Source organism: Oncorhynchus mykiss, chromosome 14, assembly GCF_057628025.1.
Source record: "Oncorhynchus mykiss isolate SJ-2025 chromosome 14, ASM5762802v1, whole genome shotgun sequence".
NCBI classification, from domain to species: domain Eukaryota; kingdom Metazoa; phylum Chordata; class Actinopteri; order Salmoniformes; family Salmonidae; genus Oncorhynchus; species Oncorhynchus mykiss.
This window is the reverse complement of record NC_143035.1, coordinates 31,379,091-31,520,598: the sequence shown is the minus strand read 5'-3', so window position 1 is coordinate 31,520,598 and position 141,508 is coordinate 31,379,091. Positions and strand designations below refer to the sequence as shown.

Sequence of the window (141,508 nt, the reverse complement as noted above, 5' to 3'; positions counted from 1 at the left end):
AATGAAGACTGGTGGTAGAAAGTCCCTCTGGCCCAAACAGCTTTCTCACTCTGAGCGCTCTCCTCCAATCCCCTCTCACCCCTTGTAGGCAGTCCTTTAGCTGTCTGTTGATTGTGCACCGGTTCACTCTCCCATTCCCTCATCACTCCCCCTCTCACCCCCTGTAGGCAGTCCTTTAACTGTCTGTTGATTGTGCACCGGTTCACTCTCCCATTCCCTCATCCCTCCCCCTCTCACCCCTTGTAGGCAGTCCTTTAGCTGTCTGTTGATTGTGCACCGGTTCACTCTCCCATTCCCTCATCCCTCCCCCTCTCACCCCTTGTAGGCAGTCCTTTAACTGTCTGTTGATTGTGCACCGGTTCACTCTCCCATTCCCTCATCCCTCCCCCTCTCACCCCTTGTAGGCAGTCCTTTAGCTGTCTGTTGATTGTGCACCGGTTCACTCTCCCATTCCCTCATCCCTCCCCCTCTCACCCCTTGTAGGCAGTCCTTTAGCTGTCTGTTGATTGTGCACCGGTTCACTCTCCCATTCCCTCATCACTCCCCCTCTCACCCCTTGTAGGCAGTCCTTTAGCTGTCTGTTGATTGTGCACCGGTTCACTCTCCCATTCCCTCATCCCTCCCCCTCTCACCCCTTGTAGGCAGTCCTTTAACTGTCTGTTGATTGTGCACCGGTTCACTCTCCCATTCCCTCATCCCTCCCCCTCTCACCCCTTGTAGGCAGTCCTTTAGCTGTCTGTTGATTGTGCACCGGTTCACTCTCCCATTCCCTCATCACTCCCCCTCTCACCCCTTGTAGGCAGTCCTTTAACTGTCTGTTGATTGTGCACCGGTTCACTCTCCCATTCCCTCATCCCTCCCCCTCTCACCCCTTGTAGGCAGTCCTTTAGCTGTCTGTTGATTGTGCACCGGTTCACTCTCCCATTCCCTCATCCCTCCCCCTCTCACCCCCTGTAGGCAGTCCTTTAGCTGTCTGTTGATTGTGCACCGGTTCACTCTCCCATTCCCTCATCCCTCCCCCTCTCACCCCTTGTAGGCAGTCCTTTAGCTGTCTGTTGATTGTGCACCGGTTCACTCTCCCATTCCCTCATCCCTCCCCCTCTCACCTCTTGTAGGCAGTCCTTTAACTGTCTGTTGATTGTGCACCGGTTCACTCTCCCATTCCCTCATCCCTCCCCCTCTCACCCCTTGTAGGCAGTCCTTTAGCTGTCTGTTGATTGTGCACCGGTTCACTCTCCCATTCCCTCATCACTCCCCCTCTCACCTCTTGTAAGAAGTCTTCCAGCAGTCTGTTGAATTTGTCCACCATTTCATCCAGAAGCTGTGACCTGGCGATGTCCACTCTGTTAAAGATGGTGAACTCCTCGTTACAGAGAGCGTGGTAGGTCTTCGAGCATGCCTCCAGCACCTCTGTGTCTGTGTGTTTCTCCACGATCTCCCTGATCTGACGCAGCAACGCCTCCAAGTGCTAGAAGAAGAGGGAGGGAGTCGGGAAATATGTTTTAGAGACGTCTTGCAGTGTTATGCATTTGATATTTCACAGCTGTCATTGTACTGCACAGTGCTTTGAATTAGACTACAGTGTAGGGTCGGGGGTAGAGTTTGAATTAGACTACAGTGTAGGGTCGGGGGTTAGAGTTTGAATTAGACTACAGTGTAGGGTCGGGGGTAGAGTTTGAATTAGACTACAGTGTAGGGTCGGGGTTAGAGTTTGAATTAGACTAGTGTAGGGTCGGGGGGTAGAGTTTGAATTAGACTAGTGTAGGGTCGGGGGGTAGAGTTTGAATTAGACTAGTGTTGGGTCGGGGGTTAGAGATTGAATTAGACTACAGTGTAGGGTCGGGGGTTAGAGATTGAATTAGACTAGTGTTGGGTCGGGGGTGAGAGTTTGAATTAGACTAGTGTTGGGTCGGGGGTGAGAGTTTGAATTAGACTACAGTGTAGGGTCGGGGGTTAGAGATTGAATTAGACTAGTGTTGGGTCGGGGGATAGAGTTTGAATTAGACTAGTGTTGGGTCGGGGGTGAGAGTTTGAATTAGACTAGTGTAGGGTCGGGGGTTAGAGTTTGAATTAGACTACAGTGTAGGGTCGGGGTTTAGAGTTTGAATTAGACTACAGTGTTGGGGTCGGGGTTAGAGTTTGAATTAGACTAGTGTAGGGTCGGGGGGTAGAGTTTGAATTAGACTAGTGTAGGGTCGGGGGGTAGAGTTTGAATTAGACTAGTGTAGGGTCGGGGTTAGAGTTTGAATTAGACTAGTGTTGGGTCGGGGGTAGAGTTTGAATTAGACTACAGTGTAGGGTCGGGGGTTAGAGTTTGAATTAGACTACAGTGTAGGGTCGGGGGTTAGAGATTGAATTAGACTACAGTGTAGGGTCGGGGGTTAGAGATTGAATTAGACTACAGTGTTGGGTCGGGGGTAGAGTTTGAATTAGACTACAGTGTAGGGTCGGGGATAGAGATTGAATTAGACTACAGTGTAGGGTCGGGGGTAGAGTTTGAATTAGACTACAGTGTAGGGTCGGGGGTTAGAGATTGAATTAGACTACAGTGTAGGGTCGGGGATAGAGTTTGAATTAGACTAGTGTAGGGTCGGGGGTAGAGTTTGAATTAGACTAGTGTTGGGTCGGGGTTAGAGTTTGAATTAGACTACAGTGTTGGGTCGGGGGTAGAGTTTGAATTAGACTAGTGTAGGGTCGGGGGTAGAGTTTGAATTAGACTAGTGTAGGGTCGGGGGTAGAGTTTGAATTAGACTAGTGTAGGGTCGGGGGGTAGAGTTTGAATTAGACTAGTGTAGGGTCGGGGGTAGAGTTTGAATTAGACTACAGTGTAGGGTCGGGGTTAGAGTTTGAATTAGACTAGTGTTGGGTCGGGGATAGAGTTTGAATTAGACTACAGTGTAGGGTCGGGGGTTAGAGATTGAATTAGACTACAGTGTAGGGTCGGGGGTTAGAGTTTGAATTAGACTAGTGTAGGGTCGGGGGTTAGAGATTGAATTAGACTACAGTGTAGGGTCGGGGGTTAGAGATTGAATTAGACTACAGTGTAGGGTCGGGGGTTAGAGATTGAATTAGACTACAGTGTAGGGTCGGGGGTTAGAGATTGAATTAGACTACAGTGTAGGGTCGGGGGTTAGAGATTGAATTAGACGACAGTGTAGGGTCGGGGGTTAGAGATTGAATTAGACTACAGTGTAGGGTCGGGGGTTAGAGATTGAATTAGACTACAGTGTAGGGTCGGGGATAGAGTTTGAATTAGACTAGTGTAGGGTCGGGGGTTAGAGATTGAATTAGACTACAGTGTAGGGTCGGGGGTTAGAGATTGAATTAGACTACAGTGTAGGGTCGGGGGTTAGAGATTGAATTAGACTACAGTGTAGGGTCGGGGGTTAGAGTTTGAATTAGACTAGTGTTGGGTCGGGGGTTAGAGTTTGAATTAGACTAGTGTTGGGTCGGGGGTTAGAGTTTGAATTAGACTACAGTGTAGGGTCGGGGGTTAGAGTTTGAATTAGACTAGTGTTGGGTCGGGGGTTAGAGTTTGAATTAGACTACAGTGTAGGGTCGGGGGTAGAGTTTGAATTAGACTACAGTGTTGGGTCGGGGGTTAGAGTTTGAATTCGACTAGTGTTGGGTCGGGGGTTAGAGTTTGAATTAGACTAGTGTAGGGTCGGGGGTTAGAGATTGAATTAGACTACAGTGTAGGGTCGGGGGTAGAGTTTGAATTAGACTACAGTGTTGGGTCGGGGGTAGAGTTTGAATTAGACTACAGTGTAGGGTCGGGGTTAGAGTTTGAATTAGACTAGTGTTGGGTCAGGGGTTAGAGTTTGAATTAGACTACAGTGTAGGGTCGGGGGTAGAGTTTGAATTAGACTACAGTGTAGGATCGGGGTTAGAGTTTGAATTAGACTAGTGTTGGGTCAGGGGTTAGAGTTTGAATTAGACTACAGTGTAGGGTCGGGGGTAGAGTTTGAATTAGACTACAGTGTAGGGTCGGGGTTAGAGTTTGAATTAGACTAGTGTTGGGTCAGGGGTTAGAGTTTGAATTAGACTAGTGTAGGGTCGGGGGTAGAGTTTGAATTAGACTACAGTGTAGGGTCGGGGGTTAGAGTTTGAATTAGACTAGTGTTGGGTCGGGGGTTAGAGTTTGAATTAGACTAGTGTTGGGTCGGGGGTAGAGTTTGAATTAGACAAGTGTAGGGTCGGGGGTAGAGTTTGAATTAGACTAGTGTAGGGTCGGGGGTAGAGTTTGAATTAGACTACAGTGTAGGGTCGGGGGTAGAGTTTGAATTAGACTAGTGTAGGGTCGGGGGTAGAGTTTGAATTAGACAAGTGTAGGGTCGGGGGTAGAGTTTGAATTAGACAAGTGTAGGGTCGGGGGTAGAGTTTGAATTAGACAAGTGTAGGGTCGGGGGTAGAGTTTGAATTAGACAAGTGTAGGGTCGGGGGTAGAGTTTGAATTAGACAAGTGTAGGGTCGGGGGTAGAGTTTGAATTAGACTACAGTGTAGGGTCGGGGGTAGAGTTTGAATTAGACAAGTGTAGGGTCGGGGGTAGAGTTTGAATTAGACTAGTGTAGGGTCGGGGGTAGAGTTTGAATTAGACTAGTGTAGGGTCGGGGGTAGAGTTTGAATTAGACTACAGTGTTGGGTCGGGATAGAGTTTGAATTAGACTACAGTGTAGGGTCGGGGGTTAGAGTTTGAATTAGACTACAGTGTAGGGTCGGGGATAGAGTTTGAATTAGACTACAGTGTAGGGTCGGGGATAGAGTTTGAATTAGACTACAGTGTAGGGTCGGGGATAGAGTTTGAATTAGACTACAGTGTAGGGTCGGGGGTTAGAGTTTGAATTAGACTAGTGTAGGGTCGGGGGTAGAGTTTGAATTAGACTAGTGTAGGGTCGGGGGTAGAGTTTGAATTAGACTAGTGTAGGGTCGGGGGTAGAGTTTGAATTAGACTACAGTGTTGGGTCGGGGGTTAGAGTTTGAATTAGACTAGTGTAGGGTCGGGGGTAGAGTTTGAATTAGACTAGTGTAGGGTCGGGGGTAGAGTTTGAATTAGACTACAGTGTAGGGTCGGGGGGTAGAGTTTGAATTAGACTACAGTGTAGGGTCGGGGGTAGAGTTTGAATTAGACTAGTGTAGGGTCGGGGTTAGAGTTTGAATTAGACTACAGTGTAGGGTCGGGGGGTAGAGTTTGAATTAGACTACAGTGTAGGGTCGGGGGTAGAGTTTGAATTAGACTAGTGTAGGGTCGGGGGTTAGAGTTTGAATTAGACAAGTGTAGGGTCGGGGGTTAGAGTTTGAATTAGACTACAGTGTAGGGTCGGGGGTAGAGTTTGAATTAGACTACAGTGTTGGGTCGGGGGTTAGAGTTTGAATTAGACTAGTGTAGGGTCGGGGGTAGAGTTTGAATTAGACTAGTGTAGGGTCGGGGGTAGAGTTTGAATTAGACTACAGTGTAGGGTCGGGGGGTAGAGTTTGAATTAGACTACAGTGTAGGGTCGGGGGTAGAGTTTGAATTAGACTAGTGTAGGGTCGGGGTTAGAGTTTGAATTAGACTACAGTGTAGGGTCGGGGGGTAGAGTTTGAATTAGACTACAGTGTAGGGTCGGGGGTAGAGTTTGAATTAGACAAGTGTAGGGTCGGGGGTAGAGTTTGAATTAGACTAGTGTAGGGTCGGGGGTAGAGTTTGAATTAGACTAGTGTAGGGTCGGGGGGTAGAGTTTGAATTAGACTAGTGTAGGGTCGGGGGTAGAGTTTGAATTAGACTACAGTGTAGGGTCGGGGGTTAGAGTTTGAATTAGACTACAGTGTAGGGTCGGGGATAGAGTTTGAATTAGACTACAGTGTAGGGTCGGGGATAGAGTTTGAATTAGACTACAGTGTAGGGTCGGGGATAGAGTTTGAATTAGACTACAGTGTAGGGTCGGGGGTTAGAGTTTGAATTAGACTAGTGTAGGGTCGGGGGTAGAGTTTGAATTAGACTAGTGTAGGGTCGGGGGTAGAGTTTGAATTAGACTAGTGTAGGGTCGGGGGTAGAGTTTGAATTAGACTACAGTGTTGGGTCGGGGGTTAGAGTTTGAATTAGACTAGTGTAGGGTCGGGGGTAGAGTTTGAATTAGACTAGTGTAGGGTCGGGGGTAGAGTTTGAATTAGACTACAGTGTAGGGTCGGGGGGTAGAGTTTGAATTAGACTACAGTGTAGGGTCGGGGGTAGAGTTTGAATTAGACTAGTGTAGGGTCGGGGTTAGAGTTTGAATTAGACTACAGTGTAGGGTCGGGGGGTAGAGTTTGAATTAGACTACAGTGTAGGGTCGGGGGTAGAGTTTGAATTAGACTAGTGTAGGGTCGGGGGTTAGAGTTTGAATTAGACAAGTGTAGGGTCGGGGGTTAGAGTTTGAATTAGACTACAGTGTAGGGTCGGGGGTAGAGTTTGAATTAGACTACAGTGTTGGGTCGGGGGTTAGAGTTTGAATTAGACTAGTGTAGGGTCGGGGGTAGAGTTTGAATTAGACTAGTGTAGGGTCGGGGGTAGAGTTTGAATTAGACTACAGTGTAGGGTCGGGGGGTAGAGTTTGAATTAGACTACAGTGTAGGGTCGGGGGTAGAGTTTGAATTAGACTAGTGTAGGGTCGGGGTTAGAGTTTGAATTAGACTACAGTGTAGGGTCGGGGGGTAGAGTTTGAATTAGACTACAGTGTAGGGTCGGGGGTAGAGTTTGAATTAGACTAGTGTAGGGTCGGGGGTTAGAGTTTGAATTAGACTAGTGTTGGGTCGGGGGGTAGAGTTTGAATTAGACTAGTGTTGGGTCGGGGGTTAGAGTTTGAATTAGACAAGTGTAGGGTCGGGGGTTAGAGTTTGAATTAGACTACAGTGTTGGGTCGGGGGTAGAGTTTGAATTAGACTACAGTGTTGGGTCGGGGGTAGAGTTTGAATTAGACTAGTGTAGGGTCGGGGGTTAGAGTTTGAATTAGACTAGTGTAGGGTCGGGGGTAGAGTTTGAATTAGACTACAGTGTAGGGTCGGGGTAGAGTTTCAATTAGACAAGTGTAGGGTCGGGGGTTAGAGTTTGAATTAGACTAGTGTAGGGTCGGGGGTTAGAGTTTGAATTAGACTAGTGTAGGGTCGGGGGTTAGAGTTTGAATTAGACTAGTGTAGGGTCGGGGGTTAGAGTTTGAATTAGACTAGTGTAGGGTCGGGGGTTAGAGTTTGAATTAGACAAGTGTAGGGTCGGGGGTTAGAGTTTGAATTAGACTAGTGTAGGGTCGGGGGTTAGAGTTTGAATTAGACTAGTGTTGGGTCGGGGGGTAGAGTTTGAATTAGACTAGTGTTGGGTCAGGGGTTAGAGTTTGAATTAGACTAGTGTAGGGTCGGGGGTAGAGTTTGAATTAGACTAAAGTGTAGGGTCGGGGGTAGAGTTTGAATTAGACTACAGTGTAGGGTCGGGGGTTAGAGTTTGAATTAGACTACAGTGTTGGGTCGGGGGTAGAGTTTGAATTAGACTAGTGTAGGGTCGGGGGGTAGAGTTTGAATTAGACTAGTGTAGGGTCGGGGGATAGAGTTTGAATTAGACAAGTGTAGGGTCGGGGGTTAGAGTTTGAATTAGACTAGTGTAGGGTCGGGGGTAGAGTTTGAATTAGACTACAGTGTAGGGTCGGGGGTAGAGTTTGAATTAGACAAGTGTAGGGTCGGGGGTTAGAGTTTGAATTAGACTAGTGTAGGGTCGGGGGTTAGAGTTTGAATTAGACTAGTGTAAGGTCGGGGGTTAGAGTTTGAATTAGACTAGTCTAGGGTCGGGGGTTAGAGTTTGAATTAGACTAGTGTAGGGTCGGGGGTTAGAGTTTGAATTAGACAAGTGTAGGGTCGGGGGGTAGAGTTTGAATTAGACTAGTGTTGGGTCAGGGGTTAGAGTTTGAATTAGACTAGTGTAGGGTCGGGGGTAGAGTTTGAATTAGACTACAGTGTAGGGTCGGGGGTAGAGTTTGAATTAGACTACAGTGTAGGGTCGGGGGTAGAGTTTGAATTAGACTAGTGTAGGGTCGGGGGTAGAGTTTGAATTAGACTACAGTGTAGGGTCGGGGGTTAGAGTTTGAATTAGACTAGTGTAGGGTCGGGGGTTAGAGTTTGAATTAGACTACAGTGTAGGGTCGGGGGTAGAGTTTGAATTAGACTCCAGTGCAGGGTCGGGGGTTAGAGTTTGAATTAGACTATTGTAGGGTCGGGGATAGAGTTTGAATTAGACTACAGTGTAGGGTCGGGGTTAGAGTTTGAATTAGACTAGTGTTGGGTCGGGGGTAGAGTTTGAATTAGACTAGTGTTGGGTCGGGGGTAGAGTTTGAATTAGACTAGTGTTGGGTCGGGGTTAGAGTTTGAATTAGACTAGTGTAGGGTCGGGGGTAGAGTTTGAATTAGACTAGTGTTGGGTCGGGGTTAGAGTTTGAATTAGACTAGTGTAGGGTCGGGGGTAGAGTTTGAATTAGACTAGTGTAGGGTCGGGGGATAGAGTTTGAATTAGACTAAAGTGTAGGGTCGGGGATAGAGTTTGAATTAGACTAGTGTAGGGTCGGGGGGTAGAGTTTGAATTAGACTACAGTGTAGGGTCGGGGGGTAGAGTTTGAATTAGACTAGTGTAGGGTCGGGGGATAGAGTTTGAATTAGACTAGTGTAGGGTCGGGGGATAGAGTTTGAATTAGACTACAGTGTAGGGTCGGGGGTTAGAGTTTGAATTAGACTAGTGTAGGGTCGGGGGATAGAGTTTGAATTAGACTAAAGTGTAGGGTCGGGGGTTAGAGTTTGAATTAGACTACAGTGTTGGGTCGGGGTTAGAGTTTGAATTAGACTACTGTAGGGTCGGGGGTTAGAGTTTGAATTAGACTAGTGTAGGGTCAGGGGTTAGAGTTTGAATTAGACTAGTGTTGGGTCGGGGATAGAGTTTGAATTAGACTACAGTGTAGGGACGGGGGTAGAGTTTGAATTAGACTAGTGTAGGGTCGGGGGTTAGAGTTTGAATTAGACTAGTGTAGGGTCGGGGGTTAGAGTTTGAATTAGACTAGTGTAGGGTCGGGGGTTAGAGTTTGAATTAGACAAGTGTAGGGTCGGGGGTTAGAGTTTGAATTAGACTAGTGTAGGGTCGGGGGTTAGAGTTTGAATTAGACTAGTGTTGGGTCGGGGGGTAGAGTTTGAATTAGACTAGTGTTGGGTCAGGGGTTAGAGTTTGAATTAGACTAGTGTAGGGTCGGGGGTAGAGTTTGAATTAGACTACAGTGTAGGGTCGGGGGTAGAGTTTGAATTAGACTACAGTGTAGGGTCGGGGGTAGAGTTTGAATTAGACTAGTGTAGGGTCGGGGGTTAGAGTTTGAATTAGACTAGTGTAGGGTCGGGGGTTAGAGTTTGAATTAGACTAGTGTAGGGTCGGGGGTTAGAGTTTGAATTAGACTACAGTGTAGGGTCGGGGGTAGAGTTTGAATTAGACTCCAGTGCAGGGTCGGGGGTTAGAGTTTTAATTAGACTAGTGTAGGGTCGGGGATAGAGTTTGAATTAGACTACAGTGTAGGGTCGGGGGATAGAGTTTGAATTAGACTAGTGTTGGGTCGGGGGTAGAGTTTGAATTAGACTATTGTAGGGTCGGGGATAGAGTTTGAATTAGACTACAGTGTAGGGTCGGGGTTAGAGTTTGAATTAGACTAGTGTTGGGTCGGGGGTAGAGTTTGAATTAGACTAGTGTTGGGTCGGGGGTAGAGTTTGAATTAGACTAGTGTTGGGTCGGGGTTAGAGTTTGAATTAGACTAGTGTAGGGTCGGGGGTAGAGTTTGAATTAGACTATTGTTGGGTCGGGGTTAGAGTTTGAATTAGACTAGTGTTGGGTCGGGGGTAGAGTTTGAATTAGACTACAGTGTAGGGTCGGGGATAGAGTTTGAATTAGACTACAGTGTAGGGTCGGGGATAGAGTTTGAATTAGACTACAGTGTAGGGTCGGGGGGTAGAGTTTGAAATAGACTACAGTGTAGGGTCGGGGGGTAGAGTTTGAATTAGACTAGTGTAGGGTCGGGGGTTAGAGTTTGAATTAGACTACAGTGTAGGGTCGGGGATAGAGTTTGAATTAGACTAGTGTTGGGTCGGGGGTAGAGTTTGAATTAGACTACAGTGTAGGGTCGGGGATAGAGTTTGAATTAGACTACAGTGTAGGGTCGGGGATAGAGTTTGAATTAGACTACAGTGTAGGGTCGGGGGGTAGAGTTTGAAATAGACTACAGTGTAGGGTCGGGGGGTAGAGTTTGAATTAGACTAGTGTAGGGTCGGGGGATAGAGTTTGAATTAGACTAAAGTGTAGGGTCGGGGATAGAGTTTGAATAAGACTACAGTGTAGGGTCGGGGGGTAGAGTTTGAATTAGACTACAGTGTAGGGTCGGGGATAGAGTTTGAATTAGACTACAGTGTAGGGTCGTGGGGTAGAGTTTGAATTAGACTACAGTGTAGGGTCGGGGATAGAGTTTGAATTAGACTACAGTGTAGGGTCGGGGGGTAGAGTTTGAATTAGACTACAGTGTAGGGTCGGGGGGTAGAGTTTGAATTAGACTAGTGTAGGGTCGGGGGATAGAGTTTGAATTAGACTAGTGTAGGGTCGGGGGATAGAGTTTGAATTAGACTAAAGTGTAGGGTCGGGGGTTAGAGTTTGAATTAGACTACAGTGTAGGGTCGGGGGTTAGAGTTTGAATTAGACTAGTGTAGGGTCGGGGGTAGAGTTTGAATTAGACTAGTGTAGGGTCGGGGGTAGAGTTTGAATTAGACTAGTGTAGGGTCGGGGGTAGAGTTTGAATTAGACTACAGTGTTGGGTCGGGGGTTAGAGTTTGAATTAGACTAGTGTAGGGTCGGGGGTAGAGTTTGAATTAGACTAGTGTAGGGTCGGGGGTAGAGTTTGAATTAGACTACAGTGTAGGGTCGGGGGGTAGAGTTTGAATTAGACTACAGTGTAGGGTCGGGGGTAGAGTTTGAATTAGACTAGTGTAGGGTCGGGGTTAGAGTTTGAATTAGACTACAGTGTAGGGTCGGGGGGTAGAGTTTGAATTAGACTACAGTGTAGGGTCGGGGGTAGAGTTTGAATTAGACTAGTGTAGGGTCGGGGGTTAGAGTTTGAATTAGACAAGTGTAGGGTCGGGGGTTAGAGTTTGAATTAGACTACAGTGTAGGGTCGGGGGTAGAGTTTGAATTAGACTAGTGTAGGGTCGGGGATAGAGTTTGAATTAGACTAGTGTAGGGTCGGGGGTAGAGTTTGAATTAGACTACAGTGTAGGGTCGGGGGGTAGAGTTTGAATTAGACTACAGTGTAGGGTCGGGGGTAGAGTTTGAATTAGACTAGTGTAGGGTCGGGGTTAGAGTTTGAATTAGACTACAGTGTAGGGTCGGGGGGTAGAGTTTGAATTAGACTACAGTGTAGGGTCGGGGGTAGAGTTTGAATTAGACTAGTGTAGGGTCGGGGGTTAGAGTTTGAATTAGACTAGTGTTGGGTCGGGGGGTAGAGTTTGAATTAGACTAGTGTTGGGTCGGGGGTTAGAGTTTGAATTAGACAAGTGTAGGGTCGGGGGTTAGAGTTTGAATTAGACTACAGTGTTGGGTCGGGGGTAGAGTTTGAATTAGACTACAGTGTTGGGTCGGGGGTAGAGTTTGAATTAGACTAGTGTAGGGTCGGGGGTTAGAGTTTGAATTAGACTAGTGTAGGGTCGGGGGTAGAGTTTGAATTAGACTACAGTGTAGGGTCGGGGTAGAGTTTCAATTAGACAAGTGTAGGGTCGGGGGTTAGAGTTTGAATTAGACTAGTGTAGGGTCGGGGGTTAGAGTTTGAATTAGACTAGTGTAGGGTCGGGGGTTAGAGTTTGAATTAGACTAGTGTAGGGTCGGGGGTTAGAGTTTGAATTAGACTAGTGTAGGGTCGGGGGTTAGAGTTTGAATTAGACAAGTGTAGGGTCGGGGGTTAGAGTTTGAATTAGACTAGTGTAGGGTCGGGGGTTAGAGTTTGAATTAGACTAGTGTAGGGTCGGGGGTAGAGTTTGAATTAGACTAAAGTGTAGGGTCGGGGGTAGAGTTTGAATTAGACTACAGTGTAGGGTCGGGGGTTAGAGTTTGAATTAGACTACAGTGTAGGGTCGGGGATAGAGTTTGAATTAGACTACAGTGTTGGGTCGGGGGTAGAGTTTGAATTAGACTAGTGTAGGGTCGGGGGGTAGAGTTTGAATTAGACTAGTGTAGGGTCGGGGGATAGAGTTTGAATTAGACAAGTGTAGGGTCGGGGGTTAGAGTTTGAATTAGACTAGTGTAGGGTCGGGGGATAGAGTTTGAATTAGACTAAAGTGTAGGGTCGGGGGTAGAGTTTGAATTAGACAAGTGTAGGGTCGGGGGTTAGAGTTTGAATTAGACTAGTGTAGGGTCGGGGGTTAGAGTTTGAATTAGACTAGTGTAAGGTCGGGGGTTAGAGTTTGAATTAGACTAGTCTAGGGTCGGGGGTTAGAGTTTGAATTAGACTAGTGTAGGGTCGGGGGTTAGAGTTTGAATTAGACAAGTGTAGGGTCGGGGGGTAGAGTTTGAATTAGACTAGTGTTGGGTCAGGGGTTAGAGTTTGAATTAGACTAGTGTAGGGTCGGGGGTAGAGTTTGAATTAGACTACAGTGTAGGGTCGGGGGTAGAGTTTGAATTAGACTACAGTGTAGGGTCGGGGGTAGAGTTTGAATTAGACTAGTGTAGGGTCGGGGGTAGAGTTTGAATTAGACTACAGTGTAGGGTCGGGGGTTAGAGTTTGAATTAGACTAGTGTAGGGTCGGGGGTTAGAGTTTGAATTAGACTACAGTGTAGGGTCGGGGGTAGAGTTTGAATTAGACTCCAGTGCAGGGTCGGGGGTTAGAGTTTGAATTAGACTATTGTAGGGTCGGGGATAGAGTTTGAATTAGACTACAGTGTAGGGTCGGGGTTAGAGTTTGAATTAGACTAGTGTTGGGTCGGGGGTAGAGTTTGAATTAGACTAGTGTTGGGTCGGGGGTAGAGTTTGAATTAGACTAGTGTTGGGTCGGGGTTAGAGTTTGAATTAGACTAGTGTAGGGTCGGGGGTAGAGTTTGAATTAGACTAGTGTTGGGTCGGGGTTAGAGTTTGAATTAGACTAGTGTAGGGTCGGGGGTAGAGTTTGAATTAGACTAGTGTAGGGTCGGGGGATAGAGTTTGAATTAGACTAAAGTGTAGGGTCGGGGATAGAGTTTGAATTAGACTAGTGTAGGGTCGGGGGGTAGAGTTTGAATTAGACTACAGTGTAGGGTCGGGGGGTAGAGTTTGAATTAGACTAGTGTAGGGTCGGGGGATAGAGTTTGAATTAGACTAGTGTAGGGTCGGGGGATAGAGTTTGAATTAGACTACAGTGTAGGGTCGGGGGTTAGAGTTTGAATTAGACTAGTGTAGGGTCGGGGGATAGAGTTTGAATTAGACTAAAGTGTAGGGTCGGGGGTTAGAGTTTGAATTAGACTACAGTGTTGGGTCGGGGTTAGAGTTTGAATTAGACTAGTGTAGGGTCGGGGGTTAGAGTTTGAATTAGACTAGTGTAGGGTCAGGGGTTAGAGTTTGAATTAGACTAGTGTTGGGTCGGGGATAGAGTTTGAATTAGACTACAGTGTAGGGACGGGGGTAGAGTTTGAATTAGACTAGTGTAGGGTCGGGGGTTAGAGTTTGAATTAGACTAGTGTAGGGTCGGGGGTTAGAGTTTGAATTAGACAAGTGTAGGGTCGGGGGTTAGAGTTTGAATTAGACTAGTGTAGGGTCGGGGGTTAGAGTTTGAATTAGACTAGTGTTGGGTCGGGGGGTAGAGTTTGAATTAGACTAGTGTTGGGTCAGGGGTTAGAGTTTGAATTAGACTATTGTTGGGTCGGGGTTAGAGTTTGAATTAGACTAGTGTAGGGTCGGGGGTAGAGTTTGAATTAGACTACAGTGAAGGGTCGGGGGGTAGAGTTTGAATTAGACTAGTGTAGGGTCGGGGGTTAGAGTTTGAATTAGACTAGTGTAGGGTCGGGGGTTAGAGTTTGAATTAGACTACAGTGTAGGGTCGGGGATAGAGTTTGAATTAGACTAGTGTTGGGTCGGGGGTAGAGTTTGAATTAGACTACAGTGTAGGGTCGGGGATAGAGTTTGAATTAGACTACAGTGTAGGGTCGGGGATAGAGTTTGAATTAGACTACAGTGTAGGGTCGGGGGGTAGAGTTTGAAATAGACTACAGTGTAGGGTCGGGGGGTAGAGTTTGAATTAGACTAGTGTAGGGTCGGGGGATAGAGTTTGAATTAGACTAAAGTGTAGGGTCGGGGATAGAGTTTGAATAAGACTACAGTGTAGGGTCGGGGGGTAGAGTTTGAATTAGACTACAGTGTAGGGTCGGGGATAGAGTTTGAATTAGACTACAGTGTAGGGTCGGGGGGTAGAGTTTGAATTAGACTACAGTGTAGGGTCGGGGGGTAGAGTTTGAATTAGACTACAGTGTAGGGTCGGGGATAGAGTTTGAATTAGACTACAGTGTAGGGTCGGGGGGTAGAGTTTGAATTAGACTACAGTGTAGGGTCGGGGGGTAGAGTTTGAATTAGACTAGTGTAGGGTCGGGGGATAGAGTTTGAATTAGACTAGTGTAGGGTCGGGGGATAGAGTTTGAATTAGACTAAAGTGTAGGGTCGGGGGTTAGAGTTTGAATTAGACTACAGTGTAGGGTCGGGGGTTAGAGTTTGAATTAGACTAGTGTAGGGTCGGGGGATAGAGTTTGAATTAGACTAAAGTGTAGGGTCGGGGGTTAGAGTTTGAATTAGACTACAGTGTTGGGTCGGGGTTAGAGTTTGAATTAGACTAGTGTAGGGTCGGGGGTTAGAGTTTGAATTAGACTAGTGTTGGGTCGGGGTTAGAGTTTGAATTAGACTACATTGTAGGGTCGGGGATAGAGTTTGAATTAGACTAGTGTTGGGTCGGAGGTTAGAGTTTGAATTAGACTACATTGTAGGGTCGGGGATAGAGTTTGAATTAGACTAGTGTAGGGTCGGGGGTTAGAGTTTGAATTAGACTAGTGTTGGGTCGGGGGTTAGAGTTTGAATTAGACTAGTGTAGGGTCGGGGGTTAGACTACAGTGTAGGGTCGGGGGTTAGAGTTTGAATTAGACTAGTGTAGGGTCGGGGATAGAGTTTGAATTAGACTACAGTGTAGTGTCGGGGGTAGAGTTTGAATTAGACTAGTGTTGGGTCGGGGTTAGAGTTTGAATTAGACTACAGTGTTGGGTCGGGGGTAGAGTTTGAATTAGACTACAGTGTAGGGTCGGGGGTTAGAGTTTGAATTAGACTAGTGTAGGGTCGGGGATAGAGTTTGAATTAGACTAGTGTTGGGTCGGGGTTAGAGTTTGAATTAGACTAGTGTAGGGTCGGGGGTAGAGTTTGAATTAGACTAGTGTAGGGTCGGGGGATAGAGTTTGAATTAGACTAAAGTGTAGGGTCGGGGATAGAGTTTGAATAAGACTACAGTGTAGGGTCGGGGATAGAGTTTGAATTAGACTACAGTGTAGGGTCGGGGGGTAGAGTTTGAATTAGACTACAGTGTAGGGTCGGGGATAGAGTTTGAATTAGACTACAGTGTAGGGTCGGGGGGTAGAGTTTGAATTAGACTACAGTGTAGGGTCGGGGGGTAGAGTTTGAATTAGACTAGTGTAGGGTCGGGGGATAGAGTTTGAATTAGACTAGTGTAGGGTCGGGGGATAGAGTTTGAATTAGACTAAAGTGTAGGGTCGGGGGTTAGAGTTTGAATTAGACTACAGTGTAGGGTCGGGGGTTAGAGTTTGAATTAGACTAGTGTAGGGTCGGGGGATAGAGTTTGAACTAGACTAAAGTGTAGGGTCGGGGGTTAGAGTTTGAATTAGACTACAGTGTTGGGTCGGGGTTAGAGTTTGAATTAGACTAGTGTAGGGTCGGGGGTTAGAGTTTGAATTAGACTAGTGTAGGGTCAGGGGTTAGAGTTTGAATTAGACTAGTGTTGGGTCGGGGATAGAGTTTGAATTAGACTACAGTGTAGGGTCGGGGGTTAGAGTTTGAATTAGACTAGTGTAGGGTCGGGGGTTAGAGTTTGAATTAGACTAGTGTAGGGTCGGGGGTTAGAGTTTGAATTAGACTAGTGTAGGGTCGGGGGTTAGAGTTTGAATTAGACAAGTGTAGGGTCGGGGGTTAGAGTTTGAATTAGACTAGTGTAGGGTCGGGGGTTAGAGTTTGAATTAGACTAGTGTTGGGTCGGGGGGTAGAGTTTGAATTAGACTAGTGTTGGGTCAGGGGTTAGAGTTTGAATTAGACTAGTGTAGGGTCGGGGGTAGAGTTTGAATTAGACTACAGTGTAGGGTCGGGGGTAGAGTTTGAATTAGACTACAGTGTAGGGTCGGGGGTAGAGTTTGAATTAGACTAGTGTAGGGTCGGGGGTAGAGTTTGAATTAGACTACAGTGTAGGGTCGGGGGTTAGAGTTTGAATTAGACTAGTGTAGGGTCGGGGGTTAGAGTTTGAATTAGACTCCAGTGCAGGGTCGGGGGTTAGAGTTTGAATTAGACTAGTGTAGGGTCGGGGATAGAGTTTGAATTAGACTACAGTGTAGGGTCGGGGGGTAGAGTTTGAATTAGACTAGTGTTGGGTCGGGGGTAGAGTTTGAATTAGACTATTGTAGGGTCGGGGATAGAGTTTGAATTAGACTACAGTGTAGGGTCGGGGTTAGAGTTTGAATTAGACTAGTGTTGGGTCGGGGTTAGAGTTTGAATTAGACTAGTGTAGGGTCGGGGGTAGAGTTTGAATTAGACTAGTGTAGGGTCGGGGGTAGAGTTTGAATTAGACTACAGTGTAGGGTCGGGGGGTAGAGTTTGAATTAGACTAGTGTAGGGTCGGGGGTTAGAGTTTGAATTAGACTAGTGTAGGGTCGGGGGTTAGAGTTTGAATTAGACTACAGTGTAGGGTCGGGGATAGAGTTTGAATTAGACTAGTGTTGGGTCGGGGGTAGAGTTTGAATTAGACTACAGTGTAGGGTCGGGGATAGAGTTTGAATTAGACTTCAGTGTAGGGTCGGGGATAGAGTTTGAATTAGACTACAGTGTAGGGTCGGGGGGTAGAGTTTGAAATAGACTACAGTGTAGGGTCGGGGGGTAGAGTTTGAATTAGACTAGTGTAGGGTCGGGGGATAGAGTTTGAATTAGACTAAAGTGTAGGGTCGGGGATAGAGTTTGAATAAGACTACAGTGTAGGGTCGGGGATAGAGTTTGAATTAGACTACAGTGTTGGGTCGGGGGTAGAGTTTGAATTAGACTACAGTGTAGGGTCGGGGGGTAGAGTTTGAATTAGACTACAGTGTAGGGTCGGGGGGTAGAGTTTGAATTAGACTAGTGTAGGGTCGGGGGATAGAGTTTGAATTAGACTAGTGTAGGGTCGGGGGATAGAGTTTGAATTAGACTAAAGTGTAGGGTCGGGGGTTAGAGTTTGAATTAGACTACAGTGTAGGGTCGGGGGTTAGAGTTTGAATTAGACTAGTGTAGGGTCGGGGGATAGAGTTTGAATTAGACTAAAGTGTAGGGTCGGGGGTTAGAGTTTGAATTAGACTACAGTGTTGGGTCGGGGTTAGAGTTTGAATTAGACTAGTGTAGGGTCGGGGGTTAGAGTTTGAATTAGACTAGTGTAGGGTCAGGGGTTAGAGTTTGAATTAGACTAGTGTTGGGTCGGGGATAGAGTTTGAATTAGACTACAGTGTAGGGTCGGGGGTTAGAGTTTGAATTAGACTATTGTAGGGTCGGGGGTAGAGTTTGAATTAGACTACAGTGTAGGGTCGGGGATAGAGTTTGAATTAGACTAGTGTTGGGTCGGGGTTAGAGTTTGAATTAGACTACATTGTAGGGTCGGGGATAGAGTTTGAATTAGACTAGTGTTGGGTCGGAGGTTAGAGTTTGAATTAGACTACATTGTAGGGTCGGGGATAGAGTTTGAATTAGACTAGTGTTGGGTCGGGGGTGAGAGTTTGAATTAGACTAGTGTAGGGTCGGGGGTTAGAGTTTGAATTAGACTAGTGTTGGGTCGGGGGTTAGAGTTTGAATTAGACTAGTGTAGGGTCGGGGGTTAGACTACAGTGTAGGGTCGGGGGTTAGAGTTTGAATTAGACTAGTGTAGGGTCGGGGATAGAGTTTGAATTAGACTACAGTGTAGTGTCGGGGGGTAGAGTTTGAATTAGACTAGTGTTGGGTCGGGGTTAGAGTTTGAATTAGACTACAGTGTTGGGTCGGGGGTAGAGTTTGAATTAGACTACAGTGTAGGGTCGGGGGTTAGAGTTTGAATTAGACTAGTGTAGGGTCGGGGATAGAGTTTGAATAAGACTAGTGTTGGGTCGGGGTTAGAGTTTGAATTAGACTACATTGTAGGGTCGGGGATAGAGTTTGAATTAGACTAGTGTTGGGTCGGGGGTGAGTTTGAATTAGACTAGTGTAGGGTCGGGGGTTAGAGTTTGAATTAGACTAGTGTTGGGTCGGGGGTTAGAGTTTGAATTAGACTAGTGTAGGGTCGGGGGTTAGACTACAGTGTAGAGTCGGGGGATAGAGTTTGAATTAGACTAGTGTAGGGTCGGGGGTTAGAGTTTGAATTAGACTAGTGTTGGGTCGGGGGGTAGAGTTTGAATTAGACTACAGTGTAGGGTCGGGGGGTAGAGTTTGAATTAGACTAGTGTAGGGTCGGGGGATAGAGTTTGAATTAGACTAGTGTAGGGTCGGGGGATAGAGTTTGAATTAGACTAAAGTGTAGGGTCGGGGGTTAGAGTTTGAATTAGACTACAGTGTAGGGTCGGGGGTTAGAGTTTGAATTAGACTACAGTGTAGGGTCGGGGGTTAGAGTTTGAATTAGACTACTGTGTAGGGTCGGGGGTTAGAGTTTGAATTAGACTACAGTGTAGGGTCGGGGGTTAGAGTTTGAATTAGACTAGTGTAGGGTCGGGGGATAGAGTTTGAATTAGACTAAAGTGTAGGGTCGGGGGTTAGAGTTTGAATTAGACTACAGTGTTGGGTCGGGGTTAGAGTTTGAATTAGACTAGTGTAGGGTCGGGGGTTAGAGTTTGAATTAGACTAGTGTAGGGTCGGGGGATAGAGTTTGAATTAGACTAAAGTGTAGGGTCGGGGGTTAGAGTTTGAATTAGACTACAGTGTTGGGTCGGGGGTAGAGTTTGAATTAGACTACAGTGTAGGGTCGGGGGTTAGAGTTTGAATTAGACTAGTGTAGGGTCGGGGGTAGAGTTTGAATTAGACTACAGTGTAGTGTCGGGGGGTAGAGTTTGAATTAGACTAGTGTTGGGTCAGGGGTTAGAGTTTGAATTAGACTAGTGTTGGGTCGGGGTTAGAGTTTGAATTAGACTACAGTGTTGGGTCGGGGGTAGAGTTTGAATTAGACTACAGTGTAGGGTCGGGGGTTAGAGTTTGAATTAGACTAGTGTAGGGTCGGGGATAGAGTTTGAATTAGACTACAGTGTAGTGTCGGGGGGTAGAGTTTGAATTAGACTAGTGTTGGGTCGGGGTTAGAGTTTGAATTAGACTACAGTGTTGGGTCGGGGGTAGAGTTTGAATTAGACTACAGTGTAGGGTCGGGGGTTAGAGTTTGAATTAGACTAGTGTAGGGTCGGGGATAGAGTTTGAATTAGACTAGTGTAGGGTCGGGGATAGAGTTTGAATTAGACTACAGTGTAGGGTCGGGGGTTAGAGATTGAATTAGACTACAGTGTAGGGTCGGGGGATAGAGTTTGAATTAGACTAGTGTTGGGTCGGGGGTAGAGTTTGAATTAGACTACAGTGTAGGGTCGGGGATAGAGTTTGAATTAGACTAGTGTTGGGTCGGGGGTAGAGTTTGAATTAGACTACATTGTAGGGTCGGGGATAGAGTTTGAATTAGACTACAGTGTAGGGTCGGGGGTAGAGTTTGAATTAGACTACAGTGTAGGGTCGGGGATAGAGTTTGAATTAGACTAGTGTTGGGTCGGAGGTTAGAGTTTGAATTAGACTACATTGTAGGGTCGGGGATAGAGTTTGAATTAGACTAGTGTAGGGTCGGGGGTTAGACTACAGTGTAGGGTCGGGGGGTAGAGTTTGAATTAGACTAGTGTTGGGTCGGGGGTTAGAGTTTGAATTAGACTAGTGTAGGGTCGGGGGTTAGAGTTTGAATTAGACTAGTGTTGGGTCGGGGGGTAGAGTTTGAATTAGACTAGTGTTGGGTCAGGGGTTAGAGTTTGAATTAGACTACAGTGTAGGGTCGGGGGTTAGAGTTTGAATTAGACTAGTGTAGGGTCGGGGGTAGAGTTTGAATTAGACTAGTGTTGGGTCGGGGGTAGAGTTTGAATTAGACTAGTGTTGGGTCGGGGGTTAGAGTTTGAATTAGACTACAGTGCAGGGTCGGGGGTTAGAGTTTGAATTAGACTCCAGTGCAGGGTCGGGGGGTAGAGTTTGAATTAGACTACAGTGTTGGGTCGGGGGTTAGAGTTTGAATTAGACTAGTGTAGGGTCGGGGGTTAGAGTTTGAATTAGACTACAGTGTAGTGTCGGGGGGTAGAGTTTGAATTAGACTAGTGTTGGGTCGGGGGGTAGAGTTTGAATTAGACTACAGTGTAGGGTCGGGGGTTAGAGTTTGAATTAGACTACAGTGTAGGGTCGGGGGTTAGACCTTCTCTAGTCGTCCTGTGGTGTAGATATCCAGGTCAAAGAACTGAGGGAGCTGCAGCAGGTTGGTCACCTTCTCTGTATCTATGGAGTACTGAAACAAAGAGAGGCAGCACACTCACACACAGTACTACATGCAGGGGACACACGTTTATTAGAGAGGGTGAAGGTGTAGTGTCCTACCTTGGCCAGCAGAGGGGGTAATGTCACAGCAAACAGCTCTGTCATTCTGGTCCTGTCATCTAGCTGGGTCTTCTTCTCCTTCGCTGTCATCACCTGGCGGGAGAACAAACACCATTGTAAATACAACCCATGTTTATTTATTTTCCCTTTTGAACATAGTAACAAAACTTGACATAATATGATATTTGAAATGTCTTTATTCTTTTGAAACTCGTGAGTGTGATGTTTACTGTTCATTTTTTTTTTTATTGTTTATCATCTATTTCGCTTGCTTTGGCAATATAAACATACGTTTCCCATGCCAATGAAGCCCATTGACTTGAGAGACAGAGAGAGTTCCCTTTTCTGACCAGTCTAGTGTCTTACCCTCTTCCCAGTTCCGCGGCCTACGGGCGGGTGGCACTCTGCTGCCTGGCGCACCGTACACAGCATTATCTCTATGAGAGCCGTCTCCTGTCTGTCTGTCAGGGCTACACACACCAGATATATTAGAGACAAGGTATAGAGGTTATGGGTCAAAGGTCAAGTATAGAGGTCAGAGGTCATACCTTCCTCCCCCGGCACAGGGTCGTCCAGTAGCAGGCTGGTCATACACTCCCAGTCCTTCAGTAGGTCTGCTCCACTCTCCCACAGAGAGTCCACCAGGTACGCAGCGTGCTCATGGAGCTGGAATATACACGGGAGAGATAAGCAGGGGCAGGGTATTTCTCCCAGTGAGTCTTGTAAGTATACAGCATGTTCATGGAGGTAGAGACAGGGTCAGAGACCGTGTGTGTACCTCGCTCTCCAGGAAGAAGAAAACAGTAGTTTTGATGAGGTTGGCATTGGGGCTTTGTCTTCCTCTCCTCTTGGGGGCGCCCTCCTCTTCTGGCTCCCGCGTACTGAACAGTCTGGAGAGCAGAGTCACGAGTATTAGATTTAGAAAACTATATCAAATTACCCTAAATATACAAAAGTATGTGGACACCCCTTCAAATTAGTGGATTTGGCTATTTCAGCCACACCCGTTACTGACAGGTGTATAAAAATCAGGCACGTTGCCATGCAATCTCCATAGACAAACTTTAGCAGTAGAATGGCCTTACTGAAGAGCTCAGTGACCTTCAATGTGGCACCATCAAAAAGTCAGTTAAATCAATTTCTAGCCCTGCCCCAGTCAACTGTAAGTTGTGTTATTGTGAAGTGGGAACTTCTAGGAGCAACAACGGCTCAGCAGCGAAGTGGTAGGCCACACAAGCTCACAGAACGGGACTGCTGAGTACTGAAGTGCGTAAAAATCTGTCCTTGTTTGCAACTCACTACTGAGCTCCAAACGGCCTCTGAAAGCAACTTCAGCACAAGAACTGTTCATCGAGAGACTCATGAAATGGGTTTCCATGGCCGAGCAGCCACACACAAGCCTAAGATCACCATGCGCGACGCCAAGCATATGGATGGTTGTAAAGATGGGGAGAGGTCTGTCCATAATAACGAGATGCTTTGCTGCAGGCTCTAGTTTTGTCTTATCTTGATTATGGTCCAGTCATGTGGAAGAGTGCTGCAAGGAAAGACCTAGTTAAACTACAACTTGCCCAGAACAGAGCAGCATGTCTTGCTCTTCATTGTAAACAGAGGGCTGATAGAAATACTATGCATGAGAGTCTCTCTTGGTTAAGAGTTGAGGAGAGACTGACTGCATCACTTCTTTTTATAAGAAACAATGTGTGGAAAAACCCAAATTGTTTGCATAGTGAACTTACACACACTTCCTCCACCAGACATGCCACCAGTCCGCAAATCCAGATCAAATTCAACTAAATGTACAGTATTATATAGAGCCATGTAACTCCTATCTCATATTGCTCAAATCAACAGCAAATCCGGTTTCAAAAAACAGATAAAGCAACACCTCACGGTGGGAAGAACTTGACTGGCCTACAGAGCCCCCTGACCTCAACTCCATCGAACACTTTTGGGATAAATTGGAACGACCTCACCAATGCACTTGTGGCTGAATGGAAGCAAGTCCCCGCAGCAATGTTCCAACATCTAGTGGAAAACCTTCCCAGAAGAGTGGAGGCTGTTAAAGCAGTAAAGGGGGGACCAACTCCATATTAATGCCCATGATTTTGGAATGAGATGTTTGACGAGCAGGTGTCCACATACTTTTGGTCATGTAGTGTATATAAACCTCACTTCTAGGCACTAGCCCAGCCTAAATAAAACAGACATGGAATGTGTCCACGCCAGAAAACCATATCCCAGATCTACCAACCTCAAGTTCCTACTCTCTCCTTCTCCTCGCACCCCCTTTCTCCTCCTGCCTGCCCCTCTCTTTCTCTACCCCATCCACCTTCCTCTCTTCAGCTCTGCTCCCTCTATCTCTCGCTGTTCCAGGGAAGAAACCAGACATGGGGTTTTAGCATCACATTTTACATTTTGCAGGACGATCTCTTGTACTGCACCATCTTGTTTTCCAGAGTGTTTTGATTGATTGATAGGACTTAAGAGAAAATAAATACACGATAGAAGAACGTGTGACAACAGATTAAATAAAACATTTAATAAATCCTACTTCTTGAAGAGGAACTCCCCGGCTGCTATGGCGACCGGTCGGTGGGCGGAGTAGACCAGGTGATAGACGCTCTCACAGTCCTCCGGGCTCAGTACCTCATCTGTACTACTGTAATACACACACAATACATACAGTCCTCCGGGCTCAGTATCTCATCTGTACTACTGTAATACACACACCATACATACAGTCCCCCGGGCTCAGTACCTCATCTGTACTACTGTAATACACACACCATACATACAGTCCCCCAGGCTCAGTATCTCATCTGTACTACTGTAATACACACACCATACATACAGTCCCCCAGGCTCAGTATCTCATCTGTACTACTGTAATACACACAGTCCCCCAGGCTCAGTATCTCATCTGTACTACACACACCATACATACAGTCCCCCAGGCTCAGTACCTCATCTGTACTACACACACCATACATACAGTCCCCCAGGCTCAGTATCTCATCTGTACTACTGTAATACACACAGTCCCCCAGGCTCAGTATCTCATCTGTACTACTGTAATACACACAGTCCCCCAGCCTCAGTATCTCATCTGTACTACTGTAATACACACACCATACATACAGTCCCCCAGGCTCAGTATCTCATCTGTAATACACACACCATACATACAGTCCCCCGGGCTCAGTATCTCATCTGTAATACACACACCATATACACAGTCCCCCAGGCTCAGTATCTCATCTGTACTACTGTAATACACACAGTCCCCCAGGCTCAGTATCTCACCTGTACTACTGTAATACACACACCATACATACAGTCCCCCAGGCTCAGTACCTCATCTGTACTACACACACCATACATACAGTCCCCCGGGCTCAGTATCTCATCTGTACTACTGTAATACACACACCATACATACAGTCCCCCAGGCTCAGTATCTCATCTGTACTACTGTACTACACAAACCATACATACAGTCCCCCGGGCTCAGTATCTCATCTGTCCCCCAGGCTCAGTATCTCATCTGTACTACTGTAATACACACAGTCCCCCAGGCTCAGTATCTCATCTGGACTACTGTAATACACACAGTATAGATTAAACACAAATTAAACACTGAAAGCTGGACTGTAGCAACTTACTGTAGTACCAGAGTGAGCAGTTTAATTGCTTGTACTGCGACATCGTACTCCTTGTCTAGAGTCATGGAGACGATGCGGTCCTGTGAAGAGAGGAAATGAATGACAAACATTTCAGATTTAGCTGAAATACTTCTACTCAAAATCAACAGGTGATAGTAGTGGTTCAGGCAGGAAAGACCTCTACTCAAAACCGCTGTGGCCACCCATATGAAAACTCATGAACGTAATACTTACTGTAAGCCCTGTTGGATAAAATAGTCTGCTAAATGGCATTTGTTATGAAAATTGAGCCTTGAGGCAACTAGTTGTAGTGTGGTCATGTGTCCACCAGGTGGCGCTCTGACCTTGAAGCGGCTGGTGAACAGCTCCAGTCGGGTGTTCAGTTCTCTGTTGTAGTAGAGACCCTGCAGCGCTGTCAAACATTTCAGACGTACCTCGCCTTGCTACACACACACACACACACACACACACACACACACGTTAGAATTACACACAAACTCGTTAGAAGTGCACACACTCCTAACTCAAACACAACACCTTGCTGACAAGCATGCGCACTCTCCCTCACCTTGTCGTGCATGGTCCAGCCTACGTATTTCAGGTAGCTGTCGTTGAGGAAGGCATCACTGTACAGCTTCATCCACATTCCTATCTCCTCTATAGTGATAGCTCTGATCTCTGCTATGGCATCACTGTAACACAACACACAACCTTCATCATACTTTTTCCCTCTGTATAGAGGGTATCTCAAATGAAATCCATCCCATTTATGATCATTACTATGATGAGAACAATGGACAGGCCACGTACCGATATCGGTGTACAAACACACCCTTGAATATAGCATTCATCATGTTTTCAATTTCGTCCTGATTTTCTTGAAGCTGAAATTAGAACAAGAAATCAGTAAGATACAATTTTGATCAGGGTTCATCAGGCTGAACTTCAAGATAACCAAACATTACAGAGAGATAGCTAGTATAGTTATGAAGGCACCGAGGTGTATAATTACAGTGTTTCATGTTGTTCTGGTGGGGTTGTATTAGTAGGAGACAGCAGTGTTTCGTGTTGTTCTGGTGGGGTTGTATTAGTAGTAGGAGACAGCAGTGTTTCATGTTGTTCTGGTAGGGTTGTATTAGTAGTAGGAGACAGCAGTGTTTCATGTTGTTCTGGTAGGGTTGTATTAGTAGTAGGAGACAGCAGTGTTTCATGTTGTTCTGGTAGGGTTGTATTAGTAGTAGGAGACAGCAGTGTTTCATGTTGTTCTGGTAGGGTTGTATTAGTAGTAGGAGACAGCAGTGTTTCATGTTGTTCTGGTAGGGTTGTATTAGTAGGAGACAGCAGTGTTTCATGTTGTTCTGGTGGGGTTGTGTTAGTAGGAGACAGCAGTGTTTCATGTTGTTCTGGTGGGGTTGTGTTAGTAGGAGACAGCAGTGTTTCATGTTGTTCTGGTGGGGTTGTGTTAGTAGGAGACAGCAGTGTTTTGTGTTCTGGTGGGGTCGCAGTAGAATGATCGGGCAGATGGAAGCCCAGTGGGACATAGTGTTATGTAAACTAGGACACAGCCATTGATGCCAGCTCAACCACAGGGCCTAGTAGAACCCTTTAACTCTGTCTGACTGCAGGCTAACTGACTGGTTATGCTCCTACAGCATGTCTTCAAGCATCCTCATCTCTAAATGTAATACATTGTCTGATTGAAAAACAACCCTCACGAAGCTCCTGCACCTGGGTAACTTGTCTGTGCAGCGAGGGTGTTTTAGAAAGCACATTCTGAGAGGCAGCGAGAGCAGACAACGTGGAAGGAAAAGGTGAGCCAAACTAATCTTAAACCAAAGGCCCAAGAAGCCTTACCCAGTTCCCCAACCCTTAACCCAGGAGGAGCCGAACTCTGACCTCATCCCGCTCACCTCTTTGCGTTTCTGCAGCAGTAGCTCCAGCCGGTCGTTGGCTCTCTTGGCGACATTCTTGTTTCTCTCTGTCTCGTACTGTCGCTGTGTGTTGTCCATGTTGATGCTCAGGTTCAGAGCTACATTCACCAGGGCTGTCATCAGTTTCATAGCTAAACACACACACACAGTTAATCAGCGTGCCCAGGGAAGACAGAAATAACCGACTAACACAGACAGACATATCCCCTCACCAACTCTATTACCTGCCAGGGTGCTGGTGTGCCTGAAGGCTCGGACCTGTGAGTCCGACAGTCCGGTGAGGAGCGATATGACCGTGTCCATGAGGTACTCATCATAGATGATGCTGTACTGACACTGTCTCACCAAGACAGCAATGAACTCACAGAAACTACCCTTAAACTTCTTCCACAGCGGACCTGCCATGGTCAGAGGGTAGTCTCCGCTGTCCTATAGAGGGGGAGGAGGAGGGTGGAGAGAGAGAGAGAAGGTTTATGGGAGTTATGGCTTCACTATTGCATGCAACTCAAAGGGTAATGACATCTAAAACTGAACCAATCAACTGGTACATTTCAGGTGACTGACTAAACTTGATGCACCTACCACGTCTCTCACACACACAAAACCTACCTCGTCAAACTCCTCTGTCATCCTCCTGATGATCTCAGAGTTCTGCATGTTTCGGAACATCTCTCCACTGACCACTCCTTTACAGCCAGAACACTGGATGAAGAAGTTGATCAGGTCTAGCAGAGCCATGTCCCTGTCGGTTTTATACGCCTCAATCCAGTCATCCACCACAGACTGGAGCCAGGACAAACAGCAGAGAGAGACAATAAGTACAACTAAAACAGTCCCAGAGGTTCAACTCTAATAAAGCTGATCTGGTCATTTAATAATCAAGAACTGTTGATAATCAAATAAACGATTGGCCTGTTAAAGGCCTAAACCACTTCTGTGTGTAGGCTCACAGATACACTATGTTTTTCACACACTGTAAATGTTACAAACACTATATATACAAAAGTATGTGGACACCCATATGAGTGGATTCGGCTATTTCAGCCACACCAGTTGCTGACAGGTGTATAAAAAATATATATATATTTGTTTTAATTAAATATAGTCGGGCACACAGCCATGCAATCTCCATAGACAAACATTGGCAGTAGAATGGCCTTACTGAAGAGCGCAGTGACTTTCAACGATGCTTTCCAACAAGTCAGTGTGTCAAATTTCTGCCCTGCTAGAGCTGCCCCGGTCAACTGTTGTTGTGAAGTGGAAATGTCTAGGACCAACAACTTGGCGAAGTGGTAGGCCACACAAGCTCACTGAACACGATTGCCAAGTGCTGAAGCGTGTAAAAATCACCTGTCCTTGGTTGCAAGCCTCACTACCGAGTTCCAAACTGCCTCTGGAAGCAACATCAGCACAAGCACTGTTTGTGGAGAGATTCATGAAATGGGTTTCCATGGCCAAACAGCCGCACACAAGCCTAAGATCACTATGCGCAATGCCAAGCGTCAACTGTAGTGGTGTAAAGCTCACTGCCTTGGGAACAACAAATTGCGAGCCAGCACTAATCGCCCAGCGTCAGTGCCCGACCTCACTAATGCTTGTGGTTGAATGGAAGCAAGTCCCCGCAGCAATGATCTAACATCTAGTGGAAAACCTTCCCGAAGAGTGGAGGCTGTTATAGCAGCAAATGGGGAGACCAACTCCATATTAATGCCTAAGATTTGGGAATGAGATGTTCGACGAGCAGCTGTCCACATACTTTTGGTCAAGCAGCGTATACACACACACACACCTGCATGGCGCTTTTGCCCATCTTGACAACCTCGAACAGCATCAGGTTCTCCATGCCATTCTCCTGGTAGTGGCCGTTCATCCTCCCTGCACCCCCCACTCCCTTCCCTCCTTTACCCTTCTCTCCTGCCGCCTTCTTCCCCTTCTTCCCCCCCTGGGATGGAGGGAGTGGTGGAGAGAAAGAGTTGAGAAAAGTCAATAAAGGTGTAAACAGCATAATACTTACTAATATTACGTGGTGTGTATACAGTAGCTTGAGGATGAAGTGAACATTACGCGGTGTGTATACAGTAGCTTGAGGATGAAGTGAACATTACGTGGTGTGTGTATACAGTAGCTTGAGGATGAAGTGAACATTACGTGGTGTGTATACAGTAGCTTGAGGATGAAGTGAACATTACGTGGTGTGTATACAGTAGCTTGAGGATGAAGTGAACATTACGTGGTGTGTATACAGTAGCTTGAGGATGAAGTGAACATTACGTGGTGTGTATACAGTAGCTTGAGGATGAAGTGAACATTACGTGGTGTGTTTACAGTAGCTTGAGGATGAAGTGAACATTACGTGGTGTGTATACAGTAGCTTGAGGATGAAGTGAATATTACGTGGTGTGTATACAGTAGCTTGAGGATGAAGTGAACATTACGTGGTGTGTATACAGTAGCTTGAGGATGAAGTGAACATTACGTGGTGTGTATACAGTAGCTTGAGGATGAAGTGAACATTACGTGGTGTGTATACAGTAGCTTGAGGATGAAGTGAACATTACGTGGTGTGTATACAGTAGCTTGAGGATGAAGTGAACATTACATGGTGTGTATTGATGGGTTGCATGTTTTGCCACAATATTGTCTTGAACTTACGTTTTGGACTGATGCCCGAATGAGCATTCTAATTAATGCATCATCAAATAGCGCTGATGAAGATTTAATCAAAAAATGCATTACATTGGCTTGGAAATACAATGACATTCCAAGGGGGGGGGGGGTCAAATAATTAGTAGGAAAATCTTTTGATGTCACCAGATTGACTTTAGATGCAGTATAACGTTAGCTAGCTAGCTAACAATGAGGGGAGGCCATCGGATTTGAGCTCGCTAACTTTAGCATTGCTAGCCATTTTTGACAAACTTTGCTAGCTAATAACAACATTGCCATCTCTTTAAATTAAATTTGACGACATGATAATGCTGGAAAAGTTGTTACCTACTAAATATTTTACTACTTTACCAATGTCATGGTATTTCCAGGCACTATAGTGTAATTTAGACTAAACAGTAGTTAGCCTCCATCCAGAATGACTGGGCTTATCACCACTTTAGGACACCGCCGATAGAGGACATCTTGTGAACATTCATAACAATGGCATGACCAAAACAGAGGTGCAACCTATGAATAGCGTGAGGAAGAGGTTCAAAAAATATGTTGAGGTGTATAGCGTGAGGAAGAGGTTCTAATATGACGTTGTGGTGAACAGAGTGAGGAAGAGGTTACAATATGCTGTGGTGTATAGCTTGAGGAAGATGAGGCCTGGTCGTACCTTTCCTTTGGTTGGGTTGATACTGACATCAGGAGCCTCAGAGAAGTCTGTGTCTGAGGAGAAACGGGTGTCCGAATCCCTGGTAAAAACACACACACACATTAGAAAGTCTGCTGCATGCCGGTTGACACACACACACCATGGAAGTAGCCACTTACTGAGGATAGTGGAACTCTGACGGTAACTCTGGTGCTGCTATCATTTCTCTATCATGTCTGACCCAACTCAAATAAGAACAGACCTCAGACCCTCAGTGTCCACAAGACAGTGGAACGGTAGCATAGGACCTGGAGGAGAAAACAGAAGGGGAAAATAATGCATGGGTATGGGAGTTACATTCAGAGAAGACAGCATCCTGCCTGACTGGTTGCATCACTGCCTGGTATGGCAACTGCTCGGCCTCCGACCGCAAGGCACTACAGGGGGTAGTGCGAACGGCCCAGTACACCACTGGGACCAAGCTTCCTGCCATCTAGGACCTCTATACCAGGCGAGAGAGGAAGGCCCTAAAAATTGTCAAAGACTCCAGCCAACAGTCACAGACTGTTCTCTCTGCTACCGCACGGCAAGCGGTACCAGAGCGCCAAATCTAGGTCCAAGAGGCTTTTTAACAGCTTCTACCCTCAAGCCATAAGACTCCTGAACATCTAATCAAATGGCTACCCAGGCTATTTGCAGTGACACACCCCCCCCCCCCCCCCCCTCTTTACACCACTGCTACTCTGTTGTCATCATCTATGCATAGTCACTTTAATATATCTCTACCTACATGTTCATACTACCTCAACTATCCAGGGCCCCAGCACATTGGCTCTGTGTCAGTACCCCCCTGTATATAGTCTCGATATTGTTTATTTTACAGCTGCTCTTTAATTACTTGTTACTTTTATCTCTTATTCTTATCCATATTTTTTTGAAACTGCATTGTTGGTTAGGGCCCGTAAGTAAGCATTTCACCTGTTGTATTCGGCACATGTGACTAATACAATTTAATTTGAGAGGAGTTGTACGATAACCTGCTGCTGAACTTCTACAAAATACACATTGCATCCCCTGAACAGGCCTCAGTATCAGCCAGTGGTTCTTCACACACAGACAAAAAAACACCAAAATACTGCTTTCACATGGTAACAGGGGGCGGGCTCTATCCCTCCTGTCATGCTCAACTGTGAGCTGATTGGCTATGTCGCTCCTTGGTTTACAGGAAACATCACCCCAGGGCTGGACATTGGAACGTCCCCCGTGACCATATAAAGGAGAGTTCACTTCATCCTCCGTTAGAGATCCTAACCAATCAGAACAAAGTATTAACACTAGTTACACATATTACAAAGCAAACAGCAGGGAGCAGAGAGTGGGATACTCAACCAAATTACGACATTAAAACCACATATCTAATAGTTTTCATTTTTATATATAAAAATGAATCAACAATATTGTTAATACTAGTATGTCGTCAGGACGGGTTTTGAGCTACAGGAGGCCAAAATGAGCCTAGCAGCGACCCTATCCTGGGTGTGTCTTAATTACGATCGGGGCATACTGTACTGAGGATTACAGTAGGTGTGTTAATCAAAAAATGAATTGTAAGGACCAACGAGGAATCAATTGCATTTGACTGTAAAATAAAATTGCTCATGTCTGTAAGTAACCAGTTTATGATTTTTTGCAGGTTGTATAAAACTTATGGGGGAGAAGTGGGGCATCTTTACCCTCATCAACCAGTGAGATGTAAGGAATGGGAAATGGATGGATTCAAACTAAACTTTAAAATAACAGATAGGAAAGTACTTTATCCCATGGTCTTGAATTAGAACGCGTGTATTGTACAATACAACTAGAACTGTATTGCCAAGCAATAAAACAGCATCAGCAAGCAACATCCTATGTTTCTTATTGCACAAGCGGAGACAGTATTCGCTCTGGCTGGTTGACTAGAGAGGAAGCCTTGAAGATGGGGACTGAAAAAGTGGCGCCAAACCCGGGTGCCTGGACAACACAAAGCACGTTAAAACTATATTAGCGATGACTAACGTCATCGAAATAACCGACGGAGAGCATCCTGAAAAAGACTAACTACCGTTGGCTAGGTAGTATGACAGCCGCTCTCCTGGGTTTGCTCCGTGACGGCCACTGTCCCGAATTGACACCGGTATAATGTCGAGAGGTTGCCCGGACTGGCTTGCCAAAGAGCTAGCCAGCTAACGAAGCTAGCTAGCTTAACATCAGCTGTCATCAGAACGTCACCCTTTACGTACATGAAAATAACAACTTGCCTTCTACGGCTAACGTTAAACCAAGAGTTAAAATGGTATCCTTCAAGTAACGGTAGTACCCACTTTTCCGTAAACTAACTAGTTACAGTTCAAACAGGGCAAAAACACTCGGGAAAATCTAAATTTTGACTGGGTAGCTAACTAACGTTAGCTTAGCATAGCTACAGCATAGCTACCATTCTCCATCTTGTTATGTTAGCTAGCTAGTTTTATGGCTAGTTAGCTAATTAGCCATGTTAACATTAGCTATCCTAGCCCGTTGCTTGCAATCGAACGGAGTTCGGATAGCCAGCCATATTATCAATAAAACAGTTGATATTTAGCTAGCTAGCTAATACGGCGTGGCCCTCAAAGTTAATGTAAATATCTAAATTAGCTTGTTTATACAACACACTTGTTGTGGAGCAACAATATAACCATTTAGTTACATAAAAACACCTCGTCCCTACGTCCTCCATCTTGCCTCGGGAGTTCCGATACGTTTCCTACCTAACGTTAACTCCCCAACAGAACAACATTTATTGGATGTAAACAAACACTTTTATATATTAGCTTAGCTAACTTGCTAGATACGTTTCAGTGAAATGGGTCTACTTTCGGGTATGCGTAACACAGATTCTAGACAAAAAAAAAGTAGCTTATAGCGCCAGCGGCTAGCTTACGACTTTCCGTAGCTAGCAGCCTCCGCACTTCTAGCCTGTTAGCTAGCTAGCATGAAAAGCTAGCTACCAAAAAATTGCTACAAACCAACTAACTTCGAGATTCCACTCCGCCATTTTATAACTTACCCCGTTATTCAATTTATTTCCAAACGAGATACTACTTTGTTGAGTCGTTGTCTGTTCTTGTATTGATATTACCACGATTTCCGCAAATGAGTTTGAAACTGGCGGTCAGAGGCGGTTTTGGACGCTCTCTCACCCCGCCACTTGCTCCGTAGTAGGGTTTGTTGTTTCGACGATGAGGGGGAAGGAAAACTCTTGGTGCACAGCTGCCCCCTAGCGGCCAGATGAAATACTTCCGATTCCCCGTGACCGTAAGTGATCTGACATCTAGCGGTTATTTACAAGGTGTGCAGCTGCCAGCTACCAGCAAGTACGTGACAGATGGGGGTTGGATGGCCCTACTGCTGAGTTTCTACACCTAAAGGCGCAACATCGCAAGACTTCCGGATACGCTTGCAAAGACCAAACAGGCCAGGGTTTGATACAGGGGTCACGTCCCCACCACATTCTGAAATCCCCCCCCCACACCACCACAGTTTTATCATTGCAATGTGATACAAAAAACGGCAATGGTGTGCTTTAGGACCATGCGGACGCCTCCGAGCGGTCAGGTTGGCTGTTTGGAGTGGTCAGCAGGCTGTATTTAGGACTCACAGACACCACAGAGTTGGCAGACAGGCTGTGTGAAGGCAAAGCTTCTGGAAGGCTGGCTGGACCAGCACAGGAGAGTTGAGCTTAGGTCAGTGTGTATGTGTTGCGCTCATTCACCGAGTTGTAATTTAGCTGTCAAGGTAACTACTGTTTAACTTAACATACATTTTTTTTAAACTATTGTTTATTTGCAGTGCTGAGCTAGTATTGTAACTGACATGTAATGTTAGCTAATGTTTCATTCCCTCTTAACTGAGGTGAATATATAAGCTACACTAGCTAGTAGCTACCACAGCCAGGTCAGCTTTAGCCTCTAGTTATCTGTCAGATAGTAATAATCGCCACCTCATATCGCTATCTAACAGCTGTTGTTTATAGAAATGTTTTGTAGCCTTTGTTTTGTCCCGTTTCAGAAGTAAATTAACTTGGCTAGCTTTCTCCAGTTGGTGTACTGTTAGAGAGCGAGCTGGCCAAAAGTTGGCTAACTTTAGCTATTATTTTTGCCTCAATCACACTAGACCTGAATCCACCGATGAAACCAGACGTTTTTTTCATTGCAGCGTGAGTTTTATTAGTCAGTATGGCAGTGTTATTGATCTATCAGTTTCCCTAGCTAATTCCCTACTTTTCACACTGGCACAGTAATAAACAGCTCTAACATTACAGGCTTCACTGTCATGGTGCATAGTAGAGGTCTGCGCAGAACCGATTTCTTCATCCTGCTCCCACCACACCCGCTGGCTTTCGGGTCTGACTCCTACCAGCTACTGCAAGAACTGGTCCCAAAAACAACAGTAGTCCCGCAATATAATTTTTTACATGATGTCTAGACCAGGCACAAAGATGCATCCGTGTGCGCCATCGTGCGCATGTTGATTTTGTACATCCACACCAGACGCGATCCAGACACACAGGTTGAAATATCAAAACAAACTCTGTCCCAACTATATTAATTTGGGGACAGGTCGAAACAAATTTAATATTAATGGACATTTAAGCTAGCTCGACCTTCTGTTGCTAGCTAATTTGTCCTGGGATATAAACATTGGGATGTTATTTTACCTGAAATGCACAAGGTTCTTTTTTTCTGTGTCTTTTTAGAATTAGGACGCATTTTGAGTCACACAAATTAGTGTGTTCTCTACTCAGACATTTAATCCACAGATATAAAAAGGGAATCTAATAGTTTCTAGTAAAATCTCCTCCTTCAGTAGTAGTAGCAAAGATTTTTATAACTAAACCAAGATAGACCACAGCCCGTTGTTTTAAATGGGAACCAATGAGTCATAGTGAGCAGAACAAGCAAGGAGGTGGGCAGAGCCAAGCACAAGCTAGCGAGATCTTATTGGTGCGTTCTAGCATACATTTGCATATTTCAGTTAGGGAATGACTTCTCTGTTAAGCGTGTGTGTGCAATAACTCAATTCTCCTTTGCACACCTCCTAAACAACCCAATTTTTAAAAACTTTAGCAAAGGGTAAAGTATACAAAACTTAGTCCACTCTGTTCGTAACAGATTCTAGTTTTGGGAACAGAAAACGGTATTGAGATGAAATGTTTCATCGATGAGAAAATTAGCAGAACGATGGCCAAAATCCATCTTTTTCCATCTTCTCCCCACTGCCGGCCACTGGGCTTCCTCTCACTACCAAATATGGTAGTGAGTGGAAACGCCAAACGGATGCTTCACATTTATACACCCGGGGAGTTTAATATCTGTCTCATTGTTCTATCTGTGGTGGTAGTCTTTTTCTTCTTCTGTGGACTTTATATGTCAGTTGGCAACCAACTTTTAAGTTGCATTACCACCACCAACTAGATTGGAGTGTGGACCTCAAGTTCTATTTTAGCGCCTGCCTACGCAGACGGTCGTTGACGCACTCGAGTAGTTTAGATAAAAACGATTGAATAACATGTATGTGCACATTTATTTTGCAACGCTCGTATTGTGGTGGGGTCACAGCATGCTGACCACACTGCTCTCGTTACGTGTGTGAGTGTTGCAAAATAAAGGTACACATGTTTTTCAATCATTTCATCCAAACTGCTCGCTCCAGTCAATGAGCGTCTGCGTAGTCAGTGAAACTGAATTACATGCACTCAGAAATGTCATTCCTCAAATAAAGGCGTAAAACACAAAATGAGACATATTTGCATATAGTCTGGTGAAGGCTGGCTGAATTCTGTCAAAGAGTATATTCTTTTATCTCATCATGTCTACAGATTCTCCCTTCTCCCTGTTTTGTTTGCTTGAAAATGTTGATACGGAAGAAACTGTAACCAAGCATTTATAGCGGCTAAGTAATGCATTGCCATTAATTGGAAGGTTGGTTATCCTTCCACAATGTCAATTTATGTATCATTAGATTGACATTTTTACAAGATTAAGGGTAACTGGGCAGCTTTCATAAGGATGCCTTATATGGAATACAGTAGAAGTAAAGGACTCTGTATTGAAAACATGGCCACGTCAGGGGAAATACCTATTTAGGCAATACCTAGCTGCTGGGGTGCTCAGTCTTGGCCCTGGGGGTCTGCCGTCCTGTGGGTTGTCACTCTGGCCTGGGCCTAACACACCTAAAACCAATAGTGAATGTTTCACTGAGATCCTAAAGCTGAGTGGGGTGTGTTGGGTTGGGGCAGGGTGGTGGACCCCTAGGGACAGGACTGGGTGACCCAGCTAAATTGTGTGCAAGTAAAAAGACCTCTACAGTACTATTAGGCCTATGAGATTAATTATATGGAGGATTTGCTGTTTCTGTGTGTTAATGTATATTTGAGGTGTATGTGTGTTTTTTGTTGTTTTTTTTGTTTCTAAACCATTTCCTTGGGAATTAAAACAATTAAAGGTGTGAACTGGGAAGGAAATTGTGTTGGGAGAGAGTTGAGTTATTGACTAGACTGGTGGGGGTTGGGCGTGCAGGCAGCTCGGGCTGGCTGGTCGGTCTGGCCGAAATTTGATATAGAGGATGTCTTAATAAAGACAATCAAAAGTCTGTATTTTTTCAAGAATTGTTGTTTTTTTAGGCTATTGGTTAAAGGTGCAACACAATATTTATTATTGAATTATCTTTGATCTAGTTTAGTCTTTATTTAATAATGATCTCTTACCTAGCTTGATGACTTTGGGCATTTTTGCTTACTTTTTGCTCTACATAGAGACATAGAGTTGGATTGTGTAAAAATTCAGGAAATAAACTTTCGATGCCCCCAAAAAATTCTGGGGGAGGACCCTCAGAACCCACACCAGGATATGCCCCCTCCACTTCTAAAACCAAAGTGGCGCCCTTGGTTTGAGAAGTCAATGAGAGAAGTGAACAATTCTTCCTTAGTTGTTCATTTTCTCGAAATCTAAAGCCACAACCTAGACTTGAGCCAATGTTTTGAGCAGAGGAACATGTTATTTCTCCAATCTCGTGAAAGTGACAAACTGACACGTTTTAATTTTCGTAAAAAAAAAAAAAAAGTTACATCGGAGGAATGCCTTTGATTTGACGGCCTGCACTTACGCAGTTAGGCGCGAGACGAACGTTAGACCCGATGACGGGTTTTTGTGCATCAGTTTAGTTTACCAATGTCGCCATGACATAATCTATACATACGGATTTCTATTGGAGAAGCAGTTTCTGACTATCTTCATACTGTACTATCTTTGGCCCTGCAGTCAATGGAGTGGCCGCATCTCAATACCAAGTGAATCTCAATTGCATTTCCTTGACTCCCCATGTCCTCTCTTCTCACCTCCTCAAAATCCATTGGAGGAGAAGGTCAGAGGGGAGGACATCTGGAATCAAGGAAATCTAATTGAGATTATCCCATTGTGGGAGGAATAATCTTCCTCCTTCCTTCTCTCCTTTATTAGAACTGTTTCAGATTCTGAAGACTCACATAGTGTAAGACAGTGTTTCCCAACCCTGGTCCATGAGTACACCCAACAGTACACAGTTTCGTTGTAGTTTTTGACAAACACACCCCATTCAACTCATTGAGGGCTTGATGATAAATTGAATCAGGTGTGCTTGTCCAGGGTTACAATAATGTTAGTGTTATTGTTAGCAGTGTTAGTAGCGTTAGTAATGCTAGCAGTGTTAGTAGCGTTAGTAATGCTAGCAGTGTTAGTAGTGCTAGCAGTGTTAGTAGCGTTAGTAATGCTAGCAGTGTTAGTAGCGTTAGTAATGCTAGCAGTGTTAGTAGCGTTAGTGTCATTGTTAGCCGTGTTAGTAATGTTAGCAGCGTTAGTAATAGCAGTGTTAGCAACATTAATGTTAGTAGTGTTAGTAATAGCAGCGCTATTAATGTTAGTAATAGCAGCGCTATTAATGTTAGTAGCATTAGTAATAGCAGCGTTAGTAATATTTGTAGCATTAGTAATAGCAGCGTAGGTAGTGTTAGTAATAGCAGCGTAAGCAATGTTAGCATTAGTAATAGCAGAGCTATTAATGTTAGTAGCATTAGTAATAGCAGCGTTAGTAATATTTGTAGCATTAGTAATAGCAGCGTAGGTAGTGTCAGTAATAGCAGCGTAGGTAGTGTCAGTAATAGCAGCGTAAGCAATGTTAGTAGCATTAGTAATAGCAGAGCTATTAATGTTAGTAGCATTAGTAATAGCAGCGTTAGTAATATTTGTAGCATTAGTAATAGCAGCGTAGGTAGTGTCAGTAATAGCAGCGTAGGTAGTGTTAGTAATAGCAGCGTAGGTAGTGTCAGTAGCATTAGTGTTAGCAGCGTAGGTAGTGTTAGTAGCATTCGTGTTAGCAGCGTAGGTAGTGTTAGTAATAGCAGCGTAGGTAGTGTCAGTAGCATTCGTGTTAGCAGCGTAGGTAGTGTTAGTAATAGCAGCGTAGGTAGTGTCAGTAGCATTAGTGTTAGCAGCGTAGGTAGTGTTAGTAGCATTAGTGTTAGCAGCGTAGGTAGTGTTAGTAATAGCAGCGTAGGTAGTGTCAGTAGCATTAGTGTTAGCAGCGTAGGTAGTGTTAGTAGCATTAGTGTTAGCAGCGTAGGTAGTGTTAGTAATAGCAGAGTAGGTAGTGTTAGTAGCATTAGTGTTAGCAGCGTAGGTAGTGTTAGCAGCATTAGTGTTAGTAGCGTAGGTAGTGTTAGTAGCGTAGGTAGTGTTAGCAGCGTAGGTCTAGTTAGTAATAGCAGCGTAGGTAGTGTTAGCAGCGTAGGTAGTGTTAGCAGCGTAGGTAGTGTTAGCAGCGTAGGTAGTGTTAGCAGCGTAGGTCGTGTTAGCAATAGCAGCGTAGGTAGTGTTAGCAGCGTAGGTAGTGTTAGCAGCGTAGGTAGTGTTAGTAATAGCAGCGTAGGTAGTGTTAGCAGCGTAGGTAGTGTTAGCAATAGCAGCGTAGGTAGCGTTAGCAGCGTACATGAAAGTGCAGATATTTTGAAAACATGATTTATTTTCCACTTTGGTCAAACAGGAGTTGCACTGAAGTGCAAAGGAAAGATTCATTTCAGAATAACATGATATCAGTTTTGCCGTTATACCTAAATATTGGAAATTGATCCAAGTATACAATTCATCCATTTATTCACAGAGCACACAATGAATCATACAAGTGAAAGCATACTAGTTGGCCTAAGGAACATACGTTTGGGAACCCTCAGGACTTCTATTTCAGAAACCTGTCATTTGCAAACCAATAAGGAAAGCCCAGTCAACAACTTCATAATATTAAGAGAAATATGACAAAAACATGGAAATGGCATAATAGAATAAAGAAAATATACACACAATAAGTCAATTAAACTATTTGAAAAGGCACTGTTGATAACTGCAATGGTAGATCATGGTTCTGTACATCAGAAGTATCAAAACTGTGGGTATATGGAGTACAGCCATGGACAAGAAGTTGCCTGTTTGACTCACCTTCATTAGTTCTGCTAACCTGCTACGTAAAGTCCCTTCTGTCCGTAGCTGTACTCCATCTAGTCTCAACCTTAGTTTCTCATCTTGGTTTGAAGATTGAGGCCCATTGCCTCTTGGGTATTGTATCAGTGAGCGAACACTACATCACATAACAAGGAAGTGTCTGTCATTATCTTTAAAACAATCATTGAAAAACAAAATCCCCACACTACTCATGGTTCTCTTATTCATATTTACAGTGGTCCTCCTCAAATATAATATATCTTTATGTACATTTGTAGTAGGAAAGCATGTGTTAATAAAATAATTGAGAAGGTAAAGCAGCATTGCAATTTAAAAAGAGTCTCATCCTCTTGGGCCCACATTATTTAAACATCTCATATGGTGCTGATCTAGGATCACTTTTGCCTTTTAAAACATAATGAGTAAGAGACGGAACCTGGCCCTAGGTCAGCACTCCTACTCTGAGACGACAATCCCTGGCACCAGGTTGCATGTTAGGAGATGTATGTCTTGATCTTTTGTGTGATGGCACAACAGCAGATGGGACACTTGTCGAGGGCCTCGGAACACTCCTTGCAGACGACCAGGTGCCCACAGGGGATGAAGACGATGCAGATGTCTCTGTCCATACACACTTTGCATTGTTTCTCCCTCTGCAGCTTCCGTAACTTCTCAAGGGGACCCTCGTCTGAAATAGGGGAGAAACAGCAGTTGGTAACCGAGCACAATGAAGTAGTTAGAATACTGACCAACACAACTCGATCATGTTTTGGGGGGCGGCAGGTAGCCTAGTGGTTATTAGCGTTGGGCCAGTAACCCGAAAGGTTGCTAGATCGAATCCCCTGAACAAGGCAGTTATCCCCCTGTTACAAGGTTGTCATTGTAAATAAGAATTTGTTAACTGACTTGCCTAAATGAAGGTTAAATATTATTATAATATATATTTTGTAATGTTCTTTCTATAGCCAAGCCTCATGTAGGCCTACAGTGTGAATAGCACTGTTCCTGGATAAACTAAGTCAAACTGCAAAATCCTGTGGAATTATTTCAGGAATTTATTTGACTTGTACTGTAAACCTCAATACCAGTTTTAATAGAACAGTGCCCGGATGTAATGATACTACCAAGCAATGTTAACAGTGTTCCCCCTTATGAGACACATACCATGGTTCTCTGCGTCGCTGTCAAGGTCTCTGTTAAAGCAGTCCTGCAGCAGAGTTTCCAGGGTGGAGTAGCCTGTCCCATCCCTGCGTAGCCTCTCCTGTATAGTCCTCTCTACCAAGGCAGGCTCCAGACCCATCTCCACCGCCTTCTGGGCATTGGCTGACTGCAGCACCTCTGTAGAGAGAGGGAGGAGACTGAGCATGTACTAGTAGGCGTTGGAAATAGCACCCTGTGAGAGAGAGAGAGATATAGACACACCAACTCATTCAAGGGTTTTTCTTTATTTTTGCTATTTTCTACATTGTAGAATAGTGAAGACATCAAAACTATGACATAACATATGGAATCATGTAGTATCCAACAACAAAAAGTGTTAAATCAAAATATATTTTATATTTAAAATTCTTGAAAGAAGCCACCCTTTGCCTTGATAACAGCTTTGCACACTCTTAGCAGTCTCTTAACCAGCTTCATTAGGTAGTCACCTGGAATGCATTTCAATTAACAGGTGTGCCTTGTTAAAAGTTCCTTTGTGGAATTTCTTTCCTTATTATGCGTTTGAGCCAATCAGTTGTGTTTTGACAAGGTAGGGGTGGTATACAGAAGATCGCCCTATTTGGTAAAAGACCAAGTCCATATTATGGCAGGAACAGCTCAAATAAGCAAAGAGAAACGACAGTCCATCATTACTTTAAAATATGAAGGTCAGTCAATCAGGAACTTTGAAGGTTTCTTCAAGTGCAGTCGCAAAAGCCATCAAGCGCTATGATGAAACTGGCTCTCATGAGGACCACCACAGGAAAGACCCAGAGATACCTCTGCTGCAGAGGATAAGTTCATTAGAGTTACCAGTCTCAGAAATTGCAGCCTAAATAAATGCTTAACAGAGTTCAAGTAACAGATACATCAACTGTTCAGAAGAGACTGCGTGAACCAGGCCTTCATGGTCTATTGCTGCAAAGAAACCACTACTAAAGGACACCAATAATAGGAAGAGACTTGCTTTGGCCAAGAAACATGAGCAATGGACATTAGACCAGTGGAAATCTGTCCAAATTTGAGATTTTTGGTTCCAACCGCAGTGTCTTTGTGAGACGCAGGGTAGGTGAACTGATGACCGCAAGTGTGGTTCCCACCATTACGCATAGAGTAGGAGGTGTGATGTGCTTTGCTGGTGAAACTGTTAGTGATTAATTTAGAATTCAAGGCACACTTAACCAGCCTGGCTACCACATAATTCTGCAGCAATACGCCATCTCATCTGATTTGCACTTAGTGGGACTATAATTTGTTTTTCAACAGGACAATGACCCAAAACACACCTCCAGGCTGTGTAAGGGCTACTTGACAAATCAGTCAACCTCAACCCAATTGAGATGGTTTGAGATGAGTTGGACCGCAGAGTGAAGGAAAAGCAGCCAACAAGTGCTCAGTATATGTGGGAACTCCTTCAAGACTTTTGGAAAAGCATTCCAGGTGAAGCTGGTTGAGAGAATGCCAAGATTGTGCAAAGCTGTCATCAAGTATCTCAAAAATACTTTTTTGGTTACTACAAGATTCCATGTGTTATTTCTTCATTTTTATGTCTTCACAATTATTTTACAATGTAGAAAATAGTAAAAGTGAAGAAAAACCCTTGAATGAGTAGGTGTGCCAACTTTTGACAGGTACTGCATATATATAATCTAACAATACCTTTAGCAAAAGTTCCAAAACAAAAGTGAAAGGGGTACAACTTTACAAAAATGTTTATGTTACTTCAAAAAATGTTTTTTACCCATCTCATGACTTGAACATCCATTTAGGTGACTTGAAGCCTGGGAAATCAATAGAAGGAATGAATTTGATATGGTAGGAGTCATGCAAGGATGGGTGCAGTTTAATATGTTTGACCACAGGTTTAGGGGTTAGAGGTCAGGGTTAGGAGGATGAAGTCTTGGAGACTTACAGCATTGTTCCGGCCAGGACCTTGTAGCTGAACGCTGCTGACGAACTCCTGTCCTTTCTCTGCCAGTAGAAAACTGCACCTGGATTAAAACATGACACGCAATGTTAGTGACAGGGAGAAGAAGCATGCATATGATTGTTTACTTTCTACTTGTGAGTGTGTGTGTTACCCAGGATAGTGTTTGGCGTGCTCCTCCCAGGGATCCTCATCCTGCTGCCAGCCCTTCAGACCTCCACCACAGTGGAAACACTGCACATGGTCTGGTGCACCTGCACCAACACACATTAGAAAATAAACCCAGTACTTTCTATGTCAACTCCTCCCTGGCCCTTTTACCGTAGCAAGTAATGGTAAGCAGGAATTGCATTTGTTAATGACTTTTCTCACAGCCAAAGCTCTTGTCTACCCCACTCCCAGGTCTCACCTATGTTGTAGAAGCCTGCTCTGGCCAGCCTCTCGTGGTCAATAGGGTGGTGCTGGATTCCTGCAAAGCTGCCTAGCCTCTCCTCAAAGCTCTGCATGGGGACCCGAGGACCCGGGCATGGCCTGGTCTCCTCCACCTCCCTCCCCCTCTGAGAGGGGAGGTTCCCCACATCATGCCCCAGGATGAAGAAGCAGTAGGGGTAGTGTTTGGAGTGCTCTCCCCACGCCGTGTCCCCAGCCTCCCAGCCCTTCAGCATCCTTCCACAGCAGAAACACTGCACCTGGTCTCCCTCCCCCAGATAGAAGAGCCCCGCCTGGGCCAGCTCTCTAGGTCGGACCGGGGATGTGGAGGGCCACGGGCCGAAGGTGTTGAACCGGGAGTCTTCGCTGGCCATGTGTGGGGCCATGGGGTAGGTGGTATCGTCTACCACCTCTCCCGTCCTCAGGCGGAACTCCATGTCCTCAGCGTCTTCGTTGTAGGAGGTTTCATTGGTCAGCATGGCACCTTGAAGAGAGTTAACCCTGGATCGATGGGTGCAGCTCAGGAACTTACAGCTGGGGGAGACCTGAAACATTGCAACATTAGTATGATAATTTGGCAGAAACATGAGATAATGGAAAAATAAAAAATAAATACAAAAAAGTTTTGCACATCATCGTCATCCCATTTTCACCCTCACCTCCGCGTGCCTCTCCACGGGTGCGTCACCTCCACACCAGTTCTCTACAGTCTTGTGGCAACTGAAGCAGCGCACCTTGTCGGCCTGTCCCGTGAAGTAGAACCCTGCGCGGGCCAGCCTCTCCGCTGACACCTGCTGGGCCAGGAGGGAACCCCGGAATGAGTCCAGCCGCATGTCCATCATGGACCAGTCTACTGCGTGGTCTGACTCCATATCACCGTCTCTCCCGGGGCCTGACATCAAGACACAGGGCTGGGCTGCCTAGGATGAATGAGCTGAAAAAAAAATATATATATATATATATATATATATATATATATATAAAGTCATTTCTAGAGGCACTAGTGAACAAGCTATCAGGAATCTGGACAGACACCATGTAAATGCATAAGTTTGACAAGAGAGAGCATTGTATTTGCTAGAGTACCACTAGATGGCAATGTGCACATTGCTATGGTCACATGGAGGCGTTGGCTGTTACATGTGAGGGGTGGGGAGGCAGGAACAGGCTCTAGGATATGTTCTCACACTACTAGGCCGCCCTGCTCACCACAGGAATACATAGACCATAACACACACAGCGAGCACACAATGACACACACAGCCAAATGTAACAAATGTAACTATTATTTTAAGTGAGCACTGGCCTCAGTTTTCCATTCGTTCCTATGATCAACAAAGCTCAGCATTTCGTAGGAAAGGAGTTACATAACGCTTACTTTGAAGTGAATCAATCAGCCCTCTGAGTAGTGTGTTGCAACACAATTAATACCCAGCCTTATCAATGTTGGGCTACTGTAGGCTAGGCGTTATGCTACTTTCACACCTAACACACCTCCAACAGGGAGGATCAGGAACCATTGTCAGTTAGAACAGTCAGATATTTCCCCTCAGGCTGTATTCACCAATCAAATATGATCCTATCCCATCACTGTTCCTGCTATCAACAGTAATGCAATCAATTACATATAGCACATCGCTGCCTTGTGTTAGGTTAAATAAGTTTGTTAAAGCAGCAACAGACTGGCACCCAGGCTACCAAACATAGAACAATAATTTCTAGAATATAAATTGGCTACTGTCAATGCTACCAATCAATATTGGTCATGCTGGTTTTAATCTTTTGTATACCTGCCATCCCCATCGCAGCAAGCAAGGCAAGCTTCAGACTTAAAAACGCAGTTAGACTGGAGGTTGTCATGGTTTGGCAGGCAGCACTATCACACTAATATGAACCTGCCACATTGCTGTGAAAACAGATGAGTAAATATGTGATGATATCCTAGGAAAATGTGCTGTATCCACTCATCCCATGCTCTCCCTGACAGCTCCAAAATGAATCATGTGGATGGCATCATCATAAACAGGGCCCTGAGCATAACATATTCTTGACTATGAACTGGCTAGCTTTTCATGATTGTATAACTATAACTACAGCTTAGTACTTTTTATGTGTGGCCCGTCTGTTACTGACCAGAGCTGAACCTTAATCTCAACGCACAGGAAGGATAGATATGGATGAATGGATGGATGTGGCGCCACTTGGTCGAATGACAGCAATAGGCTGACCATATGGGTGCAAAGTGCATGCCAAGGGGTCTGGGTGACCTTTTCCGCACACTATCGCCGTGTCATTGGTTCAAACTCCACTCCGACTCACTGTTCCCACTCAATCAGATGGACGGCCACGTACATTCTGGAAAGTTCACAGGCTCTTGTTTGTGTCTATAGTCAGACAAAAGCGCCAAACATAAATATAGGTTGACGCGGATCGCAATGTGCTGCCGATTGTCCTGTTTGACAGTTGAGTACTCTGCTGGGCATGGATGCGCGCTGTCAGGGATTAAGCTCTCTTCCAATGATATTTAGGACATAGTTAAATAAAACAAAAACAACGTTGTCTAATAACGAAAACAAACAAACCAACGTTAAATGCACTTTGATCAGTCGATATTAAGCTGTTTCGCCATAGACAGTAACGTAGCACGACCGACGAGCTGTCAACCGTAACAATTGAAAATGCATGCAAAGACATACCCAATACACATACCTTGGAAAAGCTTGGATGTCACCTAGTGCCTCTGGGGTATTGAATGCTGACTGTCTCCTTTCCAAATAAGATAGATGGCCAGTATTTTTTGACCAGACTATTTAACCATGGTTTGGGGAAGTAAATTCAGCGTTGGTGTTGTTCTGCGCACCAGTAAAGGCGCAGGCCACCTGACCACCATTGTGGAAATAGATAGTTTATGACGTAGGACGGAAAGGGGGGAAGTATGGGGGGATTAGTGCGTAGTTTTGCTGTGTTCAAGTTCAAATCAGAACTAGGAAACTGACATTTCTGACTTGCTAAATGGTTGAACGGAGCACGTCTATAACTACAACCAAACTTATAACTACAACCAAACGTAACTGTCAAACTTATTCCACAGAGGACAGTGTCTGCAGGGTTTTGCTCCTCCCTTGTACTTGATTGATGAATTAAGGTCACTAATTAGCAAGGAACTCCCCACACCTGGTTGTCTAGAGCTTAATTGAAATAAAAAAACCTGCAGACACTTGGTCCTCCATGGAATGAGTTTGACACCCCTGAATAGGCAAGTCCTAGTTCCGACTAGTATTTCAACGCGGCATTTACATTACATTGGGGTCGAAACCCACCACTGTGATCTGTATGCTCCCATTGGCTCATTGACCTTTGGCCGCCTTTCCTTCCAGTTCTCTGCTGCCAATAACTGGAACAATTGCAAAAATCTCTGAAGCTGGAGTCTTATATCTCCCTCTAACTTTAAGCATCAGCTGTCAGAGCAGCTTACCGATCACTATACCTGTACACAGCCAATCTGTAAATAGCAAACCCCAACTACCTCATCCCCATATTATTACTTACCCGCTTTCTCTTTTGCACCACAGTATCTCTACTTGCACATCATCCTCTGCACATCTATCACTCCAGTGTTCATGCTAAATTGTAGTTATTTTGCCTCTGTGGCCTATTTATTGCCTTTCCTCCCTACTCTTCTACATTTGCACACATTGTACATATATTTTTCTATTGTGTTATTGACTGTATGTTTGTTTATGTGTAACTCTGTTGTTTTTGTCACACTGCTTTGCCTTATCTTGGCCAGGTCGCAGTTGGAAATAAGAACTTGTTCTCAACTGGCCTACCTTGTTAAATAAAGGTGAAATAAATAAAATAAAAATTATAAATGAGAAATTAGTAATAGGCTGTTTTGACGAAAGTGGATATATGGACAGAGATGTAGGCTATACCAGAGAGGAAGAGGCGAAGCGATAGGGTTTACTCTAACCAAAACCTGTCCACGAAAATAATGCCACAAAGTGAGGAACTTTTGTATGAAGATCAATGAGTGTCGAATTTGGTCAACAAAAAAATGTAATTGCTAATTTGCTAGGTGAGGCTTATTTGATAGAATATACGTTTCGTAATGGCTAGGTTGTTATGACTGCACAGATATAAGTGGATGTTCGTGGCATCTCGGGAAACTTTGAAAAAAAATATACATATATATATTATTGGAGTTGTGCCTGTTGTTCCCACCTATTTGCCCTCTCATGGGCTAGAATGGTCACACCTTGCCTCCCTTCCATGTTTGAGGACATGTATTTCCATTGTTAGAGCAGTCACTCGACCATCTTGTCAACATAATAGATACTCTTTGGCTATACATTGACTTTCAACAAGGGAGGCAAAGGGCCTGCTTTTTATGTTATATGTTCAAACCAATTATCCACCATTTGATTCTCCCAAGTCTACACACACAAAGCGAGAGAGAGATCTTGTAAACCCTGACCAAAACAAAAGTGATATGGGAAGAATATGGGCATTTCCATGGTTTTAAAGGTGAAACAGCACAGATCCTTCTTTCTAAAACCACCCCAGACTTTCTGTGAAGTTTACACATTAGGCCTATGTGACATCGGAAATGTGATGCATTTATTTCCATATTTGGAGTTGTTCATTAATCCAAACATCCTCCTACCCAAAATGTATTTTTATGACCGATTCAATGAACAAATAGCCTATAATAATAATAATAATTTATTACATTTCCACTGTGATTTTCATAGAATCTCAAAGCACTTCAAGAGCAAAAAACAAACAAGCAATATATCATGACAGGTCAACCAATAGAGGCCAAGTCTTTGAAAGCTGCATCCTCAGAAGGGAGGCTCAGTTTATTTATGGCTTGAGTGGAGACAGCTGGTCAGAGGATGGTAGATGATGGAGTCTGCTGATGATCTTGTAGAGAGCAAGTCTGGGAACCAGCCTGACTCTTATACAACGCTCGACTTGGTCTGAAATAGGTGCCGGTACTCATTTTGGGTGTCGGTACAGTTTACAGTTTAGGTGCAGGAACTCAACAATACGTTTGAGCTAATATTCTACAAGAGGAACAGGAGCTCAAGCAGTAGAACATTTGCGGTGTAGTTACTCATCTCCAGTTACTCAGCTCCAATAAGCTCCTGCCCAAGAAAGCACTGCTCTTATAGCCACTGAATTTCTCCTCTTCCACTCTGTGTATCAGCCACTTGGGTGACGCCTCAGCAGCTCTGTGTGCCAGAAAACTGATATTTAGTCAGTTGTACAACTGAAAGCCTTCAACTGAAATGTGTCTTCCGCATTTAAACCTCAAGGATCTGAACCTTTTCTAAATTGACATACCAAATCTAACTGCCTGTAGCTCAGGACCTGAAGCAAGGATATCCATTTCTTGACACCATTTTAAAGGAAACACTTTGTTTCACAAGTTTGTGGAAATTTGAAATTAATGTAGGAGATAACACATTAGATCTGGTAAAAGATAATATAAAGGAAAAAAAACGTTTTTTTTTTGGTACCATCTTTAAAATGTAAGACCATAATGTATTATTCTAGATTTAGGCCACTAGATGGCAGTAGTGCATGTGCACATTTTTTAACTGATCCAATTAACCATTTTATTTCTGTTCAAAATGTATCAAGACTGCCAAAATGTGCCTAATTGGTTTATTAATACATTTTCAAGTTCATACTTGTGCACTCTCCTCAAACAATAGCATGGTATTGTTTCACTGTAATAGCTACTGTAAATTGGACAGTGCAGTTAGATTAACAAGAAATTAAGCGTTCTGCCCATATCAGATACATCTATGTCCTGGGATTTTTTTTTGTTACTTACAACCTCATACTAATCACATTAGCCTACATTAGCTCAAAAGCTCAAGAACATCCGCACATCCAGGCACTTTCTGCAAGTGCTGGAGTTGTAGGCAAACTCATGGAAAACAGAAAGGAAAACGCAGCACAGTGCTTCTCATTCTCTCAGGTGACATTTATTTACAACGTTATGACCCGTAGGTCTTCATCAGGCATCCATATCCCAGGTGGGGGTGGAAGGTCCTATATAAAGAGGCAGTACTGGGGGTAAATGAGTTGCATTTGTATGTGAAGATGCATTGAGCACGTTGACCACATTTGTAATTACCCTTCGGAAGTGTCCCTTTTCTCTGGTGGGTAATCAGATTTAACCACAATATCACTTACTTTTGGAGGTCTTTTAATAGCCATACGTGGGGAATATTTAAATATGGGTTTCAGTTGTGGGCCAGTATCAATAATGTACCAGTGCTTCCTGATATTGTCCTTCAATGCCTTCCCCAATGGTGAGTATTGGGTAAAGCATGATGGGACATGTTCTGCTTTTTCTTTTGGTTTTAGGCTTTCCAGCTGTGTTAGTCCTTCAAAACGATCATTAGCATTTTACCCAATTATCTTTGTACCCCCTTTCCTTAAAAATCTTTGTGTGAGGTCCGTGGTCTGTTTCAGATAAGCAGCATCAGAGCTGCATATTCTTCTGACACGACTGAATTGACTTATAAGGAGACTTTTAATAAGTGGACATGGATGAAAGCCGTCACCTCTAAGGAGGGTATTCCTGTCCGTAGGTTTCCTATAGAGATCTGTAGAGAGGGAGGTTTGTCCTTAATAACCATCACATCAACAAAAAAACTGATTTGTTTTAGGTCATAGTTAATGCTGAAATGAAGGTGTTCATTCATAGAGTTTAGATAAGCATGGCATTCCAAAAGTTCTTCCTGTGTGTCTGTATAGATCACGAAAATATCACCAAATATCTCCGAATTAGGAGAATATTGGAGAGAAAAGGGTTAAGGTCTGGATTCAGCAGCACCTGTTTTTCAAACATTCCTAGATATAGGTTAGCATGATTAGGAGCCATAGTGTTCCCCATCGCTGTCCCTTTCGTCTGGAGGAAGAAGTCTCCTCTGAAGAGAAAATAGATGGAGGTTAGTACCAGTTCAGCCAAGTCCACAATACAATTGGTGCTGGGTAGAGCATTAGGGGGACACTGACAACGTAGAGGTTCGCATTTAACCCAACCCTTCTGAATCAGAGAGGTGCGGGGGGCTGCCTTAATCGACATCTGGGGAACTGCCTTCCTCAGGGGGAGGACAGATTTTTACCTTGTCAGCTCGGGGATTCAATCCAACCACCTTCCCAACACTCTAACCACTAGGCTGACATGGGAAAAAAAAGTATGTGCTGTATGTGAGGTTAGTGCTATGGCCTCTGCCAAGAGGTCTGAACCTTTATGGCACAGGATAGTGCACTCACCCCATACTGCACGGTTATTGGTTCAAGCACGGTTCCTGCTCCTCCTCAATCACTACTGTTCATTATCAAACACTGACACATTCAGATTCACAACCAAAATAGGAATTTAATGTAACTTGTTACAGATGATCAATTTAATTGGAATCAAATGAATGCAATGAACTTACTACCAAATCACATTACACATCCAGACAGTGAAACATGTTTTAAATAAGCCTGGATATTAACATATGTAGTTGAGGTGATTCATTTAATCAAGTTGTTAAGACACCAACTTATTACATCTTTTTTTTAAACAAGTTTTAAGAAGCTGAATTTCTAGAACAGTTCCAAACTTACAACATAGGTTTCTCTGGTAAGTAGCTGTAGGGTATTATCATGGTCAGTCTCTGAGATACATCCAGTCCAGGCAGAAAATCTCTTTCCTCCAACAAAAATGCTGCCATACAGACTGCATCTCAATAGTCCAGTGGCCTCCTCATCGCCTCTCCCTCATCTCCACTGAACTGTTACTGGCCTGGTGGAAGTACCCTCCCCCCGGACTGGAATATAGAAGATAGGTCAACACAATATGGAAGAGTTCATCCTGTTTCCTCAAATCAGTGCAGATAAAGGAGAGATGAGGAGAAAGGATGGATGAGGAGAAAGGATGGAGAGGTGAGATGAGGAGAAAGGATGGAGAGGTGAGATGAGGAGAAAGGATGGAGAGATGAGGAGAAAGGATGGAGAGGTGAGATGAGGAGAAAGGATGGGTGAGGAGAAAGGATGGAGAGGTGAGATGAGGAGAAAGGATGGAGAGGTGAGATGAGGAGAAAGGATGGAGAGGAGAAAGGATGGAGAGGTGAGATGAGGAGAAAGGATGGAGAGGTGAGATGAGGAGAAAGGATGGAGAGTTGAGATGAGGAGAAAGGATGGAGAGTTGAGATGAGGAGAAAGGATGGAGAGGTGAGATGAGGAGAAAGGATGGAGAGTTGAGATGAGGAGAAAGGATGGGTGAGGAGAAAGGATGGAGAGGTGAGATGAGGAAAAAGGATGGAGAGTTGAGATGAGGAGAAAGGATGGAGAGGTGAGATGAGGAAAAAGAATGGAGAGTTGAGATGAGGAGAAAGGATGGAGAGGTGAGATGAGGAGAAAGGATGGAGAGGTGAGATGAGGAAAAAGGATGGAGAGTTGAGATGAGGAGAAAGGATGGATGAGGAGAAAGGATGGAGAGGTGAGATGAGGAGAAAGGATGGAGAGGTGAGATGAGGAGAAAGGATGGAGAGGTGAGATGAGGAGAAAGGATGGAGAGTTGAGATGAGGAGAAAGGATGGATGAGGAGAAAGGATGGAGAGGTGAGATGAGGAGAAAGGATGGAGAGGTGAGATGAGGAGAAAGGATGGAGAGGTGAGATGAGGAGAAAGGATGGAGAGGTGAGATGAGGAGAAAGGATGGAGAGTTGAGATGAGGAGAAAGGATGGAGAGGTGAGATGAGGAGAAAGGATGGAGAGGTGAGATGAGGAGAAAGGATGGAGAGGTGAGATGAGGAGAAAGGATGGAGAGGTGAGATGAGGAGAAAGGATGAGAGGTGAGATGAGGAGAAAGGATGGAGAGGTGAGATGAGGAGAAAGGATGGAGAGTTGAGATGAGGAGAAAGGATGGAGAGGTGAGATGAGGAAAAAGGATGGAGAGTTGAGATGAGGAAAAAGGATGGAGAGTTGAGATGAGGAGAAAGGATGGAGAGGTGAGATGAGGAAAAAGGATGGAGAGTTGAGATGAGGAGAAAGGATGGAGAGGTGAGATGAGGAAAAAGGATGGAGAGTTGAGATGAGGAAGACCATTTAGACCACGTCGACTGGATCTTCTCGCTGCTTCAGTGTGTAGTCAGATGGATCAGACGTTTCCTCCTACGATCCTCCGCAGCAGAGTGGCCAGACCACCTTTAGAGATCTGTAATGGCGTCTTCTCCTCTTTGTTCTCTATGTAGATGCTGGCTCCGTTCTCCACCAGGAGTTTAGCTGCCTCCACACGCTCCTCGTCACACGCCAGGTGGCTGGGGGAGACAAATATTTAGCATGGTGTAAAAAGTGTAGAAAACAGCATCATCACACAGACACAAACATTAAGCACAGTAAAACACACAGCATCTAGAACACAACTTCAATACACACACTCCAGTACTTACAGTGCAGTGTTTCCCTCAGAGTCCTGTATGTTGGTAGAAGCGCGCTGTTTGAGCAGCAGCTGGATCAGACGGCAGTTGCCCTTGGTTGAAGCTCTGTGTAGGGGAGTAGACTCCAGTTTATCTGTGACATTAGGGTTCGCTCCACTCTCCAGCAACAGGAGGGCGATCTGTGAAGAAGAACAACCATTTGCATGATCAATCAATATAACGTTATACAGTTCTTATTTTCTGCTTTTAATAGCTGCAGAACTATTGTAGCAAAGCCAGGGGAACATAGTTGGTTCTGGCAGGGATTGAACTAGCAACACTCAATCCCCAGATGGAGCGAATAGCCCCTGTGCCAACTAACTAACCCACTTTGTTATTGAGTAAACCAGATTACTTCAGAACAGTAGCTGTCTAACATTGTGGACCCAGTGTTGGTGTACCTCATATCTGTCCTTGGAGGCAGCATAGTGCAGAGGGGTGCAGCCATTCTGGTTGACTGAGTTCAGCTGGGCTCCTTTGTTAATCAGTGACTTCACTATCTCCTCCCTGCCTGCAGATGCTGCGATGTGGAGGGGAGTCCAACCGGCCTGGGGACAAGGACAAGAGATGAGACATCACTCTCAGATGGACAGTAACTTCTTCTTCTTCTAGGATAGTCATGTAGTGATAGAGGGAGTAACTGAGCAGGTATGAACCAGAGGCTCAGTGGTTAGAGTACGTGTGTCTCCTGTAACATACAGGTCCAGTGTCTCCAGACCTCTTGACAGAGCCCGTAGAAATAAATGTTGGGGAAACTACTACCAAAGACACTTATAACCAATTCCCCTGTTCATCTGTACAAATACACTATAGTGACATCAATAGCTGAAACATCTACAGTACTTACAAGATCGATTTAAGATCAGATTATTGCAACACAGCAAGTCAATATAACTGTACAATGTTGCAGACAATGGCTTCTCAATATTTACATCATCTTGTAGGTTGACTTCCACCCCCAAATCCAACAGAAACTCAACGATCTTGACGTGTCCAGCCGAGCAGGCCCAGTGGAGAGCGGTCCTTTGGTCCTGGGAGAGGGGAAGAGCACAGGAGACCAGATGAATAAGGAAGGGACATGTGGATGTATCAGCAAATGTAGATAGCTAGCTAATTGACTGACTAAGTGACTGGTGCCTGAAGCAGCTAGCTCTGGTAATGTATTTCAAGTGATGATAATTTACCTGGTCCGTTTTGCAAACGAGCGATTTATCCGTTAAAATACATTTCTTTAATTTGTCAAATTCACCAGTGAAGGCTAAATTACAGACTTCCACATTTGAAACAGTTTGCTCCATCATGAACGATAGCTAGCTCAACTCACTAAGCGGTAAATTGGACTGAAATAAACATCAACATGACTCAGGAAATTTACCTAGGTTCTAGTTCCGGTGTAAGTGCGCGTAAATTGAGCTTTCAGAATAAAAGCTCCCACAGCAGCATGGCGGGAATTTTGCTCCATTATTGGTAGAGGGATTGTTAATTGTTTAAAAGAAACGTCACAGCTGTATCACGTAAAGAAAAGGCAAATGTCCTAGGTGGTGCATTTACAGTGGTTCATAGATGTAGACACCTGTGTGATCAGAGTAAGAGGAGACAGGGAAAAGTTAAATGAGTATGGAAAGTCCAGAGAAGCTATGGATGTAGAGTTCTTTATGTTTGAGATGACAAGGGCGTTGGAGGGCTGCGGGCAGACTACCCCTGGAGAAGATAGTGTGTGTTCTGTGATGTTTAAGCACACACCAGACAGCGTGTTGGAAGCAGTGTTAGGGTTGTATTTTTTTTTTATTATTTAATTAGGCAGGTCAGTTAAGAACAAATTCTTATTTTCAATGATGGCCTAGGAACAGTGGGTTAACTGCCTTGTTCGGGGGCAGAACAACATATTTTTACCTTGACAGCTCGGGGATTTGATCTTGCAACCTTTCAGTTACTAGTCCAATGCTCTAACCACTAGGCTACCTGCTGCCCCAAAAGGTGCTGTGGAGGACTGGGATGACTCCTGCTGGGTGGACACGTGTGGTTGTGTTACCGCTGGTAAAACCAGGTAAAGATCCTGCTAGGGCGGGCAGTTATAGGCCTATCGCTCTGACATCCAACATGTGTTAATTGATGGAAAAGGTGATAGTGAGTAGAATGATGTATCTCTTGGAAGTTAGGGGCTTGATGAGCGTAGCACAGAGTGGGTTCAGGAGACGGAGGTCTGCCATGGATTCCCTGGTGACAGTTAGTACAGAGATAACCAAGGCCCTGACAATAAAAGAGGTGATGAGCGTAGCACAGAGTGGGTTCAGGAGACGGAGGTCTGCCATGGATTCCCTGGTGACAGTTAGTACAGAGATAACCAAGGCCCTGACAATAAAAGAGGTGATGAGCGTAGCACAGAGTGGGTTCAGGAGACGGAGGTCTGCCATGGATTCCCTGGTTACAGTTAGTACAGAGATAACCAAGGCCCTGACAATAAAAGAGGTGATGAGCGTAGCACAGAGTGGGTTCAGGAGACGGAGGTCTGCCATGGATTTCCTGGTGACAGTTAGTACAGAGATAACCAAGGCCCTGACAATAAAAGAGGTGATGAGCGTAGCACAGAGTGGGTTCAGGAGACGGAGGTCTGCCATGGATTCCCTGGTGACAGTTAGTACAGAGATAACCAAGGCCCTGACAATAAAAGAGGTGATGAGCGTAGCACAGAGTGGGTTCAGGAGAGGGTGGTCTGCCATGGATTCCCTGGTGACAGTTAGTACAGAGATAACCAAGGCCCTGACAATAAAAGAGGTGATGAGCGTAGCACAGAGTGGGTTCAGGAGACGGAGGTCTGCCATGGATTCCCTGGTGACAGTTAGTACAGAGATAACCAAGGCCCTGACAATAAAAGAGGTGATGAGCGTAGCACAGAGTGGGTTCAGGAGACGGAGGTCTGCCATGGATTCCCTGGTGACAGTTAGTACAGAGATAACCAAGGCCCTGACAATAAAAGAGGTGATGAGCGTAGCACAGAGTGGGTTCAGGAGAGGGTGGTCTGCCATGGATTCCCTGGTGACAGTTAGTACAGAGATAACCAAGGCCCTGACAATAAAAGAGGTGATGAGCGTAGCACAGAGTGGGTTCAGGAGACGGAGGTCTGCCATGGATTCCCTGGTTACAGTTAGTACAGAGATAACCAAGGCCCTGACAATAAAAGAGGTGATGAGCGTAGCACAGAGTGGGTTCAGGAGACGGAGGTCTGCCATGGATTCCCTGGTGACAGTTAGTACAGAGATAACCAAGGCCCTGACAATAAAAGAGGTGATGAGCGTAGCACAGAGTGGGTTCAGGAGACGGAGGTCTGCCATGGATTCCCTGGTGACAGTTAGTACAGAGATAACCAAGGCCCTGACAATAAAAGAGGTGATGAGCGTAGCACAGAGTGGGTTCAGGAGACGGAGGTCTGCCATGGATTACAGTACAGAGATAACCAAGGCCCTGACAATAAAAGAGGTGATGAGTGTTGTGTATTTTGACATTGAGAAAGCTTAAGATGCCAAGTGTAAGGAAGGGTTGTTGGTCAAATTGAGCGCATTGGGGGACGTCTGTATAACTGGATCATGGACTTCCTGTTCGATCGAGTCATACGGGTGGACTCAGAACTGTAAATGGAGTTTGAAGTGGACAATGGTATTCAGGAAAGTGTAGTTGGTCCGGTGTTGTTCACCCTGATGACAGATTACATATTTAAGGAGGTGGAACAGGAAGTGGGTGTGGCCTTGTAATCCGATGACCTGGCTGTATGGAGAGGTGGAGATGTCAAATATGTGAAGAGGAAGATGCAAGAAGCTGTCGGAGTTGTGGAAGATTGGTCTAACATGGGGGTTTAGGATGTATGTGGCCAAGTCCTGCTTTATGGTGTATTCTAGGAGGGAGGTTGCAGATTTTGGGCTGCAGATATACGGTCAGGATATAGGTAGTAAGTTTGAGTTGAAGTATAAAGGTATTTGGTTTGATAAGAGGCTTACGTGGAAGAGACATGTTGAGCATATTGAAATGAAGTGTAGGAAGGTGCTGAACCTTATGAGGGCAGTGGCAGGATATGATTGGGGGTCGGATAGACAAACACTGTTGAATATGTACCAGGCATTGATCAGGTCATTTTTGAATTATGGGTGTTTTGTATATGGATCGGCAGTCAAAAGGATACTACAGTTCCTGGATAGATACAGTCAAGGGCCCTGAGATTGTGTGTGGGTGTCTTCAGGACGACACCCGTTGTGGCATTACAGGTGGATAGTGGGGAACTGCCACTGAGAATAAGGTGGGACTAACTTGGTTTAGTGTACTGGGTGAGGTTGAAATGGAGTTCATGGCAACTGGGGAATGCTGGGAGTGAGGAGTGGGGGTAAGCAGAGGGCGTACGGGTGGACAATTGGGCAGAAGATGGTTGAATATGGACTGGGGGAGAGAGAGATAGGGTCGGCAATAGCATTGGGGAACGTTCCTCTGTTGCTTTTTCCGAAACCAAGTGTAGACCTGGACATGATTGAGGGCAGGAAATAATGGGGGTGAGGACGTGAGAGATATATAGATAATCATAATTTTTTATATATACAGATGGTTGAAAGGATCCAGTCAGTGGTAGGGTGGGGACAGGGATGTATATCCCAGATTTCAATGTTAGAGCGTGTAAGCGGTTGACTGATTATGTGTCAGTGTATGCCGCCCGAGTTGATGGCCATGATCCTAGGTTTGAGATGGTTGGAGGAGGTGAAACCACTCAGAGTGGAGGTCTGCTCTGATTTGGCTGCAGTGTTGAGTAGTGTGAAGACAGGTAGGTCAGATAGGGGAGACTTGTTTGTGGAGATGATGGTGTTGTTAATGGGATTGGAGAGGATGGGAGTGGTGGTAAGCTTTTGTTGGGTTCCCACCCATGTGGGTGTGGAGGGTAATGAGAAGGCCGATGTGGTGGCTAAGAGTGCCGGGGGGGGGGGGTAGATATTCAGGTCCTTGATCCAGGAAAAAAGGCTTGATCTTTGGCCAAGGAAGTGGGATGCTAGCAGTAAGGGGAGGGAATTATATTGCGTGCACCAATCAGTAAAGGAAGAAGTGGGGAATATGGGAAGTAGGAGAGAGGAAGTTGGGTGTAGTAGATTACGGTTTGGGCACGCAGATTCGAAAGCTAGGTTGTGGATGATAGGGAGACATGAAACAGGTCTGTGTGATGAGTGGAGCATGTGAACTGTATGAAGTAGATAGGGAGAGATTGTGTGAAAGGGTTAGAACAGCTGCATGGGGTTTGGGTGGTGTAGTGGAGGGAGGGAAGTGGATTTCAGGGCTCTATTTCACTTAAGAGGAACAGGACTAATGAAGAGAATTTAATGAAGGTAGGCTGTGTCTGGCCTCACACTCCAATACAGTAAGTGGCGCTGTTTACACTTTGGGCGCGATCTTCCAACCCAATCCCAAAGAAGAAGAAGAACCTCCCTCCCCAGCAAGCGTTAAATTAAAGTAACGTTAATCGCAAATAACTTTTATTTTGAAGAAACATTATCTATGACCAGCGGAAGTAATTACATCACACGCTCGTCGACAAGAAAATGATTTTGAGTCACGCATTTTCATCGTGCTTTTGAATTTGAATGCTGTGGTATTTTGATATCCCTCAAATGTAGAAATTGCCTGTCCGTTTGACGACGAGGAAAGACAACAAAAAGTCTTCAGCGATGGCTGCAACAGTTGTAAGTTTATCTTCTAGCTATCTAACTACAATAAGCTAACCTCATGTGTTCTTTATTGTAGTTACGTTTTTAGTTGTTGGGTTATATAACGTTATGTGTAGACACCTAGCTACACTACAAACCCTACATGTGAACAGCGGTGTATTGTTCACCAAAGCCACCCGGGCCGCCAATGCAGCCAACGAGATTGGACAGTGAAGCTGGGTTTGAACCAATGATTTAATAATACACCATTGGTTAGAACCAGCAATACTGTCAGTTATGATACACTTTATTGTCCCTGGGGGGTCATTTTACTTGGATAATAGAGTGTTGCTGCTTCCACATAAAATCATAGAATCAATTGACACAGCGTACACCCCCTCCCTCCCCGCACTACAGTTAATACATTCATGCCAGGCATGGCTGCAGTTTCACGTGGTGAAGACCTACAGGCACTGGAACTGCCACCTACCTTCAGGCCTTCATCATGGTGAACTGCTACCTAACTACCTACAGGCTTTCATCATGGTGAACTGCCACCCACCTACCTTCATGCCTTCATCATGGTGAACTGCTAACTACCTACATGCCTTCATCATGGTGAACTGCTAACTACCTACAGGCCTTCATCATGGTGAACTGCTAACTACCTACAGGCCTTCATCATGGTGAACTGCTAACTACCTACAGGCCTTCATCATGGTGAACTGCTAACTACCTACAGGCCTTCATCATGGTGAACTGCTACCTAACTACCTACACGCCTTCATCATGGTGAACTGCCACCTACCTTCAGGCCTTCATCATGGTGAACTGCTACCTAACTACCTACAGGCCTTCATCATGGTGAACTGCCACCCACCTACCTTCATGCCTTCATCATGGTGAACTGCTAACTACCTACATGCCTTCATCATGGTGAACTGCTAACTACCTACAGGCCTTCATCATGGTGAACTGCTAACTACCTACAGGCCTTCATCATGGTGAACTGCTACCTAACTACCTACAGGCCTTCATCATGGTGAACTGCCACCTACCTTCAGGCCTTCATCATGGTGAACTGCCACCCACCTACCTTCATCATGAATTGACACCCACCTACCTACAGGCCTTCATCATGAACTGACACCCTCCTACCTACAGGCCTTCATCATGAACTGACACCCTCCTACCTACAGACCTTCATCTTGAACTGACACCCTCCTACCTACAGACCTTCATCATGAACTGACACCCACCTACCTTCATCATGAATTGACACCCACCTACCTACAGGCCTTCATCATGAACTGACACCCACCTACCTACAGACCTTCATCTTGAACTGACACCCTCCTACCTACAGACCTTCATCATGAACTGACACCCACCTACCGACAGACCTTCATCATGAACTGACACCCACCTACCTACAGACCTTCATCATGAATTGACACCCACCTACCTACAGACCTTCATCATGAACTGACACCCAGTGACAGCCTTACAGCGCAAGCGCACGATTACCACCTGTGCCATTTTAATTAGGCCTGAGGACGACTGGTCTCCCTGTAACTTAGGGGTGGACAACCATCAAGTGATTTCACAATTCAGCGGAGTCAATCAATTTGTGGGCCAAAAAAAGTCCCATTGTAACTTCTATACTGTCTATCTAGTTTTAGACATTCAAGAGTGGCCTGGAGTGTTGTTGACCTAACCCCCCCCCCCCCCCCCTGCTGACATTCAATGGGCTCACTGGCTGTATTTTGCCCGCCCTTGTTGTAACACAGCGGCAGGATCACTGTGGTTTGACTCAGATTCTATTGAAGTAAATTATTTCTAAAATGTTATTCTGACTATTCCCCCCCCAAAAAAAATCTAAGGCACATCTCTATGTTGACCAAGTTGTCAATGGCTGTCATTCAATCACACCTCTTGTCCCTTCTCTAGGATTTCAGGACCCACGTTGACGCGTCATGCAGGTATTCAGAGGAGTTTACCAACATATATTATGACTGCATGGACAAGAAAAGAAGGGTAGGCACTGAACCGTACTGGGCTGTGTGAATGTACTGAACCGTACTGGGCTGTGTGAATGCACTGAACCGTACTGGGCTGTGTGAATGCACTGAACCGTACTGGGCTGTGTGAATGCACTGAACCGTACTGGGCTGTGTGAATGCACTGAACCGTACTGGGCTGTGTGAATGTACTGAACCGTACTGGGCTGTGTGAATGTACTGAACCGTACTGGGCTGTGACTGTACTGAACCATACTGGGCTGTGTGAATGTACTAAACCATACTGGGCTGTGTGAATGTACTGAACCATACTGGGCTGTGTGAATGCACTGAACCATACTGGGCTGTGTGAATGCACTGAATCATCCTGGGCTGTGTGAATGCACTGAATCATACTGGGCTGTGTGAATGCACTGAATCATACTGGGCTGTGTGAATGCACTGAACCATACTGGGCTGTGTGAATGCACTGAACCATACTGGGCTGTGTGAATGCACTGAACCATACTGGGCTGTGTGAATGCACTGAACCATACTGGGCTGTGTGAATGCACTGAACCGTACTGGGCTGTGTGAATGCACTGAACCGTACTGGGCTGTGTGAATGCACTGAACCGTACCGGGCTGTGTGAATGCACTGAACCGTACCGGGCTGTGTGAATGCACTGAACCGTACCGGGCTGTGTGAATGCACTGAACCGTACCGGGCTGTGTGAATGCACTGAACCGTACCGGGCTGTGTGAATGCACTGAACCGTACCGGGCTGTGTGAATGCACTGAACCGTACCGGGCTGTGTGAATGCACTGAACCGTACCGGGCTGTGTGAATGCACTGAACCGTACCGGGCTGTGTGAATGCACTGAACCGTACCGGGCTGTGTGAATGCACTGAACCGTACCGGGCTGTGTGAATGCACTGAACCGTACCGGGCTGTGTGAATGCACTGAACCGTACCGGGCTGTGTGAATGCACTGAACCGTACCGGGCTGTGTGAAGGCACTGAACCGTACCGGGCTGTGTGAAGGCACTGAACCGTACTGGGCTGTGTGAAGGCACTGAACCGTACTAGTTACACAGGTCTAAACACCTCCCTTGGTATCCCTACTTTGGAAAACACTTCTTTGAGTTCCTTAAAATCTGTAGATGGCCAACTCCTTACTGTTGATCTTTCCCCAGAACTTGATGCGGCTCTACCTGGACAAAGCGACCCTGGTTTGGAACGGGAATGCTGTGTCAGGGCAGGCTGCTCTTGGAGACTTCTTTGAGTCACTTCCCTCCAGCGAGTTCAGTATCCAGACTCTGGACTGTCAGCCAGTGCATGGTGATTCTTTCCCACAATTATCATTTTCAAAGTAAACAATGATTGACTCATATTGCACATTCAATTAAAACATGGGGGGAGAAATATATAGAGCCAAAATATAAAGTCAATTATATTGTTGACACTAAACAGCATGCACTTCTCTATAGGTTATCCTCATTTAGAAATGCTTCTGACTCTGCCACCATTTGGCAATTAACCTGTAATCCTGTTTTTTGATGGTAAAAATGTATAATACTGACATTTGCAACCCAAAATATACAGTCCAACTTTTGCCTCGTTCCACCATCCTGATCACACAAGAGAAACAGAATGTGATCAGGTTTGTGGAAAGAGGCCAACACCATTTTCCCATCCTTATATTCCCATCCAGAGCAGGCAACCCAGGGCCAGACCACGCTGCTGGTGGTGACGGCAGGACAGGTGAAGTTTGACGGTCAGAAGCAGCGCTACTTCAATCAGAACTTCCTCCTCACAGCCCAGGCCTCCCCCACCAGTGACCAGCCTGTCTGGAAGATTGCCAGTGACTGTTTCCGCTTCCAGGACTGGAGTAGCTGAGGGCTGCTTTAATCTGCTTTCAGGGTCATATTCATTTGGGCTCACAATGACAACCCTGCTTTAAGAGTATACCAGTTATGTACTTTTTTATAGTTGGTAAATCTGCTACAGCCCTTTTAAGTTACTGTGTATGTAAATGAAGGTACTTTTATTACAAAAGACAAGGCAAAGTAGTCATACAAAACATTTCTATTCACCAATGTCCTTTAAAGCATGTGACCCCCAGAACTGAAGTAACCATTTTTCACACAGTAGTTGGAGAAAGAAATGGACTCTTAAATGTTAATTAGACATTGTTATAACATTGCTTTGAGTATTCAGGTAAAAACATAAAGCCCATGCAGTCTATCCTCCTAGCCAAGTATTAAATAGCTGCTATTAAGTTTCCTGAGTGACGTTTGGTGCAACAAAAGCAAAATAATACAAAATTGAATAAACCGAATGGTTAGTCAATGCTTATTTAGTCTTAGCCATCCATTGCTTTAGAAAAGCCAAGGTATATTTTAACATACTTCTAAATAAATAACCAAATTTAACAGATGCAGGGGAAGGCATAGTAAATGTCGATACTGCTATCTTACCATTAGAGGGCAGCAGAACTACATAACATGAGGAATCAAGTATTTACAGAACACACACACACTACAAAACGGGTAAAGAGTTTAGGCTGGAATGGCAGGTAAGCGTTGACTGGAATGTTTCCCTTTCCTCAATGCTCCATTTGTTTGTTGGTGAAAGTAGGACTTTTCTATAAACATACATTTCTATAAATGCTGGATCAGCTTCAAGTTTGATTTCCAAATAAATAAATTTACCATCTACAGTTCACTCTTTTCTAATGACAATTGAGGGCAGAACTGGACGTGCTTGAGTGCAATGTTTTTTTTTTTTTTTTACAAGTACATTATTAGCACAAATAATTGTCTAATTGGGATATTCTTTACACACACACACACTAAGAACAGTAGCCTGGGTATCAAACCGTTTCTATTGAACAACACTACAGCTGAATCCCAAATTACACCCTATACCCTTGAGTGCTCTACTTTTGGTCAGAAGCAGTGTACGACTTAGGGAATAGGGTGCCACAAGACAAAGTCAGCTGAAGCAGAAACGTGACTGGCACCGACTGAGGCTACATTAACTAACAGCAGACTGTTGGCGACTTTGGCTTAGGTTAGGAGTAGCCAACCCTACTCCTGAACAGCTACAGTGTGGATGCCTGCTTTTGTTCTAGCCCTACTCAAACACCAAAAGCCTGCACACCATGGACCTCTCAAGGCCTGGAACCCTATTCCCAATATAGTGCACTACTTTTGACCAGAGGCCTATGGGCATTAGGTGAAGTTCTAGATCATTACATTATGGTCTCCCATACATCCTCTCTATGTGTTGGAGATAGTGGTTCTTTAACTCTTTTCTCTTCAGCTTGAAGGCATCAGTCACCAGTCCTGTCTCAGGGGTCCAGGGCTCTGGGCTGAGGTGGACCTTGACTGGGATCTCAAACCTCTGGAGTTTAACTAGAAGGGAGAAGGAAGGTGAGATACAGAGTAAAGAGAGTGGAAGGTCATGACAAAATCTTTGTTCCATTTATTTTTTTGTTGACGTTTTTGAAGTTTGCATAGAAATGTTGCAAAAATTGCCATGATGCATCTCTTGAACATCACACCTATATAAACACTTGTCGAATAAAAGTGGTTAAAGTGTTAGAATTATTCTATTATTAGGCAAATTGCCATTCATAAAGTGGCAACATCCTGGGTAGAGCCCCCACCAAACCTAGCAGTCAAACAGTGAAATGGTACCAATTGTTTTTCAACCCTTCATTTTTCCCAAAGGGGATGTCAGAAACACTTCAGAGCTGTGTTGTGTAGACTTACACGGTTATTGAAACATCACACCAGGACAAGGTGACTATATTCTTTATGATAGCCACATTAGCATTATCATTTTGGGGGGGATAAATACAGGCTACTATATTGCCAAGTCACCATGTCCTAGAGATATTCAGTTCTCAAAATGTCCTCCCAGGGTAAGCCTACACAAAACACAGCCCTTGCTTGAACTGTTTCTAAAATCCCCTATGGGGGAAAAAAAAGAAGTGGAAAAACGATTGGAACCATTTCCCTGTTTGACCGCTAGGTTTTATGGGTATTATGACTCATACTGTGGTACTTGATGCCTTGCCCACCTATCTCTCTTTAACATCTCAGGGACCCTGAAAAAAACCAGTATGGATAGAATGCAAGAATGGACTAATACAGTAATTCTCATGTGCCTACTTACACCATGGCGATAACTTGGCCTAGCTGGTCTGAAACAATTTGATGGTGAAATTGCAATGTGAAGCAATTCAGGCATTCTTGAAAGTCAAGAAACACATTGTTGAATAAATGGATTTCTCAAGCAGTAGGCATTTAGAATGAAATGAGTTGTGCTTTAAACAGTCATTTATGATGATGGAGGACACTTTCATGAGCATGGCCTTATTTCTATTACAGCATGAGAGGATGACTCATTCATATTCAATTCACCCAGTTCAATGTAACAGTGATAGGTTTAGGCTACTACATGATACTCTTATTTTCCCTATAACCACCCTGCACACAGGTCAAGAGAAATTTGAGGCAACAGACAGTGACATTCAATATCACATTACACACGCTTGCCTGCATCTATCTGATCTAGGATGTAATCATTAGTCCAGCAGTTGCAAACGAGAGTTAGACAAATTCAGGTCATGTTTATTCCCGTTTTGCTTCCCTTTATGAAAAGTCTTAATATAAAAATAAAAATCGGCGGAATGAATACACCCTTGATCACTCAAATGCAGTTCACTTTCATAGCAGGCACGTTGTATTCCTTCTATGCGCTCTCCTTCTACCCCTTCACTTGACTTCAATGCACAGCAGCTGTATGTGACCAAGCGAGATAAATTGTTTTTTTTTTAACTTTCCAAGCCAAACCGCTACACACAACCTACATCGTTGTCACCATAGTATTGTTGACAACGTGCATGCTGCTGAAGTGGAGTTGGAGGCACCCTTTCCTCTGGCCAAAAAAAAAGTATATCCCAATGCACCAGGGCAGTGATTGGGGGCATTGCCCTGTGTAGTGTGCCGTCTTTCGGGTGGGACTTTAACCGGGTGTCCTGCCTCTGTGGTCACTAAAGATGCCATGGCATTTATCGTAAGAGGAGTAGGGGTGTTAACCCTGCTGTCCTGACTGAATTCCCAATCTGGCCCTCATACCATCACGGTCATCTAATCTTCCCTAGTTTACAATTGGCTCATTCATCCCCTTCCTCTCCCCTGTAACTATTCCCCAGGTAATTGCTGTTAATGAGAATGTGTTCTCAGTCAACTTACCTGGTAAAATAAAACATTTAGCTAAAGTAACATCATAGTCAGCTAATAGAACTAACACGTTAGTAAACCCACTACAATCATGCAGTAACGTTAGTGTATAGTCAGTAAGCGGTTACACCGGGGCCAATAGATTGGTATTACTGGAAGCTTACCTCGACTTGGAAGAGTTCCAGTGTTGTGTTCGTTAGTCATAGCCAGCTAGCTAACATATCATCCCTCTGTTTGAGCAGGGTGTTTCAGTAGGCTGCATTTGCTAGCTAAGTGGAAGAAGCTTATGCTTTCAGTACTTCATTCTCTGATCCTTTGATTGGGTGGACAACATGTCAGTTCATGCTGCCAGTGCTCTGATAACTTCCGGAGGATGTCCTCCAGCCTGTCATAATGTGTAAGTCTATGGAATGGGGAGAGAACCATGAGACTCCCAGGTTTTGTATTGAAGTCAATATACCCAGAGGAGGACGGAAGCTAGCTGTCCTCCAGCTACACCATGGTGCTACCCTACAGAGAGCTGTTGATGCTACTTGTATACCTTCATTGCCAAATGTGTTTTAATCAATTGTTTGGTGACGTGATTATATTTAGTATAGTTTTATCTAAAAAAGGGTAACTTTAAATGTTTTACAATTTTCATTTTTATGAAATTCACTGAGGATGGTCCTCCCCTTCCTCCTCTGAGCAGCCTCGAATGGCATACGTTCAATAATATCTGGCCATCATAATTTACTAGAAAAACAGTTTATTTCTCGCAATAAAACAAGTTCGACAATAGAAAAATCTGCCTGTAAAACATAAAAATGTATTAGTTCTTTAGAAAATGTATCCTACGTTTTCCATTTACATTATATGCCGCAATCATTTTTTGACATTGTCGCATGAACCTGGGTCGACGGAAACCTGCCCAGTGAGATGAACTCAATTCAAACATCTAAATCAATCTAATGGACATCAGGGTTGTATTCACTAGACCAAACGTAACAAAACAGATTGAAACCTTTCCCAATAAGAAACCCTTGTTTATGTTGCCAAACATTTTCCTACGTAAGGTATGCTCTAATGAATAGGACCCAGGGGTTCTTACTTGAAGTGGCCACCTCTTTGATCTCCTTCAGCACCTCCTTCTCCATGGCAGGGTGGGTGCACACCTCCTCCCAGCTCCCTTTCACTCCCCTCTGTCTAGCCAGCTCAGTCAACATCTTCTGGTTGGGTACCACAACACTGATCACATAGTTCTGCTCACTGCAGGGGTTAGAGGTAAGAATGGATCCAATGTCAGAGTTCATGGGTTAGAAGCACCCATATAGGCTGGGATAACTGGAGTTACATGTTGCCAGTAAGCACAGATCTAAGACCAGTTCACACTCTGCAAATGTAAACCTCTACCACTAGGGGCTGAGAGATAACACTGGGCTAGGGCTCACCTGTTAGCGTAAGCACAGATGTTGTCGATGAGGGAGCAGTTCTTCAGAGCAGCTTCTACTTTCCCCAGAGAGACGTATTCCCCAGCCTGGAGCTTCACTAGGTCCTTCTTACGATCTAACGAGCAATAACACACGCCACAATGCAAGATATTGCTTTAAATTCATTTACAGTTGCTTTTAAATGTTTAATATTTGGCCACTAGATTAGAATGTATATGCCTATGATGGACAATGAGAAAATCCTCCAACACACACCCGTTCCACGATACACACATACGTTACACACCCACTATCTGCAGACATCCGTCAGGGTGGATCTCTCCTATGTCTCCTGTACAGAACCACCTCTGACCCTTCTCGTCCACAAAGTAGTCCTGGCCGTTACTCTCGTTCCTATAGTAACCCATAGTGATGTTAGGCCCTCCAATCAGAATCTCCCCTCGGGGGTGAGGTTTGTCCTGATTGGTGTAGCCTCCCTCCAGCCAGTCCCTGAGTCGGATCTCACAGCAGATGACAGGAGCTCCAACTCTACCCGTGCTGTTGTCTGCCACTAGACAGGGGGAATAGAGGAAACACAACCTTTAGTTATACAGGTAAAGCAAAGGCTTTCCATACTACCTGCCCTCCTCACTCCATACCCCCCCGGGGTACCGAAGACGTGGATGTTGATTAAGGAAGCCCCCTGCACCTCTCTGATTCAGAGGGGTTGGGTTAAATGCGGAAGACAGATTTCAGTTGGACAACTGACAAGGTATCCCTTTCCCTTACCCTCGGTGATGGTGCCAGCGCCACAGGTTTCCGTCAGTCCGTACCCCTGGCCCACAGGACAGCAGAAACATATGTTCATAAACCTCTGTGTGGCAGAGGAAAGAGGAGCCCCTCCAGACAACATCAGCCTCACCCTGCCGCCCAGCAACTTGCGCACCTTACTGAACAGCAGCCTAGACACACACACACAGAACTGTGAACACACACTAATACACTTGAACACTAATTTAAAGTACTTTGTTTAATGTACGATTCCCCATCTGGATACATGTGTTGTTATTGTAGGTGATTTACACTGAATCATTTAACATGCGAATAATACTTATTCTCTGGGTTAATGGGATCGTCAGAAAACACATTTTACTACTACTAGATATATCACATGTTAGCAAGGTATAAAGAGTTGTTACACATTGCAGAGAGGAGCATCGTAACCCCTCTTGACCTGCTCCAGTTTGTAGTTGTATCCCAGGTTGAACAGCGTCCTCTGAATGTAACTCATCTCCCCAACCTTCCTCATCACATTCTTATTGATGCGGTCCAGGATTTCCTGTTCAAACAAATAAATGGTACAGTAGACCACAGAGCAATATATGTTGTCACACCGGTGCAGAAGACCAGACAGATGTGTTGTGTGACAGAAAAAAAATGACAAGATTGTTATAATACAGTTTATGCATCAAATTAGGGTTGATGAGTACCCTCAAATCTGTGTCTGTGGTTTGAGTTGGGCCTGTGGGATTTGAGCTGACAATTGATTGACTGGGTGATAAAAACCTACAGCTGGCATTCCAGACAGGATGTGGAGTGGTTGTAACTGGGAGAGAGAGGAGTAGAACAAAGGCCACAATGGTTCTTAGACATCCTGGCATCTGGGAAATTAGGCCAGGGTCGGGGGTTAAGATGGGGGCGGCGAGGTAGCCTAGTGGTTAAGAGCGTTGGACTAGTAACCGGAAGGTTGCAAGTTCAAATCTGTCATTGAAAATAAGAATTTGTTCTTAACTGACTTGCCTGGTTAAATAAAGGTAAAATAAAAAAAAGATACCACCAGGTGCAGATAAAGACAGGATGAGCCCCTTGATCAGCATGACTAAGCATTTTATGTATGTTTTTTTCATTCATTTTTTTCATTATTAGTTAGGCTTTCAGTCTAACAGTCAAGACTGTTGGGCTGACGGTTTCATTATGCAATAATTAAATCGATATTAAATAAAAATGACCAAGTCTCTCAGTACTGAATTTCCACAACAGTTGTCTTACCGGTACAGCAGCCATTAGAGTTGGTTTCAGCACAGAGCTGTCTCCTCTACTTCCTCTCTTTATCTTAGTGGACTGGAGAGAGAGAGGAGAAGAGAGGGCATCAACGTAGGACTGGATGAAGAGGCCTTAGTTATCTTCAATGTCAGTATGCAGACAGAATGAACAAGTGTTCATTACCTGGTCGGAGAGTGTCTGAGGGGAGGAGTAACCGATGGGACAGCCATACGCCATGCAAGAGATTTCTGCTGTCATTTCCAAAACATGGGCCAGAGGCAGGTAGGCTATGTAGGTGTCTTTAGGCCTGAGAGAGAAAACATGGTTAGCATTAGGGTCAGAGGTTTAAGGGCAGGTAGGCTATGTAGGTGTCTTTAGGCCTGAGAGAGAGAACATGGTTAGCATTAGGGTCAGAGGTTTAAGGGCAGGTAGGCTATGTAGGTGTCTTTAGGCCTGAGAGAGAGAACATGGTTAGCATTAGGGTCAGAGGTTTAAGGGCAGGTAGGCTATTTAGACAGAGTCTTATGGACAGAGAACAGATACATTAGAATACTGCATGGGGTCAGAGGTTAGAGTAAGGTTTTTAGAGAGAAGGTATGTTACTCTAACCTCTGACCTAACTTCACATGCGTAAGGTACGTAACCTACCTGCTCTCTAAAAACCTTATTCTAACCTCTGGCCTATGTGAAGTTAGGTCAGAGGTTAGAGTAAGGTAAGTAACCTATGTGAAGTTAGGTTATGTACCTTACTCTGACCTCTGACCTATGTGAAGTTAGTTCAGGGGCAAAGAACAGGGTTAGGAATAGAGTTAGAGCAGGGGTTCTCAAAGTGGGGTCTGCAGACAGGTACACAGTACCAGTCAAATGTTGGTGTCCTAACTCATTCAAGGGTTTTTCTTTATTTTTACTATTTTCTACATTGTAGAATAATAGTGAAGACATCAAAACTATGAAATAACATATGGAATCATGTAGTAACCCAAAACATTTTTTTTTTAAACAAAGCAAAATATTTTATATTTGAGATTCTTGAAAGTAGCCACCCTTTGCCTTGACAGCTTTGCACACTTGGCATTCTCTCAACCAGCTTCACGAGGTAAGTCACCTGGAATCCTCATGCCTCATGACAAATATGTGTAGAATTGCAGGATATTAGCTTTAAAGCTGCAACACAATATCTCCGTCCCATGACAAAATCTATAGAATTAGAGGAAATACGCTTGAAAACGGCTAAATGTTCTCTCCAATTCCAAGAGGCGCACCTTAAATATGTTCCTTCCCAGGGCCCGATACTTGGTTTGTTCGGCCATGCACTGCCGATATCATAGTAAAACTCCTTGTATGCTATTTTTTCATCTCGCTTGAGTTGTGTTGTGATTATGAGGGGGGTCCCTGATAAATATGCTATCAAAAAAGTTTGAGAACCCCTGAGTTATGGGTATGGGTTAAGGGGGTGCCTCGGGAGGCAGGGAGGGAGAGAGCCTATTCTCCCCCATGTAAAACTACTAAACCCAACTGTCACTCACCCCAGGCCAGGGATGCGTTCACACTGTCCGGTCATTCCAGCGGTGAGGTTGCTGTGGACGACCATGACTCCTTTGGGTCTGCCTGTAGAACCACTGGTGTACATCACTACAGCCAGGTCTGATGGCTGAGGACTCACCACCGGCCTAGCCACTGTAACAGAGACATTGGTTGGTTTAACAGGTCTCACTTCACTGTAACAGACAGCCATTGGTTCAACCGTTCTTACACACCCGATTTGGCCAATTAAGATATTGATAATTGGACTTTGACGGGCCGCCACCAGGTTGCGAGGGTAGGTAACAACATCCCCACCCCGCTGATCCTCAACACTGGGGCCCCACAAGGGTGCGTTCTGAGCCCTCTCCTGTACTCCCTGTTCACCCATGACTGCGTGGTCATGCACACCCCCAACTCAATCATCAAGCTTGATTACCAACAACTTGACAGCCTACAGGGAGGAGGTGAGGGCTCTCGGAGTGTGGTGTCAGGAAAATAACCTCACACGCAACATCAACAAAACAAAGTAGATGATTGTGGACTTCAGGAAACAGCAGAGGGAGCACCCCCCTATCCACATTGACGGGACAGTAGTGGAGAGGGTAGAAAGTTAAGCTCCTCGGCGTACACATCACGGACAAACTGAATTGGTCCACCCACACAGACAGCGTGGTGAAGAAGGAGCAACAGCGCCTCTTCAACCTCAGGAGGCTGAAGAAATTCGGCTCATCACCAAAAGCACTCAAACTTTTACAGATGCACAATCGAGAGCATACTGTCGAGCTGTATCACCACCTGGTACGGCAACTGCTCCGCCCACAACCGTAAGGCTCTCCAGAGGGTAGTAAGGTCTGTACACCGCATCACCGGGGGCAAACTACCTGCCCTCCAGGACACCTACACCACCCGATGTCACAGGAAGGCCATAAAGATCATCAAGGACAACAACCACCCGAGTCACTGCCTGTTCACCCCGCTATCATCCAGAAGGCGAGGTCAGTACAGGTGCATCAAAGCAGGGACCGAGAGACTGAAAAACAGCGTCTATCTCAAGGCCATCAGACTGTTAAACAGCCACCACTAACATTGAGTGGCTGCTGCCATACATGTAAAAAATGTATCACTAGTCACTTTAAACAATGCCACTTAATATAATGTTTACATACCCTACATTACTCATCTCATATGTATATACTGTACTCGATACCATCTAAGGCATCTTGCCTATGCCGTTCTGTACCATCACTCATTCATATATCTTTATGTACATATTCTTCATTCCTTTACACCTGTGTGTATAAGGTAGCTATTGTGAAATTGTTAGGTTAGATTAATCGTTGGTTATTACTGCATTGTCAGAACTAGAAGCACAAGCATTTCGCTACACTCGCATTAACATCTGCTAACCATGTGTATGTGAAAAATACATTTGATTTGATAATTAGTTGAATCAAGTGTTTTAGTGCTGGTATGGACCAAAACCATGCTCTAACATTACTTGTGTCATTTTCATAGCGTTTCTCATGCAGTACTCTGGTGTTACTCACAGTTGTCAGGCTGTGACCCCAGCTCCTGTACTGATGCCATGCTGTGGATGGCGAGACCAGGTGGGTATCCCTCTGTACTGACCCTCCTCTGGTCTACAGAGATGATGTGTTTCAGCTTGGGGATCTGAGAGAGAACACCCTATGAAGAATAGAGGGAGGAGAAAAGTTCAATTAGCTAGTAGAAATGCATCCCTGTCCGTGACCCCACTCTCCAAGGGCGTCTCTGGGAAAGTTTGGATATGCAAAAAAAAAAAAAAAAACTATTTCCAATTCAGACACGGGACTTAGCAACGGTTGGCAAATAGTCTCAGACAATTGCAACACGTGAAAGACTGAAAATTGAAGCTAGTTGGCACATACGTTTACTACGGAGTGTACAAACATTTGGAACACTTTCCTAATGTTGAGTTGCATCCTCCCGTTTGCCCTCAGAACAGCCTTAATTCAACAAGACAATGGACTCTACAAGGTGTTGAAAGTGTTCCGCAGGGATGCTGGCCCATGTTGACTCCACTGCTTCCCACAGTTGTGTCAAGTTGGCTGGATGTCCTTTGGGTGGTGGACCATTCTTGACACACACGAGAAACTGTTGTGTGAAAAACCCAGCAGCGTTGCAGTTCTTTACACAAACCGGTGCGCCTGACACCTACTGCCATACCCCGTTCAAAGGAACTTAAATCTTTTGTCTTGCCCCTTCACCCTTTGAATGGCACATACACAATCCATGTCTCAATTGTCTCAAGGCTTAAAAATCCTTCTTTAACCTGTCTCCTCCCCTTCATCTACACTTACTGAAGTGGATTAAACAAGTGACATCAATAAAGGATCATAGCTTTCACCAGGATTCACCTGGTCAGTCTATGTCATGGAAAAAACATGTTTTGTAAACTCAGTGTATATACTGTCCATTCAGTCAAACCCTCAACTCTGCTGCACTACCATGTTTCAACCCAACTGAGCCATTCTGGGGTTCTATGTTCTAGGTCAGGTGATTCTAGCTCACCTTCAGTTTGGTCTCCAGTAGTTCTGTGCTGGTGATGAGGTGTGTGACTCCTGTCTCGTTCAGTCCAAATGCCACCGCCTCCTCTCCCAGTGTCGCGTAGAATGTCACCACTGTGTAAACACAGAGTAATGTCAATGCACTTTTGGACATTGTGTTAGGGTCATTTTCTACCTCTTATTCTTGCACAATACTTCCCGGACTGATTGGGAATAAAGGCACATTCTTGAATTATGTACATCCTAATTCTGTTAATTGGGTACATGACAGAGTACTGAACTGACCGGGTACATGACAGAGTACTGAACTGACCGGGTACATGACAGGGTACTGATCTGGCCGGGTACTGATCTGGCCGGGTACTGATCTGGCCGGGTACTGATCTGGCCGGGTACTGATCTGGCCGGGTACGTGACAGGGTACGTGACAGGGTACGTGACAGGGTACGTGACAGGGTACGTGACAGGGTACGTGACAGGGTACGTGACAGGGTACGTGACAGGGTACGTGACAGGGTACGTGACAGGGTACGTGACAGGGTACGAATGTATTTGTTATGTGCGGACCTGAACAAAATGTATTCCAATGTTAGGGTACAAAAGGCATTCTAATCTAATACAATGTACCTCTATTTAAAGATATCTTTATATGTTATCGATATCCCAACACCAGGCCAACATGACTATGATTAATCAAACTTTCTGGAAAGAAAAGCCCTGTTGTTGTTTAGTTGGCTACATCTAATCATGTTGAGCCTTCCATCTCCTCCCAGAACGCACCTTATTCCTTATGTAGTGCACTACGTAGGTAGGGAATAGAGTGCCATTTGGGAAGAAGCCCCAGGGTACAGTACTCACATGGGAAGTTGTATCTGAAGCAGGCCTGAGCAGAGATCATCCACTCAGCTCTCGTCTCACAGAAGATGGCAACCATACTCTTAGACTGCTGGCCCAGTGCTGCCAACCCGCTGCCCATGTAACTCACTACAGAGTCTACCTGCTGGTAGGACAGCCAGCAGTACTCCCCCAGAATCAGCTGCAAGAGAGGAGACTGTCACCTGTTAGTCAATTTGAATTTTTGTAATTAGGCAGGCGCTCTTCTCCTATTTGAATAGAGGAAGAGTGTGCTTCCTTGTTAATTTTGGGTCTGCTAGAGCTGGGCGAAGATAATGTGGCGAAGAGAGACAGCTTTACGGAGACATATGCAGCTTAATTTGAACTGAGCACAACAATAGGCATTTGTGGCACTGTGCAGCACTGCCGGGCGCGTGGCATTAAAACGTGTGTAGCATTAACGCCTCGTTCAAGTGCTAGTCGGAACTAAGAAACTGACATTTCTAACTGGTTGTAGTTATACACGTGCCACGTTCAACCAGTTAGCACATCGGAACATTTCAGAGTTCAGACGAACCCGTAAACGCGGCATTACGACAGCCATATGTAGCATTACGACAGGCGTATGTAGCATTACGACAGGCGTATGTAGCATTACGACAGGCGTATGTAGCATTACGACAGGCGTATGTAGCATTACGACCTTTACATTTTAGTCATTTAGCAGATGCTCTTATCCAGAGCAACTTACAGGAGCACTATGGCCGGCGTACGTAACACTATAACAGGCGTATTCATGTAGGTTACCTTCTTAAAGACCTTTCCGCTGGGCTGGGGCTCATTCTCCTCACTCAGTACCTCTCTTGTCCCTAGACAGTCAGAGTCCCCAAAGCGCTGTACGGCTTGCTGGAACAGTTTGTCCAGCGTGTCTTTCCCAGGGAAGTCTTCCGTGGCCAAGCTCTGGAAGCGGTCTACACAGCGGTACGGCCCCTCGGAGCACCCGGAGGTGGAGCGAGCCTTGACCCGCGTGGCCCGGGTTCTCTTCTCCCCAGCCCTGGTGAAGTAGTACCAGGGCAGGAAGGAAAGGAGGGAGTACAGCCACACCACGAGGTGGAGGGGGAGGAGGAGCAGGGAGTGGAGCTCTGATTGGTGGAGACCCATATTGGATGGGGGGGGGTTTAAATGTCAGGGTGTCAGGTAAAACCCGAGAGGAGATGAGCCTTATCGATGCCAAGGATCCAGAGACAAGTAGGGGCTTATTTTAGGCTGATGCCGTCTGGTTTTAAGTCCACTCAATCCAAACAGAGTAAGCCTATTGTTGGAACACAAAATAAAAGGTATTAATATATGTGAGAAAAGGGTAAGTGAAAACAGACAGAGCAGTGATGGTCAGGTTGGATCTATCAATAACATCATTAGGTTAGGATTCTCTTGTCTATCTGTTCTAGACCGCTTGTTATTTTGACAAGAGGTTTTCTACACCGAATGGTAGTTTAGAGTACAGTATGTCACATGCCTGAGGCGTCATTAACAAGGGAATGGATTCCCAGTCAACATCATATTTTCCCTGAACCCCTTACTCTAACTCTAACCCTAACTCTTAAGCCTAAAATTGCCTTTTTACAAGTGAGCACTAGCTAAATGTCTCAATGTTGGATGACTTACGGTTTTGAGCTGACTTTTGGTACTCACAAGTACGGTCAAATGTGTATAGACACACGACACCTCTCTCCCAGTGCTGGCCTCTTGCTCCCTAAAATCTGAGGACAGGGTGCAGCCAGAGTGTGGAAATTAACTTTGCCTTCACTCCTTCAATGCCTGAATTACCTCTCCCTGTGAACAACAACCAACCCCGTCTACTGTGCTCTGGGTCCTCATATAGGCTACTCCGGCTGTGTCTTATTAACTAGCTTCCTTTCCTTGGGTCCTCTCCACGATCACGGATCTGGCAGAGTGGGGCAGGAAAGGTGGTAGCAAAGTTGTGGGAACACACCCAGTATACTCTCCTGAAGGAGATGAGGAGAAGAAGCCACCACACAGTGTTGAGACCCAGCCCCAGTAGCCAGTTGACTCACTGACCAATGTCCACAGCTCAGCCAACTGAAGATGGAGCCAGTCACAACCAATGATATCTTCCCAGCTCACCCCATGATGAGCTGATCAGGGTCAGAGTACTGGGGTACTCCTGGTCACGCTGACTGCTCTTTAAGCCATCATAACTGGCTTAAACATCAAACCTGGATAGCATCCTTTGATTGGACGACACACTGACAAGTGGACCGGAGAGACACAGAGCTGAAGTCACCGTGTTGTTGCCATACACAGAAGGCATGATCTAAATGTGGACAAGATTATTTTATTTCATTTTATGAATCCAGACTAAGCATGAGACTAGGCGATCTATTTATATGGCTCGTGATTATATCATGTGACGCATCCATCATACAGCAGGCAACGGGGGTAAAATGTGTGTAACGTTCGAACAGGAATCTGTTCCAAAAACTTAAGAACAATTTTGCCAACAAACAACGCATACACAATAGCATGATCAATTGACCTAACTAACTAGCTGCCGAATAGGCATCAAATCACCGCGTAGCTTATTCTTAATGTTTGTCCATTGGCTACCAGAGTGAGGACAGACATTTTTCAGGAATAAACGTGGCGAGTGAAAAATGTAATTAAAATAAGCCCACTCCCTACCCGGTATCTTATTCTGCTGCTATACAACTTTGTGTGCGTTGTTTGATGGCAACCTTATGTTTATGGAACAGTTTCCTGTTGGAACGTTCCACAAAGTATACCCACCCACAAACATAATTTTGTTTAAAAAAAATTTGCCAGCTGATTGCAGTCAAATTTGCACATCAACAGAGAACACAACTTTGCTCTACACCCAGGTGCAATTCAACGCTGCTTACTGCGAGTAGGCCAGGCTGTTGGTAAACCGAAAACACTTCAAACGACTGAAAGTGACACCGTTTAGTGTTCTTCAAATTTCCCAATTTGACAGACAGCCCAGAGGGCCACACGCATTACAATAACTAGTTTCAGTTCACTGACGTTACAAGTAAACATATTTTGATCTTCAAAATAGACATTCTACGTGCTTTCATTTTAGCAGTCGACTGTGTTAGAGATGAATTCAGACAGATATTTATATTAGCCATTTAAATTAGCCTCAATTATCTACATACGGATTACATTGTTGATAAGATTACAGCAGCCAGCTAGCAATTGACACCCATTTACCTGGCAAGCTTACAACATTCTTACCTTCAGCAGCCAAACCCGATCAGTCGATCCCTCTTGCCGGAACGAATTGACCGAAAGTTACCTTTTGTGATCTCCGCCAGAAAGGGAACCCGGAAACAATACGTCATCTGATTCCATATTTCTGGGCCAATGAGCTGTCGAAGCCGGATTCCTACTTTTAGGTTCATTATAGAATGTATCTAACTTTAGGTCATTCAATTACTTGGGATGTAAGTGGTATACCGTTGATTGCATGATTGAAAAGCAAGGTAATATCAAACATGAATTGTATCATGTTTGTTCTGAAAGCAGTGGACAACTTTGTATCCGAAGTATGTTTCTGCAACAAACTCAATGGGCATTCATTCACATACATTTGACAATGTTTGTTTAATTGACCACAAGTGTAAAAAATTACACCACTTTTTATTAGCTACAGACAGGAGTACATACATCTAAATAGCCTGTGTCTCTTTACAGAGCATTTAATTTTTAGCTTTTGTTGTGCCATTACCAGGACATGAAAAACATTTAGCAAGAAAAAAATAAAATAAAAAAGTTGATTGTGCCATCTCCTCTGAGAGAAAGCAGAGTGTCCCAATGTCAACGTGAAGAGTAGTGGATATTTCCTTCGGGTCATTCTTCTTCTTCGATGGGGTTTAGCGGCAGTTGTTAATGGGGCATTACCGCCACCAGCCTTCGGGTCATTTCTTCCCTTCCACCATGATGATGTGGTAGCCAAACTTGGTCTTGACGGGGGGGTCTGTGTAAATGGGTTTGTCCATGGTGCTGTTGGGTAGGGCGAAGGCAGCGTCCTGGAAGGGTCCGGTCATAGACCCTCTTATCATCCAGCCCAGATCACCCTGTCACCACCAGGATAACACTACAGTCAATATTGCCACAGTCACACAAGGCTAAAACGGGTGTATTCATAAGTCAGACACTGTTGCAAAATGTTTTGCAATGGAAACGATTCACTCCAAAATGGGAAATTCGGTTCTATTGGACAGATTCGGGTAGGTCTCTCCCATTTCATTGCTTTTATGTCTGTCTTGTTCCCAGAGTAAACGGTTTCCGTTGCAAACAGACCAAAATGTTCCAACAGTCTGTGACAAATTAATATTCCCCCCAGTTCTCTCACCCTAACAACAATATTGAAAAACTAGACAGCAAGACAAAGAGGATGCCATCCAGTGGACCTTTTAGGTACTAGCAGACAGCACCCTATGATAAACCAATAGGTTCATGTATGTTAGTTGGTGCATGGGAACTGCTCTCTTACCCCTTGTCTGGCTTTGTCTTCACTGTACTGTGAGGCCACTTCACTGAAGCGAACCCCAGCCTTCAGTTTCTCCATTGCCTCCATACATTTACCATGTTTTTCACACAGGATATGTCTGACCTGGGGAATACGTTAAAACAGCATAGTCAGTCATTTTAGCTAGCTGTCTATATTTACATAAGAACATATACAGTGTAGCTAAAGACTATATGGTGTAGCTAGAATGTAGCATTGCATAGAGTAACTAACATAGCTATCCACCTTAACAGAAGTGCCTCCTTTAATCGTCTTCTCTTCCTTTTTTTCTTTGTCACCAGCCCCCGCAGCAGCTCCACCTGAATGATAACATTCAACATAATAACATGACTTACATGGAGACAACTAACGTTTCCTAGCTGCTAACTAACTGCCACTGAACTGCACACAGGCTGTGTATTTCAGTTGGCTAGCTAGTTAGCATGTTCTCAATCCAACATGCTTTGTCGATTTAATGAAGAATAAACAGACCTTTCCCTCCCTTGCCACCTTTCCCTGCCTCCTTGCCACCTTTCCCTGCCTCCTTGCCACCTTTCCCCTTAGGTGGCATTCTTGAAAATACCCTTAACTGAAAATGAATTGGACAACAGGAAAGAGATCTGCCAGCTACCACAAGGAAAGCTTGTCTTCTTCTTCGGTGGGGATTATCGGCGGTTGACATCCAACGATATAGAGCATTACCGCCACCTACTGTACTGGAGTGTGGGCCAGAGACACGGATATGCTAACTTCTACCTGCCAGCCCGGTTGCTCTTAAAAAAGATACAATATTTTAGACTATATCTAATGACGGAAAGTCTGCTCAATCCAAGATTACAACCAAATGACTACAGCATTAACACAAACATAGAGGAGGCAGGTGGCAGTGGGAGGAGGTAGGGATCTGGTCTGTCTGCCTGATATATAGGATCAAAACTTGTGGAGGAATACAAATAGCATAAATAGGAAAGTGTGCTTCAGTGGGTCTCTCTGGATGGGAGACTGTTAGATGACAAATGTGATGTAGATGTTGAGCAGCTTCACTGCAAGTTTTAATAATCAATAGATATATATATATTTTTTTACAAATAAGGAAAAAAAAGTGTGTTCTACTCAATATACTCTGTAAACTAATTTCCTGTATCCCCTTCTCCCTCATACCAGATCTCTGATACTGCCCACACTGTAGCAATACATGCGCCACTGTCTCTCTTTCCTGGCAACAATCACACTTTCCTGTTGGATGCGTTCCTATCACATTTAAGGTCTTATTCAACCAGATGTGTCCCATCCTTAATATAGTAAAAAATAGCCTCCTGTCCCTTCCTGCCGCCCTCCCCGACTTTCCTCTGTACTTGAAATAAATGCCTGTTCCACTGCTCCTGCCATCTCTGCACCATCAGTGTCCATGTCAGGCTTTTTGCCTCTGCCTTGCTCATTGAAACTACAACATCAACATGCCCAACAGTATAATTTTAAACCGTACCCTCCCTCGCCCATACCCGGGCGCGAACCAGGGACCTTCTGCACACATCAACAGTTACCCTCGAAGCATCATTACCCATCGCTCCACAACAGCCGCGCGGCCCTTGCAGAGCAAGGGGAACTACTACTTCAAGGTCTCAGAGCAAGTGACGTCACTGATTGAAACGCTATTTAGCGCACACCGCTAACTAAGCTAGCCGTTTCACATCCCCCCTTTTGACCTTCCTCCTTTTTCCGCAGCAACCAGTAATCCGGGTCAACAGCATCAATGTAACAGTATAAATTTAAACCGTCCCCTCGCCCATACCCGGGCGCGAACCAGGGACCTTCTGCACACATCAACAGTCACCCTCGAAGCATCGTTACCCATCGCTCCACAAAAGCCGCGGCCCTTGCAGAGCAAGGGGAACTACTACTTCACTACTTCAAGGTCTCAGAGCAAGTGACGTCACTGATTGAAACGCTATTTAGCGCACACCGCTAACTAAGCTAGCCGTTTCACATCCGTTACACTTGTTTAGCCAGTACATCAACTGCCTCATTCCCCTCCACCCCAACATGGGCTGGGACCCAAGTAAATCTTATCTGTAACCCATCTGTCTAATCCTGCCATGGGTTTGTAACACCTCATAATGCAAGTCTCTGCTACAGGACCTAAAGGACTGGAGACTCATCAACACTGCACATGAATCAGATCAAATAACTACTCTGTCAGGCTTGACTTCCTCCACCCACTGGAAGGCCAACAGTATGACCATCAGCTCCGCCATCTATACAGCCAGATGATCTGTAACACGTTTCCTGACTGCCACCCCACATTCCTTCACTACAAATGCTGACCCAGTACATCCTTGGATCTTTTGAACCATCTGTGTAAATGGCCACAAAATCCTGATACACAATATCCAGACGTCTATTAACAAATCAGATGGATCAACACCCTCCCTATCTTTCTGTAGCCTCTCCAATACTTCTAGATCAACTACAGGAGCCGGGAGTAGCCATGGAGGATTTACAGGAATAGCTACCGTTGGACTAAACTCCCTTCCACACAGTGCCGTCTCCTTCGCCTGGGTATTACCCTCCCACCCAAAGCTTGCGTTTTGTCTTCACTCATGTTCCCAGCATGCCGGCAAAATTCCTTTCGAAGGATGAGACCCAATGTCGCTGTAGGTTGACCCAATAATTCTTTGCATATGTTATTTTGCGCACATATTTCACATTTTGACTATACGTCAGCTACTGTTGCCTGTAGGTATGGTGACTCTGAGACTAAACAGTCTCACACAAAAACACTTTAAAAAACACCAAGAGGATGGAGGCAAAATGAACATCAACTATAGACATACAAATAGAAGATAAAATGAATAAGGCACACAACCCAACTGAACCACACATCACCCATCAATAACACAGATAGGAGTAAAAGATCCAGTCAGAAACTAAAAGAAAACTCTTACTGTGAAGAAGCAATGAGCATCCAGAAACGATCAGCTAAACCTTAATCCTGATTCTTTAACATTTCAAGAGATAATGTTACTTGAGTTATATTACCACATTTACCTTTGTGATTCACAATCATTCCTTCATCAAATTTACTAACTCCTGCAGTTTCTAACACCCAAATAGTTGAACAATTAACTATAGTGTTTCCCACATCTATCCCATTATCCCCATAGCTGTAGAAACATTCATATTTACTTTTTACAATAGCAAACTTATCATTATGAGGAGGACAATTCAATTCAGTTCTTATGTCATATATTGCAAATTCATGTTCTCCCAACACATTTTTATTTAATTCACTTCTGCCTTTAGTGTTACCTAATGCCAACCTGCATTCTGTTACACCAAGGAATGTAGTATTTTCTCTGAATACATTGAACATTTAACACATTCTTCAAATGATGCACGTTCAGGTACTATTAAAAGATCAGACAAAGGTGATTTACTACACAAAATGCAATTGTCCATCCTATGTTTAGCTGTTGTGTACTTAGCCCACTTATACAAGTCATTCTTTACTGCTTTTCTACATTTTGGGTCAATGTTTGATTCTGGGGTAGTTTCTTTATTATGGCTACCCCAGTTAACAGATGTCCAGATTTTCTGCATCAACCCATTTTCTTGTGGTCTTGTTATTGTCTTAGTTGGTGTACTAGTCTCTAAGAGAGCTGAAAAGTCAATTGTGGGGAAATCCCCCTCTTCTTCAGCCTGTGAGACTTCTCCTTCTCCTCCTCCTTGTGGGGTCTCCCCTTCTGTTCCTTCCCTCCGAGGTTCCCTCCTCTGACCGGACTGGGCTTCCATCTGGAAAGGCATTGATTTCAGGGAAGAGTCGTTCCCATTCTGTAGGTGGTACTTCGGGGTCCCACTGCAGAGGGCTTCCGTCAGGGAGGTCTGCCACACCAGGTATGTCATTAGGAGTAGCAGGCATGTCACTCTCCCCCAACCCTGGACTCTCTGGATATTCAGGAGAGATTGTCTGTTAGCTGTTGGAAGATGCTCCAAGATCCACTTCTCCTTTGGTTTCTTCCTGGCTCCTGCCTGGCCCCTGCCTGGCTCCTGCCTGGCTCCTGGCTGGCCCCTGCCTGGCTCCTGGCTGGCCCCTGCCTGGCTCCTGCCTGGCTCCTGCCTGGTGCATCGTTCTCCTCTGTTCCCGTTCCCTTTGGACACCCACCTGATGTATCAGAATTCTCTGCGTTTTCATGACCTAGTGGATGTCTCTTCCTTTCCGACAGGACTTTGGTACAGGGGTTTAGATAGTACCATGTGTTGCTTCCTTTCACCTGGACAGCAGTCGACGTTGTTCGAGCCACCTTGTAGGGACCCTCCCTCCTTGGCTCATTCCATTCTTCCGGAACACTAGGACCTGGTCACCTTGGATCACCAGACGTGGAACCTCTGGTCATGGTTCATGTTTCTGTCTTCTTTCTGTGAGGCATTCAAACTTAGAGACTTATGGCCTCTGTTCTATAATTACACCATACACCCTCTTACTTCCATCACTCATCACACAACAAACTGACATTCCAGCTGAAGCTGGTGACCCCCTCTCCTTCTGGTCCCGAAGAGAGATATGTTAGTGTAACTTTAGACCGTCCCCTCGGCCATACCCGGGCGCGAACCAGGGACCCTCTGCACACATCAACAACAGTCAAGCATCATTACCCATCGCTCCACAAAAGCCGCGGCCCTTGCAGAGCAAGGGGAACTACTACTTCAAGGTCTCAGAGCAAGTGACGTCACCGATTGAAACGCTATTTAGTGCGCACCACTGCTAACTAAGCTAGCCGTTTCACATCCGTTACATTAGCATCAGACTTGGAAAGCAAAAACAAAACATAACACTATTGACAATGTGATATGTTATGCATAAATATTTTCATGAATACCAAAATCTGAGATCATGACAATTCCTACTCTCTCTTCACCTGACTCTGTGCCTCCAGGATACTTTTCTGCTGGACTTCCTCACGCTTCCACCCAGTCTTCCCCTTTTGGCCCCAGGTTCTGAGAGGTGTTCCCAAATCATGTCATTTTCACTTTGTTTCCCCATCTGCTCAATTCATTTCAACTGATAAGCATGTGCATATCCTTAATCAACATAATCTCGTCTTGAAGTAATTCAACACTGTATATGCTTTCTCATCAATGCCTTCAACATGTTGTTTAGAGTACAAATACCCTAAAATCTATCCTTTTTCACATGTTGCATTAACAAATAGAACAAGTAGCTCCCAAACCCAACCCAGTATGTCTACAGTGGAATCTAGCCTTTCTCTCTCTCTCTCTCTCTCTCTCTCTCTCTCTGGTTCCGCATCCTCTGTCATGGTGTTTTCAAGCTCACCCATTATTCAGCTGGACCTTACTTCTTGTGAGAATTATTCACCCACCGAAGAGAGACATGACGATCTTTACCACTGCAGGTGCTGTAAGAAGTATACCTCCAGCCTGGTGTATCTTGATGTACACTCAATCTCCAGAAGTCAGCCCATACCCTTGGTTATTTCTGGCTTCTTATGTGCTGCTTTTTTCCTGAGGACATACAAACTAACACATGGCTTATTTCCTGACAACAGACGTTCTTCTTATAGCAAGATCACTAATTTGTCATATTTAAATAACAGTCCTATGTAAACATTCTGTCTCAAATACCTCGCCTCCTGCCACAGATACATTTATACACAATGATAGCCAAATGATGGTCCCTACAGCAACTGCCGTAAGAATAACATGTAATCAGTCAAGTGTCTTCCAGTTGGAAGAATATCCAATCTTAACAAAACTCTAAGTCATAAGTTTCTTAAACTTTTACTATAGTGTTCAAAATGCCACCACCTATCACTTTTACCATAATCTAGGTATGTGTAATGTTCAATTTACTTTGGAATTGTCCCTATATTTTATATTTCTATAATTTACACAGCCAGCTGTCCTTCCTTTTCTGTGAGTTATCTCCTCTAATAATATACATAGTCTCTAGAAATAACATCCCTCCACTACCATAACCTTAATTTATGAGCCCCCTCAGATCCCCAATGCAGTTCCCATAATACATAAGTCACTACTCCTAATTTCCTTCCATAGTTTGATACATACTAAAACATTCTCAAATCAAGTTTAGTCAATTTATAACAGTCACTCCTCAGGAACAATATACACACTTATGTTCCTCAAAACAAAAATTAATTTACCAAACAAGAAAAGAGAAAAATACATTTATAATAACTGCATATTTGCAATAAATTACCACTACTTGTAATGTAACTAAACCTGGGGAAAACGTCCATCCGTTTAGTTCTATTGTCACGTCCTGACCTTAGTTCCTTTTGTATGTTTCTATTTTAGGTTGGTCAGGGCGTGAGTTGGGGTGGGCATTCGATGTTTTTGTTCTATGTTTGGTATTTCTATGTGTTTGGCCTGGTATGGTTCCCAATCAGAGGCAGCTGTCAATCGTTGTCTCTGATTGAGAACCATACTTAGGCAGCCTGTTTTCCCACTCTTGTTTGTGGGTGGTTGTTTTCTGTTTAGTGTTTGTCACCTTACAGAACTGTTTCGTTTCTTCCATTTCACTTTGTTATTTTGTTTTGTGTGTTCAGTCAATAAATTATGACGGACACTTACCACACTGCATATTGGTTCGATCCTTCTTACTCTTCCTCAGACGAAAAGGAGATTCGTTACATCTATGCCCATATTATGTTGGTCTCTTTCTTCTCCATCCTTGGGTGTTATTGCAAAACAGACTATAAACCTTTTATTCAATTTGTTATATCAATACAATTTAACATTCAAATTCTAATGACATAATAAAACCTAAGAAACAAAACTTTTAATCTAATATTCTGTAAATTCAGTCAACCTCCCTGTCTCAGGATTAGTTTCCAGAGCTTCCCTAGGCCTAGTAAATTTAAACAGTTCTATATCCAAATCATAACTAAAACGTTTTATAAATTGTCCAACCCAAATTCAGGATAACAGTCCTTAGTGCTTACTTTAACTCAAATTTGACCTTCTCAATTCAACACACATCATTCCAACATGTCTATTTCAGATATCGTTCACAGGTCATCAGACACAGTTGTCCCTCACTCTTCAGCCGGTTAGGGTGGGTTGAGCTTCACACACACTTGTTGTGGTAAAAATATCTCTCCCATGCATTTAAGCATTCTTACGTCACCTTCAACGATAACTCCCTACTGGCAATTCTTATTATTCAGGGCATTTGACACCATTAAAATGTTTCCACTCCCTTTTCTTTAGAAACAACTTAAATACATTTTTAAAAACAGTTCCATCTTTCTGCATACCCAATTTGAAACTGAATTGAAAAGACCCCTTCCAAAATAAATCCACTAACGCATATTCATTCCCTAACTAACGCATATTCATATGGTGTGTACCTACTAGTGAACCATAGGTCAAGAACACATAGGAACTGGCCACACTTATCCGGAACTCCATTTATAGCCTTATCCAGATACTTTTACTTTTAAAGCGGCCGACTATCACTAACTGCTTTCCCCAGTATCGCAGTCTCCAAGGACATTTTGACCAGAGAAAATGAAACCCCTTCTTCTGGAAAAGAAAGTATACATTTCGTTAGCATTCACAATGTTACCTTTTAATCAGCAAGCCAATAATATTACTTATATATTGATTTCATTCTATAAGCGTCTTAGCAGTTTCAGAGAATTACGGTATAGAATGTCTAACAAAACTAAAAACTTAACGTTTTCCTGAGCATGCGAGGAAAGTTTAGCCATGCCACAGAACGCAGTTTCTTCCTGATCCCAGGTTATCTGTATCCTGCGTTTAGAAATCGAAAATACCAAATATGTTACATTTATCTTTTCCTCCAACTAATTTTACCAAGGCGGTGATTTCTCATATACGTTTATTTTCCACTTTCTTTCGACGCTAATAACAAATCATCCACGTATTTTATCACCACTGAAACTATTGTTTTAATACAAAATGATTCCAAGTGGGACTATTTATAAATCCCATTGGTACTTTACTAGAAGTTAGGTAAAACGTGATCTAATACGTCTTTCATCACATATAAACTGTAATTTCTATGAACCACTTATTGATCGATCAGAGACTATACACCGCCAGGTGAAAAGTTCATTCTTACTAACCTCAGAAACCATTAGTTGTTGCTCTTTTGAAAAAGATGCAAACTCTTGTATAGCGGCATTTCCTGCTACCGCACTAAGTTCCAGTGTCACCTTACACTCATTCTTCCTGTTATGCTCTGTTAATTACTGATGTCCCCTATAAGGATGGAGCAACCTTGGTCATGTGCAGTGTTGGTCTATGTTATTCTGGTACTAACTCGTTTGAGTAAATGTGAAGCTCCAGTTCAATTGCTTGTATTCAGTCTTTCTTATTGTACACTGCTCCAAAAAATAAAGGGGACACTTAAACAACACAATGTAACTCCAAGTCAATCACACTTCTGTGAAATCAAACTGTCCACTTAGGAAGCAACGCTGATTGACACTCTAGTGGTAGCATGAGACGGAGTCTACAACCCACACAAGTGGCTCAGGTAGTGCAGCTCATCCAGGATGGCACATCAATGCGAGATGTGGCAAGAAGGTTTGCTGTGTCTGTCAGCGTAGTGTCCAGAGCAATGAGGCGCTACCAGGAGACAGGCCAGTACATCAGGAGACGTGGAGGAGGCCGTTGGAGGCCAACAACCCAGCAGCAGGACCGCTACCTTCGCCTTTGTGCAAGGAGGAGCAGGAGGAGCACTGCCAGACCTCCAGCAAGCCACAAATGTGCATGTGTCTGCTCAAACGGTCAGAAACAGACTCCATGAGGGTGGTATGAGGGCCGGCGTCCACAGGTGGGGGTTGTGCTTACAGCCCAACACCGTGCAGGACGTTTGGCATTTGCCAGAGAACACCAAGATTGGCAAATTCGCCACTGACGCACTGTGCTCTTCACAGATTAAAGCAGGTTCACACTGAGCACATGTGACAGACGTGACAGTCTGGAGATGCCGTGGAGAACGTTCTGCTGCCTGCAACATCCTCCAGCATGACAGGTTTGGAGGTGGGTCAGTCATGGTGTGGGGTGGCATTTCTTTGTGGGGCCGCACAGCCCTCCATGTGCTCGCCAGAGGTAGCCTGACTGCCATGAGGTACCGAGATGAGATCCTCAGACCCCTTGTGAGACCATATGCTGGTGCGGTTGGCCCTGGGTTCCTCCTAATGCAAGACAATGCTAGACCTCATGTGGCTGGAGTGTGTCAGCAGTTCCTGCAAGAGGAAGGCATTGATGCTATAGACTGACCCGCCCGTTCCCCAGACCTGAATCCAATTGAGCACATCTGGGACATCATGTCTCGCTCCATCCACCAACGCCACGTTGCACAACAGACTGTCCAGGAGTTGGCAGATGCTTTAGTCCAGGTCTGGGAGGAGATCCCATAGGAGACAATCCGCCACCTCATCAGGAGCATGCCCAGGCGTTGTAGGGAGGTCATACAGGTACACAGAGGCCACACATCAAAGTTGGATCAGCCTGTAGTGTGGTTTTCCACTTTAATTTTGATAAATTTGATTTCCATTGATAATTTTTGTGTGATTTTGTTGTCTTTAATAAGAATATTTAATTCATTCAGATCTAGGATGTGTTATTTTAGTGTTCCCTTTATTTTTTTGAGCAGCGTATAAATAAGTACTAAGTGTTAAGACATTACACTTTCCATACCCGTTAGCTCCACATCTCCTTACGCACGTCTGCGAGGGCGAGCAGAATCATATCTGTCCCCCATCGTAATGTATTTTCTGATGATAGAACGTTGACATCAAAACGCTGGTAAGATGAGCTTCTTATTATGGTTTTGTGTGATTGTTCCAATCCATAATTGCCTCCCTGAATCGTTTATTTTATTTACCCCGTTTACCGGGTAATGTTGCCCAACATTATCCAATTTGCTCTTTCATATTCAAGCCGCATTTGTTAGAATTAACGTGCACTTCTTTCAGCGACTTCATGGCTTTATTAAATTCCACTATCTCTATATTCCAGGGAGAAACAGTCCTACCCCCTTTCCCAGAGAATAATTAATTAGTCACGGCACTTAATACCTCCTATTAAAGCCTACTCTATAATGTCTGCAACTGTATTACTGAATACTACAGACGACGTAATGCCTTATTCTAGTACAGTACCTCAAATATCACTGCGTTTATCCCATTCAGAGATATCATTATTATTTATACTCTGCATAGGGGTTATACTGGTGTTCTATTCATTTTATCAGTTTAGTTATTCTAGTACAGTACCTCAAATATCACTGTGTGTTTATCCCATTCAGAGATATCATTATTATTTATACTCTGCATAGGGGTTATACTGGCGTTCTATTCATTTTATCAGTTTAGTTATTCTAGTACTTTATTCAGTGTATTAAATCCTATTTAATACATGTTTTCTAATTCAGCTATTTATAACATCTACACTTTCTTATCTCTTTATTTATTTACTTACTATATCCTATCTCTAGACTATCTTATCGTATTATTTTTATTTCTAAAATTGATCCTTTCTTTACTTTGTAGAGTCTCTTCAGACTCACTCTCTGTCCTAGTTTCTGAAATGTTACACCTCTGCCTTTCCTTCAGGCTATAATTATCCTAGAGGGCTCTGCTGCTACAGAGCTCTTCAGTTGCCCGCTGTTTCCTCCTACCGTCCTTCACGGTGCTGTAATGTCTCTAGTATATACTCTAGACTATACCACCTTACTCTTTTTATGTATTTGTTTTCACTATTTATTCTAGACAGCCTAGGTTTATTTGAACCACATAGTATAATTTGTGTTTATCTGTATATTTGATCTCTCACACACTGTTATATACTATATGTGCCTTTTTAAATACTTTAACAAGTTCTATACATTCCAGAATGGTTATTAACACATTTATTATGTCAATGTTCTATCTTTTCATAGCTTGTTTTGCCCAATCATCTATTGATTTTATCCCCTCTTCCCAGTGAGAAGTAAATGCACTCTCCTCAACTTTATGACCTTGCCTGTCACAGAGAGGCCGGGCAGTCCCTCCTCTGGATTAGTGACACACACAGTTTATTCTTCCTCCTTGCTCCATATGTCTGGCCTACTTTGGCATGCTTCTTCAACACAGAGAAACGTTTATTAATTTACAAGTTTATTTGCACTCATTCATCTCTTTATTCACATTTGTCCATTCACACCCTCTGTCTTACCTAAGACAACCTATAGTTTTTCTAGTCCTGACTTAATTCACTTTCTCAACATAAACCGGCTTTATTCTACAGGATTTTCATGGTATGATGGGAAATTCTGCCTAATCGGGTCAGTCTTTCCTCATACCCTATTTACCCACCCAATTCTGCCCTCTGTTCTGTTTCAGAGCAATATCGTGGCGTGACCTACCGATTTACAGACACCCGTTTAGCTAGACGGAGCGTTTTATCCACGGGATTTGTTTTTCTGCATTCTATCTATTCATCCGAGCAGACCCCCTCTTTATTCGGGCGGTAACCATGAATGTCACCCAAGCAGACCTTTTCTAATTTTATTGATGCGGTATTACAGGATTTTTAAACGACTTGTTGATTTGTTTTGACCATATGGGCAGACAGCAGCAGCCCCACACCAGGCCAGGCAGTTCAGACAGAGAGAGCAAACAAACGCACCAATCGGGCCCCACACGTGGGTCCGTTCGAACGGTCCGACCAGAGCAAATGCAAGCGCCCCCCGCTAAACACCCGACACCAGCAAGGTCTACCTGCCTCTTCATACTTAGTCCTTACAAATGCACATATATACTTACATTTAACAACCCCCAAAAGTCAAGCATGCATGCAATTTACTGAATTCAAAAGCTCTTAGTATTACTGGGTTTTTAGGAATTTAAAGAGAGACCTTTCCCCCGCTGAGACAGAATCCCCGAAGCAATTTACACAAACATTTCAACTATGCAAGCACGAGCTTACCTGCTATAGTTGGGTGGCCAGCTGTTTGCGAGATTGTCCGGAGAAACCGTCATCAGCCAGGAACGCCACTGTCCAAGGTCCCTGTAGCTCCTGTCTAAGCTCGCCAAATATGTCATGGAGAATTGTCTCAGAAATATAATACTCTTACAAGAACTGGTGAATTCAATATAGACTTTAATACAAAGTAGCAAAACTGAGCGCTTCCATGGAAAGACCCTATCACTAATGTAACAGAGCTGAGCCCCTCCACGGAAAGACCCTATCACTAATGTAACAGAGCTGAGCCCCTCCATGGAAAGACCCTATCACTAATGTAACAGAGCTGAGCCCCTCCATGGAAGGACCCTATCACTAATGTAACAGAGCTGAGCCCCTCCATGGAAGGACCCTATCACTAATGTAACAGAGCTGAGCCCCTCCACGGAAAGACCCTATCACTAATGTAACAGAGCTGAGCCCCTCCATGGAAAGACCCTATCACTAATGTAACAGAGCTGAGCCCCTCCATGGAAGGACCCTATCACTAATGTAACAGAGCTGAGCCCCTCCATGGAAAGACCCTATCACTAATGTAACAGAGCTGAGCCCCTCCATGGAAGGACCCTATCACTAATGTAACAGAGCTGAGCCCCTCCATGGAAGGACCCTATCACTAATGTAACAGAGCTGAGCCCCTCCATGGAAGGACCCTATCACTAATGTAACAGAGCTGAGCCCCTCCATGGAAAGACCCTATCACTAATGTAACAGAGCTGAGCCCCTCCATGGAAAGACCCTATCACTAATGTAACAGAGCTGAGCCCCTCCATGGAAGGACCCTATCACTAATGTAACAGAGCTGAGCCCCTCCATGGAAGGACCCTATCACTAATGTAACAGAGCTGAGCCCCTCCATGGAAGGACCCTATCACTAATGTAACAGAGCTGAGCCCCTCCATGGAAGGACCCTATCACTAATGTAACAGAGCTGAGCCCCTCCATGGAAAGACCCTATCACTAATGTAACAGAGCTGAGCCCCTCCATGGAAGGACCCTATCACTAATGTAACAGAGCTGAGCCCCTCCATGGAAGGACCCTATCACTAATGTAACAGAGCTGAGCCCCTCCATGGAAGGACCCTATCACTAATGTAACAGAGCTGAGCCTCTCCATGGAAAGACCCTATCACTAATGTAACAGAGCTGAGCCCCTCCATGGAAAGACCCTATCACTAATGTAACAGAGCTGAGCCCCTCCATGGAAGGACCCTATCACTAATGTAACAGAGCTGAGCCCCTCCATGGAAGGACCCTATCACTAATGTAACAGAGCTGAGACCCTCCATGGAAAGACCCTATCACTAATGTAACAGAGCTGAGCCCCTCCATGGAAGGACCCTATCACTAATGTAACAGAGCTGAGCCCCTCCATGGAAAGAGACTAAATTCTCATATTACAGAGTCCTGTCTTTTATAGGATTCTGTCTTTGCATAACGTATAGAGTCCCCTCTCTCTATATGAAAATAGTTTCCCTTGACCTTTCTCCATTATTTTCTTCTTATCTCAGAGCTTGCTGATTCACGTCCACTAACACTCATATGCTTTTGGTTAGGTTATAATGATGATAGAACCCTTTTCACGCCCTAAAAATAATGTATGCATTGCATGCTTATGTTTCACATGTTTGTCATCAGTTATCTTGCTTCCATCCTTCTTCCTGTATCCTTCTGACCATAGTACATCCAGCTGTCATAAATGTAAGTATGGTCTTGGTTAATGTACTATTTCAAAAATAGAGTATAGCCTGGGTGTCATATGGCCTGGGTGTCATCTTCTCTTAATGTGCATGTCATTGCTACTTGAGCCTGGCAACTAGACCTATTTATATTTAATGCTTTTGCTCCAAAAGTACCCACGTTCCATCTCCTCGTTGGTTCTACCCACGTGTGTGATTGAAAGACAAACTGTTTTGCCGGTTGTCGTGGTAATAGTATTAACGTTTAGATGCCGATCACCATATAAATTCAACAACGAAAAGGCCTGGAAGGAGGAGAGATGACCAGAAACGATTCCGTTTTATGTGTGCATTAATCGTCGGAGTAGAGGACCTTGTGCAGTTCAGGTAAAATTATAACTCACTGTTTATATCCCAGAACAAATGAGCTAGCAACAGCAAGCTAGCTAAATAGGACAAATTAGCTAGCAAGTGCAAGCTAACTAGCTAAATTGCCATACATGTTTAATGCTTTTCGACTTGTCCCCAAATTAATATCATTGGTTCAGAATTTGTTTTGATATTTTAACCTGCGTGTCGTGATCGCGTTTGTTGTGAGGGGACAAAATAAATGTATGCACGATAGCGCACGCGCGCAGCCAGTTTGCATGCAGTGAAAAGAATACAAGCAGAAACAAATCCCTCATATTTTAAGGTTATTTTTTAGATGTTTTACATTACTATCAAGAGTGAACTATTTTATTGTATTTATTTTCTAAATTGTGTTAATGCTGTGACGTCATCAACGGGAGCCATGCTTTTCCTCCTCAGTTTGCTCAGAGCGTGCTGAGGGGAGCTATGTGTTATGTGTGCTCTGGTCTTTTGAATTGCCATGTTCACAAATGCGCTAGAAAAGACAAGCGAAGGTTATATCGTCACTGATTAGTGTTGCATTACTGTTTATAGGAATATATATATTCATGTGAATGGGGATAAGGTTCGAGTGCAACTTTGCAAGGCTACCGTTTGCCTTGTTGCGGGAGAGGGTATCTTTCAGGAACCGACATCGTGAGTTTGATGATGATTTTCTCATGGGCATTCTGCGCTGTCTTTTATCAGGCAAATATACTTGTATGGGAGTCTAGACGGCAGCATTAACTTCTGCCTTGTATTTGTATCCATTCCATGCAGTCATTCAAAGTGAGACAACCGGCATAATTGTGTCCAGAACCTTGTCTTCCACCTACAACTTACCAGAACACAACGCAGAAAGGTACCGGTATAGAGCTGGTTACACATAGTAGTGGTGGAAAAAGTACTCAAATCTCCTACTGGAGTAAAAGTAAAGATACCTTAATAGAAAATGACTCAAGTAAAAGTGAAAGTCACCCAGTAAAATACTACTTCAGTGAAATTCTAAAAGTATTTGGTTTTAAATATACTTAAGTATCAATGGAACAATGGAATTACATAAAAAGCGTATTTATTGCTAAAAGTAGAACCAGCACGTTTCGGCTCTTGGCCTTTATCATGTTTTTTTTTAAAGCCAAAACGCGCTGGTTCTACTTTTAGTAATAAAGACGTTGTAAAAAAATTAATTCCATTGACTTCCAAGTGTTGCTGATTCTTAAGTTTACTCCTCAATTCATGCACCTTGGTTGGAAATCGAAGCAAAAACAGTGATCCCCCTTCCCTTTGCACATCTCAATGAGGACAAACATCCACACAGACACAAATACATTGCACATAATAATAATGATCAACATTTAATACAGCAGTGAAGGGAACAACATTCTGTCCTGCCCTCTACTGGCCACAGAGGAAATTAGCTTTTCAACTGTTGGAGGTTGTGCATCATAGGAAGTGTACGCAATCAATGGATTGCACTACATTGTGGTTAAAACTCGGTCTGTGACCATTTTGGTTTGAAAATCCCCTAAGATGTCCTTCACACTTTATTTAGCTCAGGTGTGACCACACCACTGGAGTTGCTAAACATTTAGCATCACTCATTCCTCCTACGCACATGCACGCACATATAGGTGAGAGGTCACCAGTAAAGTCTGAAACATCTCTAATGGCACCCTATTCCCTATATAGTACACTACTTCTGACCAGGAGCCATAGCGCTCTGGTCTAAACTAGTGCACTGTATATGGAATAGGGCGTCATTTGGGAGGTATCCTCTGTCTCTGCTTGCTCATCATGGGAAGGGGGAAAACAGGTGGGTATATGGGGGAGGGGACGGCGTTTCCAGCTAACATTTTGATCTCCCATGTATTTGGAATAATGATATATCTAATGATGGATTGATCCAAGAAGTGAACAAAGTGAACTCCTTCTATTGGTTGGGAATTTCACACACTGGGATGTGGTATTTATAATATTGGTGCTGTGGAGAAATGACCAGGCAGGAGACGGGAGTACAGTTAGTTTTCCTTTAGTCAAAACCCCTCGTGCTCTACAGTTCCCGGCATTCCAGTGCACATGTGCATTTCCTATTAGGTGTAGTAACGTAACACTGCCGTAATGCATTACTGCTTAGTAACAGCACAGTAACTAATATAAACAGATGTAGATCCCAGATACTACACTCCTCCCCCATAGTGTTTAACTCCCAGAGAACAAGGTAAATATGTTAGGTAACTACTAATGCAATATCTGAACAATGCATTCTTAAACATTTTTCAACTACTGGGTTGAAGCAGACTTTTCAGAGCCCAGCACAAATCCAGGGGATTATTCTGCCCCGAAGATGGAGTTTGTGTCCTAATAACTAACCCAGGTAATGTCCTTTTTTTCCCCTTTTATCTAGGACATATTAAAGTGTTTGTTTTACTGTCCGTTACCTCCTTAACCAGCTCAACTCACAGGTCAAGCTTTTGAGGTGCCCTTCGCTGTCGAATAGGATATCTCCGCTCCTCCTGGGCTTCCTGTGGTGGGCCAGGTTCGGGTGGAAGGTCAGGCTCTGTCTCTCCCGTACGTCCACAGTCAGGAGAATAGTCCTGGGGGTCGTTGTTGTTCTTGTTCTCTCGGGATGTCTCTGCTGGGGCGTTGGATCGTAGCAGATGATCCACATGAACGTTGACCTGGCGCTGACCAATTTGAACTTGGTAAGTCAAAGGTTCTCTGCGTTGCAAGATCACACCTGAGTTCCACAGGCGCTTGGGGTGTCTGAAATCACGTACCATCACCCTCTCTTCCTCTTTGAATTCTCTGACAGTCTTTGAGTGTCTGTCATGAGCTTTCTTCTGCTGATATTTGTGGGTGCTGGTGCGTTTACGATTGCTTCCACCTTGCTGTTGGTTGGGTGCAGGCCTTGTGCATCAATCTTGCATCCAAGATATTCCACTGAGTCCTGGAGGAACTCACACTTGCTGCGTTTCATTCTCACTCCATATTTCTCCAATCTTGACATCACTTTGTCCAGCACTACAAGGTGCTCTCCAATGGTTGGTGCTGACACGAGGATGTCGTCCATGAAGCACACAACATGGTCTATACCGTCCAAGATCTGATCCATTTGTTGGAATATCGCTGGAGCTGTCGAGAATCCATAGGCCAAGCGATTGAATCTGAATAGCCCCTTGTGTGTATTGATGGTCAGATACTGTTCTGACTCCGGATCCAGCTTCAGTTGCTGATAAGCGAATGCCAGGTCCAGCTTACTGAAAACCTTCCCACCAGCTAGAGTGGCAAACAGATCTTCAGCGTTTGGTAGTGGATATTCCTCTGGTAGTATGCAGCGATTTACTGTGACCTTGTAGTCACCGCACATTCTGACGGTCTTGTCTTTCTTTGGGACTACAACAATCGGAGCGGCCTAGTCGCTCCTCGCTACTTTCGTGATTGTTATTCTTCTGTAGGCGGTCCTGTTCCTTCTCTACTGCTTCCTTAAGAGCATAGGGAACTGGACGTGGTTTGTGAAAGATAGGCTTGGTTCCTTCTTGCACTCTGACTTTTGCTGTGAAGTCTTGTATTTCACCGTAGCCATCTTTGAAAAGTTCTTTGTGCTTCTCCAGCATGTTAGTGAGTGTAGCCTGACTCACTGGTTTGTCATTTCTCAGACTGAAGATTTCTCCCCAGTTCAACTTGATCTTTTGTAGCCAGTTTCTGCCTAGCAAGGCGTCCACTCCTTCCCCTCATACCGGACTGGGACCTGGATCTGCCCTAACACAGGAATAGTGTCACCAGTGTATGAAGAAAGGCGAATGGACGCGGGCTGAAGAGGGCACTCTTTCAGTTTTTCTTTGTAGAGTCTCTCTGGAACCAGGGATACAGACGCTCCGGTGTCCAGCTGCATTTTTACTGGTTTTCCAGCTAACTCCATGTTGAGATAGATTCCATCGTTTAGTTGTTGAGCTGTGTACACTGTGAACAGTTCCAATACTGTTTCAGTTGTACCTTCCTCGTCTTGTGCTGCGTCTGACACTTTGTGCGCTCTTGCTGTGCGTTTCGAGGCTTTACACACTCTGTAAATGTCCAACCTTTCCACAATTGTGGCACTTTTCCTTTTGGAATCGACATTCACTGTGCTGATGATTATCTCCCCCACATCTGTAGCAACTTGGCTTAGACCTTTGAGATGTGGGCTGCTTTGTTCTTGTGTAACCTTGAGGACGGGACTGAAAAAAGTGTAACTTTTGTGAGCTTTTTTCACCACGTGCATCACTGACCTTGTGAACACCTTTCTGACGTTCTGCATGTCCCGATAGCTCAATAGTATCCCTGTGGGCAAGCTCGAGTCCAAGTGCTATATCACAGGCTTTCTTAAAGGTCAGGTCCTTCTCTGACAGGAGCCTTCTGTGATATGCTTCACCTGTGAGACCACATACACACTTGTCTCGGAGAGCATCATCAAGAAATTGTGCAAACTCACATGTACTTGCCAGCCTTTTCAAAGCAAGGATGTAGTCAGCCACGGTTTCCCCTTGACTCTGGTGACGATGGTAAAATCTGAAACGTTCTGCAATGAGAATTGGCTTAGGCTTGAAATACCTTGAAAGAGTTTCAGTCAGTTCTGCATAGTTCAACTCCACTGCTTTCATTGGTTCAATGAGACCTTTCAGCAATCCATACTCAGTTGGACCCAAAACACTGAGAAATACGTCTGCTTTCTTTCCATCTTTGATTTCATTTGCAGCCAGCCAACGCTCAAAACGCTCCAAATAGGAATCAAAATCCTCTTTTGTAGCCTCAAACTCTGGTACTCGACCAATGGTTGCCATTTTCACAGTTAATTGTTCAGTTTCCTTATATTCCTTAATTTTCTGAATATTCATCTACTTCTTCACTTCAGAAGTTTCTGCAATTACTTCATTCACTGCACTCATTTGTATTAATGTGCACACCGTGTTATGTCCCTTCTTCCTTTTTTTCCCCTTGACAATATTTCTCCACTGAGATCGCCTAATTTCAATGGGTTCAATTACAGTTTTTTTTTATTTAACCACCAGAGGGCAGTGTCGCTATTCTGGACTCCAATAGTCTTGCTACTTGGCAGCTCCTGAATACTGTACTAGCAGTGCTAGCAGTGCTTAGCCTTCTCTACTGGCAAAGAAAATAAAAAATAACAAATTACATAATTATTTTGAGTTTCATTACTCACGCAACATTCTTCCCTTCAAGCAATGTCCGTTTATGTAGTTTAATCACCTCGTCGCCACTGTAATATTTCACACACTGGGATGTGGTATTTATAATATTGGTGCTGTGGAGAAATGACCAGGCAGGAGACGGGAGTACAGTTAGTTTTCCTTTAGTTAAAACCCCTCGTGCTCTACAGTTCCCGGCATTCCAGTGCGCATGTGCATTTCCTATTAGGTGTAGTAACGTAACACTGCCGTAATGCATTACTGCTTAGTAACAGCACAGTAACTAATATAAACAGATGTAGATCCCAGATCCTACAGTATTATCCATCCACGTCTCATGGCTCTATCTTCTCTATCAGTGGATATATCTCATGGTGAGGTCTGTGTGATAGACATAATTACGTGATGGGTTCAAGAAATATGGGTTGTAAGCGGAAATCTGTTGCAGGACTCATATCATCACACGATCTGACATCTTTCACGTTTCTTACAGATACACACACGTAGGTACACACACACACACACACACACACAGGTACACCCCCCCCACACACACACTAGCATGCAAGCAAAGGTGTTTGGTGGAAAAGTTCTGTAGTAGAGACGAGATGGACAGGATGAGACATACTCACAACTCTCCTGTCTGAGTCATGAGAAAACTAAAGATGGCTTCCAATCATCACACTATCTGACATCAGAAATACCCCCTCCTCCACCTCCCCCATATTCTGTACCTCTCTGCCCTCACACTGTAGGTGTGGAGACATAGGTAACTTTGTTGATTGGAACTTATGGCACCTTTCCAATTCCAACAACTTTTATCACCAAGTCATCAGACGTAATAGGAATAATGACACGTTTAGACATCTGGCTTTAAACTCAACATCATCTCAGCACCCAGAAGATCCAAATCAGCTACTTAAATTTGATGTTAAACATTCAATGATGAATGAATTCAATGATGTCACTCATTGTCACAGAAATCATGTGGTGAACATACCAACATATTGGTATTCAGATAAATTGTATTGTAATGAATCTATTTTCTTTTTATGACCCCTAGCTAGAGAATGGCCTTTTGGTTTGAGGGAGGGTGAGAGTTCTCTCTAGGGGTGAGGCAAACCCTGAACAAACTACAACACTACCATAGTGGATTTAGAAAAGGCATTTGATAAAGTACAACTGGGATTTATATATAAATGCTTGGATTTGTTAAACATTTCTGTGAGTCTCTTAGTCAATAGGTTAAAGTAATGTATAGCAACCCCAGGTGTAAAATTGTAAATAATGGCTACTTCTCAAACAAAGGTGTCCATGTATGACTCAAGTTTTATATTAAGTCCACAAGCTAGATCCCTGCAATGTCTCATTGAAGATCTAGATAACTTTTCTGGCCTGTCTGGACTAAAACCCAATTATGATAAGTGTACCATATTATGTATTGGATCTTTAAAAGACACAACTTTTACGTTAACCTGCAGTTTACCAATAACATGGTCTGATGGTGAAGTAGACCTTTTGCTATGAATCTCAAAATTGAGCTGAGGTGCATCCTGATTCCATTGATCATCCTTGATTGGAGGACCTGTGGTAAATTCATTGATTGGACAGAATTTGGAAAGGCACACCTGTTAAAAAAAGGTTTCACAGCCATGAGGACGATGGAATTGTCCTCAGATTTTCGAGACAGGATTTTGTCGAGGCACAGATCTGGGGAAGGTTACCAAAAAATGTCTGCAGCATTGAAGGTCCCAAAGAACACAGTGGCCTCCGTTATTCTTAAATGGAAGAAGTTTGGAACCACCAAGACTCTTCCTAGAGCTGACCGCCTGGCCAAACTGAACAATCAGGGGAGGAGGGTCCGATGGTCACTCTTACAGAGCTCCAGAGTTCCTCTGTGGAAATGGGATAACCTTCCAGAAGATCAACCATCTCTGCAGCACTCCACCAATCAGGCCTTTATGGTCGAGTGGCCAGACGGAAGCCACTCTTCAGTAAAAGACACATGACAGCCCGCTTGGAGTATGCCAAAAGGCATCTAAAGACTCTCAGACCATAAGAAACAAGATTCTCTGGTCTGATGAAACCAAGATTTAACTCTTTGTCCTGAATGCCAAGCACCACGTCTGGAGGAAATCTGGCACCATCCCTACGGTGAAGCGTGGTGCAGCATCATGCTGTTGATAAGTTTTTCAACAGCAGGGTCTGGGAGACTGGTCAGGATCGAGGGAAAGATAAACGGAGCAAAGTACAGAGATTCTTGATGAAAATCTGCTCCAGAGCGCTCAGAACCTCAGACTGGGGTGATGGTTCACCTTCCAGCAGGACAACAACCCTAAGCACACAGCCAAGACAACACATGAGTGGCTTCGGGACAAGTCTCTGAATGTCCTTGAGTGCCCCAGCCAGAGCCTGGACTTGAACCCAATCTAACATTTCAGGAGAGACCTGAAAATAGCTGTGCAGCGATGCTCCCCATCCAACCTGACAGAGCTGGAGAGGATCTGCAGAGAAGAATGGGAGAAACTCCCCAAATACAGGTGTGCAAGTTGGAAGCGTCATACCCAAGAAGCCTCGAGGCTGTAATCGCTGCCAAAGGTGCTTCAACAAAGTACTGAGTAAAAGGTCTGAATAGTTATGTAAATGAGATATTTCAGTTTATTTTTTAATACATTTGCAAAAATTTCTAAAAACCTGTTTTTGCTTTGTCATTATGGAGTATGGTGATAGATTAATGAGGGGGAAAAACAAACAATATAATACATTTTAGAATAAGGCTGTAATGTAAGAAAATGTGGAAAATGTCAAGGGGCCTGAATACTTTTTGAATGCACTGTATTACTGCATTCGCGTAACAGACAGTCTCCTTGTGGAGTGCAACAAGAGGCAGGTCGTTATTGCGTTGCTAGTTTACTGTAAGGTTGCAAGATTGGATCCCCCGAGCTGACAAGGTGAATAAGTTGCTAGCTAGCATTAAAATGATCTTATAAAAAACAATCAATCAATCAATCATAATCACTAGTTAACTACACATGGTTGATGATATTACTAGATATTATCTAGCGTGTCCTGCATTGCGTATAATCTGACTGAGCTCCTTCTATTGGTTGGGAATTTCACACACTGGGATGTGGTATTATCCATCCACGTCTCATGGCTCTATCTTCTCTATCAGTGGATATATCTCATGGTGAGGTCTGTGTGATAGACATAATTACGTGATGGGTTCAAGAAATGCATGGGTTGTGAGCGGAAATCTGTTGCAGGACTCATATCATCACACGATCTGACATATTTCACGTTTCTTACAGATGCGCGCACACACACACACACACACACACACACACACACACACACACACACACACACACACAGGTACACCCCCCCCCCCCACACACACACACACACACATTAGTATGCAAGCAAAGATGTTTGGTGGAAAAGTTCTGTAGTAGAGACGAGATGGACAGGATGAGACATACTCACAACTCTCCTGTCTGAGTCATGAGAAAACTAAAGATGGCTTCCAATCATCACACTATCTGACATCAGAAATACCCCCTCCTCCACCTCCCCCATATTCTGTACCTCTCTGCCCTCACACTGTAGGTGTGGAGACATAGGTAACTGTTTGTTGACTGGAACTTTTGGCACCTTTCCAATTCCAACAACTTTTATCACCAAGTCATCAGACGTAATAGGAATAATGACACGTTTAGACATCTGGCTTTAAACTCAACATCATCTCAGCACCCAGAAGATCCAAATCAGCTACTTAAATTTGATGTTAAACATTCAATGATGAATGAATTCAATGATGTCACTCATTGTCACAGAAATCATGTGGTGAACATACCAACATATTGGTATTCAGATAAATTGTATTGTAATGAATCTATTTTCTTTTTATGACCCCTAGCTAGAGAATGGCCTTTTGGTTTGAGGGAGGGTGAGAGTTCTCTCTAGGGGTGAGGCAATCCCTGAACAAACTACAACACTACCATAGTGGATTTAGAAAAGGCATTTGATAAAGTGTGACTGGAATTTATATATAAATGCTTGGATATTTTTTTTTTTTTACATTTGGGTGAGTCTCTTATCCAAGGTAATGTATAGCAACCCCAGGTGTAAAATAGTAAATAATGGCTACTTCTCAGGGAGTTTTGAACTGTCAAGAATAATTAAAGGAGAGTGTCCGTTATTATATCTATTTGTTATGGCCATTTGAAATGGCCATATCTATTACAATCAGATCAAATAAGAACTTTAGGCGATTAGAAATCCAAGGCTTAGAAACAAAGGTGTCCATGTATGACTCAAGTTTTATATTGAGTCCACAAGTTAGATCCCTGCAATGTCTCATTGAAGATCTAGATAACTTTCCTGGCCTGTCTGGACTAAAACCCAATTATGATAAGTGTACCATATTATGTATTGGATCTTTAAAAGACAACTTTTACGTTAACCTGCAGTTGACCTTTAACACAACATCGGCTGATGGTGATGTAGATATGCTTGGTGTTCACATCACAATATATGTAAATGAGCTCTCCTCCATGAATTTCAATAGAAAATGTGTAAAAATTTACAAGCTCCTGCAACCATGGAGAGGTAAATACCTGTCTATTTAGGTCAACAATGACACTGACAAACTCGTTAGTCATATCTCAGTTTACTCTCTTACTTATGGTGCTGCTTACTCCTGATGGCTTGTTTTTCAAATCATATGAGGAGAAAATATTTTGCTCTATCTGTGACGCTGAACCAGACAAGATAAAGCTTGCCTATCTGTATATTGCATTTGAACTGGGAGGGCTGAGATTATTAAAGCATTCAATCTCTCACTCAAAGCTTCAGTTTACAAAAGTTTTACTTAAACCCAAAATGGTTCTCAAGTAGGTTATTGGGGACGGCAGGTGGTTAGTGTTGGGCCAGTAACTGAGGGATCAAATCCCTGAGCTGACAAAACAGTAAAGATCTGTTGTTCTGCCCCTGAACAAGGCAGTTCACCCACTGTTCCCCTGAACAAGGCAGTTCACCCACTGTTCCCCTGAACAAGGCAGTTAACCCACTGTTCCCCTGAACAAGGCAGTTAACCCACTGTTCCCCTGAACAAGGCAGTTCACCCACTGTTCCCTGGTAGGCCCTCATTGTAAATAAGAATAGGTTCTTAACTGATTTTCCTAGTTAAATAAAAATTAAGAAAAGCTCATCCTTTGATTAAAAATAGCCGCTTCTCAATTAAAAATGAAACCTTGTTCAAAGTATCTCTTTTTCAAACAGGAAATACAGAGCTGGTTACAATAGAGCAAATATTACAACAAAAATGATGGTTGAACTCAAATTTACTGGTTGATAAAAGACCTGTATTTTTGGAAAAGAAAAGTTTTATTTTATTTTATATATATATTATTGTACATTGGAACGGTAGAGTTATGTCTTTCATGGAGTTATCGGAAATGTGTGGGAAGGTCTGCTCAATCCAAGAGTACAACCAATTGATTACAGCAGCACACTAGAATATTTTTGGAGGCAAGTGGCAGTGGGAGGAGTTAGAATACTGCTCTTTCTGACCAATATTAAGGATAAAAAATGCCAGGGGAATAAAAAATAGAATAAGTATGAATGAAAGTGAAAGTATGGGGGGGGGTCTTGGATGGTTGAGCTTTGGGCCAGTGGCCTGAGAGATCGCTAGTTCGGGTCCCCCGAGTCAACTGGGTGAAGGACCTGTCGATGTGCCCTTGAGCGGTGCACTTGACCTGATGAGAGCATCTGATGAATGACTAAAATGTCATGTAAATGTTGACTGGCTTCAATGCAGGTGGATTGTTTGTTTTAAAATTCTATTAAAAAATCTATTAAAAAACACTACCAAGGATGGGGAAGCCCTCTTACCCCCGATGTCATACCCATATTGTCTGTATGACCTTTAATATCTTTCTATCGCTGTGGTTTACCCATAGGACCTTTATTTTCCTCTCAAGGTGACCATGTAAATCTATGTAGACTTTCACTGGTAACCACAGTGACTCAGACCTGTCTGGGCCTCTCCACCCTAGTCTCTTATCTGCAATTCGAAGGATCTCGTTATTTCACCCAGAGAAAAGATAGTCACCACAGCTAGCCTAATCACAGTGACTGACAGCTCTATGGGCCTTTCTACTCTGCTGTGTTATCTCCTACTTCACTGATGATGATGATATCTGTGGATTGACAATACCAATGAAACTATGATGTCACCTTTAGCCAATGCCAGACATCCTCAATTGAGGAGAGCGGCTGTGCTATTTCTGCTGTGCTGTGAGAATGAACATGGTGGCACAGTGATGCATCAGAAATTGCACCCTATTCCCTATATAGTGCACTACATTTGACCAACACCCATTTGGGACACAACCCACATCTCTGGCTTAGAGCCAGGCTATATAGTTACTGTAGGCCTACTTCATGCCTCCATAGAAGGCAGACCTGGGTTTAAATAGTATTAGTATAATTTAATATATTTTATCTGTGCTTGATTGATCTTGCCTGGCTCAATGGACTGATAGAGGAGCCCCAATACTGCAACGCTTACCTAAACCCCTCCCATCTGGCATTCTAGGCAGGCCAGGGCAAACGCTCCTTACTATTTTAGTTATTTAGAATAATATTTGAACCCACTACCACTACACGGACATATTAGTGAATTAATGTAATCATTCTAGACTTGGTTATGGGCCTGGGCATGCATGAGTGATAAGCAATTATATAGCAACTCTGAGGGCAAATGAAATTGGCGTTAACACATCACAACAGAAACACATGAACACAGAACAACTGGCTGGTAACAGCTAGAGATGGAAGGCTGGGAGAGGGGAGCATTTAATCATCATTTGTAATGGAAAAAATAATGAATAAAACATGTCATTTATTAGAGCATACTAATGGACACATACAGTACATGCATATGATTTAAAGTACAGGAAATGTAGATGTAGTATCAACTTCAGTGTGTACTCTTCATATGAGATACAGTCAGACTCATGGAGGAGATGTGTGAGTGGATCTAGTGCAAATGAAAACATCTCTTAAGTTCTGACAGGAAACCTAATTTAAACAGCAGACATAACCATCTCATAGTCTGCTTCCCAAATGGCACCCTATTCCCTATATGGGCCCTGGTAGAAGTAGTGCCCCGTAAAAGGAATAGGGTACCATTGGAACACTGCCATGTGTCCTGACCAGGTTCATGAACCATGCAATAATCAAAGATAATATAGGCGGCAGCTGTTCGGATTCCTTTATCATTCAAATTATGCAATTGGAATTAGGTTAAGGTTAGGGTTAGTTTTTCAAATCTAGGCCCAACAGAAAATTCAACGAAGAAAGTAAATCTAACCCACGAGAGCTGTCACCATCTCCACATAGCATCAGAAGTGTGGCTGAGATGGTAGTCTCTGATAAGGTGTCATGGAGAGAGACCTCAGACACTCTACTTCACATAGTGTATTATTAGTATGCTTCTCCTCGCACACTAGAGACGACTGAGAAACCCCACAGTTCTTCACTGGAAGGTTCATTTTACACCTGCAAGACTGACAGCTTGGGTGCATCCCAAATGGCACCCTATTCCCTATATTGTGCACTAGTTTTGACCAGGGACCATAGGGTGCCATTTCAGACACAGTCCCAGTGTGCAACTTGCCCGGATCTGTGAAGTGCTGATGGTGGTTGGAGGATGCCTAGAGTCATTTCATGGTAGATTTGTCTATTTGGCAGATGTGCAATATGGTTTCAAGCATGGCCAGTGCTTCAAGCAGGCTTGAGAGGCACAGCAAAAGTCTGTCTGTGCAACCAGATAAATATAGTACCATCTTATCTTGGGGAGGCAGGTAACCTAGTGGTTAGAGCGTTGGGCCAGTAACCGAAAGGTTGCTGGATCGAATCCCAGAGCTGACAAGGTAAAAATCTGTCCTGCCCCTGAACAAGGCTGTTCCTAGGCCGTCATTGTAAAAAATAATTTGTTCTTAACTGAAAAGGTTCAAAACATTTAAAAAAATAAAAATAAATCCCATTGAGGACCACCACTTCCTTTTGTAGCCTATAACTCAAGGTGCATCTCTGGGTCATCTTCAAAACTCCTCCACAAAACAGTGTACAACCTATATTTACTTTTTTGCACACCAGTATTTCTACTTCCACATCATCATCTGCACATCTATCACTTCAGTGTTAATTTGCTAAATTGTAATTACTTCGCTACTATTGGCCTATTTATTGCCTTACCTCCTTACTCCATTTGCACACACTGAATAGGGATTTTTCTATTGTGTTATTGACTGTACATGTGTTTATGTGTAACTCTGTGTTGTTGTTTGTGTTGAACTGCTTTGCTTTATCTTGAACAGGTCACAGTTGCAAATGAGAACTTGTTCTCAACTGGCCTAACTGGTTAAATAAAGGTGAAATACATTTTTTTATAAAAAAAAATATATGTTTAAACTACCTATCAGAGCCTATATTTGATGAAAGCACAGTCCATAGCTTTGCCAGTGCAAGATCGGGATCATGTAGTGGCAAATCGGTTCAAATATGACACAACCAAGAACTTTGTGAAAATCAATATAGACTTTTAATACAACAGTATCATAAGCCGGAGCGGTCCGCGGAACACACACACTTTTTCAGAGCCCTCGCTCTGAGTTATACACCTACCATATAAGTCCCTCCCATATGCAAATTAAGTTACATCCCAATCCGTGCTTCCTGCTTGTTCAGCCCAATAACGCCCCCATCTGCTTTCCATTAGATCCTAATGGTGACAATACCCTTGCTTTGACCCTTCACTCAGCTTAATGCGTTCTCCTGTTTGTGTGTTATCTAGGGTCAGCAGACTATGTGTCTCTTCTGTTTTTAGCATGCTCAGCTATACTAAAAATACTATACATTCCCCTTTCCTATGGCCTGTGTTCATACCCTGTAATTAACTCCATGTGTCCCTTTTGGTGTCTTTCATCTCCTTTAGCTTTAGGGTGCCTAGCTGTTCTGGTCGCCTTCTCTTCATATGGTTGTCTAAGATCAAACAGACTTGTCTCCTGTGATGTGATTGATGTCTGTAATCCATCAATTGGTCCTTTGGCTGACCCCCTCCTTAGATAACCTCTGACCTTTGTATGTCCAGCTGCCCTAGGTGTTGCCCTCTCCCATGGCCCCACTCTGGCTTCCTGTCCTATACAATAGACAATGTACCTTACCAGAATGGCAAATGCATCCCTCTTTTATATAGGACAGTATATTTATCCATATATGTACCTAATTTCTCCCACAATCACCATGTGCACCGACACTCTAAAAAGACATCTGCTGGTCTGGAATGAGAGAGCAGCAGTTCTTAACATCTTTAATAGGTTTTATTTTAACAAGTCAAAATGTTAACATACATGGTCCTGGACACAACAACATGAAACTATCTATCATAATCCTAGCCTAGAGGTTAGAGCGTTGGACAAGTAACCGAAAGGTTGCACGATCAAATCCCCAAGCTGACAAGGTAACCCACCATTCCTAGGCAGTCATTGAAAATAAGAATGTGTTCTTAACTGATTTGCCTAGTTTAATAAATTTCAAATAAATAAATATATAAACAAATATCACCCCTGACCTGTGGTGGTGGTGGTGATGATGATGAGGATGATACTGTGTTTTCCTAGATCTCTCCGAATCAGAGCCTGGTGTCTGGGCTGTTTCAGTGACATCACGGTTTCTGTACGTCCTCTCACAACAACTTCCTGTTTGATTGCCATAAAAAGCATTAATGTCGCTGATCTCTGCCATTCTCACTTCACACATTCTAAAGGGACTGAGAGAAACAGAGAGAAACAGAGAGTAATAGACAGAGAACCAGAGATCACAGTATGAAAATAATGAAGTCAGCCGTTGTTGTCATTGTGTTTCTCAACATGCTGCATCGCTGTCTGAGCAACAACCTACGCACAGAGATCCTGAATGACTTGAGTAACCTCACTCCGGAGAACTTCACTTATGTAAGTATGCATTAATAGGCTTAGTAATGTTCTTATCACTGGTAGTTAGTTGTGCCACAAATAGTATCCTATTTTCTATATACTTTTGACCAAAGCAGTGCACTATATGGGTAAAAGGGTCCCATTTGGGACACACATTTGGAGTTGAGCTCAAAGTTAAGCTCACCGACAGTAGTTATCCATGTAAAGAGTTGGGTAGTGAGTTCTATACTGTTGTGTCTTTGGCTATGCCGGATTAAGTGATATGACATGCTATTCTATAAAATCCTTTCTCTGTAATTAATATTACCTGATTAAGCTAATCATGTAAATGTAATTAACTAGAGAGTCGGGGCACCATGAAAGAGTGTTTATAGAGCTGTTATCTTCCGAATAAACTCTGAAAGACCTAGTAATATTTTACATCAATAGCAGTCAATATTAATCGTCACCTTATTTCAGTCTCATCTGAAAGTTTTAAATTCTTGGTTATCTTCACGAAACCTAGCTAACAAGTTGAATCAGCAATATAAAATTGGGTATAATTATTTATTTACTAAATACCTAACTAATCACAAAGAATTACATATACACAGAATGGATCATACATTGATTACTAATTATGTCCTACAAGAAAACGTCCCTGGGGGATGATACCTGTATGACGGCTGGTTACACAAAGAGAGAGGGTTGGGCTTGAATGAAAGCGCGGGAGGACTGAAGAACAAAGGGAGAAGCTATACTATCGTAAATACAGAATCTTATGCATTCTAAATAACCGCCCATTTGGAAAAGTAAAATGCAATAAATATTTACTCTGAGCTGCGCTTAGAGGTTGGTCGTAGATGCTGGCCGTGTTGCCCTTGTCCCTCGTCTTCCTTGTCCCTTTAAGAGTGTCTCTTGGTAAATTGGATACTTAGCAGTGTCGTGTTGTTTGTTAGAAGATAACCTTTGTCCGTCATTTCCTTGCCCATGTATACAGCGGCCGCTGCTAACTCAACGGCTAGGAGGTATCGCTTATGTAGTGAATCAGAGTTCAAAGTCCATACCATTCGCAACCAAAGCTCACGCTGAGGTTGGCTTAGTTCTGTAGTTATTATCTGAATCTTTCTGACATCGGACCGTCGCCCTAATGTACCCGGAACAGCAAGTTATTTAACGCAGAGGCTGCAGGCCTCGCATACTCGGAACAGGAAGTTATATTTTCGTAAAGGGCTTTTATAGTGGCGTGAGAGATGGGTGTATTTCATAGTTTATAACCCATGTCTCTTCACAGGGGCGGGCCACTGAGTGAGCAGAGCTTCACAAATAGTTTAATTTAACCATTTAATAACTATAATGTGTAGACTTTCCACAACACAGTTTGTCATCCTATCATTAATAAGAATGTCTCAGATGACAACCAAACTGACATCATATTCATTAAGTACCAACGCATATTTTCAACTGGTTGGATTACCGAAATATGGTTCCTTTCCCCCCAGCTTTTGAAGTTCCCCGACTCTCTATGTTTAACAAAGGCTTTTCAAGAATCCTTCAGTAGAGTCAAGAGAGGAAAGGGAGGAATGTATTTATGGGGGGTCATAAACCTTACCCACAGGCCAACGTCATGACAATACTATGTACATCATCGTGGCTAGTCACAAACCGCACGGCATTGGTTCAACGAGAGATGTTATCGAAAGTCAATAAATACACAGAGACTGTGAGATGATTGGTGGAGTCGTAATATACTGTTATTCTGAATGTAGCCTGTGTCTATCTTATACTGTTTTTCTTCCATCATACAGCCAAAGCAGTACCGAGTACCAGCATCACAAATGCAGGAGAAAGCAGTAAGTCATCTATCCTTCATCAACACGCACACACACCCACGTCTGTGGTGTATGCGTAACTTCCAACTGTTGTCTGAACTGCGGTCTGATCAAGTCTCCTCATGTGTTACTTGCAGTGTGAGTGCCAGGGGACGTTTGCCACTGGGCTGAAGCATGTGGTCAACAAGGTGAAGGCCCGGACCGAGGAACACAAACCACTTCTGAACAGACTACAAAAGAACATCCAGGCTCTGCCTCAGAAATCTACCCCTAAGGTGAGTTTCTGAACACTGTTTTACACACAACTTAGTGAAGTGTTTTGGACAGGTCAGTCCCTATGGGCCCTGGTCAAAAGTAGTGCACTATATAGGGAATAGGGTGCCATTTGCCTCTGTATAATACACACTCTCTGTATGCATCCTAAATGCCACCCTGTTCCCTATATAGTGCACTGATTTTGACCAGTGCCAATAGGAATAAGGTGCCATTTGGGACTTTTGTCACTGTTTGGCAGACTTTAGCATTCAGTTCAGGTCCAGCTACGGCACAGTTCTGCTCACTCTACTTGTGCAGGTAGAAGTTGGTTCAGGGCACCGAATGCTGCGTACTAATGGCTCAATTCTTTCTATTTTTAAGGAGGCCAGTATCTGCCCCATGAAGAGCAAGTCGCTGCTAACCCGTCCGCCGAATACTATTGTTCTAATGGCTTACAGATATTTCCTCAAGAACCTGAACGAAAAGGAATGTTAGAGAGATACTACCGTAGAGATAATTTGATTATCTCTATATATTATAGAATGATCTCTTCTGGTAATATGGCCCATAAATACGCTGCATCTCTCTTCTGGTAATATGGCCCATAAATACGCTGCATCTCTCTTTGTGTAATATGGCCCATAAATACGCTGCATCTCTCTTCTGGTAATATGGCCCATAAATACGCTGCATCTCTCTTTGTGTAATATGGCCCATAAATACGCTGCATCTCTCTTTGTGTAATATGGCCCATAAATACGCTGCATCTCTCTTTGTGTAATATGGCCCATAAATACGCTGCATCTCTCTTTGTGACAGAAGTAATGATTTATTTATAGACCATTCTCAGGTTTAGGTTGTTCATGTATTTTTTGATGTACTACTTATTGATTGGATCACTCAGTTTTTATTGAAATGTATTAAAAAATGGAGTTATTTAAAAAAAATGTATTTAAACAAACATATTTATTTGTTAAATGATTACTTTTGAATTATGTCTTAAAGATAACAGTCAGTGTTCTTCCCATGGTTGTTTGTAGTCAGACTAAAAATGTTTGCTTGATATACGGTACTATGTACTTCTATCATGAAAAGCATAATTGTTCTCAAATAAGATCATTTTATATTGAAATACAGAATGTTTCACATGAATGTACTAATTTTATACGTATTGATTATGTATTTATTCTATGCTGGTTGAATGTGAATGAATCCTACATTTTATACTGTAAAGAACTTACATCAGTGATGTGCGATCAACTGTATTTTTCTTGTAGAAAATAAATCTATATTTTTCAAAACTTTGCCTCATGAGTAATATCAAACTAAAGATATCTGTACGGAGGACAGGAGTTTGATCCTTCAAACATGACTGAGGTGTCCAGGGTTCATTTGTCCCTATCTGGAGAGATATCAGATACATGTTTCTGCAGTTTGCCAGTCTACAGGAACAGGTAGCATGTCATTTCAGCCAGTGTCGCCTGGCCTTGTAGACTTCTACCCACATCCAAAAAATGGTGAGATCTTATCTCCTATGTTTAGTCTCACTATCTGAAGAGGGCGAGGATTCACAGTTCGCACAAATGCACACACACATTTGCGGTAAGATATCGCAAACATAACTTTTTGTTAGCTGTGTTGTTGTCATGCTTTGAATAATTCCACCAAAGAAAGATCTTGAATATTTTAAGTCTGTAGAGGAGTACAGGAAGACCAACATGGGGGTTGCGTCTCAAATACAACATGTTCCCTATTTAGTGGACTTAATTTGACAAGGGCCCATAGGGAAGATGATACCATTTGGCATGCGTATGTGGTAGGGGTTCAGAGCAGGTTTATCATGTCTGCTTTTACATTCCTCTGTCAGTTTGTTTGACAGTCTTTAAACTTCTGTTGTGTGTGTGTGTGTTGTGTTTAAATGTTGTGTGTGTGTGTGTATGTGTTGTATGTCTCACTCTGATTCACTTATTCTCTGTACTGTATCTATCACTCCAGTGTTTAATTGCTATATTGTAATTATTTCTCCACTATTACCTATTTATTGCCTTGCCTCCCTTATCTTACCTCATTTGCACACACTGTATATGAACTCTATTTTGTAATTATTGACTGCATGTTTATTAATTCCATGTGTAACCCTGTGTTGTTTGTGTTGCACTGCTTTGCTTTGTCTTGGCCAGGTCGCAGTTGTAAATGACAACTTGTTCTCAACTGGCCAACCTGGTTAAATAAAGGTGAAATAAAAAATCTCCACCACCTTATCTATAACCTCACAATGACCTTTCACCACTGAGTCAGACCACTGCTTTGATGCTCACTCAGCACTCAGCCAGGTCTACTATCCTCTCTATAGCAGCACTCAGCCAGGTCTACTATCCTCTCTATAGCAGCACTCATCCAGGTCTACTATCCTCTCTATAGCAGCACTCAGCCAGGTCTACTATCCTCTCTATAGCAGCACTCATCCAGGTCTACTATCCTCTCTATAGCAGCACTCAGCCAGGTCTACTATCCTCTCTATAGAAGTACTCAGCACTCAGCCAGGTCTACTATCCTCTCTATTGCAGCACTCAGCCAGGTCTACTATCCTCTCTATAGAAGTACTCAGCACTCATCCAGGTCTACTATCCTCTCTATAGAAGCACTCTGCCAGGTCTACTATCCTCTATATGTAAGCACTCTGCCAGGTCTACTATCCTCTCTATATCAGCAGTCAGCACTCAGCCAGGTCTACTATCCTCTCTATAGAAGCACTCAGCACTCATCCAGGTCTACTATCCTCTCTATAGCAGCACTCAGCCAGGTCTACTATCCTCTCTATTGCAGCACTCAGCCAGGTCTACTATCCTCTCAAAATAAGCACCCAGCCAGGTCTACTATCCTCTCAAAATAAGCACCCAGCCAGGTCTACTATCCTCTCTATAGAAGTACTCAGCACTCAGCCAGGTCTACTATCCTCTATATAGCAGCACTCAGCCAGGTCTACTATCCTCTCAAAATAAGCACCCAGCCAGGTCTAGTATCCTCTCTATAGCAGCACTCAGCCAGGTATACTATCCTATATATAGCAGCACTCTGCCAGGTCTACTATCCTCTCTATATCAGCATTCAGCACTCAGCCAGGTCTACTATCCTCTATATAGCAGCACTCTGCCAGGTCTACTATCCTCTCTATATCAGCATTCAGCACTCAGCCAGGTCCACTATCCTCTCTATGTAAGCACTCTGCCAGATCTACTATCCTCTCTATAGCAGCAGCATTCAGCACTCAGCCAGGTCTACTATCCCCTCTCTATAAAAGCACTCAGCACTCATCCAGGTCTACTATCCTCTCTATAGCAGCACTCAGCCAGGTCTACTATCCTCTCTATAGAAGCACTCAGCACTCAGCCAGGTCTACTATCCTCTCTATAGAAGCACTCTGCGTTCAGCCAGGTCTACTATCCTCTCTATAGCAGCACTCTGCCAGGTCTACTATCCTCTCTATATCAGCATTCAGCACTCAGCCAGGTCTACTATCCTCTATATAGCAGCACTCTGCCAGGTCTACTATCCTCTCTATATCAGCATTCAGCACTCAGCCAGGTCCACTATCCTCTCTATAGAAACACTCAACACTCATCCAGGTCTACTATCCTCTCTATAGCAGCACTCAGCCAGGTCTACTATCCTCTCTATAGAAGAACTCAGCCAGGTCTACTATCCTCTCTATAGAATCACTCAGCACTCAGCCAGGTCAACTTTCCTCTCTATAGCAGCACTCAGCCATATCTACTATCCTCTCTATAGCAGCACTCTGCCAGGTCTACTATCCTCTATATGTAAGCACTCTGCCAGGTCCACTATCCTCTCTATATCAGCATTCAGCACTCAGCCAAGTCTACTATCCTCTCTATAGAAGCACTCATCCAGGTCTACTATCCTCTCTATAGAAGCACTCAGCACTCAGCCAGGTCTACTATCCTCTATATACCAGCACTCTGCCAGGTCTACTATGCTCTCTATAGAAGCACTCAGCACTCAGCCAGGTCTACTATCCTCTCTATTGAAGCACTCATCCAGGTCTACTATCCTATCGATAGCAGCACTCTGCCAGGTCTACTATCCTCTCTATAGAAGCACTCAGCCAGGTCTACTATCCTCTCTATAGAAGCACTCAGCCAGGTCTACTATCCTCTCAAAAGAAGCACTCAGCACTCAGCCAGGTCTACTATCCTCTCTATTGAAGCACTCAGCACTCAGCTAGGTCTACTATCCTCTCTATTGAAGCACTCATCCAGGTCTACTATCCTATCGATAGCAGCACTCTGCCAGGTCTACTATCCTCTCTATAGAAGCACTCAGCCAGGTCTACTTTCCTCTCAAAAGAAGCACTCAGCCAGGTCTACTATCCTCTCTATTGAAGCACTCAGCACTCAGCCAGGTCTACTATCCTCTCTATATCAGCACTCAGCACTCAGCCAGGTCTACTATCCTCTCTATTGAAGCACTCAGCACTCAGCCAGATCTACTATCCTCTCTATAGCAGCATCATTCAGCACTCAGCCAGGTCTACTATCCCCTCTCTATAAAAGCACTCAGCACTCATCCAGGTCTACTATCCTCTCTATAGAAGCACTCAGCACTCAGCCAGGTCTACTATCCTCTCTATAGAAGCACTCGGCGTTCAGCCAGGTCTACTATCCTCTCTATAGCAGCACTCAGCCATGTCTACTATCCTGTCTATAGCAGCACTCTGCCAGGTCTACTATCCTCTCTATATCAGCATTCTGCACTCAGACAGGTCTACTATCCTCTCTATAGCAGCACTCAGCCAGGTCTACTATCCTCTCAAAATAAGCACCCAGCCAGGTCTACTATCCTCTCTATAGCAGCACTCAGCCAGGTATACTATCCTCTATATAGCAGCACTCTGCCAAGTCTACTATCCTCTCTATATCAGCATTCAGCACTCAGCCAGGTCTACTATCCTCTCTATAGAAACACTCAGCACTCATCCAGGTCTACTATCCTCTCTATAGCAGCACTCAGCCAGGTCTACTATCCTCTCTATAGAAGAACTCAGCCAGGTCTACTATTCTCTCTATAGAATCACTCAGCCAGGTCAACTTTCCTCTCTATAGCAGCACTCAGCCATGTCTACTATCCTCTCTATAGCAGCACTCTGCCAGGTCTACTATCCTCTATATGTAAGCACTCTGCCAGGTCTACTATCCTCTCTATATCAGCATTCAGCAGTCAGCCAGGTCTACTATCCTCTCTATAGAAGCACTCATCCAGGTCTACTATCCTCTCTATAGAAGCACTCAGCACTCAGCCAGGTCTACTATCCTCTATATACCAGCACTCTGCCAGGTCTACTATCCTCTCTATATCAGCATTCAGCACTCAGCCAGGTCTACTATCCTCTCTATAGAAACACTCAGCACTCATCCAGGTCTACTATCCTCTCTATAGCAGCACTCAGCCAGGTCTACTATCCTCTCTATAGAAGAACTCAGCCAGGTCTACTATCCTCTCTATAGAATCACTCAGCACTCAGCCAGGTCAACTTTCCTCTCTATAGCAGCACTCAGCCATGTCTACTATCCTCTCTATAGCAGCACTCTGCCAGGTCTACTATCCTCTATATGTAAGCACTCTGCCAGGTCTACTATCCTCTCTATATCAGCATTCAGCAGTCAGCCAGGTCTACTATCCTCTCTATAGAAGCACTCATCCAGGTCTACTATCCTCTCTATAGAAGCACTCAGCACTCAGCCAGGTCTACTATCCTCTATATACCAGCACTCTGCCAGGTCTACTATCCTCTCTATAGAATCACTCAGCACTCAGCCAGGTCTACTATCCTCTCTATTGAAGCACTCATCCAGGTCTACTATCCTATCGATAGCAGCACTCTGCCAGGTCTACTATCCTCTCTATAGAAGCACTCAGCCAGGTCTGCTATCCTCTCTATAGAAGCACTCAGCCAGGTCTACTATCCTCTCAAAAGAAGCACCCAGCACTCAGCCAGGTCTAATATCCTCTCTATTGAAGCACTCAGCACTCAGCCAGGTCTACTATCCCTCTATAGAAGCACTCAGCACTCAGCCAGGTCTACTATCCTCTCTATAGAAGCACTCAGCCAGGTCTACAATCCTCTCTATAACATCACTCAGCCAGGTCTACTATCCTCTCTATAGCAGCATTCAGCACTCAGCCAGGTCTACTATCCTATCTATAGCAGCATTCAACACTCAGCCAGGTCTACTATCCTCTCTATACCAGCACTCAGCCAGGTCTACTATCCTCTAGATAGAAGTGGTGTGTCATTGAAAGTGGAACCATAGAACATTTTAATTCCTCCCCACCTGCCACAGCAATTGCTGGAGTGGAACATTTGGATGTCAATGTACACTATATCTACAATGGTATGTGGACACCCCTTCAAGTTAGTTGATTTGTCTATTTCAGCCACACCTGTTGCTGACAGGTGTATTAAATCTAGCACACAGACATGCAATCTCCATTGACAAACACTGACCTTAGATTGGTCCGTACTCAAGAGCTCAGTGACTTTCAACGTGGCACCGTCATAGGATTCCACCTTTCCAACAAGTCATTTTGTCAAACTTCTGCCCTGCTAGAGCTGCCCCGGTCAACTGTAAGTGCTGTTATTGTGAAGTGGAAACATCTAGGAGCAACATCGGCTTAGCAGCAAAGTGGTAGGCCTCACAAGCTCTCAGAACGGGACTGCCGAGTGCTGAAGCACGTAATGAGTAAAAATCATCTGTCGTCGGTTGCAACACTCACTACCGAGTTCCAAACTGCCTCTGGAAGCAACGTCAGGACAATAACTGTTTGTCTGGAGCTTCATGAAATGGGTTTCCATGGCCGAGCAGATTCACACAAGCCTAAGATCACCATGCCCAATGGTAAGCGTCAGCTGGAGTGGTGTAAAGCGCTCTGCCATATGATCATGTAGTGTATTTATTCACTCATATTTTTAGGTAAGGTAGTAATAGTGTAATAGTATTGATATTGATTGCTAGTAAAGCTTAGAAATGAAGGATCAATGCTGATGAAAGACAATCGCTTATTCATTAAGTCAGTCTGAGCCTTGGTGTTCAATAAGAAATCGTGAACGATTTCACACGGAATATGAATCAAAGACAGCTAAGACGTCCTCTAATACATTAATTTCCATGGAGCCTCGTTCTTTCAAGACAACAAAGGGAGTCAATGCTTCATTTTCACTTCATTTTCAGCGAAAGGTCGCTGGGTTGAATCTCTGAGCCAACTAGGTGAAAAATCTGTCAATGTGCCCTTGAGAAAGGCGCGTAACCTCATAGAATTAGGAATTATAATACTAGAATGTACACGAACCTTGTTATGATGGGATTAAGGTCAGCCATTTTGGTCAGGGAGTTAAGTCAACCATGGTTTGCCAGTGCTGTAAAATTAATTGCTTAATTATTAAGTCAGCCTGAGCTGACGATGGCGCCGGAGGGTAGGGCTGCCGTCTTATCGGCTCTCAAACAATCATGCTATTTTGTTTGTTTTTTCGCATTGTTCGAAATAATGTTGCTGCTACCGTCTCTTATGACCGAAAATAGCTTCTGGACATCAGAAATGGGATTACTCACCTCAAATTGGACGAGGAGTTCTTCTTCAATGAGTCAGACGCGAGCGACATACTGATGACACCCGACCAGGCCCTGATCCCTGTGATTCGCTGGAAAAGGAAACAGAGATTTTGAGGCAAAAGATCCAGGTGCCTTGCGAGGATCAGGCGACGAGTGGCTAATCTTCCCTTGCCTTCCATTCTGCTAGCTAACGTTCAATCGCTGGAAAATAAATGAAACGAACTGAAAGCACGCATATCCTACCAACGGGACATTAAAATCTGTTAAATCTTATGTTTCACCGAGTCTTGGCTGAACGACGACATTAAGAACATACAGCTGTCGGGTTGTACACTCTATCGGCAGGACAGAACAGCAGCCTCTGATAAGACACTGGGCGGGGGCCTATGCATGTATGTAAACAACAGGTGGTGCACGATATCTAAGGAAGTCTCAAAGTTTTGCTCGCCTGAGGTAGATTGTCTCATGATAAACTGTAGACCACACTATCTACCTAGAGAGTTTTCATCTGTATTTTTCGTAGCTGTCTACATACCACCACAGAGCAAAGTTGGCACTAAAACCGCACTCAATGATCTGTATTCTTCCATAAGCAAACAGGAAAACGCTCACCCCTGGTGGCCGGGGACTTTAATGCAGGGAAACTTAAATCAGTTTTATCAAATTTCTATCAGCATGTTAAATGTGCAACCAGAGGGGGGAAAAAAATTCTAGACCCCCTTTACTCCACACACAGAGACAAATACAAAGCTCTCCCTCACCTTCAATTTGGCAAATCTGACCATAATTCTATCCTCCTGATTCCTGCTTACAAGCAAAAATTAAAAACAGGAAGTACCAGTCACTCGGTCTATAAAGAAGTGGTCAGATGAAGCAGATGCTAAACTACAGGGCTGTTTTGCTATCACAGACTGGAATATGTTCCGGGATTCTTCCGACGGCATTGAGGAGTACACCACTTCAGTCACTGGCTTTGTCAATAAGTGCATTGAGGACGTCATCCCCACAGTGACGGTACTGTACATACCCCAACCAGAAGCCATGGATTACAACCAACATTCGCACCGAGCTAAAGGGCAGAGCTGCCGCTTTCAAGGAGCAGGACTCTAACCCGGAAGCTTATAAGAAATCCCGCTATGCCCTCCTACGAACCATCAAACAGGCAAAGCGTCAATACAGAACTAAGATTGAATTGTACTACACCCGCTCCGACGCTCGTCGGATGTGGCAGGGCTTGCAAACTATTATAGACTAAAAAGGGAAGCACAACAAAGAGCTGCCCAGTGACACAAGCCTACCAGACAAGCTAAATAACTTCTATGCTTGCTTCGAGGCAAGTAACACTGAAACATGCATAAGAGCATCCGCTGGTCCGGATGACTGTGTGATCACGCTCTTCGCAGCCGATGTGAGTAAGACCTTTTAACAGGTCAACATTCACAAGGCCGCTGGACCAGACGGATTACCAAGACGTGTACAGTCGTGGTCAAAAGTTTTGAGAATGACACAAATATTCATTTTCACAAAGGCTGCTGCCTCAGTTTGTATGATGGAGATTTGCATATACTCCAGAATGTTATGAAGAGTGATCAGATGAATTGCAATTAATTGCAAAGTCCCTCTTTGCCATGCAAATGAACTGAATCCCCCAAAAACATTTACACTGCATTTCAGCCCTGCCACAAAAGGACCAACTGACATCATGTCATCTCATTAACACAGGTGTGAGTGTTGATGAGGACAAGGCTGGAGATCACTCTGTCATGCTGACTGAGTTCAAATAACAGATTGGAAGCTTCAAAAGGAGGATGGTGCTTGGAATCGTTGTTCTTCCTCTGTCAACCATGGTTGCCTGCAAGGAAACACGTGCTGTCATCATTTCCTTGCACAGAAAGGAATTCACAGGTAAGGATATTGCTGCCAGTAAGATTGCACCTAAATCAATCATTTATCGAATCATCAAGAACTTCAAGGAGAGCACTTCAATTGTTGTGAAGAAGGTTTCAGAGCGCCCAAGAAAGTCCAGCAAGTGCTAGGACCGTCTCCTAAAGTTGATTCAGCTGCGGGCGGGATCGCGGCACCACCAGTACAGAGCTTGCTCAGGAATGGCAGCAGGCAGATGTGAGTGCATCTGCATGCACATTGAGGCAAATACTTTTGGAGGATGGCCTGGTGTCAAGAAGGGCAGCAAAGAAACCACTTCTCTCCAGGAATAACATCAGGGACAGACTGATATTCTGCAGAAGGTACAGGGATTGGACTGCTGAGGTGCATCCGGAAAAAAAGCTTGTCCGGAGAAGACAAGGTGAGCGCTACCATCAGTCCTGTGTCATGCCAACAGTAAAGCATCCTGAGACCATTCATGTTGCTTCTTAGCCAAGGGAGTGGCTCACAATTTTGCCGAAGAACACAGCCATGAATAAAGAATGGTACCAATACATCCTCCGAGAGCAACTTCTCCCAACCATCCAGGAACAGTTTGGTGACAAACAATGCCTTTTCCAGCATGATGGAGCACCTTGTTATAAGGCAAAAGTGATAACTAAGTGACTCAGGGAACAAAAAAATTATATTTTGGGTCCATGGCCAGGAAACTCCCCAGACATTAATCGAATTGAGAACTTGTGGTCAATCCTCAAGAGACGGGTGGACAAACAAAAACCCACAAATTCTGACAATCTCCAAGAATTTATTATGCAAGAATGGGCTTCCATCAGTCAGGATGTAGCCCAGAAGTTAATTGACAGCATGCCAGGACAGATTGCAGAGGTCTTGAAAAAGAAAAGGTCAACACTGCAAATATTGACTCTTTGCTTCAACTTCATGTAATTGTCAATAAAAGCCTTTGACACATGAAATGCTTGTAATTATACTTCAGTATTCCATAGTAACATCTGATAAAAATATCTAAAGACACTGAAGCAGCAAAGTTTGTGGAAATTAATATTTGTGTCATTCTCCAAACTTTTGGCCATGACTGTACTCCGAGCACGCGCTGACCAACTGGCAATTGTCTTCACTGACACTTTCAACTACTCCCTGACCCAGTCTGTAATGCCTACATGTTTCAAGCAGGCCACCATAGTCCCTGTGCCCAAGAACATTAAAGTAACCTGCCGAAATGACTAGCGACCTGTAGCATTCACGTTTGTAGCCATGAAATGCTGGTCATGGCTCACATCAACACCATTATCCCAGACAGTTTTAGAGGAATGAAACTATGCATTTTTCAAATTAACTGCTAATATGCTGTCGTGGAAATTTCCTCTATTTACCAAATCATGAGAGCAAACCACACACAAGTCAGAGTTAGTTATCACAAAAGTCCATCTTTAATTATATGAGCTCTATCACAACCCTGTGACTCTCAGATCAATTCAGTGTCTATCAATGAATTCTCTGAGAGTCCCTTACACATTGCAACTGAAATCCTTTATAGCAAAGACACACACATAGCCAGACAGCATAGGCATAATTTATCGCTCAGCTTTGTCTCCTAAACTATGTTATTTTCTCAAACTCATAAACCAATCCTCCATATCAACAGGCATATATCAAATCCATCCTATCTTGACAAGATCACAGAGACACACTGACTGGCACACAGACATTGTGGAGCCAAGAGATACACGCTTGACCTCTCCCATCTCTCCGGCCCAAGCAACTTAGTCTTGACATAGAACAGATACTGCAACCCCGCCACAGTATTATACAAACACATTCTGATGAGAAGTAACTTACAAACATATGATGAATATAAAACATCTTACCTATGTTACCAACTAATTCTGATTATTCGCCAACAATGCCAACATTCCATTCAAACAATGCAGTCAATCCACAGCCAGACACTGGCTGAAATCAGTTGATGACAGGATTTAGACAAGTTGTAATGCAACAAGTACTGATATTGTATCATGTGATAGCACTCACAGCTTTCTAAGAAAACAAAAATGTTGACATTTATGGTCTTTATATTTTATAGGCTATTTATACATATTTTGTACTTACCAGTACCCAGTGTTCGCGGGGTCCGACATGCCAATCAACCTGCTATCTGCCAATCACGGGAATGCCTGGAATGTTCTGATGCTGGGCATCCTGGCGGTTGGCGGAGTGGTGTGGAGGGGGGTTGGTTAGGGGGATGGGGCATTGGAAATTAAGACCAGGTTTAGCCTTTGTTCTCTCTCTTACGCCTGGCCTTCACAAGAGAAGGTCACGATTGGCTTGTGGGTCATCTTTCATTTATTTGGCGTGGGCTACGGCCAAACAGTAGCCTGTGTAAAGTTGGTTTAATAAACCGTCAATTCGTAAACTCCATCCTCTGTCTGGACAATTGTACCTTTATGATCTAGTCAGGTCATTACAATATTGTTGCACTGTGCGCATCCTCTGCATTTATGGCTACCATTTGGTAGCGTGCGTAAAAGGGCTTGGCTGATTTTCTTTGTTGGCCGGCAGTTGGCATGAACCAATTTATTGCGTAAATTGCGACCTCTCCTATACACAATAAATGGTGGATTTTTTAATTCAGCCGGCAAAACTGGGTCCCCGATGAGAAAATATGCCAGTGTTTCTTGACCACACCTCGCACTTTTCGCGAGTTCAAAGTATATGTAGTTGTGAACATTACGGAGTGTTCTTTAGCTTTAGTATATGTAGTTGTGAACATTACAGAGTGTTCTTTAGTATATGTAGTTGTGAACATTACAGAGTGTTCTTTAGCTTTAGTATATGTAGTTGTGAACATTACAGAGTGTTCTTTAGCTTTAGTATATGTAGTTGTGAACATTACAGAGTGTTCTTTAGTATATGTAGTTGTGAACATTACAGAGTGTTCTTTAGCTTTAGTATATGTAGTTTTGAACATTACAGAGTGTTCTTTAGCTTTAGTATATGTAGTTGTGAACATTACAGAGTGTTCTTTAGTATATGTAGTTGTGAACATTACAGAGTGTTCTTTAGCTTTAGTATATGTAGTTGTGAACATTACAGAGTGTTCTTTAGTATATGTAGTTGTGAACATTACAGAGTGTTCTTTAGCTTTAGTATATGTAGTTGTGAACATTACAGAGTGTTCTTTAGCTTTAGTATATGTAGTTGTGAACATTACAGAGTGTTCTTTAGCTTTAGTATATGTAGTTGTGAACATTACAGAGTGTTCTTTAGTATATGTAGTTGTGAACATTACGGAGTGTTCTTTAGTATATGTAGTTGTGAACATTACAGAGTGTTCTTTAGTATATGTAGTTGTGAACATTACAGAGTGTTCTTTAGCTTTAGTATATGTAGTTGTGAACATTACAGAGTGTTCTTTAGCTTTAGTATATGTGATTGTGAACATTACAGAGTGTTCTTTAGTATATGTAGTTGTGAACATTACAGAGTGTTCTTTAGCTTTAGTATATGTAGTTGTGAACATTACAGAGTGTTCTTTAGCTTTAGTATATGTAGTTGTGAACATTACAGAGTGTTCTTTAGTATATGTAGTTGTGAACATTACGGAGTGTTCTTTAGCTTTAGTATATGTAGTTGTGAACATTAGCGAGTGTTCTTTAGTATATGTAGTTGTGAACATTACAGAGTGTTCTTTAGCTTTAGTATATGTGGTTGTGAACATTACGGAGTGTTCTTTAGCTTTAGTATATGTAGTTGTGAACATTACAGAGTGTTCTTTAGCTTTAGTATATGTGGTTGTGAACATTACAGAGTGTTCTTTAGCTTTAGTATATGTAGTTGTGAACATTACAGAGTGTTCTTTAGCTTTAGGATATGTAGTTGTGAACATTACATAGTGTTCTTTAGCTTTAGTATATGTAGTTGTGAACATTACAGAGTGTTCTTTAGCTTTAGGATATGTAGTTGTGAACATTACGGAGTGTTCTTTAGCTTTAGTATATGTAGTTGTGAACATTACAGAGTGTTCTTTAGTATATGTAGTTGTGAACATTACAGAGTGTTCTTTAGCTTTAGTATATGTAGTTGTGAACATTACAGAGTGTTCTTTAGCTTTAGTATATGTAGTTGTGAACATTACAGAGTGTTCTTTAGCTTTAGTATATGTAGTTGTGAACATTACAGAGTGTTCTTTAGCTTTAGTATATGTAGTTGTGAACATTACAGAGTGTTCTTTAGCTTTAGTGTATGTAGTTGTGAACATTACAGAGTGTTCTTTAGTATATGTAGTTGTGAACATTACAGAGTGTTCTTTAGCTTTAGTATATGTAGTTGTGAACATTACAGAGTGTTCTTTAGTATATGTAGTTGTGAACATTACAGAGTGTTCTTTAGCTTTAGTATATGTAGTTGTGAACATTACAGAGTGTTCTTTAGCTTTAGTATATGTAGTTGTGAACATTACAGAGTGTTCTTTAGTATATGTAGTTGTGAACATTACAGAGTGTTCTTTAGCTTTAGTATATGTAGTTGTGAACATTACAGAGTGTTCTTTAGTATATGTAGTTGTGAACATTACAGAGTGTTCTTTAGCTTTAGTATATGTAGTTGTGAACATTACAGAGTGTTCTTTAGTATATGTAGTTGTGAACATTACAGAGTGTTCTTTAGCTTTAGTATATGTAGTTGTGAACATTACAGAGTGTTCTTTAGCTTTAGTATATGTAGTTGTGAACATTACAGAGTGTTCTTTAGCTTTAGTATATGCAGTTGTGAACATTACGGAGTGTTCTTTAGTATATGTAGTTGTGAACATTACAGAGTGTTCTTTAGCTTTAGTATATGTAGTTGTGAACATTACAGAGTGTTCTTTAGTGTATGTAGTTGTGAACATTACGGAGTGTTCTTTAGTATATGTAGTTGTGAACATTACAGAGTGTTCTTTAGCTTTAGCGGGTCTTTTTTGTAACAGTTCATCTCGTGTTTTTTCCAATGCCAAATTAAGAGCTTCAGCCACACATTGTGGCGAATAGCCTCTTCTTAGAAACCTAATGCGCATCTCTGGGTTCGCGCCCAGGCTCTGTAGTAACCGGCCGCGACCGGGAGGTCTGTGGGGCGACGCACAATTGGCCTAGCGTCGTCCGGGTTAGGGAGGGTTTGGCCGGTAGGGAAATCCTTGTCTCATTGCGCACCAGCGATTCCTGTGGCGGGCTGGGCGCAGTCCGCGCTAACCAAGGTTGCACGGTGTTTCCTCCGTCACATTGGTGCGGCTGGCTTCCGGGTTGGATGGCGCTGTGTTAAGAAGCAGTGCGGCTTGGTTGGGTTGTGTATTGGAGGACGCATGACTTTCAACCTTGGTCTCTCCCGAGCCCGTACGGGAGTTGTAGCGATGAGACAAGAAAACAATTGGATACCATGAAATTGGGGAGAAAAGGGGGTAAAATTCAACAACAAAAAAAGAGAGACCTCAGTGGGGCAAAAAAGTATTTAGTCAGCCACCAATTGTGCAAGTTAAAAAGTAAAAAAAAAGTTAAAAAGATGAATTTGTAATTTCATCATAGGTACACTTCAACAAGCTGCCTTGCTGCCTGCGTTTTTTCCACACTTCAATAATTAATCACACAGCACTCGTGATAGATTGACACAGCAAACAGATTTAGAAAAATGGAACACAGCAAACTTGAGAAGAAAAAGGAAAGCTCTTCTTCACCTCACCTGATCTCCCAGGTCTGCTCAGCCCCCTGATCAGAAGGAGAGAATGAAAACAAGAAATGTTTCGACCTTACTACCCAGGATTGTAATTCAATATCCCTGAGAGGGGGAAAGGGGGAAGAAATGGCTGATATATTTGACTGGCTGTTAACTCATTTGTCCCAGAGACAGGCTTGTCTACAGTATAATCTTTGACCCTCATTGACTCATATTGACCCCACTCTAAAAATTAGGGATTCAACAAGGGTTCTTCTAAGATCCTAAAAGTTCATTGAAGAACCTTAGTGTTCTTGGCACTGAAAAATACCCCCAAAACGTTATTCCAAAACCCCTATAGGAAGTGGGCTTCATCGAGGAACCCTGTTAGTTGGTGGGGGTTCTTGCAGGAACCTAACTGCCTAACTGAAACATTTGGATTTGGATTTGAGATGACAGCATTTGTAGGCACTTAACAGAAAAAATGTAAAGATCTCCTCAATTTAAGGAAAGGTTTCTCCCTTGTATGATCTAAATATATGTTGTTTTATGATGATACCATCCATATTTTCATATTTGAACAAATGGCATTGTTGTTTTACACTTTCTCCATTTGAAAATGATTTCTAAAACAAAATGTACACAATTCAATGGATATCAGTAGACAAAGAGGTAATAATATGTTAAAGGCAATAGCTGCATTGGGTGCAGATGACTGAACTGGTCACTGCTGTGTGTCTGAGTCTGCAGGTATACTGACCAGGAGGCACACAAAGGTATATATGGTATTGGTATGTTGTGCAGATCACATGCATCATCTACAGTTTATTTTGGTTTCTCTAAACCCTTATAGGACTCAGTCACAGCAGCCATCTTCCTCCTCCCTTACCTCTTCAATGAAAATCCCAGAGGCCTCTACATTATGGACAAGGTCTGTGTATGAAAACCATTATCAACCTTTTTTTTTTTCATTCACATTGACCACAAAAACCAAGGTATGAATACTGTCGTGTGCATGTTTTGTTAAAAATCTGTATAATTACTATTTTTGGATTCACAGACTCCACCCTCCCTACACCTCTGATGAACATAACAGGAAACCTGTTATCACCATGCACTGCAAAATCATTCTGGCTATGGATACGGAGAACATCAACACATTGACATCAACACGCCAGAGGATATACCCATTGGACTTGGGGCCCAGAGGATATACCCATTGGACTTGGGGCCCAGAGGATATACCCATTGGACTTGGGGCCCAGAGGATATACCCATTGGACTTAGGGCTCGGTTTACCTCATCTTTTTTATTCTGCTTGCCACTAAAATCATAATCAACACTGACAACTAATATATTGTTTTATTGTTCTGCGTATTATTAATAATAATAATAATAGGAGGGGGGTAGTTAAAAGAGGTCCTTGAGAGAACCCTTTTAAATGGTTCTTCGAAGAACTTATAGGGGTTCCCTCACAGTTTCAATTTGAAGAAACCCTAAAGGATACTCCAGGAACTTTTGCTTTTCAGAATGTGTAGCTGATTTGTCCTGAATGTCATTGTTCATAGAATGACAATGGGATGAATGGAGAGACTTACAGTGACTGGGGAGGAGGAACACTCCAGTCTAACTGTCACCTCATTAAACACTTAAAGGGTAGGCAGTATAAACATAGCCCTAGATCATCACTTGTTTATAGAAAACAGACGGAAAACAAGAGGTCAGCTAATTAACTATCCAGCATGCTCCGAACACCTATAACTGCTACAGTGTAGTTTAGTAGGATGGAGGCGCAATAGCTGTATGGCTCTGTAATTGCTACAGTGTAGTTTAGTAGGATGGAGGCGCAATAGCTGTATGGCTCTGTAATTGCTACAGTGTAGTTTAGTAGGATGGAGGCTCCATAGCTGTATGGCTCTGTAATTGCTACAGTGTAGTTTAGTAGGATGGAGGCTCCATAGCTGTATGGCTCTGTTACTGCTACAGTGTAGTTTAGTAGGATGGAGGCTCCATAGCTGCATGGATCTGTTACTGCTACAGTGTAGTTTAGTAGGATGGAGGCTCCATAGCTGCATGGATCTGTTACTGCTACAGTGTAGTTTAGTAGGATGGAGGCTCCATAGCTGCATGGATCTGTTGCTGCTACAGTGTAGTTTAGTAGGATGGAGGCTCCATAGCTGCATGGATCTGTTACTGCTACAGTGTAGTTTAGTAGGATGGAGGCTCCATAGCTGCATGGATCTGTTACTGCTACAGTGTAGTTTAGTAGGATGGAGGCTCCATAGCTGCATGGATCTGTTACTGCTACAGTGTAGTTTAGTAGGATGGAGGCTCCATAGCTGCATGGATCTGTTACTGCTACAGTGTAGTTTAGTAGGATGGAGGCTCCATAGCTGCATGGATCTGTTACTGCTACAGTGTAGTTTAGTAGGATGGAGGCTCCATAGCTGCATGGATCTGTTACTGCTACAGTGTAGTTTAGTAGGATGGAGGCTCCATAGCTGCATGGATCTGTTGCTGCTACAGTGTAGTTTAGTAGGATGGAGGCTCCATAGCTGCATGGATCTGTTACTGCTACAGTGTAGTTTAGTAGGATGGAGGCTCCATAGCTGCATGGATCTGTTACTGCTACAGTGTAGTTTAGTAGGATGGAGGCTCCATAGCTGCATGGATCTGTTACTGCTACAGTGTAGTTTAGTAGGATGGAGGCTCCATAGCTGCATGGATCTGTTACTGCTACAGTGTAGTTTAGTAGGATGGAGGCTCCATAGCTGCATGGATCTGTTACTGCTACAGTGTAGTTTAGTAGGATGGAGGCTCCATAGCTGCATGGATCTGTTGCTGCTACAGTGTAGTTTAGTAGGATGGAGGCTCCATAGCTGCATGGATCTGTTACTACTACAGTGTGGTTTAGTAGGATGGAGGCTCCATAGCTGTATGGATCTGTTACTGCTACAGTGTAGTTTAGTAGGATGGAGGCTCCATAGCTGCATGGATCTGTTGCTGCTACAGTGTAGTTTAGTAGGATGGAGGCTCCATAGCTGCATGGATCTGTTACTGCTACAGTGTAGTTTAGTAGGATGGAGGCTCCATAGCTGCATGGATCTGTTACTGCTACAGTGTAGTTTAGTAGGATGGAGGCTCCATAGCTGCATGGATCTGTTGCTGCTACAGTGTAGTTTAGTAGGATGGAGGCTCCATAGCTGCATGGATCTGTTACTGCTACAGTATAGTTTAGTAGGATGGAGGCTCCATAGCTGCATGGGTCTGTTGCTGCTACAGTGTAGTTTAGTAGGATGGAGGCTCCATAGCTGCATGGATCTGTTACTACTACAGTGTAGTTTAGTAGGATGGAGGCTCCATAGCTGCATGGATCTGTTACTGCTACAGTGTAGTTTAGTAGGATGGAGGCTCCATAGCTGCATGGATCTGTTACTGCTACAGTCAGTGTATCTTTTTTATTTGAAGGATTCTTTCTCGCTGATGAAATATAAGGACCATTTGTTTCTAAAGTCATATATCACAAGCAATTATTATTGAGGTTTCTAAACGTTAAAACACAGCATTGGGATTGTAGTTCACATGAGCCAGTCGTGGGCGAAGCTAACGGTTGAGAACTGTAGGGAGAATGCCGCCTTTTTGAGAGCTAGCATAAATGTGTAACATATGGATTTGCATTAGTTTATGTATCAATAGTCCAAATCCTTCACTTTTCTGTTTTTGGAGTGATTACATAAAACTGATCAGAATTCTTATAGAATGCTAAAGTCACGTTGGAAAATGTTTTTCTTGCTGTGTGATGTAAGGGCCCGGCAAGCCACTCTATTCCCTTTAATGTAAACTCCAACAGAAATAACTTCAAATGTATAACTTCAAATTAAACCAAATTGTTTGCACTCATGACTACTGGTTTCAATTTCCTTTTCAGCCAACTTAAAAGTAAATACTTTATGAATTTATTGCTACAAATCAACTTGCAAGGTTAGCCTGCTAACGTTACATTAGCACTGAATGAGTCAGCCAGTTGTTATCAACACCTAGCTGACAGGTACATTAAAGTAAACCAATGTTTGGGAATACATTACTCCATCTAACCAAATCAAATTTATGTTTTGCTATATACAGTAAACTTTGCCAGCAAGCTAGCCAGCCAGCTAACATTCGCTATTTAGCCAACTAATGTTAGCTATTAGCCTAGCCAGCCTAGCCAACGAGCACAGCTATGGTGGGTATGCTAGAGTCCAACTACTGGAGACCAGTTAGAACACAACTAACACAACACAACTAAAACATAACCGCACATCAAAAATGCAGAGACTTACATGTTGATGGCTGCGGCCCATCCGATGGTAAGAGTTCAATAGAATTCAATAGCTATAGCAAAAATATCTCCAAAAGATAGATTCCAGATCTCCGTCAGCTAGCGCGTTAGCACTAAGCCAAGGTGGAAAAAGTTACAAAGCTGCCGTAGCCTACTTCACAGAGAGCATGCCAAAAAGGTTACAAAACAAAAAGGAGAACAGACGAGGTACCACTAATCCACAATTAGAGCAAGCAGCTATGATTGTCTCTTTCGTTTTGAGCCCAAGAAGGCACCAGAGCCTGCAGTGCTCATGGTTTCCCACTAGATAACACAGCCACAAAGTCCATAAAGAGCATGAGGTGTGGCTAACATTAGCCAGCTTGAGCTAGCTTATGAGCTAGCATTCAAACTCAGTAACACAGAGGATATTCTCCATATGACGTTGAGAAATAGTTTATCGTGGGTAGTTCCGAAGATATCTGGAAATAAGTTATTTTATATGCAAAAAATAAAAAACATCTTTGTAGTTATAGGTAACCAGATTGTGACTACAACTAAGTTACTAATTCTCTGAACACACTGTGTTGTTACTTTGGTGAGTAAAAACTCATGTTTCCTACCGTTTAACAAAAGACACCTCTCAATGGGTGGTCCAGCTAAGTCATGACATCACAAGTTGGGGGATGGGTCTCTCCTCTTTTGTGCTCTATTGTTCCTCAAGCAAAGGGGGAGGCCGATGACATCACGACTTCCCATCAAACCAACTCCTTGAATGCCCTACCTCAGGAAGTTGTCCGTAGTGTCTAAAAAACACTATTTTACTCAAAACATATATTTTTGTACCTTTAGTGTGTGTACTTTACAGTGTATTTGAGTGGTAGGCTTTTCTGTCCCCCCCTCTCTTCTGATACACAGAGCTGAACCATTTCTTCCAGTCTGTCTCTCTCTCTCTCGCTCTCTCTGTCTTCATCTTTGTGTGTGTCTGTGTGTTGGGATGAAAGGTTAGGATTAAGAGTATTCTGTCTAGGGCTGAAACACTAGAGGGGGGCACTCGTCAGAGAGGATAAAACTCACCAGACTGCACACTGAGAGATTTCTGTAGGAGGTAGGATCCTTTTCAACACTGCAGAGGTTCACTATGATTGTGAACACACACACACACACACACACACACACACACACACACACACACACACACACACACACACACACACACACACACACACACACACACACACACACACACACACACACACGCGCGCTCTAGCAGTGGGATCATGGAAAAACATGTCTAGTCTCGACCATGGATTGAACCTATGCGATTCAATTCTATGCGATTCAATTCAATACATCTGTATTGTCCCAAAGTCAATTATGCACAGTAGAGCACACACATGCTGTCCAACATCCAGACAAGATAAAATGACATGGATGAGCCCCAAATGGCACCCTGTTATTCCCTATAGTGCCCTACCAATGGACTATGGTCAAAAGTATAAGACTACATAGGGAACAGGGTGCTATTTGGGACGTAAACAATACATAGCAGAGGAGGTTAAAAGGTTAAAGACATTACGAAGACAGAATGAGATGTGAGATGTGACAGAACATGAAATAACATGTCCTCTTCTGTATATGGTGGAAGTAGAAACACATCATACTGAGGCTTTTTTAGGCAAAGAGATCAGGGTTTGGGTAGTCCTAATCATTTATATAACATCCTACCTTTAAGGTTGGACATGATTTTTGTTTGGTTTTGTTAAAACTCTGCTCCAAGGGACAGGCCAGTGTCAACTGAATTAGCAACTCACCGTAACATGTATATTACTCTGGAGGTGGTCTCTGTCTGTCTGTCTGTCTGTCTGTCTGTATGTATGTCTGTCTGTGTCTCTCTGTGTGTGTGTGTGTCAGAGAGAGAGAGAGAGAGAGAGAGAGAGAGAGAGAGAGACTATGAAACTGGCCACTGGGGGCAACTGTGAGCGCTGTTACCTCTAAGTTGGTTTTGAAATGCGGAAGGGCGTAAGCATCTGCCTCTGATTCCAAAGGTTGCATGTTCCAATTCTGTGATAGAAAGGTGATTTGGCCCAAACTTAACCTTGGAACGATACAGAGAAGGGATTCCTGTAGAGTCTCTCTCTGCTGAACTACAAATAGCCACTCGTCTGCCGTCTCTCCAGAGTAATATATACATGTGAGTTTCTAATTCAGTTGACACTGGCCTGTCCCTTAAAGCAGAGTTTTAACAAAACTAAACAAAAAGTAATGTCCAACTTTAATAACCTTTTAACCTCCTCTGCTACATATCGACTACATCCCAAATGGCACCATATTCCCTACGTAGTGCAATACTATTGACCACAACCCAGTGTGCGTGTGTGTACTCACAATCATAGTAAGCCTCTGCACAGTTGAAAAGAGAGAGAGACGAGAGAGAGAGAGAGACCTAGCTGAGACAGAGTGTGGGAACAGGGATTGTGTTTGGAGACTTTCGACACACACACAAACACACAGCTTGAATCAATGTTTCAGTATTTCTATTACCAGCCCATTTTTGTAAAGCTGACTCCATTTATTGCCTTATCCCGCTCTCTTCCTGTCTCTCTGTCTATCTCTCTGTCTCTCTCTCTCTCTCTCTGTCTTTATTTATTTATTCATCTCATTATGCTAACTGTGAATGACAGCGATGATTCATGCCACAAGGTGCCCCAGACCAGATGTTCCCTTGTATTAACATGAACCGGTCTCAGGGGGAATGCCTGTGTCCTCACGGTCCTAGCTACAGTAGCTTACCCTCCTTCCTCTCCACTGTCCTATACTCCAAAACCCAGTGTGTTTTATATCACTTTATACTGACCGTAAATGACAGTGATAACAAGATGTTCCCACCTCCCCTTACCAGCCGCCCTGGTTGTCCCTATAAGCTAGCCTTCACCCACCTCCCCTCACCAACCTTCTTCGGTTCCTCTCTCCTCAAAACCTCAGCTCCAATTGTCCCCTCACTTGCCCCTTTAGAGACAGAGAAGGAGAGACAGAGAAGGAGAGGACAAGACAATAGGAATTGAGGAAGGACTTCCTGTGACATCAGGTGCTGTAGGTGTCCTGGAGGGCAGGTAGTTTGCCCCCGGTGATGTGTTGTGCAGACCGCACTACCCTCTAGAGAGCCTTGCGGTTGCAGGCGGTGCAGTTGCCGTACCAGGCGGTGATACAGCCCATACCAGGCGGTGATACAGCCCGTACCAGGCGGTGATACAGCCCGACAGGATGCTCTCCAGAGGGTAGCGCCCGTGCTTAGGTCTATCCAATGCTGTTCTGACCAATCGGATTTGAGACACGAGACGTTTGTGGCAAGGTCTTTAGGTTACCACGGATTACAAAAAGAATACCAGCCGTCTCGTTCCCAGACAAACTAAACAACTTCTTTGCACACTTTGAGGACAATACAGTGCCACCGACACGGCCCGCTACCAAAGACTCTCCTTCAACGTGGCCGATGTGAGTAAAACATTTAAACGTGTTAACCCTTGCAAGGCTACCGGCCCAGACGGCATCCCTAGCCGCGTCCTTAGAGCATGCGCAGACCAGCTGGCTGGTGTGTTTACAGACATATTCAATCAATCCCTATACCAGTCTGCTGTCCCCATATGCTTCAAGATGGCCACTATTGTTCCTGTTCCCAAGAAAGCTAAGGTAACTGAACTAAATGACTACCGCCCCGTAGCACTCACTTCTGTCATCATGAAGTGCTTTGAGAGACTAGTCAAGGACCATATCATCTCCCCCCTACCTGATAGCCTAGACCCACTTACCGCCCCAATAGGTCCAAAGATGATGCATCGCCATCACACTGCACACTGCCCTATCCCATCCTGACAAGAGGAATACCTATGTAGGGATGCTGTTCATTGACTACAGCTCAGCTTTCAACACCATAGTACCCTCCAAACGCATCATTAAGCTTGAGACCCTGGGTCTCGACCCTGCCCTGTGCAACTGGGTCCTGGACTTTCTGACGGGCCGCCCCCATGTGGTGAGGGTAGGAAACAACATCTCCACCCCGCTGAATCTCAACACTGGTGCCCCACAAGGGTGCGTTCTCAGCCCTCTCCTGTTCTCCCTGTTCACCCATGACTGAGTGGCCATGCACACCTCCAACTCAATCATCAAGTTTGCAGACGACACTACAGTAGTAGCCTTGATTAACAACAACGATGAGATGGCCTACAGGGAGGAGGTGAGAGCCCTCGGAGTGTGGTGTCAGGAAAATAACGTCTCACTCAACGTCAACAAAACAAAGGAGATGATCGTGGACTTCAGGAAGCAGCAGAGGGACCCCCCACCTCCTATCCACATCGACGGGACAGTAGAGGAGAAGGTGGAACGTTTTAAGTTCCTCGGAGAGCATCCTCACAAACTACCTAGGACACCCAGGGTGTGTGGGCATCCTAGTGGTTAGAGCGTTGGGCCAGTAACCGGAAGGTTGCTGTAACGAATCCCTGAGCTGACAAGGTAAAAAATCTGTGGTTCTGCCACTGAGCAAGGCAGTTAATGCTAATGCTAATTGGCTAAGCGGGGGTTATCTCCATTCACCCACAATGGCAGCGGATTAGCTTTTAGCATCCTCAGCCTTATCGCCATTCAGACCCCACCACTGCCAGCCGTCCAGCCTGCCTTCTCTCCCTAATCTGTCCTTCAGTTGGTCTGACACATGACCGTGTCTGTTTAATACAACTGCCAATTCAGCACTAGAGATGCTGATAGAGATGGTGATAGAGATGGTGATAGAGATGCTGATAGAGATGGTGATAGAGATGCTGATAGAGATGGTGATAGAGATGGTGATAGAGATGCTGATAGAGATGGTGATAGAGATGGTGATAGAGATGGTGATAGAGATGCTGATAGAGATGCTGATAGAGATGCTGACAGAGATGTTGATAGAGATGGTGATAGAGATGGTGATAGAGATGGTGATAGAGAGGGTGATAGAGATGCTGATAGAGATGCTGATAGAGATGCTGATAGAGATGGTGATAGAGATGCTGATAGAGATGCTGATAGAGATGCTGACAGAGATGTTGATAGAGATGGTGATAGAGATGGTGATAGAGATGGTGATAGAGAGGGTGATAGAGATGCTGATAGAGATGCTGATAGAGATGCTGATAGTGATAGAGAGGGTGATAGAAATGCTGATAGAGATGCTGATAGAGATGGTGATAGTGATAGAGATGCTGATAGAGATGCTGATAGAGATGGTGATCGTGATAGAGAGGGTGATAGAGATGCTGATAGAGATGGTGAAAGTGATAGAGATGCTGATAGAGATGCTGATAGAGATGGTGATAGAGATAGAGAGGGTGATAGAGACAGTAATAGAGAGGCTCATAGAGACGGTGATAGAGAGGGTGATAGAGATGCTGATAGAGATGGTGATAGTGATAGAGATGGTGATAGAGATGGTGATGGTGATAGAGATGGAGATAGAGATGCTGATAGAGATGGTGATAGTGATAGAGATGGTGATAGAGATGCTGATAGAGATGGTGATAGAGATGGTGATAGTGATAGAGATGCTGATAGAGATGGTGATAGTGATAGAGATGGTGATAAAGATGGTGATAGTGATAGAGATGCTGATAGAGATGGTGATAGAGATGCTGATAGAGACAGTGATAGAGATGCTGATAGAGATGGTGATAGAGATGCTGATAGAGATGGTGATAGTGATAGAGATGCTGATAGAGATGGTGATAGTGATAGAGATGGTGATAGTGATAGAGATGGTGATAGTGATAGAGATGGTGATAGAGATGGTGATAGAGATGCTGATAGAGATGGTGATAGTGATAGAGAGGGTGATAGAGACAGTAATAGAGAGGCTCATAGAGACGGTGATAGAGAGGGTGATAGAGAGGCTGATAGAGACGGTGATAGAGAGGCTGATAGAGAGGCTGATAGAGAGACTGATAGGGACAGTGATAGAGCGAGTGATAGAGAGGCTGATAGAGAGGCTGATAGAGAGACTGATAGGGACAGTGATAGAGCGAGTGATAGAGAGGCTGATAGAGAGGCTGATAGAGAGACTGATAGGGACAGTGATAGAGAGAGTGATAGAGAGGCTGATAGAGACAGTGATAGAGAGGCTGATAGAGACGGTGATAGAGAGGGTGATAGAGACAGTGATAGAGAGACTGATAGAGACAGTGATAGAGAGGCTGGTAGAGACAGTGATAGAGAGGCTGGTAGAGACAGTGATAGAGAGACTGATAGAGAGGCTGATAGAGAGGCTGATAGACAGACTGATAGAGAGACTGATAGGGACAGTGATAGAGAGGCTGATAGTGATAGAGAGACTGATAGAGAGGGTGGTAAGAGAGGCTGATAGAGAGGCTGATAGAGACGGTGATAGAGAGGCTGATAGAGAGGCTGGTAGAGAGGCTGATAGAGACGGTGATAGAGAGGCTGATAGAGAGGCTGGTAGAGAGGCTGATAGAGACAGTGATAGAGAGGGTGATAGAGACAGTGATAGAGATGTTGATAGAGACAGTGATAGAGAGACTAGCATCCTCAGCCTTATCGCCATTCAGACCCTTGGGTTGTGCCGTGGCGGAGATCTTTGTGGGCTATACTCAGCCTTGTCTCAGGATGGTAATTTGGTGGTTGAAGATATCCCTCTAGTGGTGTGGGGGCTGTGCTTTGGCAAAGTGGGTGGGGTTATATCCTTCCTGTTTGACCCTGTCCGGGGGTGTCCTCGGATGGGGCCACAGTGTCTCCTGACCCCTCCTGTCTCAGCCTCCAGTATTTATGCTGCAGTAGTTTATGTGTCGGTGGGCTAGGGTCAGTTTGTTATATCTGGAGTTCTTCTCCTGTCCTATTCGGTGTCCTGTGTGAATTTAAGTGTGCTTTCTCTAATTCTCTCTTTCTTTCTCTCTCTCGGAGGACCTGAGCCCTAGGACCATGCCTCAGGACTACCTGACATGATGACTCCTTGCTGTCCCCAGTCCACCTGGCCGTGCTGCTGCTCCAGTTTCAACTGTTCTGCCTTATTATTATTGGACCATGCTGGTCATTTATGAACATTTGAACATCTTGGCCATGTACTGTTATAATCTCCACCCGGCACAGCCAGAGAGGACTGGCCACCCCACATAGCCTGGGTCCTCTCTAGGTTTCTTCCTAGGTTTTGGCCTTTCTGATAGAGAGGGTGATAGAGATGCTGATAGAGATAGAGATGCTGATAGAGATGCTGATAGAGATAGAGAGGGTGATAGAGACAGTAATAGAGAGGCTCATAGAGACGGTGATAGAGAGACTGAAAGAGAGGCTGATAGAGACAGTGATAGAGAGGCTGATAGAGAGGCTGATGGAGAGGGTGATAGAGACAGTGATAGAGACGGTGATAGAGACGGTGATAGAGAGACTGAAAGAGAGGCTGATAGAGACAGTGATAGAGGCTGATAGAGAGGGTGATAGACATTGATAGAGACAGTGATAGAGAGACTGAAAGAGAGGCTGATAGAGACAGTGATAGAGACAGTGATAGAGAGACTGAAAGAGAGGCTGATAGAGACAGTGATAGAGACAGTGATAGAGAGACTGATAGAGAGGGTGATAGAGACAGTGATAGAGACAGTGATAGAGAGGGTGATAGAGAGGCTGATAGAGACGGTGATAGAGAGGCTGATAGAGAGGGTGATAGAGACGGTGATAGAGAGGCTGATAGAGAGGGTGATGGAGACAGTGATCGAGAGACTGATAGAGACAGTGATAGAGAGGCTGATAGAGACAGTGATAGAGAGGCTGATAGAAACAGTGATCGAGAGACTGATAGAGAGACTGATAGAGACAGCGATAGAGAGGCTGATAGAGACACTGATAGAGACGGTGATAGAGACACTGATAGAGACAGTGATAGTGAGGCTGATAGAGACTGTCATAGAGAGGCTGATAGAGACAGTGATAGAGAGACTGATAGAGACAGTGATAGAGAGTGATAGAGAGGCTGATAGAGACAGTGAAAAAGAGGCTGATAGAGACGGTGATAGAGAGGGTGATATAGAGAGACTGATAGAGACAGTGATAGAGAGGCTGGTAGAGAGGTTGATAGAGAGGCTGGTAGAGAGGCTGGCAGAGAGACTGATAGAGAGACTGATAGAGAGTATGGTAGAGAGACTGATAGAGAGACCGATAGAGAGACTGATAGAGAGACTGAGAGGAGAGAAAGGAAAAAGACAGGTCAGATCATTTGCATGTCCGAGTCCTTTGAAAACAGAGGTCAGTGTTCTAAATCTGTTGTGTTATTCAGAGCGCTGCATGTTTCATAACAGCACCAAACATAACATAAGGATCTACACTGCACTCTCTCTCTCTCTCTCTCTGTATCTCTCTCTCTGTGTATCTCTCTCTCTCTCTCTCTCTCTCTCTGTATCTCTCTCTCTGTGTATCTCTCTCTCTCTCTCTCTCTCTCTCTCTCTGTATCTCTCTCTCTCTGTATCTCTCTCTCTATCTCTCTCTCTCTGCCTGCCTGCTCAAATATTTTTCTCCTGCATCAAACCAGGAGAAAGGAGAAATATATATTAACTTTATATATTATCTACCTCACTTGCTTTGGCAATGTTAACACATGTTTCCCATGCCAATAAAGATCAATGTTAACACATGTTTCCCATGCCAATAAAGATCAATGTTAACACATGTTTCCCATGCCAATAAAGATCAATGTTAACACATGTTTCCCATGCCAATAAAGATCAATGTTAACACGTTTCCCATGCCAATAAAGATCAATGTTAACACATGTTTCCCATGCCAATAAAGATCAATGTTAACACGTTTCCCATGCCAATAAAGATCAATGTTAACACATGTTTCCCATGCCAATAAAGCCCTTGAATTGAATTGTTAGAAATACAGAGGAAAGAAAGAGACATATAGCGATGGAGAAAAGAAGGTTAGTAGAGATCAGGAGAAGAAAGAGACATATAGAGATGTAGAAAAGAACATTAGTAGAGATCAGGAGAAGAAAGAGACATATAGAGATGGAGAAAAGAAGGTTAGTAGAGATCAGGAGAAGAAAGAGACAGAGATGGAGAAAAGAAGGTTAGTAGAGATCAGGAGAAGAAAGAGACATAGAGATGGAGAAAAGAAGGTTAGTAGAGATCAGGAGAAGAAAGAGACATATAGAGATGGAGAAAAGAAGGTTAGTAGAGATCAGGAGAAGAAAGAAGAGGGGGACAGAGGTAGAGGTGGAAGAAGAGAGGGGGACAGAGGGAATGAGAGAGTGGTAGAGGTGGAATGAGAGAGGGGGACAGAGGGAACGAGAGAGTGGCAAAGGTAGAGGTGGAAGGAGAGAGGAGGTAGAGGTGGAAGGAGAGAGGGGGAGAGAGGTAGAGGTGGAAGGAGAGAGGGGGAGAGGGAATGAGAGAGAGAGAGAGAGGCAGCAGGCCTCCCAGCAGAAATCAGAGCAGCCGGCAAACTTCCTTATTACTGTGACACAACTGGCAACCTATTCCCCATATAGTGCGCTACTTCCCTATGCACATAAGTAGTGCATAGGGAATATGGTGCCATTTGAGACTAGACCCTATGCTGTGCCCAGGCACATTATGTATCTCTAGACTTCTCCCTCATTTTCTCTACTTCCTAATTTTCACTCTCTCCTTCCCCACTTTTTCTTCTTCCATTCTCTCTCTCTCTCGTTCCTCTCTCTCTCTCTCTCTCGTTCCATTCTCTCTCTCTCGTTCCTCTCTCCCTCTCTCTCTTTCTTCTCCTGATCTCTACTAACCTTCTTTTCTCCATCTCTATATGTCTCTTTCTTCTCCTGATCTCTACTAACCTTCTTTTCTCCATCTCTATATGTCTCTTTCTTCTCCTGATCTCTACTTATGTTCTTTTCTCCATCTCTATATGTCCTCCTTCCACCTCTACCTCTGTCCCCCTCTCTCCTTCCACCTCTACCTCTGTCCCCCTCTCTCCTTCCACCGCTACCTCTGTCCCCCTCTCTCCTTCCACCTCTACCTCTGGCCCCCTCTCTCCTTCCACCGCTACCTCTGTCCCCCTCTCTCCTTCCACCTCTACCTCTGTCCCCCTCTCTTTCCTTCCACCTCTAACTCTGTCCCCCTGTCTCCTTCCACCTCTACCTCTGGCCCCCTCTCTCCTTCCACCTCTACCTCTGTCCCCCTCTCTCCTTCCACCTCTACCTCTGTCCCCCTCTCTCCTTCCACCTCTACCTCCTCTCTCCTTCCACCTCTACCTTTGCCACTCTCTCGTTCCCTCTGTCCCCCTCTCTCATTCCACCTCTCCCTCTTCTCTCAATTTAAATGAATTTAAAATCAAAGGGCTTTATTGGCAAGTGGAATAGATAATAAACAAAAGTAAAATAAACAATCAGAAATGAAAAGTAAACATTACACTAACAAGTTTAAAATAATTTTGACTTTTATATTTAAGCAATAAGGCACGAGGTGGTGAGGAGGCACAAGGAGTGCCTGGACACAGCCCTTAGCTGTGATATATTGGATATATATCACAAACCCCTGATGTGCCTTATTGCTATTATAAACTGATTACCAAAGTAATTAGAGAAGTAAAAATACATGTTTTGTCATACCCGTGAAACACGGTCTGATATAGCATGGCTTTCAGCCAATCAGCATTCAGGGCTCAAACCACCCTGTTTATAATACTGGCTATGTACAGGGCTGTGACAATGTGCAAATAGTTGAAGTATGAAATAGACAGATAAATATGGGTTGTATTTACAATGGTGTTTGTTCTTCACTGGTTGCCCTTTTCTTGTGGTAACAGGTCACAAATATTGCTGCTGTGATGGCACACTGTGGTATTTCACCCAGTAGATGGGAGTTTATCCAAAATTGGGTTTGTTTTAGAATTCTTTGTGGATCTGTGTAATCTGAGGGAAATATGTGTCTCTAATATGGTCATACATTGGGCAGCAGGTTAGGAAGTGCAGCTCAGTTTCCACCTCATTTTGTGGGCAGTGAGCACATAGCCTGTCTTCTCTTGAGAGCCATGTCTGCCTACGGCGGCCTTTCTCAATAGCAAGGCTATGCTCACTGAGTCTGTACATAGTCAAACCTTTCTTTAAGTTTGGGTCAGTCACAGTGGTCAGGTATTCTGCCACTGTGTACTCTCTGTTTAGGGCCAAATAGCATTCTAGTTTGCTCAGTTTTGTGGTTAGTTCTTTGCAATATGTAAAGTAATTATCTTTCGTTTTCATATTATTTCGTTGGGGCTAATTGTGTTTCTGTCCTGGGGCTCTGTGGGGTGTGTTTGTGTTTGTGAACAGACTAGCTTGACTTAGGTTGACTATTAGGTTTATTGCTCTGTACTGTAGGCGAGGGCTTTGTTATGGAAGGTTTGAGAAAAGTTTCCTTTTACGTGGTTGTAGAATTGAACGTCTCCTTTCTGGATTTTGATAATTAGTGGGTATCGTCCTAATTCTGCTCTGGCATGCATTATTTGGTGTTTTACGTTGTACATGGAAGATGTTTTTGCAGAGTCTCAATTTGGTGTTTGTCCCATTTTGTGATTTCCTGGTTGGTGAGCGTCTCTGTCTATGTCTCTCCATCTCTCTGTCTTCTTCCACCTCTCTCCCTCTCTCTCTCTCTCTCTCTCTTTCTGTTCCTCTGCCCCTCTCTCTCTCCCTCTCTCTCTCTCTGTTCCTCTGCCTCTTTCATTCTCTCTCTCTCTCTCTGTTCCTCTTTCTCTCTCTCTCTTTCCCTCTCTCTCTGTTCCTCTGTCTGTCTGTCTCTCTGTTCCTCTTTCTCTCTCTCTCTTTCCCTCTTTCTCTCTCTCTCTCTCTCTTTCTCTTTTTCTCTGCCTCACTCTCTCTTTCTCTTTTCCTCTCTCTTTTTTCTCTCTCTCCTCCATGTCTCTTACTTTTTTCTGTCCATACTGAGTCACTCCCTCCCGCCCTCTCTTCAGAGAGAGAAGAGAAAGGGTAAAGTAATCTAAAAATAATCTAAAATAATCAACTCAAAAGTCTTTCCCTTGGATATCAGATCCAGATATAAACATTCAGCTTCTATTTTCCAGCGATCAATCAACATGACAGCAGCGTCCCTCCACATCCAGGCTATATCTGTGTGTGTGTGTGTGTGTGTGTGTGTGTGTGTGTGTGTGTGTGTGTGTGTGAACACTCCAGTCCACTTCATCTCTGCCTCTCCATTACCGCTATCTTATTGTGCTGGTAGCCATTAAAAATGCATTAGTTCCTAGGCAGTTCTAATGGCTTTGGCTCCATGGTGAATAATACATATTTAATCAAGAGGAACACTGATTAATGATAACTCTTTAATTGCGTTTTGACTCCTCCTCCATCAACAGGGATGCTGGCACATGTTGAATCCAATGCTTCCCACAGTGGTGTCAAGTTGTGTCCTTTGGGTGGTGGACCATTCTTGATACACACGGGAAACTGTT

General features: G+C 43.9%; 7 protein-coding genes and 1 long non-coding RNA gene across 21 annotated transcripts in view; 3 read left to right on the top strand and 5 right to left on the bottom strand.

Moving 5' to 3' along the window:
- stag2b (stromal antigen 2b) overlaps window positions 1-33,178 on the bottom strand; it is a 50,783-nt gene extending 17,605 nt beyond the window's left edge. Inside the window, exons 1-18 of the mRNA XM_090198716.1 lie at window positions 32,866-33,178; window positions 29,960-30,088; window positions 29,802-29,880; window positions 28,263-28,415; window positions 27,083-27,256; window positions 26,698-26,902; window positions 26,453-26,604; window positions 25,353-25,426; window positions 25,111-25,234; window positions 24,887-24,985; window positions 24,543-24,622; window positions 23,432-23,539; window positions 21,656-21,767; window positions 21,426-21,543; window positions 21,244-21,347; window positions 20,878-20,970; window positions 20,699-20,788; window positions 1,265-1,468 (exon numbers count right to left, since the gene is read on the bottom strand). Of these exons, the coding sequence (XP_090054842.1) occupies window positions 1,265-1,468; window positions 20,699-20,788; window positions 20,878-20,970; window positions 21,244-21,347; window positions 21,426-21,543; window positions 21,656-21,767; window positions 23,432-23,539; window positions 24,543-24,622; window positions 24,887-24,985; window positions 25,111-25,234; window positions 25,353-25,426; window positions 26,453-26,604; window positions 26,698-26,902; window positions 27,083-27,256; window positions 28,263-28,415; window positions 29,802-29,880; window positions 29,960-30,003 (2,013 nt within the window). The 5' untranslated portion in view covers window positions 30,004-30,088; window positions 32,866-33,178. The remainder of the gene's footprint in view (window positions 1-1,264; window positions 1,469-20,698; window positions 20,789-20,877; window positions 20,971-21,243; window positions 21,348-21,425; window positions 21,544-21,655; window positions 21,768-23,431; window positions 23,540-24,542; window positions 24,623-24,886; window positions 24,986-25,110; window positions 25,235-25,352; window positions 25,427-26,452; window positions 26,605-26,697; window positions 26,903-27,082; window positions 27,257-28,262; window positions 28,416-29,801; window positions 29,881-29,959; window positions 30,089-32,865) is intronic.
- Window positions 33,179-33,456: 278 nt separating this feature from the next.
- LOC118938719 (uncharacterized) lies at window positions 33,457-36,321 on the top strand. The gene is made up of 3 exons (XR_005035979.2): window positions 33,457-33,593; window positions 33,972-34,014; window positions 34,120-36,321. It is a non-coding gene; the product is annotated as an uncharacterized LOC118938719 (long non-coding RNA).
- A 2,513-nt stretch (window positions 36,322-38,834) lies between these two features.
- LOC110489126 (E3 ubiquitin-protein ligase XIAP) lies at window positions 38,835-45,794 on the bottom strand. 2 transcript variants are annotated; one of them, XM_021561709.3, is made up of 8 exons: window positions 45,591-45,794; window positions 43,541-43,815; window positions 42,862-43,426; window positions 42,607-42,706; window positions 42,438-42,516; window positions 42,267-42,306; window positions 40,490-40,663; window positions 38,835-40,013 (listed from the first exon to the last, which is right to left on the bottom strand). In XM_021561709.3, the coding sequence occupies exons 2-8, from the start codon at window positions 43,778-43,780 to the stop codon at window positions 39,820-39,822; spliced, it is 1,392 nt and encodes a 463-aa protein (XP_021417384.3). In that variant the 5' UTR covers window positions 43,781-43,815; window positions 45,591-45,794; the 3' UTR covers window positions 38,835-39,819. The 2 variants fall into 2 exon arrangements, with proteins under 2 accessions (XP_021417384.3, XP_021417385.2); XM_021561710.3 differs by having other exon boundaries at window positions 40,490-40,718; window positions 45,591-45,784.
- A 4,472-nt stretch (window positions 45,795-50,266) lies between these two features.
- Window positions 50,267-53,772, bottom strand: psmd10 (proteasome 26S subunit, non-ATPase 10). The gene is made up of 5 exons (XM_021561711.3): window positions 53,556-53,772; window positions 53,304-53,402; window positions 52,773-52,919; window positions 52,345-52,511; window positions 50,267-52,212 (listed from the first exon to the last, which is right to left on the bottom strand). Exons 1-5 carry the CDS (start codon window positions 53,670-53,672, stop codon window positions 52,053-52,055), a joined length of 690 nt encoding a protein of 229 aa, XP_021417386.1. The 5' UTR covers window positions 53,673-53,772; the 3' UTR covers window positions 50,267-52,052.
- Window positions 53,773-57,953: 4,181 nt separating this feature from the next.
- On the top strand, window positions 57,954-62,764 carry nxt2 (nuclear transport factor 2-like export factor 2). The gene is given in 4 exon segments (NM_001160583.1): window positions 57,954-58,079; window positions 59,994-60,080; window positions 61,243-61,387; window positions 61,761-62,764. Coding segments are annotated over 4 exon segments (432 nt in total). The 5' UTR covers window positions 57,954-58,064; the 3' UTR covers window positions 61,946-62,764.
- Window positions 62,067-77,050, bottom strand: acsl4a (acyl-CoA synthetase long chain family member 4a). 7 transcript variants are annotated; one of them, XM_090198711.1, is made up of 15 exons: window positions 76,934-77,019; window positions 75,651-75,992; window positions 74,465-74,969; window positions 73,682-73,859; window positions 72,828-72,937; window positions 71,825-71,963; window positions 70,280-70,430; window positions 68,937-69,060; window positions 68,760-68,831; window positions 67,910-68,049; window positions 67,500-67,672; window positions 67,018-67,281; window positions 66,732-66,846; window positions 66,392-66,549; window positions 62,067-63,465 (listed from the first exon to the last, which is right to left on the bottom strand). In XM_090198711.1, the coding sequence occupies exons 3-15, from the start codon at window positions 74,816-74,818 to the stop codon at window positions 63,308-63,310; spliced, it is 2,136 nt and encodes a 711-aa protein (XP_090054837.1). In that variant the 5' UTR covers window positions 74,819-74,969; window positions 75,651-75,992; window positions 76,934-77,019; the 3' UTR covers window positions 62,067-63,307. The 7 variants fall into 7 exon arrangements, with proteins under 7 accessions (XP_090054837.1, XP_021417383.1, XP_090054836.1 ...); XM_021561708.3 differs by having other exon boundaries at window positions 75,323-75,992; window positions 76,934-77,001; XM_090198710.1 differs by having other exon boundaries at window positions 75,350-75,992; window positions 76,934-76,981.
- A 233-nt stretch (window positions 77,051-77,283) lies between these two features.
- On the bottom strand, window positions 77,284-129,706 carry pin4 (protein (peptidylprolyl cis/trans isomerase) NIMA-interacting, 4 (parvulin)). Of its 6 annotated transcripts, XM_090198704.1 has the most exons (5): window positions 129,084-129,706; window positions 117,178-117,266; window positions 78,456-78,529; window positions 78,195-78,314; window positions 77,284-77,775 (listed from the first exon to the last, which is right to left on the bottom strand). In XM_090198704.1, the coding sequence occupies exons 4-5, from the start codon at window positions 78,276-78,278 to the stop codon at window positions 77,617-77,619; spliced, it is 243 nt and encodes an 80-aa protein (XP_090054830.1). In that variant the 5' UTR covers window positions 78,279-78,314; window positions 78,456-78,529; window positions 117,178-117,266; window positions 129,084-129,706; the 3' UTR covers window positions 77,284-77,616. The 6 variants fall into 6 exon arrangements, with proteins under 6 accessions (XP_090054830.1, XP_090054832.1, XP_090054831.1 ...); XM_090198706.1 differs by lacking the exon at window positions 117,178-117,266 and having other exon boundaries at window positions 129,084-129,699; XM_090198705.1 differs by lacking the exons at window positions 117,178-117,266; window positions 129,084-129,706 and adding an exon at window positions 90,192-90,671.
- LOC149978347 (uncharacterized) lies at window positions 92,176-110,850 on the top strand. Of its 2 annotated transcripts, XM_090198708.1 has the most exons (5): window positions 92,176-92,293; window positions 107,455-107,501; window positions 109,271-109,315; window positions 109,432-109,569; window positions 109,931-110,850. In XM_090198708.1, exons 3-5 carry the CDS (start codon window positions 109,301-109,303, stop codon window positions 110,042-110,044), a joined length of 267 nt encoding a protein of 88 aa, XP_090054834.1. In that variant the 5' UTR covers window positions 92,176-92,293; window positions 107,455-107,501; window positions 109,271-109,300; the 3' UTR covers window positions 110,045-110,850. The 2 variants fall into 2 exon arrangements, with proteins under 2 accessions (XP_090054834.1, XP_090054833.1); XM_090198707.1 differs by lacking the exon at window positions 92,176-92,293 and having other exon boundaries at window positions 106,906-107,501.
- Window positions 129,707-141,508: the final 11,802 nt, after the last annotated feature.

What these genes read in the sequence shown, in the direction of transcription:
- pin4 (XM_090198703.1), bottom strand. Translation starts at nt 90,484, where the DNA reads ATGGAGGGGCTCAGCTCTGTTACATTAGTGATAGGGTCTTTCCGTGGA. An exon ending in CAGCTGGCCACCCAACTATA is followed by an intron (nt 78,530 to 90,195) that starts GCAGGTAAGCTC and finishes GTTATCATTCAG; the next exon opens with GTGGAGCTGCTGCGGGGGCT. An exon ending in AAGGAGGCACTTCTGTTAAG is followed by an intron (nt 78,315 to 78,455) that starts GTGGATAGCTAT and finishes CGTATTCCCCAG; the next exon opens with GTCAGACATATCCTGTGTGA.
- psmd10 (XM_021561711.3), bottom strand. Translation starts at nt 53,672, where the DNA reads ATGATGGAGCAAACTGTTTCAAATGTGGAAGTCTGTAATTTAGCCTTC. An exon ending in CCTCCAAGGACAGATATGAG is followed by an intron (nt 52,512 to 52,772) that starts GTACACCAACAC and finishes TCTTCTTCACAG; the next exon opens with ATCGCCCTCCTGTTGCTGGA. An exon ending in TCTGAGGGAAACACTGCACT is followed by an intron (nt 52,213 to 52,344) that starts GTAAGTACTGGA and finishes TGTCTCCCCCAG; the next exon opens with CCACCTGGCGTGTGACGAGG.
- LOC149978347 (XM_090198707.1), top strand. Translation starts at nt 107,373, where the DNA reads ATGAAAATAATGAAGTCAGCCGTTGTTGTCATTGTGTTTCTCAACATG. An exon ending in CTCCGGAGAACTTCACTTAT is followed by an intron (nt 107,502 to 109,270) that starts GTAAGTATGCAT and finishes TCCATCATACAG; the next exon opens with CCAAAGCAGTACCGAGTACC. An exon ending in CACAAATGCAGGAGAAAGCA is followed by an intron (nt 109,316 to 109,431) that starts GTAAGTCATCTA and finishes TGTTACTTGCAG; the next exon opens with TGTGAGTGCCAGGGGACGTT.
- LOC110489126 (XM_021561709.3), bottom strand. Translation starts at nt 43,780, where the DNA reads ATGTCAGGCCCCGGGAGAGACGGTGATATGGAGTCAGACCACGCAGTA. An exon ending in CACGCCAAACACTATCCTGG is followed by an intron (nt 42,517 to 42,606) that starts GTAACACACACA and finishes GTTTTAATCCAG; the next exon opens with GTGCAGTTTTCTACTGGCAG. An exon ending in CAGCGACGCAGAGAACCATG is followed by an intron (nt 40,014 to 40,489) that starts GTATGTGTCTCA and finishes CCCCTATTTCAG; the next exon opens with ACGAGGGTCCCCTTGAGAAG.
- acsl4a (XM_090198709.1), bottom strand. Translation starts at nt 74,818, where the DNA reads ATGGGTCTCCACCAATCAGAGCTCCACTCCCTGCTCCTCCTCCCCCTC. An exon ending in CTTCAGATACAACTTCCCAT is followed by an intron (nt 72,938 to 73,681) that starts GTGAGTACTGTA and finishes GTGTTTACACAG; the next exon opens with TGGTGACATTCTACGCGACA. An exon ending in TACTGGAGACCAAACTGAAG is followed by an intron (nt 71,964 to 72,827) that starts GTGAGCTAGAAT and finishes TATTCTTCATAG; the next exon opens with GGTGTTCTCTCTCAGATCCC.